Below are 112,441 nucleotides of genomic sequence, written 5' to 3' on the forward strand. Positions count from 1 at the left end.
CCAAAAGGAAGGAATCCTTTCATTCAAGGGATTGAATCCTGCACCCTCTGCAAGCCCTTCCAACAGCAGCTCAATCCCTCAGGGGGTGCTGCAGGTGCAGCTGCATTGTGGGGTGTCCCCCAGGCACACCAGAAGCACCCCAGGAGCCAGCAACAGGTTCAGCCTTCCTGCACGATTCCCACTGTGGATGGAAGACACCAGTGGGGACCAGGAAAGGTTCAGGAGGTGCCGAGGCAACAAATAAACCCCATTTTCAGCAGGATATCTGGGACAGCCAAGGCCTGGCTGAGAGTGGCAGGTCCAAGCTGAGATGCAGAGTGAGATCATCTCTGAAAACCTCTCCCACGCTCTGCCACTTAGCCAGGAAGGGTTTCTTTCAAGTTCCTTCCCCAGATGATGAGCTCTGGCAGAGCCTATGTCATGGTTCTTGTGCCCTGCTCTACCTGTTCTCTGGGCCTGAAGAGGAGAGAAAGAAGAAAAGATGAAAAATCACATTTACCAAAATAACCCCCATCCCCAAAGCCCCCAGCCCACAGCCGAGGGTGCTGGCAAGGGACACCTGAAGCAAACCATCCATCCCAAAATAGATCCATCTCAGAGGGCAAAAGGCAAATTGAATGAAAAATAAGTTACTATTTTTGAAGCCTGAATCCAGTTGTTATGGCAACCAAAGCCTGGAGCATCGTGCTGGGGAATGGCTCCAGCCCCAGCAATGCCTCCAAACCCGGCAGACAGGGAATCACAGGGGCTGCTCCAAGCTGGGGTGGGGAGATGTCCATGCTCACAGCACCTGTACCCCACTGGGATGTGTCCCCTCCCTGCACAGCAGCTCTCCTCAGCTCTGCCCATGAGCCCAACTTGATTTTCTTTCCTCTCCCATCCCTGGTGCACTCCCCACCTTGCAAAGATCTGAGTAATTGTAAGGAGAAATTCCAATATTCTGAGGTACCCTGATTACAGTTGGGTTTTTTTTTATGCCACCAAAGCAGGGTGGAATTTGCAGGGTTTTCCTTTAGATGAGGAATGGCTCATGAATACCAGGGATGTTTTCTTCCTTCGTTCTGATCTCTTCTCACTGGTGACCAGTGACAGGACCTGAGGGAACAGCTGGAGCTGTCTGGGGGAGTTTGGATAGTAGGAAAAAATTTGGATAGTAGGAAAAAATTCTTTCCCCAGAGGGTGGTCAGGCACTGAACAGGCTCCCCAGGGAATGGACGTGGCCCCAAGGCTGCCAGATCTCCAGGAGGATATGGATAACACTCCCAGGCACAGGGTGGGATTGTTGGGGTGTCTGTGCAGGGCCAGGAGTTGGACTCTGATCCTTGTGTGTGTTCAATCTCAGGACTTTCTGTGATCCCCTACAGGATTCCCGCATCTGTGGAGACACCTCTGTGCAGTGTCCCCTGAGGAAGGGTTTGGGGGATCCCAGTGGACAGTGTGAGCCCCCACACCCACAGGGATGGCAGCTCTGGGATCCCATTTCCCCATGGAAGGAACATGCACATGGAACTGCCAGAGCCAACAGGTACAAAAAGAGACAATTTGAGATTAAAATCTGCCATCAGAGGGGAAGTCTCCTCAGAGAAAAGAAGCTCTGGGTGGGTAGGAAGAGCTACAGGACACGTGGATGTGCTGGCAGCAGGGGTAGCAGAGGCAGAGGTGACTGTGGGGGACAGGACTGGCTCTGGTGGGCATGGCAGGGTGGGCACAGGGCAGCAGGGAGCTGGGGCACTTGGGTTTGAGCCATTTGGAGGGGTCTCTGTGCCAGCAGCTGGAGCTCCTTCAGCCTCGCAGGCTGGTGAGGGGGAGGCTCCATCACCCCACACTGCTCCACTTGTGAACCCTCTGGAGCCAGATGGCCCCAGAAGCATAAAAACCCAGCACCTGGTGGCTCATATTTGTGAGATTTACCCTTTTCTGTACTAATCCCTTGATGTTGATCCCATTTCCAAAAATGACTTTTTCAGTTCTAAGTGGACTTTTTTTGTTGTTGCTTTTGGTGAGGGTTTTTTGGTTTTGTTGGGGTTTTTAGTGGGAGTGTGTGTGTGTGTGTGAGTTTGGGTTTTTTGGTTTTTGGAGGTTTTTTGTTTTGGTGGGGTTTGTTTTGTTGGTTTTTTTTTTTTGTTGTTGTTGTTGTTGGTTTTTTTTTTTTTTGTGATTTTGTTTTGATTTGGTTTTTTTGTTTGTTTGTTGGTTTGAGTTTTGAATTATTTTTCCCCCTGCAATTTGTGTTATCCACTAGACCAGGATGCTCAATTCAGCCTGGCTTTGGACACTGCCCAGGCTGGGCGGGGGTATCTGCAACCTGTGCCAGCACCTCACCACTACCACAGTAAAGAATTCCTCTGTGTATCTATTTCCCCTTTCAATGTGATCCCATTCCTCCTTTCCCTCTTCCTACAAACCCTGACCAAGAGCCCATTCAGACACTGAGATCTGCTCTGATATCTCCACGCAATTTTCTCTTCTCCATCCCGAACAGCTCCAACTTTCTTTTTATTTTTCCTTTTTCCCAAGTCATCCGTTGAACCTCGGGGACATCCCGTGGCACGGAGTGGAACTGCACGGCACGGGTGGGCGGGAACGGCGCGGGGCATGAACGGGGCCACCGTGCCCGGACCGCGGAGCCAACATCGTGACCGGACCGCGGGGCCACCACTGTAACCGCGACCGCGGGAATAGCGTGCCCGGACCGCGGGGCACCACCGTGACCGGGGTTAACGGAGCCACCGTGTCCGGACCGCGGTGGCCGCGCTCAGCCCGGGGACAGCGGGGAGGCGCCGAGCCGGGGCTCCGTGTCGAGCCCCGAGTCTCCCATCCAACGCCGGCCGCGCCGGGCCCTGCTTAGCTTCGCAACACGACCCGCTCCCCGCCGCCGCGCGCGCGCAGGCGCGCTGGCCGTACGGCGGCCGGGAGGGCGCAGGCGCGGGGCCGCTCCGCCGCCCGCCGCGTAAACAAGGGCCCGGCGGGGATGCGGCGGGGTCGGGGCGGCCGCGGGGGCCGCGGCTGAGGGGCGCAGCCTTCCGGAGGTGTTTCCTCGTCCTCCCCCCGCCGGACGGGGGTGGCGAGGGCTGTCCCGCCATGAACTTGGCCGGGCAGAGCGGCGACGCCGGTAGCGGCCATCTGCTGTTCGCTAACTTCAACCAGGACAACACGTAAGGGAGGCTGAGGGGGGCGGGCTGAGGGGGCCCGGGCCGGGAAGCGGCAGCGGCCGGGAGAGCCCTGAGGCGGCCTGGGGGGCCCCTGAGCGGGCCTGGCCGCGGGCAGAGCGCGCTGGGGTCTCCCCGGTGCCGCCCCTTCCCGTGGCGGGGAGCGCCGCTGGGGCCGGCCCGTGCCGGGGCCTCGGGGCTGGAGCGGGGCCGGGGTCCCCCGCACGGAGGAGGGCCGGGAACAGCCCCCGGTGCCCTCCGGCTTCATGGAGAGCCGCGGGGACAGGGACAGGGACAGGCCGCTCGTGCCGGGGACACGCGGCTCGGGGGTGGTGGCAGCCTGGTGGCCGCTCCCTCCCCGGGGAAGTTGAGCTCCTGCTTGGGAGCATCGCTCGCTGTTCCTGGGAAGGGCATGGAAGGAGGGCTCCTGCTGCTCCTCGCTGATGTTCAGCCCTAGGAGGGCCTGATGTGCACCCCAGACGTGCAAAGACTTCACCCAAAAGTTCCTCGCAGTTTTCTTATCATACAGTTATTTTATTGGCACCTGCTATGTTGAAGCAGTGAGGCTTAGGCTTGAAGGTGTTTTTATGAGCCCGTGTTACTTTTGGTTTTGATTTAGAGAACAGGCGTTTCTCTGATCCTTGAAGCTGCACTTCCTTGGGCTTGGGATGGCTCAAGCTGCACGTCTCACAAATTACTTAATCACTGCAGCATATTTAGATCAATTAGTGCATATTAGTTTTTATATGGGGTATTATAAAGCAGTATTTTTAATTTAGGAACTCCCTATTAGTTGGGATTGGAGCGCTGAAGTTCATTTAAAGAAGGATTTGATTGTCTTAAATACCTGAGAAATGAAACTGGGGAGGGAGTAAGCTTGTACTCGAGAAAGGGGTTTTGTTTTAGGAAGTGAGTAAGAGGAAATGATCTCAGGTTGGCATCACAAAGTGTAGCCCACGTGTGTGGTGGAGGGTTTGTGTTTTTAACAACTCGTTCTTTCTGCAAGCAGCAATATCTTGTCCTCACGAGGGAGATCTGTTCCTGTCGTCAGCAGCTCCTGTAGCACATGGGAGCTGTGAAGGTTATTTCTGCTGGCTGCCAGGCACGGTTACATCACAGCAGGAGAGACTCTGCCTTTGTAGGCTTTGCTGGGGTGAAGAGATGGGCACTTGGAGCTGGATAGGTTTGAGACGAGAGGCTCGGGCAGTAAATAAGTTGTGGTAAATGATGGGGGAGCAGTGGTGCTCTGTGTGTTTGGGAGTAAATCATTATCCCTATATTGATTCAAGGCAGAGACTTTGCAACTGCTTTTGACATTTTTTCAGTGCCATATAGAGCTCATTCTATCAATATAAAACATGCCCAAGTTTTGCTCAGCTACCATTCATTTTTTACCTAATAGTGGAAAAAACCCAAGTCATAATAACTAGGGGATTTGTCACCTCTTTCTTCTGCAGTTTATAAGGATCAAATATAAGTTTTTGAAGTTCAGCTCTGTTCTCCAGTGTGGCAGCTCTGCATTTTCAGTTGCACTTTAGCTTTGTGGAGATCTTTATGTACCTAAAGATCCCTGAGTTGTGACCAAAAAAACACTTAATCTCAACAAGAGTTGCAGATTGGCTTGAGAACAAAACCAAGGCAGAAATAACAAGAAAGCAAATACAACATAAACTTATCTAAGTGGGTTTTGGCTTGTACAACTTGAAATCTTTCTTCAAGGAGCATAAAGGTGATTCCTTTATGACTTGGAGTTTATAGGGAGAGAAAAGGGACACCTGGCCAATGATTTTATTCCTCAGTTGGGTGTGCTACTGCACTACTTTTCCTATTTCATTGTTGTAAATAACCAAAAACTGTTCTTTGATAGCTGGTTTGGGTTTGTGGTTTTTTTTGTGTTTGGTATTCTAATATCCATTGTGTCAATAAATTATATATTTTTTAAAAATATGATTTATGAATAAATCACCTTGAGAATTTTGGTGATGTATCTTTTACGTGAGACTGACCTGGCCCACAGATATTTGCAATTCCAAGTTTTGGGTTACTAGATCTTTTGTGTCATTTTTGAATATGTATGAATTCAGGTATCTGATGTAGGAATGACAGAAATATCAAAAGGCTTCTGTTCATATTTTTGTCTCAAAATTCTGAGAGTAATTTAAAAGGCCACTTAATTTGAGATAAAATGAGGTGGTTGATGATGTGGAATAATCTCTTACCAACAGTGTCTTGAATAAAACTCCCCAAGAAAAGCAGTAAGTATAAAAGCAGTCTTGCAGATGCCTTTGTGAGCAGCTTCTCAGTGAAACACTTGTCTGATGTGGTAAGGGGCCCAAAGAACCAAGTTGCATTCAAGTTCCTTCCTGAGTAGAATTTAGTGATTATGTACATTCTTTAAACAGAAGTTTATTTAATTTTTTTCTCCTGTTTCTCACCCATGATCTCTCCTAGTTTATTGTTTGAGTGGAGGAACAAGAAGGCAGCAGAGTTTATAGTATACTATAAATATATACTATATATAGTATTATAGTATATAGAATATATCTACTACATATTCTATATACTATTTTATATACTCTATATATATATACACACACATATATATTTTATATATGTAGGAGGTCACAGTTCACCAGGTGAGAGGAGCTGAAAAGATCTTATTAGGAAAGCCACTTTCCCCTGCTGGGCCTCAGAAAGCTCACCTGTTTTCAACTTTTACAGGTAACTGGAGCCCTTCTCCAGACAGGCAAGGTAAACAAATGTATATTCTTTCAGGCAGTATATGAAAGGCAAGCTTTGTTTATGTCTGCCCAGTCACTAGAGCTCACATCATGCTTTAAGGTGCTTCAGTAATTAGAAAAATTGCTGACAGACAAAACTGGAAAATAAATTACATGGGCTTATTGTTGTTACTACATTTAAAGCTTTTACCTTCACCCTAATAAGGTGCCAGTTCCACTCAGGTTTAACTGTCCTGCTTGCCTGCACAGCAGAGCCAGGTCCTTGTCTTAGGAGAAGATGGGGCTTGTTGCTGCTGAAAAGAAGTGTCAAGCTAACTTTTCTTTGTTTTATGAAGATTTGGTAATTAGATACTCTCTCCTGTAGGAAGATGAGCTTCATGGTGGCTCTCAGTCTTGGGAAATTGGATTGCTGGTAGTTAGAATGTTGTCATCACACAAGTTGCTGCTGCTTTTCCCAGCTGTTGCAATCCCTGGTGGCTGAAGCAGATATCCTCAATCCTGCTTTTTGTCCCTCACTTTTCCCAGACTTGGCTAATATTCATTCATGGATGCTGTGTGTAGGGACATTGTCTCTTGGAATAGTATCTGCATTATTGCAAGTGTTGTCTTGCCTGTTTATGCCACATTGCCCCAAGCTTTATTTACATGAGAGTTTTGAATTACTGGCTGGGGCTGGAACTCTGCCTGAAAACACTTCACCTATAATGCAGCAGAAGCGGTTGCTTTGTGGCTTCTCTTTGATATAATGTTTTCATTAAGTAAAAACCCAGAGAAGGGTATTTTCAGAAGATCTTAGTGTGCTTGTTTTGGACTGAGCCCTTTTCCCCAGTGAATCAATCATTGCACAACTTGGCATCAGTGGCATTCCCTGATTGAGAGGCAGAAGCTCCAGCTTGCAGATCAAAGTGGAGCAACCCATTGGAATTTGGGTGTCCCAACAAAACCAGGCAGTGGAAGCTTGTGGGTGGCCTCGGTGCTAGGTAGGTTTTACAGCTGTAAATCTTGAACAGTGGAGAAAAGCCCAAGTGCAGTTTGTATTACTTGTGGGAAAACTGCTAAAACTGAGCAGAGGTAGGTTTATGAAAAATTAAACACCTCACAAACTCATAGAAGCTTTAGGTCTCATAAGGGAAATGCTAATGGATTAGAAGTTTGTGACTTTTTAAGCAAAGCATAACTTCAAGATCCCAAAGCTTGTATGTATCTGTATAATAGCTAAAACTTTCAATATTTAAACTGTTGCATGGGTATTCTTTGGAAGTGCTTACAAATGGTGTTCAGATTCGGTTTGCACCCCACCCACAGAAAATAACCCCACCAAACAGCTTGTGAAATAATGCAAGTGGGCAGAATAGAGAAGTTTTAGTCATCTTTTTTTAAAATAAGTAATTGTGGGACAGCATTTGGAAACAAAGTAGTCACTGCAGTTCTGAAAACAAACTTCTGATGAAAGGGGAAGAGGAAACCTTGTGTTTGGACTTCTGAGGAAAACACTGGTGTGTGCCTTATTGGCAAGGGTTTCTTCAGGCTCTGTGTTCATTTATGTGTGGAGTTACACATGAAATGTATCACTCCATGCATTTCTTCTTTCCAGTTTATTTCTGGCCTTTATTTCCCAAATAAATCAGTTTCATTCTACACTGTGAGCAAGTGCTGCTGTCTCTGTATGCACCTGGCACGCTGTGTCCCAGAAGCTGTATCCTCATTCCCCTATTCTGTGGTGTTTGGATCTCTGTAGTAAACTGCTTGTGGTGGGAGGAGCAAGGGTTAGGTGCTGAGCATTCACTCCTCTGCCTTTGTTTCTCCTAGGTTCAGGTGTCCTTCACCCGTGATCCTTGAGGACAGGAGAGCTCTCTATTCCAAGAGGAATTTAAAGCTAAGCCCAGACCCAAAAAAGGAAGGACAGAGCGGCCCCGTAGCTCCTACCCTCAGGGAGGATAGCTGGGACAGACAAGCTGAGACACACGAGCGTATGTTGTGTTTCTTGCTGTTGCTGCACAGGGCACAGCAGCCGAGGGGGGCTGGCCAGAGGAACTGTTCTCAGTGTGTGACCACTTGGATGGGATTTGGCCCAAGGATAGTGATATTTATTTGGATTATGGACTTTCTGTTGTCCCAGCCTGCATGTGAAGTGGTGAGCAGGCGTGGTCTCCTTTTGCTGTAGCAGATTTAAGTTGGAGTTTTCTTTTAATACAAGAATAATGGGAAAATCTCCTGTGGGTTGTCAGAATGTTGCTGACAAAAACACTGAATGTATGATGTTCTGTATCTCTTTTCCAAAATAATGACCTTTGATATTAAGACATGCCCATGAGATGTTTCAGCAGATATTTTGGAGGGGGAAATAAAGCAAGGTACATTTCCTTAGTAATTCCTTAGCAATTCTTATGCCTTCATTGATTTGTTTTTCATTATTATTATTTTGCCTCTCCTCATCATAAGCCAAAATGTTTTGTCTGTGGAAATTTACATTAGTTTTGAAATGAGATGGAACATTAGTATAATGAGACTGTATCATAATGAAAGTAGGCTTAATTAACCAGTTATTTAAAGCAGTAATGACTTTTAGAGTCATGTTTATGCTGCAGCTGCAATTGATTTAATCTTGGAGAGAGCTGCCCTGGTTAGGAACTTTCTGATTAATGTAGAATATTTCTGATTAATAGTTAAGGTCCTCTGTGATATGGAAAGAGAAAAACTGGTTTTCTTCCTTCTATATGTATATTAAAAAAACAAAAGCAAACCTTAGGATTCTAACCCAGCTGAAAAAACTTGTTCCTTTTAAAGAGCCAGAGAGACTGAAGCAGCTGATTTCCCACTTTAGGTGAGTGCACTTAGAGTGAGTGTCAGCATCTTCCAGTGAATGTGTGAAATCTCCCAGCACTGTTTGCTTGATGAGGATAGTTTTAATTATTTATGGTAGTCACTCTTGAAAATACTATCAAGATTAATGTAGTCTTGGATGAGTCTGCAGCTTTGTCTCTGCAAAAAGTGGATAAACACAGTTCCATAAATCATGGCTATATTGATAATTTTGTACTGAGGAGACAAGCTTCACGATGAAATAGCTCAGAGCATACAGTCTAAAGTGTGTAATAGAGGCTGCACATAATAGAGCTAAAACCCACATATGTATAGCATAATGTTAGGAAAAAAAAGCCATTTTAGAGAATATTTATTTTATTTTCAATTTCAGTCTCTCATCAGCTTCTGAAAATCAGTGATTATAAAGCATAACACCTATGCTGTAAAAGGAGCTTCTAATAAACCACAGCAGCTTCTTGCTGGCCACTGTCTATCTGAGCAGCAGCTGAATGGCTTATTGATCATATTTCCTCCCCATATGCTTGCACATTTTTGCAGAGGTGAGGTAATTTTGGCTAGGTCCTTGTTTTGTGGATTTGGCCATTTAGATGGCTGTGGATCTTAAGGGCTTAAGTGTAATATCAGTGCAGGGGAAGATGGGAGATTTAAATCACTGTGATTATGCTGGTATAATTCAGCCTAGTGGGTTCTTATTACATATAAAAAGCCTTTTTCCAGTAGTTTCATAAGAAGTAATTTAAGAATACATTTTAAAAAAACCAAACCAACAAAGCAAACTCTCCAAAAGCAAGACTGCTGTTCCAGAAGAAAAAGGGGTTATTTTGCAGTTACACTTGTACACTGAAATGGGTTTAATTATCTTGACTTGAACTGCTTTGTGTAAACAAATAATTTGTGACTTCCATCACCTCAATCCTGAAATAAATAACAAAAACCAGTTGTCATGGATGGAAAGGTCCATTCTGTGCTTCTGCATTTTGGGTTCTGTTCAGTCTAATGATTTTTATCATGTACACAATTCATGTTTGCCATTGTCTGCAGCTCATTTGAATGAGGTATAGTCGTAGGGCAAGAAAATTTGGTTTCCTTGCTGCTTTCAGAGATGCTGTCAGTAAAACAGTGATTCAGCAGTATTCTGTGTTTAAGGCTGTAAGGACAATTCAGGAATCAGTTCTGCCTAGAAATACAAATAGCTGCTGGTGGGGTTCTGTGTGAGGAAATCATCCTGTGTCTTTTGTGGATCGTTTATATTGCAAGGAGTCTTGTGACTCCACTTATTTTTAACTCTGTGGAGTGCTTGTTTATCTTTGCAAAGTGACAATTCTGGTGTCATTCTTTGTGAAACTTTCTTTTGAGGAAAGCAGTAGATGATCTAAGAAAAGCTGACTCAATGCTTTGTTTTATCAAGTTAAAGTTTCAGGGTTTTTTTTCTCATAATGTGAGTTTTTGTTGTGTTGTACAGCAAAACCACTGAAGTGTCTTTGATGATTAATCAGATGGAGACTGCTGAACATACTGATTTTGTCTGAAAGAAAATTAAATTCAGTATTTCTAGGGTGACTTAGAGGAACAGCAACAAAATTTTGTTTTATGATTGCTTCTCTATCTTTAAGCCTAATATGCTTTTTTAATATCTTGGTTATTGAATGTGTGGAATTGAATCTCTTGCTTGCATGGTTCATGTTTTAATTTGAAGGTTTAAACCTTCTCAAACATAATTTCCTAACCAGATTGTGCCAGCTGTATTTTCTTCTAGAAGAAAAGGTCATACCATCCTACAGAAGTTGATTTTGTAGCTTAATTTCAGAGGGTGAACTATATGAGCAGCAATTTTTAATCTTCTGGGTATGCTGAAATTTAAAAAAGACTCACTTTGGAGCCACAAGTGAAAATACAGAAAGAACATGAAATCTAGGAATCTTCATTGTATTCCAAATGCTGTATTAATTGTCAGTGCATCTGAACTGTAGAGAATCATCTTGCTGAGTTCAAAAAGGAATTTTTGGCAGCCTGACTGGCACGGTTGGATTGCAGCCCTGTGTTGAATGGCTTGCCACAATTTAGGGGATCAAAATGGATTTTATTGGAATTTTCCTCCATGCCTCTTGGCAGTAAAAAATATATGAACTATAAGCATACTAATGCACTTCTGTAAAACTGTATTGACTGTTAATTTTCTTTATCTGTGGCATAAAATCATCCTCCAGATGGGGAGGGGAGACAAGAATGAGCCATTGTCTGCTGCCTTGATGTGTAAAAACCTGCAAGACAGGCTAAAGGTTTTTCTAGCTTAAAATTTAAGACCTGCCCTTGACTCTGTCTGGAAAAGCAATTAAATGGTCTGTGAGCTAAGTGTGAAAATTGAGTAATGGAGGAAAGAAGGGGTTTTAGTCAGTTTTTGAATGTTCTGCTATTGTTCAATCTGTTTAACATCAGTCCCTAGCACTTTTTAGAGGGTGCCTCTGATCAAAGATTCACTATGAGTATTTGTAAGACTGAGACCTGACAGTGGGGGTGCTAGAACATCATCATGTAAAGCCAGAGAAAATGAGAGTTGGCAGTCTTTAATTAGTTTTTTTTAATATGAACACTCTTCTGGGATGCTTGGGGACGGTTACACTGTAAAGAACAAAAATCCCCAGACAGCCCAGTTTGAAAGGTCCTGGAGGTCACCTCTAATGATGAGGCAATGATGTAATTGGTTTGCATTACATTATTCAAGTCATCATCTTCTCTCCACACTAAAACTTTTAGCCTGTGTGAAGAAATCACCAGTGAGAATTGGGCAGTAGCTTTACTTTAGGCTGTGAACTCTCATTTCATAAATGTGAAGCAGAATTCCACACCCAAATTCTGTAAATCTGAAGCTGTTTGGTCCAATCAGTATTGAGGAAGCTGTCTGTGTCTGTTATGGCTTTTTTGCACAAACTTTTTATCACTTTCCTTACTGAGCTAACCCAGCTGGAGGTTTAGAACTGGGTAAGAATCTGTCCAAGGTAATCACAGCTGATGGAGTTGATGTTCCTGACTGGCTTGTTTCTTTTGCAGGTCCCTTGCAGTTGGCAGTAAATCAGGCTACAAATTCTTCTCTCTTTCTTCTGTGGACAAATTAGAGCAGATCTATGAATGCAGTGAGTATCTTTTTCTTTTTTTTTTTTTTTTTTTTTTTTTTTTTTTTTTTTTTAATCCCTTTAGTTGGTTTAATGTGAGAAGAATAAGAAATGTTTCACTTTTTCACAGGTTATTTGAAATTGACATAAAAGGAACCTTAAGTGTAAATATCACACAAATACAAAATGGTAATTGCAGACAGGGTAAAAGTGTGAATCAATGTTCTGTATTTAAATTTAGCTGGTATGGTACAAAATTTGGTAGTAGCTGAGAACTCTGCTTTTCTAATAATGTCCAGCCAGGTTTTATAGCAGCTGGGTATAAAAATAATAATTTACTCATGTGAGAGAGTGTCTTTTGGGTCTTTATACTGGCTGTTGGGGCATGGAAGTACTAATATAACCTTATCAATTAAGAAAACAAAGCCTTAATTATTTTTTTATCCTAATATTTTCTGTTAGAAAATTATTCTTTAACATGATAGCTGCAGGCTTGCTCATCCAAAAGGGTGAATAACTCAGATTCCTATAACTTCTCAGTAGTGGTCACAGTTGAGTAGGATCTGAGGTGAAATGGAGGAGGCCTGGGGGAGAAGTGGTGTCCCCTGTTCTGTCAGCAGTTCACAGACTGCCCTTTTTTGAGATGCTAATAGGTCAGCTATGAGTGCTATGCCTGAGTATCCTTGCTTTCTTGTAAACTCCATGTGAGCAGGTGGTTCCAGTTGCTGTGATGTCAGCACTTACAGTGGGATCCCATGACAGAGCTGTGCTCAGACTCCATTCCCAAAGTGACCTGACCCTGTGGCATGTTAAGTTTGGAAATGGGGTGTGATTCAGATCACCCATTGCCTGGGATGACAGCCTGGCTTCTGTACACAGTCAATGGAGAGAAGTAATTGTGAGGTTCAAATTAGGCTCCTGTGGTCGGATTAAATTGTGTTGTAGCTACATCTTCCTATTTGACTCATGGTACTGGTTGTACTGGTTAGTAAGTGGCTTGGACTCCATTTTCTACTGTGGAGTTTATGTACCTGACCTCTGCAGTATGCCAGGCACTTCCAGGGTCTGGCCTGGTGTCACTCCAGGAGATTCAGTGCAGATGAGTCCCTGTGTCACCCCAGGAGGCTCAGTGCAGATGAGTCCCTGTTACACAAGACACTGAAAAGTGTCCTGGGAGGTTGGCTGCACTGGGCAGGACTGCATCTTCTGGGTAGTCCTTGAGAGAAAAAGTACAGCTTGGACAAAGTGCCTTGTTCAACATCTTGCAAAAGCTGATAAAAGCAGCTGGAGTTGGAATTTTGACCTAATTCCAATCTTGTCTTCAGATTGTTCTGGGTTTTGTATTGACTTAAACTCCTGGGAATTTTAAGTTTTCTGAGTGTGTGAAAGCTGAGCACAGAGTATGAGGTAACATTTAGTAGAGTGGTTTGGGTTGGAAAGGACCTTAAAGATCACGCAGTTCCCCTATCCCAGGTTGCTCCAAGCCCCATCCAGCCTGGCCTTGCACACTTCCAGGGATCCAGGGGCAGCCTGTGCCAGGGCCTCACCACCCTCACAGGGAAGAATTTCTTCCATAAACTGAACCTGAATTTCCCCTCTACGAGTTTTAGCCCATTACTCTTTGTCCTCTCACTACAAGAAATCCAGTGGTTTGGCCTGTGGAAGCCAGACAGTCTTGGCTAAAAGCAGATAGAAATATTGAGAAGCCTTCATTTTCTTTGTATGAGTCAAATAGTTTTCAGTCTTGGACTTGCAAACCATGCCTGTTAAAACTTGATATGAGGGTGGAGGGCTTCCTGTGCATTGGGTACCTCCTTTCCTCAAGGAAAGGTGTCGTGAGGCCTCTCAAACCCAGTGCCTCCCACTTCCCAGTTTAGTTTAAGTGAGCCTAAAGACTTCTTGTGTTGAGTGAGCACTGCTAAGGACCCCTCCTTCTCTTCTGGAAGATTGATCTGACAACTCTTGTGTAGGTGTTAAAACTAAACTGCAGAATATGCCTCAGCTGTCTTGTGCTTGAGAGAAATACAAAAAAAAAGGGAGATTTGGCTGCTCCCATCACTGACTTTGCTGTGACTGCAAATCTGACTCCCTGAGCAGTTGATCCCACTGTAAAAACAAGCATTAGATTGGAGGGTGCTTTAAGGCTTAATGAATGCTTCTAACATGCTCATGTTCTTGGATTAAAAATGGAATAAAGGCACAGCTGATCATAATCTAGCTGGCTCTAACCAGCTCTTGTCTGTGATGCTACATGCTTGTGTTTATGAAACTAATCTTGTTATGTGTTTGCTTGTTCTCCCCTCGCTGCTGATACTCAATTTGTTTTGCAGTTCTTTTTGTTCTTACTCTGTTTTGAATCTGAGTTTCTGGCAATGCTCAGTTGTGTGGTGTAAAGGAGATAGTACTAATAGAAAAAAAAAAAAAAAAAAAAAACAAACAAAAACCCTGAGTAACAGCATTGCTATAGGGCTTTATTGCTGCTAAGCATATGATTAATTCAGGTCAGCTGAACATAGGATGGGCAGTATAGCCTGGTGCCCTCTTGAATGGTTGCTGTTGGGAAGCATAAATGACTTGGCAGCTGTGAGGAGATTTTATCTCTTCTTCCTGTTCAAGGAAGACAAAGGAGCAGAGGTGCATCCTGTATTTTAAAGTGAATTTAATTAAATGCCCATCACAAAGCCTTTCTTTAAAGGTAACTGTCTGTATTATAGTCTTTGTATGGTGAGACTGAAGGATTATCAATACCTTTGAGGCATTTGGCTTATTGAAATTTTAGTTGTGCTCTTCCCTGAGTGCCTTCCCTTCCCATCAGTGCAGCATAGGACAGCACTATTTCCATATGAATCCCTGCTGCTGTTCCCCTTCTGAAATACCAGTTCTGCCTGCCTGGGAGGATGAGAAATCCCAGAAGCTGTTTCTGCACACTCATCCCTGGATGGGGAAAGAAGCTGTGCCCACCCTGGAGCTGGGAGCAGTCAGACTGTGGGGTTTGGGTCTCTGAGTGCTGGTCTTCTGACTCTTGTAAAAGGATGTCACCATTTTGAAGGACTCCAGGCTTAGATGGAAAGCTGATAACCCATCCTGTAAAATATTTGAGAGTCTTTTATGTAGCTACTCTTATTCAAGGAACATGGACCTCTGCATTTCAAAGTCTCTGCATGCATTTATTGAAGCAGATTTTTGTATTTCTTTTTCATGTGTTTTGTGTAGTATCAGAAAAATGGAGAACAATTCCTTGAAAACAAAGTAATTACTAAAATGCATTATCCCTGTTGCATGAGAAAATTGAATTTTCAAAGCCTCTGTGAGCTGTTATGTCTTCTCTGGAAAAGTACCATATTAAATACAAGATGTAGATAAAAGTCAATTATGTAGCATGGAGTACTGAAAATGCAGAGTGTAAACCTGCTCCCTTTTCATAACTAGGCTGTTTCTCTCAAAAAAAAAAGTAGGACATTAAATATTTTGTGTTCATTTTCTTGAAATAACTGCCCAGAAAAAGCACTTGGAAAAGCTTTTGTGTCCCACACTGATGGCAGTGTCATATACTGAGAATGTTGAACAGTACTTTTTTCATGGAATTTCTGTCACTGCTGATGGGAACAGTGCAAATTAATTACTTAATGTTTCTCTTGGCCAAAACAGAAACCTTCAGAAACAAGCTCTTTTGTTTTTTTTTTGTTTTTTTTTTTGTTTTGTTTTTTTTGTTGTTGTTTTGTTTTTTTACTGGCAGTTTTATGGTTTGGAATGTGTTAAGCATTGAGCTAATCCAGAAGCTGACTCCTGAAAAATTTGTTTTGATGGATCGAGGCCAAAGGCTCGAGTCACTTGTCTTGATTGGGTTCTGTAATCAAAGGGCAGGTGCAGCCCGTGGCTGTGAAAGAGCTGCAGAGCATTGTAAAACTCTCTCTAGCTTCTCACTGCCCTGAAAAATGTGTCCACTGTGTTCCTGGGGTTTTGGAAAGGAGTTTATGGGATGGAGATGCCAGGACAACTGGTGGTGGGACTTGGCCTCCTGCCAGCATGGTCCAGTGCTGTGCTGTGATCAAATGCTCTGAAATCATCTTTACCAGAGATCCTGGACTCTCCCCCCTCCTGCTGTCTCCTCACACAGGGACTTGTGTTCCTCCTTTGCTTTCAGTGCTCCCATAGCAGAAACATTTGGCAAATCTGATGTTTTATGGCTCTGCATGAATGCTGGGCACCAGTGGTTCCTGCACAAATTGCTTTTAGGGTCTGTCAGGTAAAGATGGTGTGTGTGGAAATGCTAATTGGTGGCTGCAGCAGTCTTGTGGCAAATGAGTTTCACCAGCTTCTCTGAGTTCTGTAACCTTTATTTCTTCATAGAGGGGTAAATGAAAATGCCAAGGGTTTGGGTCATCAGAAACCCTTTCAAGCATAATACAGCTTTAAAAAGAAAACCCAAACATGCACAGAAAAAAAGCCCAAAACCCGTTTGCTTTCCTAGATTTCTGCAGAGATAAAAGAAGACTGTAAAATTCTGGAATTTTACAATTTTCTGGGTTTTGTAGCTTTGGGATTTTTTCTGGTGGATTCTGGACATGGGGAGTAGACACTGTTCTGAAACATAAACTTGTGTGTCGCCTTGGGAAAGGGGGAGGAAATCTTTGGAAATCATCACTCACTGTGTAGATTTTCTGTTTTAACAGCCTATCCCACCTTGACTCTGAGCTGTCATGGCAGAATGTTTGTGGTGTTAAACTGTATTTTTACACAGACTGAATCTACGATTCTATGATTTGCTTAGACAGTATTTCCTGTTGATGTGCATCATTCTTCTTCCCTGAAATGTCCCTCTGTATTTTTCCCTCGTTCCTGTGATTGCTCAGCTGACACAGAAGATGTGTGCATTGTGGAGAGGCTCTTCTCCAGCAGTCTGGTGGCCATAGTTAGCCTTAAAGCTCCACGCAAGCTCAAAGTTTGTCACTTTAAGAAGGGGACAGAGATTTGCAACTACAGTTACTCCAACACCATCTTGGCTGTCAAACTCAATAGACAGGTGAGTAATGATTCTACCTAGGTGGAAATGTGGGAAAAGGGGTTGTGGATCTTACACTAGCCCTTCGTTTAGTGACAGAATCGCTATTTGAAATTTAGTAGTGCTTTTCCAAATGTGCCTTGTGTATGGCATCTCAGTGTTTCTATTTGGTTAAGTATTTTTGCTTCTGTGTTTATATATTTACTTGGGGAAATACCCTGAGTAAGCTGGGCATGCTTTGAGCAGGAGGTTGGACTAGAGACCTCCTGAGGTCCCTCCCAGTGTGAATCATCCTTTCATCCTAATCTGAAAGTATGTGAGACTGACATTTTCTCTTCAGGTCAAAATTTAAAGTTATCTATTTAATTGTTATGCTTGCAAGTGCTGCTTGCTGAATTCCTCTCAAAAAATAAAATCTAAAACATGTCACGCAACTGGTGAATTTTTAAGCACCTGGCAGCATAGTTTGCTATATGACTAAATCATTAGTAGGCTCTTCAGCAAGTACAGACTTCTCTGTCTTTAACCAGTTAATTCAAACTAGAGAGAGTGGCATCTGGAGGAGAAAACCTTAATGTCTGACTTTGCCCCCAAAAAATGAGCGTGGGAGGAGGGGTTTCCTGTTTGAAGTCATGAGAGAAAGAGTGGGTAATTTGATTTCTGGCACAGGGAGTTAGTGTAAAATGAGTAATGTCTAATTAGTCATCCACATGTAGTCTACAAAGTAAATGAGATGATGAAGAACTTAGTTTAAAAAAAAGGCCAGGCCATTCACAAATGATTATGGCTAAGTTGTAGGCTTTATGAATGGTTAAAAAGTCTTGTCTGTTTTCTCTGTTTAGCAAAAGCAGAAAGTAATTTCCATTATTTCCACATGTAAATTGGTTCAGAATAAAAATTAAGTGAAGGTTTCTGGCTTGCTGACTTAAACTAGTAATGGGAGTGTTTTCAGTTTGGACTGGTGAGGTTGAGGGAAGTGGGGTGCAGTGTTTGTGTCAGGAGCTGGATCTTGTGTATCTTGTGTCAGATTCTTACTTCTCCCCATCAAGTGGGTACAACTTCTCTATTGGAAGAGAAGTTGTCCCCACCTACTGCATTTTGGGATAGAATTTTTTTAGGATTGGTAAATCCATATGAACTCCATTTCCACATCACCATTTTGTCCTATTTCCCTTTTCTAGAGGCTGATAGTATGTCTGGAAGAGTCTCTTTATATCCACAACATACGAGACATGAAGGTATTACATACAATCAGGGAGACACCTCCCAATCCTGCAGGTAAATGTGATGGTAGAATCAGCAGAATTCTGAAAAATGCTTTCTGTGTCAGTGTGTGAGGATCTCTACAGGGAGCTGTGGTGCTGTAAATTCTGCTTTCAAATACAATAACAAATATGAGTGTTGTCTGAAAGCCTACATGTTGGATCCAGCTGAGAACAAGTCGCAGACTCTGCCCTAAACTGCATCTTCCCAGTTATTTGGTCTCCTGGAGTGGATGTGTTGAAATGTTAGGAAAAAACCAGGAGAGATAAAAGCTGGATTTTGACAGCACTTGGTGTAGTTAAAGACTTTGTCAGGTTAATGCTTTAGGAGTCATGGCAGACATGGGAGGTTCTACTGTTTAATCAGTTATTGTAACTCTCTTGGTATTATTCCTTTTCTGCATTATATTAAACAGACTTATGCTAAATAGTAGCATATATTGCAGGTTAACTCTGAGATTACTTATCTTTGTTTCTATTTCTGTTGAAAATTTGAGTTATTTTTGTGACATTCAAGCACAGAATCAGGAAGTTTTACTGCATAAGTCCTGGAATTTTCCTGTTTCTAATTTCTGCATCCCTTCTAGGGTTGTGTGCTTTATCAATAAACAATGATAATTGCTACCTGGCTTATCCAGGAAGTGCAACTATTGGAGAAGTACAAGTCTTTGACACCATCAATCTGGTAAGAATCTTTGAATGCTGTTTCCACCGCTAAAGATGCAGGTTTTGAAAATTACTTAACTTGCACAGAGAGGAATTACTGGACGCTTAGGTTTCTGTGGAACAGTTTGCAGCATCTCTTGCTTCACAGAATATCAGCAAAGAAAATACAAGTGCTGATACTAGATTTGATTGAGTAGAATTGGGCAAATGGGTGGAACCAAGTAATTTATATTTGAATTGTCTTCCTGCTGCTTGTACTCTCTATGTATATGCTTCAGTGATAATTTCGTGTACTTAGTTACTGAAAAAAATATTGAAGCTGTTGTCCAGAAATTAAGAACTGTATTTGTCTTGAATGTGCTTAAATATGCAGTCACATGCAGCTTTTAACCTGTGCTGTTCTAAGGTTCTCTTTTATTGATTCACTGCAGAGAGCTGCCAATATGATCCCAGCTCATGATAGTCCCTTGGCTGCTTTGGCATTTGATGCAAGTGGTACTAAACTTGCCACAGCCTCAGAAAAGGTAAGGGAGCTTTTGATTGCCTTGCTAACAGCGATAAAAATCAAATTTGTCATTAAGTATTTTAAGTGTGCACAGTTCCATGTGCAAGTGCCAGGAAAGAAGGCTTACAGTTAAAATGGGAAATCTAAGTTAAGATCTGTTAATGATATTTGACACAATTTCCATGCTGTGAAATGTTGGATAATAGGGTTATTTAAATAAAACATTTTAATCTGGCTGTAATTAGGACAGTCCTCTGAGTGTTTCTCCTTTTAGTGCAGGATACTTAATAGGAATTGCTTGTCTTGTTTTGATGCTGTCTTCCTAATGAAAACAAGACAGTTAAAATCCAGATAGAGAGAAATGCCTTGCTAGTCTTTGGCATGTGATGACAAATTGTTCATGTAATATGTGTAAATTAGAGAGTCTGAAGCCTCTGCTCTTTGAGTAATAAGCTTGGACTATAAAGGTATAACTGATTGCACCTGATAAAGGCACAAAGACATCCAAGTGATTGCACTCGTGGTACTTGTCTAATGTGCTGGTTTTTCATGATCAAATATGATAAGAAGGGCTGGTTTTGATGCACAGCTTGTACTCTGCATTAGTAGCTCCCACCTCTTGTTTCTGTACTCTTCAAACACATCCTACAAAACAAGCTCCATAAATACTTCATGTAGTATCAGGGCTGCATCACAGCAATGAGTTAACAGCAAAGTGGTTTGCTGCTTCTGATTGTGCTCACTAGAGCTAGTAATAATGAATGAACTTGAAATGGAAAATTATCTGTTTCTGGTTTTTTCTTTGCAGGGGACAGTAATAAGAGTGTTTTCCATTCCAGAGGGACAGAAACTCTTTGAATTCCGAAGGGGAGTGAAGAGGTAAAGTTCAGCTGGGTTAATTACCTGATCCTCATTCCTTGTGGTTGATTTCCAGTATGTTCAGCAATTGAGCTGGCATCCTGATTTTTTTTTGCCTGTTTTCATCTTCATTCATCCCTGCATGTATGCTTATAACACTTTCAGCTTGAATGTTTTCCAATTTCCTTCCCGTGGACTTTACTATTCTATAAATCAATCCTGTCAGAATTGTACTCCCTCTTGCCTTTTAAAATTTATTGGTGAGGGAACTTGTTTGAAGTGGGTCACCTTTTGTAGGATATATTGTATTCTTATGGAAATTGGAGGCAGTACATCTAATATTCTTACTCTCTTCTAAATCCTTTTAATGCTGTGGCCAGTGACAGCCATTGTGCAGTGGTGTTGTGGTTTGTGGCAGCAGTAACTCTGTGCTTCTGCTGTACTTTATACAGGGTAACACTGAGTTCAGATGGTTACTAATTGATCCCATATCTGGTAAACATCAGAGCTGAGCATCTTTAGTCTTATGCTTGAATGGCTTCAAGAAATTATCAGAGAATTCAGAATGCTAATTGAAGGGTGTTTTTTGTTACTTGCAAAGTAGTGGTGACTTTAGAAATCTTCTTAACTAAGCCAAATAGTTTGACTTTGTGTTTCTTCTCTTTTTTCTTTTTTGCCAGGTGTGTGAGCATCTGTTCATTGGCTTTCAGCATGGATGGCATGTTTCTGTCTGCATCCAGTAACACAGAGACGGTGCATATCTTCAAACTTGAGACTGTGAAAGAAAAGTAGGTTTCAAAGGTGCCTTAGAATTTTTCAAGGAAAAGGATTAAAAGTTCTGTACTCAACAGAATGAGTTCTCAAAAGTGTGGACAGACTTCTTTTGAACTTCTACTGTAAAGTAAAGGGCATAAGAAGTCACTTATGAATCAGCAACTGCAGCTGAGCTGTGTACTGTTCTCCCACTGAGTAGAAAAGGTGTTTTTCTGCCAAAGAGAACTTGGCCATCCTTCACAGAGGAGTGTGGAGCAGTTTTAACATTTTCAGTTACGTTTGTTTCACCTCCTCTGACATCCATATGGGGAGAGCTATGTCATCAATGCCTTCCAGCTGCATACAGGGAGCTTTAAAAGACACCAGGTTATAAAATCTTCCTATTTATGATTTGAGAGGACAGTCTTAATTCCATTTCAGTGGAAGTTATTGGAAACAATGATTTGCTTAGTGATAAACAGATTAATAAAATCCTGAAGCATAATGCTTTCCAGTAGATTCTGCTCTTGTGTAATGAATGTTATAAAATGCAGTCTTATATGCAGAAGTATCAGTTTACAATCAAACATGCTTAAATAACAGGCTGAGGGTATTGGAGGACACATTTTGTCCTGTTGTATAAATGAAGTGTGGTAGAATTCTCAATTAGTTCCTTCTGAATTAGTATTAATTATTTCTGAAGATAAATAGCTGCTTAATATCTTTTAAAATAAAATGTTTTCAAGTGTTTACACACTTTTCTCTCTAAGATGAAGGGAAAGTGGATGACTTTTCTATTCTGACTTGTAGACCTCAGGAAGAGCCTACAACCTGGACAGGTTACTTTGGAAAAGTGCTGATGGCCTCCACGAGCTACCTGCCCTCTCAAGTGACAGAGATGTTCAACCAGGGCAGAGCCTTTGCTACAGTCCGTCTGCCCTTCTGTGGGCACAAAAACATCTGTGCACTTGCCACGTGAGTACAGCAGGGAGCCTGCACTGCCCACCCTGCTGGGCTGTTTGGGCTCTGGAGAGGCTGCACAGCTTCATCTGCAGCAGAGCGCTGCTCACCTGTGATCATTCCAGTTTAAGAGCAACATGGCAGAGCTAACACCTCTCAGTCCTGTGAGAGAAGGAGGAAAGGGCATAATATTTAGATATATATGGATAGGAATAGCCCATTTCTAAGTGTTGTTTAAAGATGTCTTTTAATTTTGAAGCAAGAATATTGAGAACAGACCCGTGGGCTTTTATGGCATTTGTTTCCATTAGTGCTATGGGGAGTGATGGTGTATGTTGTTAGTGAATTGCAAAATTAGGCAATCCAGCCTAACCATTAAAGTCTTTGAAAGCAAGTTCATATAATTCTTGTCTCTAAAACAGCGTAGCATTCATTAAAGTTAATTTTTAAGACTAAATCTAATCTTTTATTCTGTCTTCCTCAAAGGCAGGTCCCATTTGGCACAGCTACCAAAGTAATAAGCTGAGCAGTAGTAAACTTACTTTGTGGGGGTTTTATAGTTTTTATGCTAAATTGACTTAATGTCTGTACTCTCACTCCTCTGATCTCAAAGCACCCTTTAAGCAATAATTAAGCTTTGTAACATTTCTCAAATAAGTAAATCCTTCCCGTTAGAATATTTGTCTCTGGAGGTGCACAAAGCTTGATAACAGGATGGTAACTTCTGAATCTGTTTTACTGAGTTATATGTAATTGCTTGATTCCTGTGGCATCCTGTTAGCCCCAAAATGTGGTTATGCTATAAATCTTTTACACACAGCTCTTTCCTGGGTGCTCTGACTGTTAACAGCATTCCTTGTCCAGGAGCTAAAGTGTGGAAAATAATGCCTTAAAGTCATAGAATCATTTAGGTTGGAAAAACCCTCTGAGACTGAGACTAAACATTAAGTCATGGGAAGGGAGGAGAGCATGCTTTCTTACGTTATTTAATAATCTTTTATATAATAATCTGTTATTTAATAACTTCTGCTCTCAACCTTTCTAGAATCCAGAAGATCCCTCGTTTGCTGGTGGGAGCTGCTGATGGGTATCTCTACATGTACAACTTAGACCCCCAGGAGGGAGGCGAGTGCACACTAATGAAGCAGCACAAGTAAGTCAATGTTAGCTGAGAACTGTTGCATTTTATTTCCTCTCAAAATCCAGTTTCTTCTCAAACTTAGTTTTGTTCTGGAAAAGTCTAACTTAGAACAGCTCATTTCTTCAAAGTAATCTTTTTCCAGACCTCTGACATGAATGAGTAATTTCAGAATCCCCCTGAGCCTTCCTTCCAGGTATCCCCTACAGCAAGCACCGCTTTACCAGCAGAAACTGAGCCCTGTCCCAGTGCAGGGAGGGATCAATCTCTGCCTCTCTGTGCTCCTGTTTCCTCTTGGCACTTTGAGTTGAGTTACTTAAACAAGAATTTGAAACGTGTGACACCGTCCTCTTCATCAATAAATGAAGTGGTTACAAACATGAGAAAGATCTTACTCTGACTTCACAGAGGGGAAACTGGCCTACGAAATTATCCCTGTTCTCTCTCTGCTGTTGTCCTTATTAAACTTCCCTGCACATAGGCCAGGCAGGTGTTCTGTAATAGTACTGTACAACACTTGAGAAATAGGACAATGCAGTTTCTCAATAAGGGTTGGCATGAAAAGCCAGAGTAATACAGTCAAATTACTTGATCAATCATGGAATTAAAGATAATAACTCGTGATGATAATTCAGGTTTGCAGCTTTGGTCAACCTACAATTATGGTCAAAAATCATACATTTATCTGAACATTTGAAGACATGACCTCTGGTTGAAGTGAAGCCTCATAGAGGGAAGGCTTTACCAAGTTGTTAATCTTTGAAATGCTCTAACACTTTCTCTAAATGGCTTTCTAGTGTCTGTGTCAGAAGCAACCGTTTGTGTTTTGACAGAGCTCAAGATAACTTAAAATATTGCTGATTGGGATGGGATTTTTTAATCATGCAGTCTTGTTTTGAGTCTTCTTTTCGTGCTATGAGCTACTAGGATTTAGATCCTGATGCTGATGAGTCTTCAGAGAAATACCGAGGCTTGTCAGGTGCTTTCTAGCCAGGCCTCTGGAATAGAGGCACCAAGTTCCTCCTGTTGCATTTCCACATACATTATTCTTGCACACCAGATGAAATATATTGCTGTAGCTGCCAGCTCAAGCTGTTTTGTGCCCAGGCAGATCACCTCTCCAGCTAACCCTCTGTTCTGGCAGACTCGATGGCAGCATGGAGCCCGCCAATGAAATTCTGGAGTCTGCATCGCACGACCGGCCCTTGGTAGCGCAGACGTACAGTGCCGCTGTGACTAAAGGTACATACGTGCCTTCCTCACCCAGCAGGCATGGTAAGGAGAAGGCTGGGAATGGGGCAGGGAGCACCTCTGCCTGTTGCTTCCTTCTAGATGGCTGCGTGAGCTGGTCCACGGCCGCACCGAGCTTTGCGTAACCGCACGCGCGAGGTGGAGCCTCGGTGAGCAGTAGGAAAAGAGCACTCGTGGTGTGCAGTAGCTTTCTGTAGATGGGCCACTTGTCTTTGCTGCTTTCTGGGTAGAATTTTGGCTTGAGTTGTGGTTGATGGCTGTAGTGATAGTTTCAATATTTGCCATGTGGTTCTTGAGGCAGTTCTGCACCCAGGCCTCGTGCAAAGCATCTGAATTATAGCACTGCTCCCTTTTCTAAAAAAATTTTTTATAAAAGGTTAATAAATGCTGCTATTGTTCCTTTATGGGAACAGTGACCTTTTAGCCTGATTCACTGCTCTCATAAATCAAGAGGATGAGAACTTGGTTAATGCTGCTGCTGTCCAAGTCAGTGGAGCTTTTGCCACATCTGGCACCTCCCTGCAAAGGGAGGGCAGTCAGCACATGCCAACGTCTGCACTGCACTGCATCAGTGGAGGCTGAAAACAGTAGCTGCCCAAAGCTCCAGTATGCATTGCACACACAGAGGAGTTTAATTTTGATCATGAACTGCTCTTGGCTTGGAGAAACAGAGTAATGAAACAGAGTCATGATAAAAACAAACATAGGGTGGCAGTGAAACTATTTGAAGTAATGCCTGGTACTTCAGCTCCACTCATTCACTCGGGATCCAAGCCTTAGTTTGTTGCTGCTGATTCCCCAACTCCTTGTTCCTTTCTCTCCAGCCTATACAGATGACCTGGGTGCTGTGGGTGGAGCTTGCCTGGAAGATGAAACCAACTCACTTAGATTGGATGAAGACAGTGAGCATCCCCCCATGATCCTTCGGACAGACTAAACTTGGACCTGTGAACTCACTCCTGAAGCAGATGTTTCCTGAGGAATCTCGTGTTATGCTGCTATGAACTTTGACATGAGTTGGGAGAGAGGATGACAGACTCTTACAGTTTTAAGTCGTAGCTGTAGTTCTAATTCTATACAATTGGAAAAATATATGGTTTTCAATTCAGTGGCTTTTAATCTTGCTTATCTATTTTAGCTGTGTTTATTTTTTTTTTTGTTGCCAAAACCTGCTGTTTGTGCAGCCCTCAGAGCCTACTTAGCTTTGCATGCATTCATGTGCCAAGCAAGCATAGGAGGGGGAGAGAGAGAGAGAAGCCACTTTATAACAAACTCAAGTTTGTATTTTTTTTATATATGTATATAATATTTAGCCTATATAAGGAAGGAGTAGAGAAGTGGTTCTGGAAGCTGAGACAGTTCTGCACTGACAAAGGTCCAAATGGGTTCCTGTGCATGGGCTTGCAGGCATACCTAGTGACTGACATGCAACCTCTCAAATGCAATGGCCTGTTTTTTTTGGGTTCTCCCTTCCCTTTCCTGGACCATTTTGTTAATTAAAATTCCTTCTGAATGTTGTGTATTTGTGGGACTGTTCTGTTTGTTGGGATGGAAAACTGGAAGTGTTTCCCTGCTTAAGGATATAGAATTTAGAAAGTGCCTTTACAGGGAAGGAAAGGAATTGCTGCAGGAAGAAGAGCTAGAATGAGGGAAGGATTGTTGGAGGATCTTGTCTGTACACCTTTGGTACTTTGGTGTCTGTAGCCTGTGGTGGCTGATAAACTTGTGGGTTTTTGAGAAAAGACTTGGAAAGCACTTTCTTTCTTTCCTGTAGGTTGTCCTGTTTTCTTGGCAGAGTAGCAATAACCTTTTTTTATACCTTTGTGAATTATCCAAAGCAAGGATTCTGTCAGGCTGGAGGGAAGTCCCTGTAGGGTTTGGCAGCCCCACTCTATAAACAGCCTTAAGGTTTCTTGCTAGAAGGCTCTCAATTCCTGCTTCTTCTCAGTCTGGGGCTGAGTAGCCTGCTGTAATGGTGAAAGTTCTTGATTTTTTTTCAGATTCTGATGTAAATATAAATGATTTTGAAAATTTAATTTACTTCTGGGTTCTCTACTGCTACATAACAATGCTTTTCTTTCTGTTTTTCTTCCCATTCCCCCTCTCATCAGAGTACCTCTTATAGATACACTCAAGGACTGGTGTAGTTTCTTTGGCAGTTTTGGAATAAATCCTTGACTGCCCTGACACTGACTAGGGCTTTCCAAGGCTGAGCAGTGCTGCAGACTATTTTTAGGGTTGTAATGTGCCTTCTCTTAAGTCTTGGATAACAGTTATTGAGTAAGTGATTAGTGAAGTACTTGGTGATTGTTACTTCCCTTTGCCAAAACAAGCCTGCTTTGCCTTCTGTGTAGCAACGTGGGTTGTTTCCTTTCCCTCTACTGACTGCTTGCAGAGAAGTAAATACCAAGAGAGGCAAGGCAATTGCAGCTCTTAAGAGGAGGACAGAGGCTGAGTGCTCCAGCTGTGTGTGAACTCCCTACCACACCAGGCAGTGATGTTCTTTTAGGATTGGTGCATGAACAAGTCTTCCCTGGAGCAGTAGCAGGCAGTGGGCTCTGTCCCCAGAGCCCTGTGTGGGCAGATGGGATTCCCCTGCCTCTAAAGGACAAAGAAGGAGGCAGCCCCTGCCAGGAGGGCTCTGTCAGGGAGGCTGCAGTGAGTCCCTGTCAGTGGAAGGTGTTTGTACACAAGTGTCTGTGGGAGAGAAGGGATCAGGCTTGTTTATTCACTGCAAACCCTTGACTGTCCTAAGTAGTTGGTTGGAGTGGCTTGTGGTGTCCTCTCCAGAACCCAGCACGCTCCCAGCAAACCCCTGAGTCATGCTGAAGCCTCACTTGGTCTCTTGACTTTAAGGTCTGGCTGACAACTCAATTCCATGGTCTGCAGTTACTTATTTCTATTCTGCTTTACTGCTCTCAGCTTTGCTGTGGTATTCCAAGCTGCAGAGTGAAACACAAGTCTTGAAGTAAATTTAAGCTCAGTGAGCTTTGCTGGCAAACTGAACCACCCAGGAGATGTCTTCTCATTCCAGACTGAAGCTGGTTCACATTCCTGATAACATCCTTGGAGGTTTGGCCTAGACTCCACAAGCACAGTTAGCAGTAAACATGCACCAGCAACACAAGTCTGCTAAGCACACAAGTTTTACAACTCCTGAGTGTGGCAAAGGCCATGTTACACCCCTAAATGTAATTACTAACTTTACTGTTAAAAATTGAGATCATTTATTGTACTAATTTTATTCCCTTCTTAATTTCCATACCTTATTTTCCACGGGTGAGTAAGAGATCCCATATTCACTGTTTTTGTGTCTTCCATGTGCTGTAGTGTGTTCCTGCTCCTGAGCCACACACTGTGGAATTGCTGTGCCCTACTTGGTTCACTCTTAAATAGAAGCTGAAAGCCAGTTAAAAGTATCTTCTTGCTGTTGTAACTGAGAAAATCTTTTTGTAGAGCAAAAATATTAATGTTCTGAGGCTAGTGAGCAGCTAGTAGGGTGGAGCAGGTCGTTTCTGGTCCCCACTGGCTGTGTATTTAAGAGTGGTGACAGTAGTTTAATTGCATGAGGATATAAACTTTTTCTCAGATAAAACATGAGTGATGTAATTTCCCTGTGATGGCCTTAGGCCCTCAGTAACCACCCTGCTGTGGTGTGCTACCAAAGCTAGAAGCCTTTCAGGTTGGGGGTTTATCCCAGTGACACAAAGATGTATTTCTATTTTTTTTTTTTTTCTTTAAACATAACCAGAAATGCTGTTTGCAGCTGCATCCTCTCCTGAGTGTGGAGCATGTGATTGCACTATTGTTCTCTGTGAATCAGGTGGTGTCTAAACATTTCTGTTCTGATGCTCTGACAGACCCAGGGCAAGCCAAGGAGGCTCGAGCTCTGTGCTGTGGCCACAAGCTCCTGGTCACAGGGTATGGCAACACCTGTGCAGTCCCTCTCAGTGCAGACTGACTTTCCTTGGAAGGACAGTGTTTGTTCTGTACAGCCTGTCTCTCTCTCTCTCCATGTGGGCTGCACCTCTTGATAGCTTTTAACTTAGTGGAGGGTTGAGGCAGAGATCTGAAACAACCAAAGCTGGGGAGGGGGGAACACTGAAAAACTTGGAATCCTAAACTCAGGTCTTAGCTTGCAGTGGGATGAGTTCCCAGTGAGTACCGTGGGGAAGGAGCTGTTTCTCTTGATGTGCAAATGGGCAGCGAGTGCAGGTCCTCGCTGCTGTCTCGACATCTGTCTGTTTACTCTGTATTCAAGTTCTGAGGCAGAAAGCTTTTATCTGCCCTGGTCTCTTCTTATGTCAGTTTCCAAAATACAAGTGGTAGATACCAATCTAGCAGTTAAAAGGCAGGGCCTGGCAGAGGAGGAGGAGGAAGTAGAAAGCATCAAGAGGTTGGTAAAAGCTGTTTGTTCTGGTGCCCTGTTGAACGAGATGTTGGCACGAGTGAGTGCTCCCTCTGGGATCAGGTGTGTGCTTGTACCTTGCTGCTCTGGGTCCTGCACGGCGAGTTTCTTGGCTGTGTTCTGCAGAGGTGGTGGCTTTTCAAGTCTGCCTGAATGCAAATAAATACCTGAGAAGATCTTTAATGCAGTGGCAGGTGTCTGCACAGAGGGAACTTGGTCTGACCTGTGTAGAACATTGCAAAGGGAGGAGTGAGCAGAGGAGCCTGGGCTGGGTGAGCGCTGAGCCCGAGCACAGCACTCTCTGTTACATCCCATGCTGTGCTTTCTTGGCTCCAGTAATGGCATTAGCACCAAGCAGCATGCAGTAGGACAGTAGGATTTCTTTCTCTGTGGGTTGCTGAGCTGTTCAGTATCCCACTGGTGTGTGCAGATGCTCCGCTGCTGTTTGCAGAGCGACAGGAGTCTTTGTCCAAAGCGTTGGTGGGGATTAATCACTGCAGAGGTTTGGGAAGTTTTATTCTGTGCTCCAGCTGTCCTGGCTAACAGTCAACTTCATTTAACCTGTTAATATCTGAGAGCAAGGCCCGAGTGTCTTCTCCACATGTGGAGAGCAGGCCTTTCTTTTCCTGGAATCTGCTGGCCTCTGAAAGGCTTGCAATGAAGAAAGCATGGCTCTGACTGTAAATAAATCCTTTCAGATTCCAGTTGTACAACCAAAGGAATTCAGCAAATTCCTATTTTTCTAATCATGACATGCCTTCATTTTAATGCTCTTCTGACTGGCAAATCTCATCTTACACTGCTTTGAAAATAACGGGCAAGAAGTTGTAATTCTGGCTTGCAAACAGCTGCCCTTGTGCTCCTTACAGGTGTCAGTGCTGTGGCTTTGGCCATGTGGCTGCAGGACCCTGCATGTGTCCAGCTCAGGAGTGGGGAGTTCTCCCCAAACCTGTAGCTCTGAGTTTCTGTGGGGTGTTGACTCAGCCCTAGGTCTGCCTGGATCTATTTGCTCTTGCATTTGCTTCCTTACCTGCAGAAATCCCTGCATCCTGCAGTGCTCACTGACTGTTTGGTATCTGTGTCGATAAGTGGAAAAATCTGTCTAACATTCCACCTCACCAAGTGTCTGGCTCTCACTGCTAGCCCGTCGCTCTTTGTAATTTTATAACTGCCTAAGAAATTAAATCTGTGTTGTGATAAGTATTCTGTGTCTTCTTCCTTTTGTTTGCCACTTGGAGATGGGATAAAATCAGGATAAGGCTACGTGGCCCAAACAAAACAGCAGCAGTTCTGAGCCCTCGGTCTCAGCAGTGCTTTGTAGCTGCTCTGCACAGACACTGTCAGCTTGGGCTTTGCAGGGAGTGGGGAAAGAAAAAGCTGAGTTTTTCCTGGCACATTTTGCTTGCAAATGTAATTTTCCCTCTTGTTCCTCTTTAAAGCTTCTCTTCCCAGGATTGCATTTGTGTATTTTTCTCATGCTGCTCAGGTGAGTTTGATAAGTGCCTTTATTCCTTTTTTTTCCACGGGATGCATCTCAAGCAGTGCTTTCATACCCAGCCCACTCCCTGTGCTGTCGCTCCAGGCTTGTTGCTTCTCTCATTCAAGCCCTGGAGGAAGATGTGGAGCGAGCTCTTGCAGATGGGAGAGGAGGCAGCTCCTGCTTCTGAATCCTTCCCCCTGCAAAGCAGCGACGAGAGCTTTGATCGGGGTGGACAAGAGGAGCCAAAGCCTTTCTGCTGTTGCTGGCAGTGTTGGAGCACGCAGGGTGAGATGAGGGTGAGGCTCTCCCTGTTCTCCTGTGTTGTTTCATGGTGAGGCCTCGGCTGAGGAGCTCCCCGATCCAGCTCTGGAGGGCAATGCTGCCCTGTCGCTGCTGCTTTGTGCCTCCCTTTGCTCCAGGCAAAATCGGCTGTGCTCGCTCTGATGAGTGTCTCTAACGTGTTCACTCGCTGCTGGTGATGTTTCCCTGTCTCCTGCCTGGAGCAAACTGAAGATCTGAGCTGGATTCAGGCAGTGGCAGTGACTTCCATTTGCTGTGGTGATGCCAACAGTTCCTCTGCCCCCTGTGTCCCAGGTGGATAAAATCATCCAGCCCCACTGGGAGGTCCAGCAGCCCCTCTGCTCCTGCCCTAGGGGAGCCAAGCAGAATATTCTCCAGTAAGCAAGGGGGAAATTGTAAACAGTGGGTCACACCCAGCCCTGAAATAGGCAGCTGTGGTTGCCTTCAGGACAGCAGTTTCACTTCTGTCTGCTGGTTTGGCCCACTGAGCATGAGTTTCCAGGGAAGGGAGTGAGCAACCCCATATCCAATTATTTATCTTATTACAAGGGTAAACACAGAGTCATCCCTCTGTTCCTCCTTGTTTTCTCTTGGTGCTGGGTTGGCTTTTGGCTTTAGCTGTGATGATCTGCCCAGTGGTCAGGCCCTGACACCCTTCACTATGCAGGGCCTGAGTCCAGGATAGAACAGCTGAGCAGAAACACAATCCTGGTGTGAACAGCCCCACTTGGGCTGTGGCTGAGCTGAACACACTGCTGGGAGCAGAGGAAGGAGTGAGACACCAGCAGAGCAGCTCACACTGCCCCTGGCCTGGCTGCTGTGCAAGGTGGATGCAGCATCACTCATTTTTAGAGCCAGTGAGCAGAAAGGAGGAGCTGGAGCCAGAGGTGGGCACCAGCACCACTGATCCTGCCCAGGCTTGGGAGCAGCTTGTCGCTCTCTGCAGCACCCACACTCAGCTGCTCCATGAGCATTCACCTCTCCCGTGCCACATCCAACCCACACCAGTCTCAGACAGGCCCTTGGCAGAGGCTTTTTTGGCTAATTAATGAACTATGAGCTAATTGAGGGCATTGTGCCCAGCTTGCTGGAGCTGAGGACAGCTGATGCTGGCTCCTCCAGCACTGGGTTATGTTTTGGGTTGGGGGTTTTAGCAGAGAGTTCTGCTAAGTTACAGGTTATAATAAAGGATTTGGAGATTGCTGTATCTGGGTAAGTCCATAAAGTAAGCTAGAGGGTTTGGCAGTATTTTGATTTTTTGGATACTGTTTTGCAGGGGCAAGGGAGAGACTTGTTTCCCCACAAGTGTAGTCTGGAGCTGGGGAGCACTGAGTGATGCAGGGGCAGGGATGCTCTTTGTCCTTGTGATCAGATCCACCTTGGCCACACGGTGGGTACATATTCACTTTTGGGTGCCAGCCTGGTGTGCAACTCCTCAGCATCTCCCTTGTCACTGCTGTCCCCTCCTCCCTGCTTGAGGGAGGCTGGTGACACCATCAGCCGCTGCTCCTCAGCAGCTTCAGATCGGGCCTGATAATTTATTTTATCTGAGGAGGGCAGGCAGAGGGATGGGCCAGGAGCCTGGGCCTGTGGCTGGTTAAGGGGAGGTTTCTGGGGGCCAGCACGGGGGGCTCTGCTCTGGGGCCTGGGGCCACAGAGGGTCCCTGTGCCTTCCTTGGGACCATCCCAGCCCCCTGTCCCCAGAGCATCCATGTTCTTTCTTCCCTTCTCTGGTACCATCCCGCTGTTCTTTTCCTGGAACATGCATATTCTCCCCTTCCTCTCCTGGGATCATTCCTGCTCCTCCCCTGGGAGCACCCCAGCCTGCACATTCCCCAGCAGCATCCCAGTCTCTTTCCTCCCATAACCTCCCTACTCTTCTGCTGGCAGCATCCCAGCCTTTTCTCCTTGGTGCATCCACACCCCTTCCCTTGTTTCCTCCCAAATCATCCCTCTCCACTTCTTCAGCAGCTCTGCAGCACCTTCTGTGCGTGCTGAGGGCACCACTGGTTCTCCTTGACCCAGAGCAAAATGTGAGAGGGGGGAGATACTGATCAGTGCTTGCCTTCACCTGAGCCAAAACTGCTGGGGGAGGCAGAGGGTGCTTGGTGTTTGCTGTGTGTGCCTGGAGCTTGATCCATGCTGGGATGAGGGGACTGTGCTGGGGCCAGAGCAGAGTGGCTCTGCCTTTGTGCCGCTGCTCTGCTGTGTTTTCCTGAGCAAATAATGCTGCAGCTTTTGGAATTGGGCCCAAAACTTGAGTTCTGGCAGGGGAGGGCAAAGCTCTGGGCTTCACCACAACCTCTGGTGCTGGCTGAAGCCTGGGGGGGGGAAGGGAAATGCAGCCCCTCTGTGTCCCCTCTCTCTGCACCGTGGGGCACAGGGCTCTCTGCTCCCCTGCTCTCTGTGCCACCAAGCACAGAGAAATCCTGCAAGAGCATCTCTCCTCTCCTTACCCGAAAACAATTTTGGAAATGAAAGCCGGGAGGCAGAGCCAGGGATGTTATCTCACCCCTTTCTACCGTTTCAGATAGGAAACAGCCTTTCATCTCTCCCAGGGTGAAAGGCAATTTGCATTTCAAGAGGTCAGGACGAAGCTTTTTCTCTTTACCATCCGAAATTCGTTATTCAAAGTCTATTTGGAAACAAAACAACACATGCACGGGAAGATGGCCTCTGCAGGCTCAAATTAACTGCTCCTGTCATCCCTGATTTCCCTGGCTGCTGCTGCTGGAGGATGCTGGATCCAGGAGGAGGAGGCACAGGCGCTGCTGGAGATGTGAGTGGAGCAAACCTGTGAGCTCCTCGCTGTGGCTGGAGCTGCTGCAGGGCTCGGGGGTCTCCCCTGGGAATTGGGGGAGGGTTTTCACCCCCCTGCCCTGCACAAGCTTGGCTCGGACAGGTCAGGTCCCTGAGGAGAGCTCCAGACCCACCTCTCTGCAAGCCCTGCTCCCTTCCAGCGCCCACCCTCAGCCTGGCTCCAACAACCCAGTCCTGCTCATAAAACCCCTCTGGCAGCTTCGCTGGGGCTTGCTGGGCACTGGAGCTTTGTTTTCTCAGCTGCTGCCTCTGCCCTCACTGCTGCCACTTATTGATATCAGAGTTTGCATTAGCAGGTGCAGCTCTGGGATATTCAATTACCTATAAAGAGCTGTGGCAACATAAGACATGGCTGGAGGCATCAAGGCCGTTGGTTTCAGGTTTTTTTTTTCCTTGGTTTCAGGGTTTTTTTTCTCTTGGTTTCAGGGTTTTTTTCTCTTGGTTTTGGGTGCTTTGTTTTGGTGTTTTACCTTGCATTTAAAAGAGATGTGAGGACGGGTAAAGTGGCATAAAAAACAGAAGTGAAAAGTGGAGTAAGGAGAAGGAGAAATAAATAAATAATCCTGTTTATTAAATGAAACAGCTGGGTTGGGGAAAAAAATGATCTCCGGGAAGAAAGCAGCTCCCTGGGCTATTTTTAGCTCTTTTGTTTCTCCCCCCCTTTCCACCCCCACCCTCCTTGCACAGTCTGAGGGTTTGGTGCATGTCAATCCTGCTGTTCTCCCTCACCTCCTGAGTGCCAGGTGATGTGCTCTTTTCTTATTTTCTTTTTTTTTTTTTTTTTCCTCTCCTTTTTGTGCATCTTATTTATAGCAGGGAGCTGGGGGAAGGGCAGCAGCAGCATCAGGAGAGGCCGTGCAGGCATCGCCCTCAGTCCTGGCTGGGAAAGGAGGGCCAGCAGGGGCTGAGCCTCTCCTGCAGCATCTGGAGATGCCCGTGGTCCTCCCTCTGCTCCTCAGCAGCTCCAGAGCTGCTGCAGCCCCCCAAAATTCCCTTTGCCTGGGTCTGGGGGGCTCCAGCAGCTCCAGGGCAGGGGCCCTGTTTGGTGTCTCCTCTCAGCCCTTGCACCAATGGGGCTGGGGAACCCTGGATTTCAATTTTCCTGGATTTCCATTTCCCTGTGTTTCAATCAAGTCTTTCTCCCTTAGGCACCACCATTCCTAAAGCCATCCCAGCAAAGCTCTCCACCACCCCCAGGCACTCAGCCCTGCAACCTTCCCCTCTCCATCCCTCCCCATTCCCACCTCTCCTGGATGCTGCTGCTGCCCCAAGGCCCCTCTCCCCTCCTCTCCTCTGCCACCGAGCATCCTCGTGGGCTCCCATCTCTGTGCCTTTATGGAAGAAATACATAATTCTTTTATTATTCAATTAGGAGTTTAACACACAATCAGGTGATCGCTTTAAGAGGATTTCCTATAAGGCAGGATTTGAATAACGGGGCTATGAGTAATATATTCCCTTAACTGGTTTATTCCTTTATCAGATTTTTTTTTTCCCCCTAAGCACTTTAATGCATTTACTTTCCCATTGTCGACACTTTTCTCCGAGCTCTTCCTCCCTCCCCGAGCTTATGCAAATCCCCCGTAAGGCGTTTAATGCTCCGTGTGTGTCAATAGTGCCCAAATCTTGGCGGCAGCATTAGGGCTTCATGCATGCCCCGGCTGATTAAGAGGGGTGGTGGGGCCAGCCTGGCTGCCCAAACCCCCTTTCCAGCCCCCACCGTGGGGCCTCTGCTCTGGGAGCTGCATTTTTGCAGAGCAAAGGCTGAGCTGAAAGTCGCTTTTCTTCTGCAGGGTGAATGGGGAGAGCCGCGCTGACCTGCCCGCCGCTGTTTGCCGCCCTGTCGCTCACATCTGGGGCTGTGTGGAGGTGTTTGCTGCCAGGGGGGGATGGATGTGGGTGGGATGTGAGCAGAGGAGGAAGAGGAAGGAGGGAAAATAACCCCTGAGCTGGAATCAATGTTGGTTTGCGCACACACAGTCCGGCCTGTGCGGCAGAGGATGCTCAGGGTGCCTGCTGGGAATGGCTTGGGCATCACTGTCAGGAAAAACGGGGGTTTGCCCACTTTTTGTGCCACCTGGGGCTGGGGTTATGTCACCCTCATGTGCTGTGGGTTTGCTTGCCTTGAGGCAGTCCCTGGGGTTTGTTTTGGGGGATTAAAGAGCCCTTACAGACACAGGTGTGATGTACCTGGGTACTGGAGGCTCAGGGGATGTGTTTGTTTGCCTGCTCACCTTGGTGGAGTGTTCACTCTGACACCTGGGCAAAGGTGAGCTTGGGGAGGAGAGCAGGCAATGAAAGGAATAGCAAAAAGGGTTGGCCTGGAATTCCTGGTTTTCCCACTGCCTGAGTGTTTTGTGGCTGCTGGTGAAGGCCTTAGAGAACACAGCACAGGGAAAACACTCCCTCCAAGGGTAACTATCACCATTTTCTCCTTCCAGAGAAAAATCTCTCTCAGCCTGTGTCTGTAAACAGCCCGGTGAGTGGGAGGGGGCTGGACCGGCCCTTCCCTGCGTTGTTTCCTCCACGCCCACCACTGATTGTCTCCTTTTTTATCCCGTCCTGCCACTCTGCCTGTGCGTGCAGCAATTATGCAAAGTTGCAATCAAGGAGCTGAATTAGGAGCTCATCTTGGATTAATTAGTGATGGATGCAAATCTGTTCCAACAAAGAGGAGCGAGGGGAGTGCAAAGGCCATGGGTATGCTCCCAGGGTTTCTCCAGCTCTCCCAGGCTCGTTTGAGGGTAGGAGGGATGCAGAGTAATGCCTTGCAGGAGAATTGGGGCATCCACGTGAAAGAATTTGGTTCTTGGCCTTGGGACAAGTCTTGGGTGCCCCAAAGCTGATGCTCAGTTCAGCCCGTGCATCTCCCTGGAGGTTTTAAACCCAGAGCTTTGGGCTTAGAGCATCTCCTCCCACCCCAGCCTCGCTGCAAAGCTCGGGGAAAAACCAGTTAATCCCCACGGCCTCCAGTGCTGAGCCCCTGCCAGCGCTGGGGATTTCTGTTCGCCTGCAATCGGATTGTGACAAACCCCTCCACTTGCATTGAACAAATTCCCTGGCTACTCCCTGCTCCTTGCAGGCCCCAGTAATCCCCTGAGTGTGACTCTGGCCAAGAGGCAACATCCCTGATTAATCCCCGGCGTCTCGGTGCAAAGCTGCTCTGCCGAGGATGCTCCTGGGCTGGCACGACACGCTCGGCCGCGCTGGGAGCAGACCCAGGGAAGGAGGCAAAGGATGCAAGGCTGTTAAAGGAGCTTTTCCAAGAAGGGATTGCAGCCTTGAGAGCAGCCTCTCCTTCCCCTGAAGTGGAAAAGATGGATTTGCAGCACTCCTGGGAGCTCTGGGGGTGGGAAAGGGGGGTGCAGATGTTTAATTTATTTTCCTGCCTCCTCTCAGTGTCACCCACCCCAGGTGGTGCAGAGGGGACACCCACAGGGCACAGAATAACCAGGGCAGCCTGGCAGGGTGAGCACGGCTTGGTTAGGGAGCTCCTGGCTCATGGCTGTGCCCACAGGGATGGGGACAGTAGGGACAGCCCATTCCCATGGTCCCCAAGAGTTTAAAACCTTGGCTTGAGGCTTTTGGTGTGCCGACAACTGAAAGGTCTCTCCTTCCTCTCCCCTCTGCAACAGCAGTGATTAATAAAACCTGACTCGGCTGGAAGGGCAAGGAGAAAAACAACAATACAGGACATTTCTGGAGATGGTCCTAATCCAGCATCTCGGAGCCAAATGAATCAGCAGCTTCTTATTCTGCCGGCAGGATTAGTGAATGCTCATCCAGGCTCCTGGGGAGTGAGGTGAGGCGCTGCATAGCAAGGAGAGATGTGGCCACAGGGTGTTGGCTGGTTCATGGAGCCGAGCAAATCCCTCCTTGTAATTCTGCAAACACTGCTGGGATGCACCCACTGGTGCAGGGAGCCATGGGACAGCAGGGAGAGGCAGGAGAAGGGAAAAATACCTCTAAAAATCTGCAGTGGGGGTGAAGGAGGAGGATGTTGGATGTGGGGGAAAGACTCAAGGCTGGGGCTGTGTGTAAGGGATGCCCCTCATGCCACAGGGACCACCATGCCTGGCTGGTTTTCCTGGCTGTTAAAGTGGGTCAAGCAGAAACCCAAGGAGCATCTGAGCTCGCCAACCTTGAGCCAACGATGTGGGAGCTGAATAATTCAGGGCCAGCTTAAAAAATTGAAGAGCCCAGCAAAGCTCCAGGAGAGCGCAGCCCATGGGACCCTCATACCCTTGCCAGGCAGAGGCAGCTCAGCCTGCCCATGCTCAGGGGCACCTTGGGCGTTTTGGGAGGGAGGACAGTGTTGTTTGTGTCTAACACTGCCCTTGGGAGTGGGGAAAGCAGAGGGAAAGCACCCAGAGAAATTCACCCTGGTGGATTCATCTCCCTGTGTTCACTGTAGAACTCCAAGCTGTAGCAGTTTCCTTGGATATCCCAGCATGGCTCTGTCACACCTACAGCAGGAGCAGCTGGAAGGGAACCCCCTTGTCCCCTGAAATGGGGATCTCTTCATTGTGTGGTTTTAGAGAGGAGGCTAAAACTTGATTTTTGCCAGCAGGTGTTTGGTTGCGGCATCTCCCCAGGCTTGGAGAACACCACATCCTCTTGGGAGCTGAGGTGCCCCTCTCAGCTTGGTCACCTCTAAAGGACCATCCCTGCTTCTGTTCCTGGGCCTTTGGAATGGGGAGAAGCAGCTCCAGGGGAAATCCCTGTGGTGAGTAATGCTGCCTGGCGAGCGCTGCGAGAGGCGGGTGCCCATATGCTGCAGCTCATTCTGCTCTTTTCTGGAGCACTCTCCCTGTCTGGGTGCCAACCAGCAGCACACACGGCCAGGGAACCCCACCTCACTCACCCCACAGTGGGGTTTTACATTTCTAAGGTTCCCTGAACAGGGTGATGGAGTCTGGTGTAGAGCAAGGGGATGTACCCCAAGGGGAGTGAGGTGCTTTGGGATTTTATGGTGACTCTATGAAATTAGAGCTGAACAAATGTGCCAAAGAGCCCCAAAAAATCCCCGTTTGCACCAGAGGGCCTGGCTGTGCAGGTGCTCAGCTCAGAGGGGAGCAAGGAAGGCTGAGACCCAGCTCCAGGCCGTGCTTGGCACAGCAGTCAGGTGCACTTGGAGCCAAACTCCGGCTATTTCAGTCAGGGAGAAAAGATGGAAATTTCCACCTGGCCTGTTTTCTTGCCTGTGCTGGGTTTGCAGGAGCCCCTTTCCCCAGCCCGCTCCCGGCAGCAGGAGGTGGTGCAGGCGGCTGTGTCTCTCATTTCCTCCGGCGGCCGCAGCAGCAGCAGCGCATCCCCGGCCCCGCTCGCTGATTTACACAGCGCAGCAGCGTTTATTGACTGCGAGGAGATTGTCATTCACGGCCAGGCCTGGAGCAGGGATGGTTCCTCCTCTCCTTGCCTCCATCCTCTCACACTCGGGGGCAGAGCCCAGAGATGGTCCCGCAGGGCTCTCACCGTCTCGCTGGGAGGGGGCACCTGCTGAGCCCCCACTGTGTGCCTTGCTGCTCCTGGGGAAAAGCACCAGATCCCCGTGATGGAGCAGGGACGGATAGAGCCTGCAGCCTGGGCTGGGGACACCCATGATGTCCCTGCCTGGGTCACCCACCCTGGGTTTTCTCCCTTTGATGGATATCCACACTGCCCCATGTTGCTGACTCCCTTCCTCCTCTGCTTCCACTCCCTGGTTTTGGAAGTGAGCAGAGACACTCTTGGCTGTTTCCTCAAAAATCTGAGGGATTGCTGTGTTCTGTTAACCAGAGCTTCCATCCATCCATCCATCCATCCATCCATCCATCCATCCATCCATCCATCCATCCTGCCGTTTGTCCACCCATCCATCCTGATTCCATCATCCCCTCTTAGACAAAACCCTTCACAGGGCACGAATGACCCTCTGGCTGAAAACCTCATGCCCTGAACTAAATTACCGGGGCTTTCTCCGTAATTAATCTCTCTTGGCAATTAGCTCCGGCCCTCCGAGATCCCTCCAAGGCGCCTCTAGCCGGTACCCATAGCCGGTACCTGCAGCCGGTACCTACGGGCGGTGCCTACGGACAGGGATGCGAGCGCGCACCGGGAAAGCCTCTCCGGGGGCTCGGGGGAGGAGCGGGGGGCGGGCGGGAGGCCGGGCCGGGCCGGGGGAGGCAGGGCCGGGCCGGGGCCGCCCCCGCTCCGCCGCCGCCGCCGCGCTCGGTGCCGGCCCCCTCCCGGCGGAGGCTCCGCGATGGCGGGGCCGGGGCCCGGCGGCCGCCGGGGCTGAGCGGGGCGGGCAGCGCCGGTGCCGCAGAGCCGCCGCGGCGGACGCGGAGAGGTAAGAACGGACCTGTTGTGCTCGGCCGGGACCGCCGGGGAGCGGGGGAAAGGAGGGGAAGGCGCCGCTCCGAGCCCTGGCCCCGCCGAGCATCCTCCCGGCTCCCCCGAGCATCCCCCGGGCGCGGCCGGCAGCTTCTCCTTCAGACAGGGACGCGGGTTACTGAATTCCCTCCGTTTGTGGCAACTTCGCCGCTGGCAAGATGTCGGGGGACCCAAAAAGCGCCTTTGTGCCCTGGCAGGAGGGCTGCGGTGCCCGGGGGCCAGGCAGAGCCGGGGGGCAGCGGGGCAAGGGCTCCTCTCGGGTGAGACCCCCCCAGCCCTGCCCGCCATGGGGAAACGCTGCCACCGCCGCGCTGGGGCCACAGGGGCGGCACGGTGTGAATCCTTGGGGGCAGACGGATGTAAATCCAGCGGGAGGAGAAAACCCAATTTACGGCAGCGCAGGGATGCTCGGGGGAGCGAGGCGGGGAGCGCCGGAGGCCGGTCCAGCGCCGCGGCCGCGCAGCGCATCCCGCACCCCGCATCGCTCATCCCGCACTCCGCATCCCGCATCCCGCATCGCTCATCCCTCATCCCGCACCCCGCACCCTGCATCCTTCATCCCGCACCCCGCACCCCTCCCGGCCCCGCCAAGTTTGGGCCACACGCAGTACCTACGAGGCTTTTCCAGCTGGTTTGTTCTCCAGCTGGGATTCCTGCTATGGAAAAAGCCGGCAACAGGCTCTCCGGCATCCCGGGAGATGCTTCCCGCTGGGTTTTATTGCCTGGGGGGCAGCTGGCACAGGAGGTGCGGGTGAAGGGGATCACGGGCGGCTCCCCTGGGTGGAGCGGTGCCCCAGGACATCGTGCCCTGCTGGGGTGCCCTGCTGGGGTGCCCTGCTATGGGATGGGGGTGTTGGGGTAACCCCAGCATGGGGACAGAGGGGGACCCCATCCCAGCATTGCTGTGCTCTCAGCACAGCCCCAGAGCCAGGGCAGTGCTGCCCTGTGCACCCATCCCTGCACGAGAGAAGCATTTTAGGCTCCCGGAACCCACTCCCAGGGTCTGTGGGCACCACGTTTGTCCCTCCTCAGGGCCCTCCAGCATCCAGCAAATGCTGGCAGCTGGAAAACCTCTCTGCTCCTGCAAACGCCATGTCTGGCAGGGAGACCACAGAAATTACTGCCATTGATTTTTCCTGCCTTGCCTGACTCAACCTGCTGCCTTGGAGGAGATTTTTCACCATCACCACCACCCCTGGATGCCAGGGAGATGTGCAGGAGGTGGGCTGGGGACAGGCAAGGAATTCAGAGCAGCCCCCTGGGGTTGAACCACAGGGATGAACCCTGGTTTGGATGGCTCTGGTGGGGTCACTGGAGGATGGTGGATATTTGGAGAGCTCATTTTGGGATGCATTTGGTGTGATGCTGGGGTCTCTCTGGCAGGTCCGTGCTGGCTCTGATTCCCCCAGAGAAGCAGATCTGAAAAAGCAGAGTCAAATCCCGTCCCCTCTCTGAAAGCTGCAGGAGTGTGTCTGCCCGGGCTGGCAGCTCTGCCCCAGCCCCAGGCACCAGAGATGCTGAAAAGGGCAAAAAGCAGAGCAAAAGTGCTGCCTGCAGGGAGCCAGGGCTTCCTGAGACAGCCAGGACTTTCCCTGCAGCCATTGAGTGGATTCTATCCATTAATTTCCCTGATTGCTTTTGGAAATCACAGCGGCATTTGTCTTTGGGAGCATCCCAGGGAGGTGCTGAGCCAGGCTGTGCCTCGGGGGTGGATCCTGTGGGTCCCTCACGAGCACTGCTCACCACCCCAGAGCCAAACTTGGGATCACATTCCAATAAAACTCGTGTGGGTTCCCCACGAGCACTGCTCACCGCCCCAAAGCCAAACTTCTGCTCAGAACATTGGTGATCCCATTTGCCTGGGGGGAATCTTCTTTCCAGGTGGAAAAAACCCATCAGAACTGCAAGGTGGAGAAGGCTCAGGGCCACCCACGTGTCATTGTCCCTTGCGGACCCCTGGCACCACCCGGGGGGATCTGTGCACCCCAGAGGTGTCCCTGTCACTGCTGTCCCTCCTCTCAGGTGGCCAGGATGGGCTCGGTGGGTGCTGAGCGCTTCAAGGAGCTGAGCCCAGCAGTGACACCCGAGGGGAACGTGGTGATGAGCTTCAGCTTCGACAGCTACCAGCTGGAGGAGGACGAGCTGCAGCGGGGCAGCCAGGCCAAGGGTGTGCTCACCTTCATGGAGCCAGGTGAGGCAGGCACGGCCCAAACCAGGGTCCCTGCTGGGTTCCCACCCCCTTAGGAGCTTCCTGGGATGGGTTTAGTAGACACAAACAGCCTGAAATGCCACAATATTGCCCACTGCCCTTTTTCATCCCTTTTTGTACCCGTGTGAGCCGCCAGCACATCCCATGGCAGTGGGCTCTGCAGGCTGGTAAGGAGTTGAGGATTGGTGCCATGAAACCCCTGGGATTCATCCCAGCCCTGCTCCACATCCTGAGGCAGCCCTGTCCACCTCCACAGCCACCTCTGACCCTTCCTGCACCTTGACTTGCACTGTCACCTGCACTGCCAGACTCTCAGCTTGTTTAGCTGCAATTAAAACTCACCAGACGCCCAAAGCCCAGATGTTTTCCCGACTCCTGGGTCTCCACTGAAATGTCTTTATTTAGAGAAGGAACTTCTCAGAGCTGGGGCTGTTTATTTGTGCATCTACAGGGAGCTGAGCTGTTTCATTGCCTCAAGGCTGAGGTCTCATGTGGGTCCCAGGGTGCAGCAGTGCCGCTGTCACGTCTTTTTCTCTTTCTTTCCTCTTCTGGGGCAGTTTCTGAGGAGCCTGAGCCCCAGGATCGATACCATGGGATTTATTTTGCCATGCTGCTGGCTGGGGTGGGATTTCTCCTGCCCTACAACAGCTTTATCACTGATGTGGATTACCTGCACCACAAATACCCAGGTAGGTCTGGAGCAGCTCCAGCACATCCCTGACACCCCAAACCTGGAGAGAGCTCAATCCCACTTCCAAGGGAGCTGAACTCCTGTCCCCCCACCACCTGCCTCTCTCCAGGGACCTCCATTGTCTTTGACATGAGCCTCACCTACATCCTGGTGGCCTTGGTGGCCGTCATCCTCAACAACGCGCTGGTGGAGCTGCTGAGCCTGCACACCCGGATCTCCGTGGGTGAGTGGGGTCCCTGCACCCCCAGGCAGGGCTGTCCCCGTGCGGTGCCCCTGCCAGCACCTCTGTCTGCCCCCCACAGGCTACCTCTTTGCCCTGGGGCCCCTGCTCTTCGTCAGCATCTGCGACGTGTGGCTGGAGCTGTTCAGCCGCAGACAAGCCTACGCCATCAACCTGGTGGCAGTCGGGGTGGTGGCCTTTGGCTGCACAGGTATGGGGCACAGCAGCTGGGCTGGGACATGGCAGGTAGGGGAGGGAAACAGCCCCATCCCTGAGCTGTGATCTGCTGGGAAAACCTCCTGCTCTGCTCCCCATAACCCTCAGGTCCATCCCATCCACCCTGCCCCATCCCATCCACCTCTGTCCGGGCATTTGGGACTGACCAGGGGCACCAGCACTAAACTGCACATTGGTCACCAGCACCACTGATCTGGGCCACCATGGTGACATGCCAAATCCCCACACCTGGTGGCCACTCTGGGTGGGAACAGACACAGTGGAACATCCAGGGAGGGGAATAAAGGCCCTCCTGCTTTTGGAGCAAGGAGGCTGCTGGAAGGAGCAGCTCCCAGCTGGCACAGCTCATGGGTTCCCTCTGGGGTTTCTTCCCCTTTCCGCAGTTTCGGCTGCAGCAATAATCCCTCCTTCTCCCCTCTGTGCCTCTCTCCTGAAGTGCAGCAATCCAGCTTCTACGGCTACACGGGGCTGCTGCCCAAGCGCTACACGCAGGGAGTGATGACGGGAGAGAGTAAGTACCCACAGCCATGGTCAGTACCCACAGCCACTGAGCGTGTTGCACCTTCTCCTGGGGCCCCAGTGAGCCACACCTGGGTCCCCAGCACAGCCGGGAGATCAGGGATACCCCAACAAACCAGGGAGTTTACTGGTTTTTAAGTCCCTGCACTGCCATGCCAGGCTGGGGGTGAAGATGCCGAGATTTATCACCCCAAAATCACTGCTGGTGACTCCTCTATATGTGGAAGCATCCCATCCACATGGTGAGGGATGATGAGGATCCCTGAGCTGGGATTCAGAGGGGCCCAGCACTGACAGCTCTCCCCACACCACCAGGCACCGCCGGGGTCATCATCTCGCTCAGCCGCATCTTCACCAAGCTGCTGCTGTCGGACGAGAAGGAGAACACCGTCATCTTCTTCTTCATCTCCATCGGCATGGAGCTGACGTGCTTCATCCTGCACCTGCTGGTGAAGCGCACGCGCTTCGTGCGTTACTACACCGACAGCTCCCGCCAGGGCCTCCCCGAGAGCCGCGGGGCCAGCGAGCCCAGCTCCGGCTACCGCGTCCACCACGACGTCACCTCCGAGGACGTCAGATTTGTAAGCCAAGCGCGGGTTCCCCTGCTGTCCCCCGGGGTTCTTGGCCACTGCACCTCAGCACTGCTGTCCCCTCTCTTCCCTCATGCAGGAGAACCGGGAGCAGGGGCAGCCGAGCTCCCCGCGGGGCAGCCCCGGCCCCGAAGCTGAGCTGGCTGGGAGTGGCACCTACATGCGCTTCGATGTGCCTCGGCCCAGGATCAAGAGGAGCTGGCCCAGCTTCAGAGGTGGGTGGTGGGCTCGGGGGAAAGCCATGCCTGTGGGGTGGGATAAATAAATGACTGGTGACCCAGTGTTATGGGGAGGATCATTCCCAAGGCTGCAGAGGGATGTTTGAAAAGGGCATGGAAGAGAAGGACAAAGGGAAATGGTTTCAAACTGACAAGAGGACAGGATTAGATCTTCCCTGTGAGGGTGGGGAGGCCTTGGCACATGCTGCCCAGAGAAGCTGTCCAACTTAAAGTGTTCAAGGTTAGGTTGAATGGGGCTTGCAGCCACCTGGGATAGTGGAAGGTGTCCCTGTCCATGGCAGGGGGTTGGACAGGGGGTTGGATGGTCTTTCACAATCCCTTCCATCCCAAACCATATGTGATTCTATGATCCCTTTCCTAATGATGTGCCCATAACCTTGGGGCAAACTCATTTTTGGAAGGCATCCCTGTGGGTCAGACAAAGCTCTCAGGCTCTGCAAGGGGCCTGGGCTGCAGTTTTGGCTGAGCTGTGCTGCCTGTCCCTGCCAGACATGCTGCTCTACCGCTACGTCGTGTCTCGCCTCATCTGGGCCTACATGCTCTCCATTGCCATGACCTACTTCATCACACTGTGCCTCTTTCCCGGGCTGGAGTCGGAGATCCACAACTGCACGCTGGGGGAATGGCTCCCCATCCTCATCATGGCCATCTTCAACCTCTCTGACTTCGTTGGCAAGGTAGGAGAGAGGCCAGAGCCAGCACAGGGGGGTCTGTCCTGCTTTGGTGCTCTCTTCCTAAACCATTTGACTCCACCAAGGGTCATCTCCACCCACAGGGGTCTAACCAGTGTGAGGCTGGTGCTCACCAGCACAGCCAAGGCTGGATTCCCACAGCAGTTGGTCTTTCCACCATCCCATCTCCCTGTTACCCCACTTTGGGCACAGCAGGGCCCTCCCCATCCTCCTCATCCCCCCAGCAGAATCTCTGCCCTCACTGCAGATCCTGGCTGCCCTGCCCTACGACTGGAGAGGGACCCACCTCCTCGTCTACTCCTGCCTCCGTGTGGTCTTCATCCCCCTCTTCATCATGTGCGTGTACCCCAACGGGCAGCCCACCTTCAGCCACCCCGCCTGGCCCTGCATCTTCTCCCTCCTCATGGGCATCACCAACGGCTACTTCGGCAGCGTGCCCATGATCCTGGCGGCGGGCAAGGTCAGCCCGGAGCAGCGGGAGCTGGCAGGTAGGACCGAGCCCTCCTGGGAACCCCACTGGTGTGGCCTGAGCACCCTGACACCCCATTTCCCTTCCCACAGGGAACACCATGACCGTGTCCTACATGACGGGCCTGACGCTGGGCTCGGCCGTGGCCTACTTTGCCTACAGCCTCACCAGTACCTCCCACAGCAGCTGTTTCTACACTGAAACCTCCAATGGCTCCTTCACCTTGGGCTACTGAGCCCTGGGGTGGGGCAATGGGGACAGGGTGGGACCTGCTTCCCACCATGGTCCCCAGCGCCCCACGTCCCTCCTCAAGGAGGGAGCCTGGAGCCTGAAAGCCGCCCCTGCATGGACAAGGACTGGTATCCCGTTGGCACAGGCAACTGTGGCATTCCCAAACGGCCTGTGCTGCCCAGCCAGGCACTGTGCAGGGCCACTGCTTGGGGTGACATTCCTCCCACCCCAGGGGACAGTTCTTGTTGCTTTTGGGGGTCTCCCCATCAGCAACGTGCAGCTCTCCAGTGAAGGCTGGGGATTTGCTGTTTGCGCCAAGCCATTGACAGGAGGAAGAAAATACTGCCAAATCCCAAAGGGAACAGGACCAGCACTGGGGAGGAGGGTAATGGAGGGCTGGTGAGGAAGAAGAGGAACAAGAGAGGAAGGAAGCACTGCTTCAGTCCCCTGTGGCTCTGGGAAGGTGGGTCTCCACTTCCATTGATGGTGCTGCAGGTTTTCACCAGGAATGGCTTGAAATCACAGTCCCTCCCTAAATATGCGAATCATATGGATGGGGAAAAAAAGATTTTTTTTTTTACTGTGTCTTGTTTTACCCCCCCTAACTGCAACAGAGGCAGGGTCTTGCCTCCCCCCACCCCACACTGTGAATCTGCTCCATTGCAAGGGGTACAGGGGGGCCCCAAGGCTGCAGCACTGCCAGTGCCACCTGCAGGCCACTGCTGAGCTTCAAGATTTATTGCGCAGGATGTAAGTGAAGCTGATTAAATAATTAAGTGTCTTTGCAACAATGGCTGGTCCTTATCTGTGCCACACACAAGTGTGTGGGTGGCATTTGAGTGCTGGTGATGGGCTGGGCTGGCAAACACACACAGAGTGGCACCTGCTGTCTGCCCTGTTGGGTTTTGGGGTGCCTCTGGTGCTGGTCTCAATCTTCAGGGCTCCCTTTGTCACCTGGGGTGGTGGAACACGTCACTGGGTTACACCAAACCCCTGCCAGTCTGCAAACTGCCGTGGGCAGCACACAGGAGAGGGAACAGGCCAAGAGGAGCAGAAAACATCAAGAGAAGGCGCCAACACCATGTTTTGGGACCAGCTGCACCTCGCTGTGCCAAGTGGCGGGTGCCACCAACCAGGGAATCAAGCCCAAGGAGCCAATGAGTGCCAGGCCTGGCCCCGACCTTGCCCCCACAGCACGGGAGGGTCTGGCTGTGCCAAGCTCCTGCCTGTATGAAGTGCAGCTCACACCAAAAAAGAGCAAATCCAGCATTTCATCCTCAGCACATGGTGCCCTGGGCACGGTGGAAGGGGGAGGACCTCCAGGCCCTGTGCAGCAGACACCTCTACTCCAGTGTCCAGTCCTGTCCATCGGTGCCACCAGCTCACACAGATGGGTTCTCCCCAAAAAAGCCACCAGGCACCTGGGTTGTGTCTTTCTCCAGGGCAGGGGCTGAGCCAAAAAGCCATCATTGCCACCAAGGGGAGAAAAACCCTGCGGTCAGGACAAGCGAGACAAAGAAAGATGCTTCGTTGGGTTGCTTTTTTTCAATTAGATTTTTTTTTTTTTTATGAAAAAAGATCACACGGAGTTCTCCAACAAACAGAATGCCAAAAAAATTGTTTTAAACAAAACATAAACAAAACAAAACAAAAAGACAAAAACCTGGCTCTCCTTTCCTCTCGATTGTCTGAAATATCCTTGTGTTCCATAGAAGGCAGTGGGTTTTAAGTGCTTTCTATTTAACATTAGCATAAAATCTCTCTCGCGCGCTCTCTCTCTCGCTCTTTAAAATATGCTCACACAATTTGCTTCTAGAAGTACAGTACACTTTGAGCGTGGGGGGTGTGCCTGTTCCCAGATCATTTACAATCACAATCCAACAGGAAATAAAAAATAATATTCTAAACGTCAGACTGTGTTCATTTCTGCCGTTGTGGGTTTTTTTCTTTTTTTGTTTTTTATAATTTCATAATTTTTTTCACAGTTTTAAAAAGTTTATATTTATATATATATATTTATATTTATATTTATAATTAAAAAGTTGAATCCATTTAAAGACTTATAATACAGGAGGGCTAAAGAGTCTTTTGGTACATTAAAACTGTACAGGCTAGAACCGTCACTGTCCGCCGTGGCCCGGGCTGGAGATGGTACGAGCTCAGCACCATGTGTGGTTTGTTTAAAGGACGGGGGGTCACTCTGTGGGGCTGTCCCTCACCCCTGAGCCCTGGCCTCCAGTCTCTGGTATGCAGCCAGGGTGGAGAGTTTCCAATCTGTCCTTGGCTTAAGCGTCGCCCCGCTCCGCGTCCCGGCGATCCGTAGTGCGAGTCGGGAGTTGCAAAGATCAGTGCGTCTCTTGGAGTTTTGTTTAAGTGCAAGGATGGTGCGTCGTTCTCCTCAGGTTCTCCTCCAGTGTTCCCTCTGGCCAGGTGTAAGCGTGAAGCAGCAGTGGCAGTGCCCAAGGGGAGCTCAGCTCCTCTGTGGATGGAGGCAGCTGAACGGTGCAGTCCCTGAGCCCCAGGTGGCAGCGGGGCTCTGGCTGTGGGAGCGCCGTGGGCAGGCACAGCTGGGTTCACACACTGCCCCCATTCCCTTCAAACCATGGGCAAGGCTCCCCAGCAGCTCCATTTCTCAGCACAGGCAAGGCATGGTGGGTAAAGCTGGGTGAGGGATGCCAGAATCCAGTGGCCTCTGATCTTCTCTCCTCCAAGCACCAAGCAGCAGCTTTTCCCAGTCTTTTCCTGCTCCTTCACTGCAGCTTTTCCCAGTCTTTTCCTGCCCCTTCACTGTGGTTTTTCCCAGTCTTTTCCTGCCCCTTCACTGTGGTTTTTCCCAGTCTTTTCCTGCCCCTTCACTGCAAGCTCCAAGACGAGGTCTCAGTTTGCCATGTGTCACCCCCTTTGCCACTTACTTGCTCCCTCTTTCGCAAGGCAGAAGGGGTGCAGAGCTGCAGAGGGTTCAGTTTGTTCAAGGCAGTGGGAAGAATGCTTTCAAGACTGGATGTTGGTTCCTCTTCCACCTGGCTCCTCCCAGGCCAGAGGATTCTCTTCTGCCATCTCCGTGCTGGAGCCAGCCCTGCCCTGTTGTGCTCCACACGCTGCCGGAGGGGCCTCCAGGGAAAGGGAACAGCAAAAAGGCTCTGAGAGGATCGAGACGAGGCGCTGAGAGAGACTCATCTCCTTTCTCTTTCACCCTGTCCTTCCTATAAAGGGTCATGCGAAACTAAGCAGGAAAGGGAATATAAGGACGGAGAGGAGCGCACGCAGAAGGCAAGAGGGTCCTTCCACGTGCGGGCGGCTTCCGAGTTACTGATGGGGAAAATGACACAAAAGGGATCCCTCCTGCCGGGGGGTCCCGCTGGTGAAATGATCACGAGACCCATGTGCTTTCCTGGACCAAAAGGAGGAAGGGAGAAGTTGGTCAAGTGTCACCATACTTAAAGCCACTTCCAGAAGAGCCTTGGGGTTCAAGCAACACCACCACCCCCCCACTGGCATCTTCCTCGAGTCCTGTAACTGCTTCCCCAACCCCTTTCTTCAGCCTTCTCCTTCCTCCTCGCGTCTCTCGCGCTCTCCTGTCTGTAGTGTGACACAGAAATGAGCATTGAAAGAAACAATCATGTCGTCTGAACAGGCACGTCCTCAGGTTTGTCCCATCCCTTCCCAGGGGGTGGCATGTGTCCCCTGGGCGGTCAGCAGATGACAGGGACCCCGTCAGTGTTGAAGATCATGCCCGTGGTGGGCTCGTAGGTCCCTGCAAGGTAGTAGAGGTCCTCACTGTCTTGGTATTTCTTTGTCTTTAGCATCTGCTCGTATTGATCCAGACCAACAACAAGACACTTGTGTGAGATGGTCTGGACGTCATTTTCATCCACGTGGGAGGACTGGTAGAGGGCTCTCTGCACAACAGGAAGAGAAGGAAGGAGGTGGGAAAAAAAAGGAGCCATTAGATCACAGAGCATTTACAGCATCATCTTCAGTAAGTAGGAAAAACACTCATCGTAACGGGATAGGATTCTGCTCATACTCAAGAATATCTCACTCATCCCAACAGCCAGCCCAGGAGAGGGGCACTGGGAATCTGCACAGACCCATGGACAGCCTGGACTGAACCTGAGCCCTGACTCTCACTTGGCTCCCACTGATGGGAATGCTGCAGCTGCCAAGCACACATACAGGGAAATATGGAGGCCAGGAGTGTGCCATCCTCATTTCAAGGATGCAAATGCAAAGATGGATGCTGGATACCAGCTCCCTGTTCTTCCCCACACCCAGCACCTGCAGCTATTCCACCCTCCCAGAAATATTCACCCCAAGGCCGGGGCACTGCAGACTTGGCAGCCAAGGCAAAAATCAAGAGCCAGAGAAGTTTGGAGGGCATTTCCAGTATTTATTTGTTACAGGGTACCCAGCATTCCCTCCCAACCTTCTCCCAGTCTCACCAACCTCCATAAAGTCCTTCCTCTGGTTGGATGCCTGCAAAGCTGTGGCCAGACTCCTGCCCGATTTCTGATCCCAGCGCTGTGCCCAAGAAGAAAAGAGAAAACAGAAATGAAAACCTGGTGAATTTGTTGTTTTTCCATGTCATCATCTCCTGCCCACCACATGTGCTTTTGGACCTTCAGCCCCTGCCCACTGCCACTAGGAATAAATCCTGCTGTCAACCAGCTGCACACGTGCAAAATTCAGTGTTTCTGAGCACCAAGCCCATCCTTCTTACACTTTAAAGATTTGATCTGGATCTTTTTTTGGATTCACACAAAAGTCTTTATTTCCTAATACAAAGAAACCCACCCCTCCCTTCTTCAAGGGCCCAACACTGGACTTGCCCACACCACAGATGAAAACATGGGGCCACCCCCTTCAAGGTACCAGTAACGAACTGGGCTTTGGGTGTTTTCCTTCTCGTTGGAAACAAAAGGGAGCAAGGAGCTTTGCAGCCCTCTCAGCAAAGGAGACCAGCCTACCTTGCCTTCATTGAGTTTCTTCCCAGGGTTGGTTTCTTCTGGGTGATAAAACCATTTGACTCTGACCACCATGTTGTTGCCCCAGGACTCCCACATGCTCTGGATGCGGCCGATGTAGGGCAGGTTGGGGCGGCCGGCGGAGAGGAAAACGGCGCAGTCTCCGATGCGGATGATCTCCTTGCCCCGCACGATGGCCTTGTAGAACAGCTTCCTGGCCTTCCCTTTCATTCCTCGTCTCTGCCAAGAGAGGATCATGCAAGTGGTCAGCCAGGGATCACCCACATTTTCCCTACAAACCAATGTTTGCCTCTCTTGCATGCATCCTTTTGCTGTTGGCAGTATTCCCACAGGAATTGGGGCAGAGGGATACACCACACAGAGTGGCTTCCCCAGCACAGTGAAAGCCAACAGCCATCTCCCAGCACACGTGGCACACCATGCCAGCAGTTCCACCACCCCAGGAAAAGGGAAGAGGCACTAGAAGGCAAAACCAGTGCTGAGTGCCGAGAACTACGGAGCATTTACCTGTGTGGGTTTCCCAAACCACTTCCACAGCTGCCGTGCCGGGAGGAAAGCGGCGATCTTGGGCCTGTTCTCCACGGAGGGCAGGCGCTGGCGCTTGGCCAGCTCCTTGGTGGTGGGCAGGTGGATGCCCTCGCGCTTCTTGGGCCGGCTCTTGTTGCCGCCCTGCGGCGCTGCCGGCTGCTGCTGCGGCTGCTGCTGCGGCTGCTGCGCCGGCTGCTTCTGGCTCTGTGGGTGGGAGGATGCCCGGGATTTCCCTGCCTGCTTGGTTGGCTTGGGTGGGAGGGTTTGCTGCACCGAGGAACTCGGCTGGGCCTCAGCTACTTCGTCGTCAGAGCTACAGGAGGAATCTTCATCTGTAGTGGAGGAGGAAGAAGAGCTGGAGCTTGATGAAGAAGAGGTTGATGAGGTGGAGGAAGAGGAGGAAGATGAAGATGAAGAGGAGCTGCTGCTAGAAGAGGAAGAAGAGGAGGAGTTGGAGGAAGAGAGAGGGGTGGATGCTCTTGAGCTGGCTGAGCTGCTGTCCTGGGCTTCCCCTTGGTTCTTCTCAGCCTCCTCTTCTCCCTCTGACTCTGAGCTGCTGTCGCTGCTGTTGCTCTCAGACTCCTCCACACCTGCTGGAGCTGCTGCTTTTTCTTCCTGGTCCTTCGAGGCAGCAAGGCTCTCTGCTGAGGCATCAAACTTCCCTCCAAAGCTGGCAGGGGAAGGGTCTCCCTCAGCCACCTTGGCTCGGGAAGATTTCTGCTTGCCCTCCACACTCACTGCAGCAGAATAGCCCAGCCCTAAGAGACTCTTCCCATCTCTGCGACTGGCCAGGTTCGAGTCCTCCAGCATCCTCATCGCTTCCTTCATCTTCTTTGTCTTTGGAGACATCACACCCTCATGGTCCAGCTTGATCAGGATTTCATTGTCATGCTTCCTCTGAGCCTTGACCATGGTGCCAAACTCTTGTGTCTCCTCTGTGGGCCGCCCTTTCTTGGCCTTGGCTTTGGACACCGAAGCATCGCTGGAGCCAAAGGCCGCCAGCGTTCCCGGGAGATCGCTGTAGGGCTCTGTGCCCAGGATGCTGCCAAACACAGCAGGCTGGTAAGAGGGTTGGGGGGGGCAGTGCAGCTTCGTGGAGATCTTCATTTTGCTGGCTTTTGAGCGCTTTTCCTCAGTGGGAGCAGGAGAGCCTCCAGTCGGCAGCGGTTGCGATTTTCGCGACCCCTTCATGCTTGGCTTGCTCAAGCAGGCCGGCTTCTCTGGGACTGAGGAGGTAACAGGTGAAGATTCCACCTGATCCTTCTCTTCAGGCAAGGCAGCCTCTTCTGCACAGGGGAAGAAACACAAAGACATGATGTTATCCCTCCAGATGGGCTTTATTAGCTCAGACACAACCAGACACCAGTGCTGACTGGTCTCTGGCCAAGCATGGCTTGTTCCTGCCTGCTCAGGTACCCCCAAAGGAGCACAAGGGGTGTCTTCAATGCTCACTGAACAGCCTGGCCTGGTGCCAGTACTTGTGAGAAGTGATGGACAATGCCCAGGGGTGCTGCTGTAACTTCAGGAGAACCAAACTACAAATCTCCTGTACCTGTGGCTCTATTGACAGCTGCAGAGATGCTCAGCTGAAAAAAGGACTCTGTGCTCCACATGCCTGACTGACAGAAGGAGGCTGTCACAGCACAGGCCAGCTTCCAAGCCAGCCTCCTGTAGACTGTAGCCACAGCAGAGGGAGATGCACGGGTGCTTTGCACTCAAGCAATGCATCCATCCTCACCCAAATCCTGCTCCAAGCAACAGCCCTAACTTGGGGAGAACAGTGGGGAACTGTGCAAGGATTCCCTCAGCTCCAGGCCTGGCAGTGTGCAACTTACCAGCTTTGGCCTTGACACTTGGCTTTCTGCCTCGCCCTTTGCCCTTTGACACAGGCTCCTCTGACCCCAGGGCAGATCCCTCTTTTCCTTCTCCAGTGTCTTTGCTGGATTTACGGCTTCTGCGCTTGGTGCTGGGCACCAAAAGGGCAGGGGAAGGCTCAGCACCTGGAACAGGTCAAAGAGATGTTCAAATGCAGTCAAATTACACATAAAACAGAGATGTGATAGAGTGAAAGTATCCAAACCAAATCTGCAACAGGGACTGGGCCTTTTTCCTTATGGGTGATATCCCACCCCAGCTCCGTGTTCTGTAATTGATGGTGCAATCTTTGTGACTGAAAGGCTGTGAAATTGTCCCAAAATTTGAGGAAAGCAGCCCAAAACTCCATATATGTCAGAGCAGGAAGTGTCTTGCAATAAACTGAACAGCAAGACTCACACTGGATCTTGTAGTCAGGTGGGAGAAGCCGAATGTGAGACAGTGGGATGCGTCCCGTGTCCCCGTCATCGAACTCTACGGTGATGAGATCACCATCTTCCTCCAGATCCAGGGTTCCTGTGGGATGGGGGAGCAGCAGATGGGATTAGCAACAAACATCAGAGTACAAACCCCTTGTAAGGGAAGTGGGGACATGGGGAAAGACAGGGGTGCTGCAGCAGCTGCAAAGCACCCACTTCACCTGTCCTGGGCTGTGCAGGGAGGGCACAGAAGGCTCACTCTGCAATGGAAAGTCCCTGATAACACTAAACCAGCCCACTCAGTGTGAAATTCCCCATCAGCAGCACTGCTCCAGAACGTAACAGCCATTCCAGTTTGACTTCCCACCTCTCTCCACTATTTCCCTTTATTAGCAGAAATTAACTTCTCTCCTTTCACTGAAATATCTTTTTTTTAAGCTGAATTTTTAACTACTCTCAGCCATCATAAACTGCTGTTTTTCACCTTCTCCAAGAGAATTAAGTTGTGTTCTCAGCCTCTCTTCTTGCATTAGCATTACTGGTTTACACATCATAAGTAATTATTCCCTTTTACATATGTGGTATGACCAAGATCCCAAAAACAACACCAGCCATGGCAGAATTGTCCTGAGCCATTCAGGACAACTCACCAACTTTCTAATGGGACCAGACTGGTGTTTCATTTCAGAACAATAGTTGTGAGTATCCAGGTGATTTAGAAACCTCCACAGTCTCAGAAATAATCGATGCTTGGAATAAATTCTAGCTTTCTGAAATGTATTAAATGTCCTTGATGTATTTAAGCTCCTAAATTGCTCGAACCTCTTCCTGAATCTGCAGGATGTTACTAAATCTACATCATTAATGAGAGGGGCATGACCTGGAGGAGAGAACAAGCCAGGCTCTGACTTCCAGGACGCTCCCAGCAGAGGTGAGGGCTTGCCCAGACAAGCCTGACATCCCTGAGCACACACAGGGCTGAGACATCCCAGGTTCAGAGCACAGGCAGGGTGGCCTTACCTCGGACAACTGTCCCTGGGTAGAGGCAGCGGTACTGCTGGCTCCAGTAGGCTGCAATCCTCGTGCCCTCGGGCAGGAACCGCACTGAGGGGGGCTTCACATCGATGATCTGCTCAGGGCAAGAGGAAGGCAATCACTGACCACCCTGACACCAGCACAGACCATCCCTCCACAGCTGGCATGGAGCAAAGCAGTTCTATGGATGGCAAGGGACATTTCCCTGCAGCTGCAGGAGGAAAGAGCTTCCAGCTAGCCTCCCCCACCCCAGAGCAGGCCATGGGCACCGAGCACAGGCAGCTTTGGCAGCACATACCGCTTCCTGCAGGAGCTGCTCCAGGCAGTAAATGTGGGGACGGTTCCCCCTCTCGCCCTCCACCACCACGCGGTATCTGAAACACAAAGGCTGGGTCAGACACAGCACATGGGAGACACCACCCCCTCCAGGTAACGCCTCCCTCTGAGGGGAGAGGATGTGAGAGCACTTCATGAGAGGTAATTGGATTTCCCTCAGTGCTGATAAACCAGAGTGGACTCTCCTTCCCTCCCTGCCAGACATTGTCAGTCTCTGGGCAGCCAGCTCTACACAACCCCCAAACTGATCCATACAGCAGCTATGTCCCCATTTTCTGGGAGACCCCAGGTGGATACAGCAGCCCCTCCACTCACATGTCTGGTGAATGCACTGTCTTGACGTGCCCAGCATAGAGCAGTTTGTCATCCATGGGGATGAGGACACGCAGGCCATCCTTCAGCTCATCCTTGTCAATGATGCAGGAGCGGGGAGCTGTGAGGTGTGGGAGAATGATGGGGATTAGAGAGAACCACACATGGGAAAGGGACAGTGAGGGGAGAAGGAAACTTAATAATCCCAGCATCACTGTTCCCTCTCTTGGTAATAATAATTATCATACCAGTAATGAAAACAGGACAACTCAGAGACTGGGCTTCAACTAGATGTCAGAGTGAGCCATGCTGATCAGGCTTAGTTTTTACTGAATTGACTGAGAAAGTGGTGTCTCCAACCCAAAGACTCATGGCTTTGGATGAGGAATGTGTGAAAGCAGCATAGCTGTCCTCTGAGCAGCCCTGGGAAACCTGGCCAGCTCCCCTACCTATAAGATCCTGCCCTTACCTGGTGTGGGTGGCCTCTCAACCAGCATGCTCAGTGGGATATTCTCATCCTCTGAGAAGCTGCTGTCTTGGTTGGGTTCAAAATCCTCCTCTGCTGCCATGCTCTCCATGAGCTTGCTGACAGCTCCTCCTTTCCCTCGGTTCTGCAGGACAGCAAGCAGCACATCAGCTGGATCACCACAGGAAACAGCCTGATCCCTTCTCACCTCCCTCCTGAGGATATCAGGACAAACCTGCCTCCATCCTCAGCATGGAGAGTTAAGTGGGGGTACCCAGACTTTTTGCTGCCTTCATCCCCCAAGCATCACCAGCAGTTAATCAAAAGCTATTTCCCACATCCTCACTCTCAGAGGCTGGCAGAGATGCTGTGGAGCTCTAGTTTTGCTGTGCATTCACCACAGTGCTCCTGAGCCTCTGCCTTCCCCGAACAGGCACCAGGCACTGCTCCTATTTCTTCTGCAGTCTCCATGATAGGTTCCTTGCTGTTACACACAGACCATAAGCATCACACAGAAATCATGTGAGAAGGCAGCAATGTGTGTTATGAGAGATGACAGGCTGCAGCAGTGGAGCAGTGCTGTGCAAGGCTACTCCATCACCATCTCCTTGGTCCTTGCTGTCCATGCAAGCTCTCCCTCCACCCCGTGGCAGCCTTGGAGAAAATCCTGCCTGCTCACTGATTTGGGGGATGAAGGCAAATGAACACCAGATGGTAGCAGCAGGTACTATCAGAGAGTTTTAGGCTTTTCAAACCAGCCCTTTGCCTGTCACAGACCCAGCAAAACCTGCACCTCTGCTTTCCCTCCCTCACATTGCAACAGCCCAGGTGCTCTGCCAGCCACCCTCCAGTCCAGCCACACTAGAACCAGTCCCTCACCTCTTTTTTCACCTCCTTGGCTTTCACCTTAGCTTTGCTCTTCTTGGTGGAGCCCAGGGCACTTGCCAGGCTGACCCGAACATCAGAGGGGGAGCTGGGGATGCCAGGAGGAGACATGGATGAGGAGGAGGAGCAGCAGGGCGTTTCTTTACCCTTCTTCCGCTGCTGAAAATAAAAACAAAATATTTCCATCAGTAAAGAGAAGATTGGTAAAGATCCTGGGTCCAAGGAGAGGGCAAAGGTAGAGCAAGGCAGGCTATGCACAGGTAGGATTATGTTCAGCCAGCAGTTAGTTCACTGCCCACATCACATCCTATGTCTCCCAGCTCTGCTTTCTGGTTTCACACATTTTGGGAAGAGCTTTTCATTACCCTGGAGAGCAACTCCTGCCCATCAAATCTGCCTCCAAAGAGCTCCAAGAAGATCCCAGTTGGCCTCATGTCATAACTAACTTGTCTAACTCTCCCCATCAGTGTTCTTCCATAACACTGCCATGAACTGAACTGGAGCCAGAGGGAGCCAAGCATTCAGCTTAGATGAAAAGCCAGTAACCCAGAGACCACAGTCACCCCCAGCCAGGGACAGACCTCAGAAGTCACCATGTAAAAGGGGACTTAAACGCCAGTCTGGGGGCCACAGGTCAGCAAGAGGACAACCTCATGCAGAGAGTGGGAGAGAGATTTCACAGGATGTGTTTTAATGCAGCATCATCAACTCTGGCCACCCAAACAGAATGGATTTGGGACATGGAGGGTGACAGAAGTAACCAGCCCCATTCAAACATGGCTTTTACCCCCTGCAAGTGAGACTCAAGTCTGACAGAGCCTCTGGGTGTCCAGGGGGCAGCCAAACAACTGCTGAGACAGGACTCAACTCTCCTCTACCTTAGTGGAGGTTATTGCCCTCCCTTCACCCCCAGCTCCCAAGCGTCCCAACACCAATCTGGCCAGCACGTTCCTCACCTTGCTGAGCTCCTTCCTGTCCTTGCCCTTGCTGCTCTCCTTTTTGGGGCTCATGGGGGCCCCCTTGCCGCAGCGGCCAGGTTTGGGGACGGGGGTGGAGCTGGCAGGGGCTGTGGATGTCAGCATGGCCGAGGAGGTGGTGGCGTCGTGGAGGAAGATGCGCTCGCTGCGGCGCCGGTTCCACAGGTCGTCATCGCTGGCCTCCAGCCCGAACTCAAAGCTCAGGTCCTTGGGGGATTTGAATTTCTTCAGCTTTCGGCCTTTCTCAGAGCCCAGCTTGGCCTTGTCAGCACTCCCAGATGTGGAGTCCAGGCTGCTGGGGGCCTGGCTGGCCGGGATGCTGCTGGGCTCCAGCGGCCCCTTCTTGCCGCGCAGCAGCCCTGACGGAGACTTCTTCCTGATCTTGATCTCGCTCTCCGAGTCAGTGTACTCAAATTCTGTCCCTAGGTGCAAAGGATTGAACCATCAGTCAGAGCCCTGGCTGAGCCAAGAGGGGACACATCCTGCTGGAAACCTCTGGGCTCCATGGGAGAAGCTGTGCCTGTTCAATAGAGCTCTTGCTTGTTCCTCTTTCCAATCCTCACATCCCTCAGACCTCCATTTCTGACCCATAAAACACTCTGGAAATTCCCTGGAAGTAAGCCTGCCCTGCTCCAAACCAGAGGCCAACAATTCAGGCAGTGTGGTTCAGCGTGTTCCCTGCCTCCATTTTCTCCTTTCTCCCACAGGCAAAACCCTGCAGGGAAGCTCTGAAGAGAAAATATACTTTAACATGCCCCTCCTCAAAAAGGAGCTGCTCAGCTGAAACCAAGCATAAACCCCACAAGCTGATCCCTACTTCTCTCCTGGTGGGAGTCCTCTCCAGTTTCACCTTTGTTTCAGGAGAACAATGTCTTTTAACAAATGGAATAAACCAAAATTTCAAGCTTTTTTTTTCCCAATTGGCCAACAGACACCACAAATCCTTTTACCGGCTCAAGGAGTTGCCTTAAAGTCAAGAGAGGTAAATGATCTTTTGTCTGTGGCAAATGGAATTCCCCTCACATTGGCCTCTGCTCAGCACCATGAGCACAGCAGTACCCAGAGGCCTGAAATACTGCAGTAATGCCAAGATGTTCCTCACCTTCACTGTGTTCCCCTGAACCTGATAAAGGAAAGCAAGAGGGGTAGAAGAGAAACTGAGGCAGCACCTACATCCAGCAACATGGGCAGGAGGTAGGCAAACAACATTCACGTGGGAAAATGAAAATGTACATGGCACAAGCAAGGAAAGCATCTTCTCTTGGTCCTTCTCTCAAATACACTCACTTTCCTGGGTAAATTCAGTCTGCAGGAAAACTGTTCTCATCTTCTACCCAATCCTCTTCCCCTGAGACAGCCCCAGCATGGAGAGAAAAAGAGCCAGCATGTCAAAAACAAAGCTGGCAAAGCTCAAAATGAAAAACCCATTGGAAATTAAAACACTCCTTCTCCTCTCTCAGTACTGCATGAGGTAATTTCTAGATGCTTCCAGTTTCAAGGAGGGCAGATTACAAGACAATAAATTCTTAGCAGAGGCTGTTGGAACAAGTTGGCAAAAGCCTAATATAGCATGGAAACAGTGCTAAAACAAGCCAGGCTCCCAAGGAGGACATCATTTTCCATTCTTGAAGCATGCTATAAATTCCATTATCACTTAATAAATATTAATAGAGAATTTATAAATGGAACCCATATAGATCTGTCTGACCAGGAACAATGTCACCAATGGGCACTTGTGCTGCAGGGCATGGGGAGGGGAAGAAATTAAATTCCCAATACATTGACACTGAGACAGAGGCAGGGCAGAAAACCAGATTCTGGCACTGCAAACACATGAGCAGAGAAAGGAATGTTTTTTTCAAGTCTCTCTGGCTGGTTTCTATAAGGAAGCTGATGGGATGGGCTGATGGAAAGAGCTTTTCCTCTGCTTGGGTGTCTGTGCTTCCCTTGGGTATCCAAGATCAGCTTCATTTAGCACATGCTTCCTTCTCTAAAATTTAACAGCACTTCAGTGCCTTCTGCACTCTGTCCAAGGGGATGCAGCATCCCCCTGCTTGCCTTTGCAGCATGTCTTGTTGAGAATTTGCCAAGGAGGAAAAGAGGAAACGTTAACAAAGTCACAGCTGTCCCTAGGGATGTCATGTCCATGACTGGCATTTATCTCCCTATCAGCCACTTTCTCCACCTTCAGCATCAGGACCAAGCTGCCAAAGCAAAACTAGGGCAGCTCAGTGTCTGGGTACACAACCTGCTCTCTTGCAGCTCAGCTGGGACTTCCCAAACCTTCCACCTTGCCCCCACAGCACCACCATGGGACTCACCCATCAGGCTCTGCCTCTCCTCCTTCTTCTTGGCCTTCTGCTTGGCCTCCAGCTGGATGATGGAGAGCGGAGGGGGAACGATGGGGCTGGGCATGGCGCTGGCAGCAAACCTGGCCAGAAGGCCCAGGCCACTTTCATCCAGGGCAGGTGACGACAGCCTGTCTGTGCCATCCGTGCCATAGTCCTCTGCTTCCTCCTCTTCCTCCTCATCGTCATCATCCTCCTCCTCGGAGCTGGAATCTGGCACGCAGAGAACAGGGAGCGCGTTACAAACCTCACGGAGCTGTGCCCCAGCCACAGCCCCAGCCCGGAGCGCAACCCTCCTGCTGCTCTGTGCCCACCAAGGTGGCACTGAGCCACCCAGGACTGAGCCACAGGACGCTGGCCACGGGCACACACGTGTCCTTGCAGCCATAGAGCCGCTGTCACCCTGCCTGCCACCACCCTGCAAGGACACAGCAATACAGGGTACGGCAAAGACAACCCACTGGGGGCAAGGGAGGGAAGAGCAGGGTGCTAGCAGATTTGAAAAGGATGCCAGGCACCCCTTCCCTACAGCTTTCAGGAGGAATTAAAAGCTTAATTCCTTTGAAAATCCCGACCTGGGAGCTGTGGGATTCCCCTCCCGCCCACCAACACTTCCTCCATAATGAAATCCATTAGTGTAATCAGAACCAGGGATCAGCAGGGAAGGGGAATACCAGAGAGCAGCCTGAGCCATGGCGGGAGGCAAGGGGAACATAGGGAGGAGAAGGAGCAGGAAGCAAAAATGCAAAGAGAGGGGGGAGAAATAATAATTTGAAAGCAATGGATTTGGAATGCATAAGGGAGGAAAGTGTAGGCAGTGCTGGAGACAAGGAGCAGTGTTTGAACCCTCTCCATGCCTTTCATTTCCCTCTCTACAGCTCAGGATAGGGAAGCCCAGCTCACTGCAGGCAGGAAGAGCTGCTCACAGCCAAAATCTAATTCTGGCAAAGAAATCACCTTCACTGCCTGCCTCAGCTGCCACCTGCAGAGCAGTGGGCTGGGGGTTTCCTCTAGGGTGTGTACACAGCAGGTATTTTGGGGGTAGATGCTCTGAGAGTGGCACCTCTCCCTCCCTACAGCACTTCCCAAGAGTCTGTCAGCAGCTCAGAGGCAATTAATTTAACAGCATCTCATCCAGTGAGTGCTGGTGAGCAAGCCACTTCACAGATGCACATATACCACACACACACACTTATACACACACATATATGAGCACACAGATCTATAAAAATATATATATTTAACTGCAAAACGTGGGTCTGGAAAAGATATTTCATTTCTTTTGAAATTGAGGGCTTAAGTAGGATCATTGAGGCTGCTGGAAGATTTCCACCACTAGCAGGAGCCCTGTTCTGAGCCCACTCCCCAGCTCCTACCAGCCACTATCCTTGTGTCTGAAATCCAGCCAAATGAGAAAACAGATCCCTTCAAAATGAGCTGGAATGAACATGAAAATCCTTTTCTTTTCACATATGCCCTCTGGGATAGATAAAAACGTCCTCAACACTTGGTTGCTCAGAAAAAAAACAACACAATAACACAAGTGTTATTTTTCCATGATATTAGAAAGAACAGGAATATCAGAAAACAATGTTCTCATTCTTGTATTTTATCAACTGAGGTAACTGGCAGCTTTTTTTGCCTTTTTTTTAACATGGATGGCTTATCTCTGTAGCATACATCTGATTGTCAGAGAATACTAATTTTTAACTGCATAAAAATTCCTTCCCCATTTCAGTTGCTCAGACTCGTTCCTTGTGATATGAAAATGCTACTAACCCTACAGTCCTGCAGTCAATACCAAGAAATCCACAATCCTGTTCACTCCTTGCATAAAAACCACATGCAAAAAAAAAAAATCCACAGCAAATTTGGATCAGATTCCTTCCCCTTCCAGAAAACGGGTCACAACTGCTGGTTTTACATCACATTTTGCCAAAGAGAAAACAAATCCAGATGAACTTTATTCTGAGACGTGAAAACCACCTGCCTGAAAAGCAGCAAAACCGTGCCTGAGTTCAGTGACACGCTGTGGGGTAGGAAGACCTTCTTCATCCATCCCATCTAGCTGTGAAATTCAGCAATTTTCAGCAAAAACAGGGGGGAAAGAAATTAAAAATCAATCTGTATAGCCCCTCATGCCAGACCTGAGAGCTGGCTGAGCAGAGAGTGACTCAGCGAGCAGCTGGGGAGGAAAATGGGGGGGAAAAAAGGGGAAAATTTTGCAGGAAAATTCATGATCAATCCAGCTCCACTGGCTCAGCCCCACTGGCTCCCCAGCATCACATTCCTTCAGCACTTACACACTGCATGTGCAAGGGCAAAAGGGTGCCCTGCAGCTCCAGTATTTCAGAGGCACTCAGGTAGAACAGATTTAAAAGGCAGGATGGCAGTGGCTGCTCCTCAGGCTACAGAAAATACAGAGCACAATGAGGTGCCTGGTGGTTATTGCAGCCTCCTGCTCACACACAGCGTCACGCTACAGGAAGACAACTGAAGACAGTCCCTTGTCAGCATTTTTACCACAACACTTATATTTTTATCTGCAGGAGATACAATTTCCAGCCTGAAAATAACCCCATTTTAACACATTCACAGCACAGATCTATCCTCCTCCACCTCTCATGGCGAGGATAGATCTTGCTAACCCCACTCCACATGCACAACACAATCCCTGCTTCTCTTCTTTCTGACTTTTCCAAGGGACAAAAAGTAACAAATGAAGCAAAAAGAAGACATTTGGGGCTCTGCTCCAAGCCCACATGCTTCTAAAGTCAGTCCCCAAACTTCTGGCCATGGTGGCATGGTGCTCTCTGTCCATCTGCATGGCTCCTTGGAGACACTGGTGCCTGTATTTAATGGGAAGCAGAAGTTTCATTCCTACTGTACCCAAACTATGTGTGGGTTTAAAATTAACTATGCACACATGCCTTCACACAATTGAAACCTCAATATTTTTTCTGTCCTGAAAAGGTGATTTTTAGCTAGCAAGGGGGAAAAGGATTTTTTTAAAAAATCATTTTTTCCTTCAATGGTAATTCTGTTAATGCTGAGAGAGGGTAAAGGAAAAAAATGCTCAAAGTTAAAAATATCTTTTCTAATTGACATTTTTAAGAGCATGTATATGTGTGTATATACCCACACACACAACCACACGTGTACATACACAACTCCACAGCCAAAACAAACAATGCATTCATATTTAAATGCTACTGATGCCACATAAACAGGAGCCAAAGATTATTTTAATTTTTACCTGCACTGAATTAAAACCCAAACCCAGTTAAGAATACTAAGTTTTCTCATTGCTTTTAACAGCTAAGCTGCCATGGTATTTTACTGTAGGAGAGCAGTAAATGAAGATTTGTTAATGATGAACAGAAATTGGTTAAGCAATTTGGTTTTTAGAGACTGATGTATGTAACAAGACGGGTTGAGGGGGGTGTGAAGAGGAAAGGCTGGGGAAGGGAGGGAGTAAAAACACACACTTAAAACAGTCATTTCACATTGTAAAAATAAACAGCATGATTTTCTCATAACACCAAGCAGGTCTACAGCATACAAAGCAGGCTAAGTACAGGCAGACTTTAGACAGCTACTGGGTCATTAACATCTGATTTCTGCAATCTGTCCAAATTCTGGAGATTACTTATTTTTGAGTGCCCAATTTAAGACTGTACCTTTTTTTTTTTTCCAGATAAGCCAATTCTCATCATTGGAAGATTCTTCCCCTCCACATGTGCTGTGCTGTTGACTCCAGAAGTGCTTATGAAAACTTTTAAAATATTACAACTATCACAAGGAAATGTGTAAGGAAGTGGTTATCCATCACTGCTTTTTTTTTTTTTTTTTTTTAAATTGGGGTAAAATCATCCTCCAAGTCAGGAGAAAGAGAACAGAGAATAAGGTACTAATTTTTTAAGGAAAACAGAGTATGGAGGAGGAGGACTTATGGGCCTTTTGTTTCAGAAAGCTCAAGGAATTACCTATCCTGATGGGCTTTAGCCCACTTTAGCAGTTTCCTCTCCAAGGTCACTGGATTAAAACCCACAAGCTTTGCCTCTTATCAGAATGGCAACGCGATGTTTGGTCTGTAAGAAGCGTCCCCCCTCATCTGTGTCTAACCAGATGACAGCAAACAGGTCTCCCTGCAGCTAATCCCACCTCTGACACAGATACTGCAGGGCCAGGGCCAGACAACATCCCTGACATGGGGACATTTCTGCACCATGGTCCAGAAACCTTTAAGGTTTGCATCTCAGACTCATCTACAAATCCTTGCTCTGGCTGGGCTAAGGGGTTCTCCAAAAGTAGTTCTGCAAGCAGCAAAGCATTTCTGGAGTCCTCAGACACAAACACACACGTGCAAACCTTCCACGTGAGACTCTTCACGGACAGAGGAAAGTTGAAAGCGGACAGCAATCATTTTCAAAATTCAAATAACCAAGAGAATGCAAAGAGCTACGTGTCATTATTCATGAAGGCAACAGCGAAACGTCTGAGGCTGACAGATGACATAAAGAAAAGTTATTTTGCCTACCTACATAACAATGGTCAAGGTTCAGGTTCATGGCTAGTGACCCCTCGCTGAGAAGTGTCTGCCCTACAACCAGCCAACCACTTTGCTTCTTTAGTGCAGCGTGAGAGCAAATGCAAGAGACCGACACAGACATTCAAAGCATCATGGATAGGGGCAGGGGTGAAAGGGTTGGTCAAGCAGCTGCAAGGAGAAAGCGAGCACTTCTAGAAAAGCTGAGGTTATTAATCGGTTTAGTATTCAGGGAAAGCCATCAGAAACCCTATTACCCAAATATCCCTTCAAGAAATGATTCTGACAACAACAACAACAACAAAAAAATTAAAGGAAAAAAAAAATTCATTTGCAGGAAAAAAACCCCAAATTGTAAGCAATAATCCCTTCCCACCTCCCTCTCCATACCCACCTCCCACGCCAGGGGGTTTTGCATCTTTGGTTTCCCCACCATTAAATGACACCCCAATGGGATTTACAATGCATTTCCCCATTTGTTCCAGATTCCCCAACCTCCTCCCATACCCCCTTCCCTCCCCAGATTTTATCCCATAAAACTGGGATTTTTAGTTTATTTCTTCTAATAAAGCAGATAGGTTACTTGCAAATTAGACAAAGGGACAAGTTACCTCTCTGCTTACCTGGAGCAAAACCAAAAAGCAAACCCAAAACCCCCCTCAAGAACTTGGCACCTAAAAGGTATTGATATCCTCAAAATTTCCAACAGCAGCAAAACAAACAAAGAAAAGATGTGGGAAGGAACAAGGAAGGGAAGAATGGAAGTTAACGCAGACTCTTCATGGAAATGTGGCAATCTCAGCCTTACATAAAATTCACTCTCCCCACAACTTTTTGGGTTCTCTGAAGAACAATTTTTATTTTCTTTCTTTTTTTTGACATATGTATTTCTCTTTTGGGTTTTCTTTGAAATGCATTGGTGGGTCCAGCCCAGAGCCACATCAAAACAAATCAACATTCTGTATCTTTCTGCCATGTTTGATATTTTTTTTTTTCTTTTTAGCTTTAATTATCGTCTTTGGAGGTTGGGTTTGGAGGGAAAAAAAAAACCAAACAGGTGCACAGAGGAAATTAACATCAAAAAACTCAGAAAATAAAAAAAACCCAACAAAACAAAAGCCAAACTCTCCAGCCCTGTTTTTCAATTAACAGCCCTGAGCAGTGTAAAACACTAAAAGGCTTTTGCTGGGCTACATCCAGCTCTGCCATGTAACTTAGATAACAACTGGGGATGCTCTTGCTTTGCATTCAGCCCAGCCAAGCTGGTTTCTTTCGGGAGCTGAGGGCTCATTAAAATGACCTTTCCCCATGATTATTATTTAATGAGTGCGCTCTAAAACAGAAACCCCATGTGTCTCTGGAGGAAAAGTCTCAAGTAATCTCTTTTCCCACTGAAGTACTAATGACAGGCTGACAAAAAAAAAAAAAAGCTGCAAGAAAAAAATTGGGTTGAGGGTGAGGGAGGGAAACTGGAGAGTCAAATTCAATGCAGTAATTGCCACATCCTTGAGCACCGTGGGTTACGTCTGAGCATCTGAAAAAAAAAACCTACCACCCAAAAAGAGACACAAAAACTTGACATTTACATTTAAAAAATTAAAAAGAAAAAATTCTGGCTGTTAAATACACCTTGCACCCTCCTGCAGCAGCAACAAGGAGTCAGTGCCTCCATGGTTTACGTGCCTGGAGAGAGTCTAACAGCAAACAAACAAGAAATATAAAACTAAATTGGGTGAACAAAAAAAAAATTAACTTAAAGTGGTTGGGGGGGAAAGGGGGAAGCCTAGGCTTTATCTGGACAAAGGCAGCAGGGATATTTGAATAATAGAGAGTACCCCAGACTAGGTTAATTCCAGTTCTACTGATGGGGAGTGGGAGCAGGAGGGGGATGCAGAGCAGGATGGAGTGAAGCAGCAACCTAATCGCCTGATAAGAGACACAGCAAGAGAGACAAGGTACACAGGTTTAGTTAAAAATGAACTTGGTATGTTTAATAAAGCTTGGTAAACCAAATCGCAGTACAAACATCAAGTCACACGGCCACACAACAGTACCCCGGTAATAAAAAAAAAAAAAAAAGAAAAAAAAAGGAGGGGAGGAAAAAGAAAAGAGGGGGTAATAAAAGACGAAGGAAAAAAAGAGTGGTAAGAAACAGGGGAGGGAAGAAGAACAAGGAGGGGAAAATAATAAAGGAGGGATAAAAGGAGGAAAGTAATTAAAAAGCTCCTTTCAAACTTCGACAAGGCTCATGCCAAAATAAAATAATAATAATTAAAATAATAATAATAATAATAATAATAATAGTAATAATAATAATAATATAATGGTGGTGGTGGCAGCAAGGAAGGAAGTGAGGTTAAAACTGAAGGAGGGAGGAAGGGAACAGGAAAGCAGGGAGAGGCGGACACTAAAACCCAGTCGATATAAAAGCTCTAAAAGAGCCAGCCAGTAAAAATATCACAATGATACAGATACAAAAAGGATAAAAAATAACCATTGGGGTGATAAAGCAGGCTACGCTGCCAAGGACAAAGATGGCCGCCCTGGCTCCGACCATCAAAATGGCTGACCCCAGCCCGCCAGGCCCCTCGGCCCCACCCCGCTCCCACACGGGCTGCACTTGGGGGTGCGTTTGCTAGAAATTAATAACCTTGATCGAACGAGTCCTCCGAGGAGTCGCTGAAGGAAGATCCCACCTCGGCCTCCCTCAGCAGCAGGCAGAATGGCTGCTTCCGCCCCGCCACGGCCTTGGGCCTCAGCGGCCGCCCTGGGGCCACCGCGCTGCGCGGGGCCGCCCTGGGGCCGCCGGCCGCCCGGCCGCCCTTCCTGGCCGTCGAGCTGTACAGGCCGGGCGGCCGCGGCTTGGCGGCGGACGGGGGCTGCGCCGGCCACTCGTCCCTCAGGGATCCCTCCTCCTCCTCCTCCGAGTCCGTATCTGTGGTCAAAGTGGGTGGGAAGAGCGTTACATCACCAAATGGGGTTTGGGGATTTTGGGGGGGTTTTGGTGCCGCCACTGTCCACCCCTGCCCAGGTGCTCCATCGTAAGCCTTGAACTCAACAAACACAGAAATTCACATTTCCTTCTTTCCATTACAAACAGACATTCTCCACCTCCTTGTCCTCCCTTAAGATCCGAGGAGTGTTTTTAGCTTGGCAGCAGAAAAATGAAGCAAACATTTCCACTATGAAAATGTCCACTGAAGGCAACAGCACTGTCAACAACTGGGCCATCAACCCAAATTTGTCTTGGCTATGGTGATATTCAACACTCTTGACCTGAATCTCCTTTTCTACACGAACCAGCTCTCACAGAGGGTTTTCAACACGTGTGGTTGGAGCAAGCCCAGCTGCCAAGGAGGCAGGATGTCTAATTCCAAATGTCTGACTCCAAACACGCTGCCCCAGATGCTCCACGGCGTACGACGCAAAGGAGCAGGGACCAAGCTGCTCCTTGATCTGTGAAGGATGGCTTTGCAAAGCTGCTAAGACTTGTGGGTGGTGAGAAGTTATCTAGATATCCCCTCTGGCAGCTGATGAGAGGGACAAAAAGAACATGGTACCCCTGGGTGCAACAGAAGTGGGTGTACATTGTCACCTCCCCGTTTGTGGACATGCCCTCAGCTCCACAACATTGCAGACATTGTGCCATCACTCCCCAGCTCCACTGCACTGGGTTGTGGAGAGGAAGACGTGAAGAATGGCAAGTTTAGGAAGCTCGAAGCCCAAATTATTTTGGACACCTGACTTTTCTTAAAATTTGTGGGAGTAAGATACTCAGTCTGCCCTTTGGATCTATGCCCAAAGTTTTCAGGACTCCAGGCAGACAATCCTGAGGTCAGGAAGCAGAAGGACTTGGCGCCAGTCCTGCTTCTCCTTCTCCACATGAGCAGCCCAGCAATCATAGGAGGTGCTGCCATATGCTCAACCTGCCTCCCCAAATTCTCCATGCCTGAGTGACCAAATGACAGGCTGAGGCCCTTCCTTTGAACCTGCACACGGCTGAAAAACCAAAGCTGAGCTGTTTCCTCAGTTGCAATAATCCTGAGCTGAGACCTGAGTGACAAAGGGGAACACTCCCACACCAGGAGACTCACTGGACAGTGGTTAGCTAGAAGCTCTCTTAGGTCTGGGAGGCAGTTTTTGTTCATGAAACCACAGTGCCAAGTGGGAAGGCACTGTAAAAGCTCCCTCTGCCATGAGCCAAGGCTTTAGCTCCACCAACAGCCCATTCATTCTCTTCCCATTAGCTCCAGAGCCCACAGTTCAGGAGACACGTGTCTGTCCTTGGGAGCAAAGCACACTCAAGAACAGAACTGCTGGGTACTGTGTACAGCACAATAAGCCAAAGGCTGTGTTCAAGTCCAGTGGACACAATGACTCCTATTTTGCCACATAAATGGCTAATTTCATGCCAAACATTTGTTCCATTGGAGAGTCCCTAGCTCATCTTCCCCATTAGCGAAATTTCTAAACTAGTGTTGCACCAAGAGATGTATTTGTTATGCACACAAACACCCCATAAAGGTTTTAACATGGCTTTAAATAGCTGCAAGCAAGGGGAAAGATGCGTGTGCAAGTGAGCTGAGACCATTACACAACGGTCTCAGACCATAAACTCTGCCCCAGTGTCTGCCTGAACTGTTAAAGACTCTCCTATGTTTTATTCTACTGTTTTCCCAACACTGGAAATTCAGATTTTTCCTTCTGTAACAGGGGTCAGTTGGAACCTTCACCCTGGGCACACTTTGGGTTTAGAAGTAACAATCACCAACCACATTGATGTGGGGTGGGGACAAGCACTGATGAGAGCCATGGGAATGCCCAGCAGAGCCAGCCAGGAAGCAAGACATGACACTGAAGGGCAGGAGGACACTCAGGAACATCAGTGTCACAGCCAGGCTTTTCCTTCCCAACACATTCCATGGCATCATCCTAAAGCCAAGCCCACTGCACTCAACAAGGACTTCAACAGTCAACTACCTCCTAGAGAAGAGGCTCCACCTGCTCATCTGCCAGGTAGGACAGTGTCTACTCCCACCAAAAGAAAGAATATGGGTCAACTTCTTCAAGTGTTTTCCCCACTGATGATGAATATAACACAGGTCAAGGAAGAGATATGGTTTCCCCTTGGACAGCAAGGTGGGCACACAACCCAAAGATGCAGCAGCAGTGCTGGGAGGAGGAGGAGGAGGTTACTTTTCATTCATGAGCAAAACCAGATTCATCTGCAAGACCCCTTTCAATAGGCCAGAAACTCCAACCACAAGCCCTCCTACAGACAGAAGAGATAAAAAAGAGGTTACTTACTATAGGAGTAGCTGCTAACTTCAGATATTGCTGGTGAATGGGAAACCTTGAGCTGATTTTTGACTTTCAACCCCACCTCCATCTTCTTCATTTTGGCAGTCACTTTGTTTTTACCTTCCTTGGCTGTTTTCAGTGACAGGCCCAGGTTCTTGGCCAGGCTCTTCTCCTCCTTGCTTGGCAGAGCCTCGTGGGCTGTGAGGTACCTGCTGCCGCCACCAGTGGTTTTGAGCTTTCCCCCAGAGCTCTCAGCAAACTTGAAGGGGGATTTGAGCTTGTCTTGTTTGGTGAGAGACAGGGCCTTGTCAAGCTTGCTGGCCAGCTGCTCCTGATCTGATGGCACCTTCTTCTTTTTGAGCTTTAACTGCCGAGGTGAAAGGAAGAGACAAGGTGAACACAGAGCAGATGTCATGGCAGACCTGAGGGATTTTACTAGCCCTCCAAATTGTCTCATGCATGTGGTTAATAAAGCCTCAAGGTGATAGTTTTAGCCCCCCAGCTGCCATAACCCATCATGATTCCAGGGAGGAAGAGGAGGAAGATGTCAGCTAAAAGTACAGTCTTACTGAGCATTACAAAATTGCAAGATTAACTTAGAAAACTTGAATGTTCTTCCAAAAGAAATATGTTCATACAACAACTTACTTTGGAGCTCTTTTTCTGTACACCACCTGGTTTTTAGGGTATGTTTGGGCTGGTTTTACAAGCTTTTCCCTAAATCACAAGGATTAAAAATCTTCTTTACCCAAGAGCCAGCCAAATAAATACGGATTTCCACATAATCAACCAGCTCCAGAGGCTGGGATGCCAAAAGAACCCAAATACCTCTCAGCATGAGCATCAGCACCACTGCACTACAGCCAGAGCTGTTACATCCTTTTCAGTACTTTCTCGCTTCTTGAAAAAAGCAAATATATTTTACATGTGCTACAGCTAGATAACAGCAGCTCTAACTCAGTACTTTCCCTGCATGCATTTTGGATTTCATCACCAGCTTAAAGCTCCAGTAAATATCTCATTGCCTCAACAGGAGCAGAAAACCCTGCATTTGAAATAGCAAGGCTCTGCTTCCATTCCTCCCTTGCTTTAGGGGATCCATTCCCCTGTGCTCTCTCAATAGGCAAAGGGGTAAAACAAGCCCTGCTCTGGACTCAGAGCCAGTGCAGCACTGAATGCTCTGGCTGGCTCCAAGGCACTGGACTCTGCTGTTCTACCTCATTAGCCAACATTAGCCCCTCCACTGCACACAATCCTCTCTTGAGGAGCACCTAAACCCATGTGAACTAAAAGCAGACGCTGAAAGATCAGGAGTCCAAGCCAACACCAGCAAAGCAGGAAAGAGATGGGCTTTTGGCCCGTGGCTCCATGCTCCCCACGAGGGCACTGACCTCATTTGAGAAGCTGGGAGCTGCATCGTGCTCTTCCCAGCTTGGGTTCTTTCCTTTCATCTTGCCACTGCTGCTCTCCACATCCTCGTCCTCCTCTGGGAGGGCCCCTTTGTGCCTCTTCTTCATGCCCTCACCAGTCTCAGAGTCTTCAGAGAGCAACAAGGACTTGCTCAGTCTGCAAGCCAAGCACAGCATGGGTCAAGGTGGGGGAGGCTTTCCTCCCTGTGATCCCCACCAAGCTCCAAAGTGAGGTTAAATGCCTCCCAAGACAGTGGGGATCCTCAGCAGGAGCCAAGTCTACTGTGAAGTGACAGTAGTTCAGACAAGGTTTTCCACCAAACAGGAGAGCCAAGGAGCCCTTTGTGCACGCTCCCGGCCACCAGGACAGGTGAGGGTGCCTGAAATCAGAGACCTGCAAGGTGGTCTCTACAAGGAAGTGCTTTGTGTTTTGATAACAGCCACCAAAAATGCCTGATTTGGTACAGAGCAGCCACAGGAAGGACTGACAGCTGAGGTGGCCCTTAAGGTCTTTTCCCACTTCTACTTCCATGGATTCTGTAGGTGCAGAGAGAGACTCCTGAGGCCCAGGGAGGTGCCTCACTGCCCAGACACTTTGGTTTCTTTGGTATGAGCAGGAGGTGGCAAGGAAATGCCACATGGGATGACAAGGAGGGACAAAGGCACTGCAAGGACTGGCTCACTCCAGACTCCAGGTCGGGCCCTTTGTGAAAGGCATTTGTGATCTACACCATTGGACTTGCTTTGGGATTTGGGGGGAAAGGAGAGGGTAAATAAATAAGAAAATAAAATAAAAAATAAAGTAGGTGAGACTATAAGCACATCTTTCCCGGCTCCCCAGCCATCTCCAGTCACTATCTGATGGATGATCACTCAACACCTCAGGATTCCTACCAAGCTTCCATTTCAAGCTCTCATATGCTGCCTCCTTCACCCTAAGCCTGCTGGTCAGACCACAAAGCCACTGACACGGGGCAGCTTCCGTCCCTCTGTCCTCTCTGCTGACCTGCACAGACAGCTAAACCAACACCTCAGGCCCTGGACACTGGCTGAGGGTGCACCTCCACCTCCCACAGCAGCATTCCTGTGATCCAGGGACATGCACACACAACACTGTCACACACCCACACATGCACCAGCTGCCTCAGGATACCTCCAGCCTGGCCAGCCACCCAAACACAAAGAGCAAAACACAGAGCCACCAAGAGGACAGATTTTCAGAAGCGTTGGTCAGTGGGAGCTGGGCACCTGACTCTGATTTGCAGTCTTGAAAAGGACATTTGCAGAAATATGGAGCACACTGGGAGGCAGCTTGGAAATGCCTTCCCATTGGAGAGGCCATCCATGGTAGGGTAGGTGGCCAAGAGTGGTGAGATCCAAACAAGAGCAGCTGGACTTGCAAAAGAGAGAAAAGCACAGTAGAGGATAATCTTGATCCTTGAAACAGAGATGTCAGGCAAAACCAACTCCCACTGATTCAGGGAACAGAGAGGAAGACAGAAGAAACACAGCAGAAAGGTCCTACAAAGCAGATAACCTGGAATAGCCCTGTCCTTCCCAGTTTTGACATCAACATCCCCACAACTGCCTCTACAGCACCTGACTGCACCATCTGCTCTCCTGAAAGCACACAAGGACACACTGCCCAACTCCAAAACCTCACCTAAACTCCCTGCCAGCCATCTCAGCATCTCACAGCTGCTCAACTCCACCTGTCCTGCCTGCACCCAACAGCAGCCAGGAGCTCTGCCTGCGGGGAGGGCACTGCATTCCCACTGTAAGGACACACTCACATTATCCAGCCTGCCAACACAGCGAGCCCTCCGAGATGCTGTCCCCAAGTCAGACCCTGGCACAGTGACCCTGCCATGTTCCCATCTTCCCCAAATTCCAGCCTTACTTTCCACTCTTGCTGTCACTCTTCCCTCTCTCCTTAATGGGTGACAGAGCGCTTGATCCAAGTTTCCTCTTCCTGGGCCTTCCAGGGCCTCTTCTCGCCAAGCTTCTACTTTTCTCGTCATGCTTTTCCCTTTAAAAAAACCATACGCTTCACTGTTAACCAAGGCAACAAAAAAAAAAACCAAAAACAAAAAAAAAGGGCAAAGGAAAAAAAAAGCAAAAGCAAATTTTGCAACCAAAAAGCAAAACGAACAGGGAAAAAATAAAGAAAATGAATCCAAAAAAGAAGAAAAAGGGAAAATAATTAAAAGAAAGCGAGCAAGAACGGGAGCCAACCCAGAACCTTCGCCTGCCACCAAACTGCTAAACTGAGCTGCTGAAGCCAAGGTTGTCTCTAACACAGTCTCCCAGCTGCAGTCACCAGTTACCAGGTTGTCGTGTCACATAGCCTAGGAGTGTGCTGTGCAAAGCTCTGCTGGCATGTACCAGGAGGAGAGGACAGGAGAGGAGGCAGGGAGGGATGGAGGGCAGTTTTCTCTCCTGGGCCGAGAGGCAGCGCCTAGCTGGAAAAAAACAAGACCTGGGTGAGCAGCCTGTGACTTACTCGGAGTCCCTGCGGCGCTGCAGCTTCACCAGCTCCCGCTGCTTCTCCTTGTAGCGCCGCTGCAGCTCGGCCAGCCTCATCCTGTAGTCCAGCTCCATGGCATCCATGTTCTCAATGGCTGATTTGATGGAGTACATCTGGGGTGGGGAGGCAACAGAGCGTCAGGACAGGCCCAGGGGGTGCACACGGGGTGCCCTGGCAATGGCCAAGGTGTGCAGCCTGGCAGAGAGCCCTTGGTGCTGAGAGAGGAGCAGAGACACCAGCACAGCCTCAGAGTGGTACGAAAGAAAACCAGCAAAGCAAAGATGTTCTGTGGCTTATGCACAGGATGGCATCAGCTCAGAGGGACTGCAACCCTGGAAGAGAAGCTGCAGGATAAGATGCTCTTTTACCTTGTTTAAAATGACAGATCACAATATATCCTATCTTGGAATACTTACTTGCTCTGTACAAAACAACTTATCAGCCTCTTCCACAGGAAAGGGTCAGCAAATTAAAAATAAACAAGGAAAAACCCTGCTGCCACTATTTTTATTTATCCTCTGGCCAAAACGGTAACACACAGGTTCCTCTGGTTTCACATTAAAACACCATTTCCAGGGCTGAACCTTGACTAACAAATAAGGGAAGAACCTAAACTGCAGCCAGGATGTGACATGAGGGAACAGCCAGCTCGTTGTGCTGAATGCAGAGGGGCAGCAGAGCCAGCACGAGCCCCCAGACTGGGGCTGGGACAGTGAGCTGTGTCAGTGGGTGCACTGGGGCTTTCCAGGCTCAGCCACACTAAGAGCTACTTACTGGCTCATCTTTCTTCTGCATCCAGCTGTACTTTTTGTTGGGATTCAGCTCTCGAGGCAGCCGGATGGTTTTCAGACTTTCCATAAAGGGGGTGGAAAGCACTTCCATGAGCATGTGGGTGCTGGCAGCCAGCAAACTCTCCAGCGTTGGCCGGACAGGGAAACTCTCTGGACCTGCTGAGAAAGGCAGGAAAAAAAGCTACAGAATCTCTACATTCCAAGACTGCTTCTCCAGCAGGCACAAGGAGAGGCTGATGGCCCTCTCTTGACTATGGCTGCTCAAGGGGCCCCCCAGCCACCCTTGGCCCCCACTTGAGATCTCCTGTTGTACTCAGCGATGGTGTAACTGGCAGTTCCCATCACTTCTCACCTCAGGAAGTTACTGGAAGGTGAGATTCTTTTCAGGACCTGCCAAGCTCTTGGAAAGCGTCATCTGGAGCTACTGGGGCCTCTGGTGCCAAACCCCAACAGACTGTGGACTCAGTGCCTGCCAGAAGGGTGTTACCCTGGCAGCTCTCAGCAACTGGGGCTCCGTTTCCTCTACACATACCACAAACTGTCTAGACATGGCAAGGGCCTTTGGAAGGGAGAGCAGTACAAAAGCCACACGTAGCTCAGCCTGCTGCAACAAAAACTCTGCTCCAACCCCATCTGAAGTACCAACCACTCCTGCAACTAAGAGCAATGCACTCCTTGCTGTCTTGCTGAGAGAGATCCCACCTGTGACTGCTTCTCTGCCCACATGCAGAGCACAGGGACCATAAGTTGGGAGACCCAGCATGGTCCAGAGTTGATCACTCCCCACTCACAACTTACTCTGCATTTCTTGCTTCCGTTTCTCCAGCTCCATCTCTGCAATTTCACTCAGCAAAGTGATCCCTTGCAGGAAGGAGTGCTCCAGGCTCTGGTCAGTTAACACCTCCACCTTCATCTGGGGTGGAGTGACAGGGGTGGTAGTCAGCAAGGAACAAGCCTGAGGCATTTCTGTAGCAGCCACCAAAGCATTCATCCCAGCCAGCGGGTCACCCGGCTTGATGTCCAGATCTGGGATTTGGCAAGCGATTGCCTCTTCTGTGTAGGAAGGGATCTCTGGTCCCTGCTCCCCCTCCTCAGGAGGCAGGCTGGGAAACTCCCTGGCCCGGGGCACATCAGCACTCTGCAGATCCATGGCCACAGAGGCCTCCTCCCGCTGGGGCGTCAGGTCCATCTCCGGGGGCTCGCTCTCCGCATGCACGAGCAAACCGTCATAGTCCATGTGCATGGAGCAGGTTTCTGCTCCACTCCCGCTCTCTGCCTCAGCCTCTGCCTCTGCAGGACAGGCCACAACCTGGTAGGGAGGTGGGCAGCTCTGGAGGTCTTCCTGGTCCTGCTCCATAGCTCCCAGGGCCTCGCCCTGGTGCAACAGGAGATTGCAATTGTCCACGTTCTGCACGGGGACAGCTGCAGAGGTGCTGATGTTCAGAGTCCCCATGTCCTGCTCACAGATGCTTTCCTGGCTTTCCTCCATCTGCACCTCTGATTTCACCCTCTCTTCCAAGGATTCCTCTTCTGGTGCTGCTGGGATGGGCTCTAGGATTTTGGACGGAGACAGGTGGATGGGTTTGACCTCTGAGGAGAGGTCCATGTGCTCAGAGCCCTCAGCAGGCAGCGGGACGTCAGGAGCCAGCCCATCCGCGTCAGATGCTGCGGGGGGCTGGAGGAGGTAGGGATAGTGTCTTCCAAAGGAGGGAGGCAGGGACTGGAATGGGTATCCAGGGGGGATCTCTGCAAGATATCACAAAGGACAGACTGTGTAATGGCTGGGTCTCCAAAGCACCTTCTCTTCCACGAAGGCATAGAGCTGGTTCCCTTTGCTTTCATCATCTCTGGTCTCTTCCTGTTCTCAAGCAATAGAAGCTTTGGGCACCTCTCTCCTGACCAGGCTGCCACAGACAGCACCCCAGAGGTCCCTTCTGCACCCTTCCAGCACTTTCATGCAACCGGAGAGAGATCTGCCTCCTGCATCCTCTCCCACTGGGACTCCAGCCCTGGCAGAACCAACCCAGGCTCAGCCCACAGGAAGAAGAGAGCCAACAGCCCCAGGCACCCAGGCATCAATCTCGGCCCATCACACCAGCCCTGCTCCTTCCCTCTCCCCTGCCTTTTAGAGGAGCTATGTGGCTTTCCCTAGGGGAAGGGACAGAAGCAGGAAAGAGCCGAGGAGAAAACGGGAGGCAGGCACAAACACAACGGGACTCTGCCAAAGCAGGGCTCTCTTACCTGGGAACAAGGCCTGATATGGACCAGCAGCCTCTTTTTCCAGCTCCAGCTCTTTCTTCTCCACAGTCTCGGGCGCCTCTTCCTTTGGAGGGATGGCAGGGGCAGGGGGTGGAGAGGCAGGGGGTGGGCTGGAGGGATGGGAGCTGGGGGTGGCGGGGTAGGAGTAGGCTGGCTGCGAAGGTGGCTCCTCCATCTTTTGGATCACCTCAGCTTTGAGCACAGACACGGGTGAGGCCCTGGGAGAGAGGGGAGGTGGACTCACAGCCTTGCTGTAGGACGTGGAGGTGCTGGGGGACAGCACAGGTGGTTTTCGGTGCACCAGTCCCGGGGCAGAGGAGGAAAGGCCTGATTTGGCACTGTCCAGGCTCCGTTTGGTCACCTTCTCTTCCATATCCACACGCTGCTCGTTTGCCTTCAACCTCTCCTGTGACAAGAACACAGCAAAACTCAGCACAACATCTGCAAAGTGGCACTGACCAACCACCAGGCAAGACCAAAACAAGGTCTTATCAAATATGCAGTGGAATAAAACTTGCACATTCTCCAAATGCAAGACCATTTGAAGACCAATCTGACAGAGGGTGACACTGATCTACAATAGCTTAGTCACAAATTCCCAGCTCCAGGAATCATGAGAAGGATGTCACAGCTTTCATTTGCATCCAAAGCAAAACATTTCTATTTCCAACTTCCAGCCCACATGTAAAACGAAGCCTGAAAACCAGAGGACCACTATAAAAATGAATGGGTGTAAAACACCCAAATGAGAGCTCATGACTTCCAAAACCTTTTCATGAATGGGATCCCTCTCCAGGAGCCAGTGTGACTGCTGCAAGTCCTGCAGCTGCTTCCCTGAGCTGCTCAGGAGGTTTGTTTGGAGGTGACCAGAGATGAAATCACTCAATTACACAGAGCCATCTCATGGGAAGGAATCTAGCTCAAAGTGCTGCTGCTGGGGAACTCTTCTGACAGCACTGCTCTACACCAAACCCCCCCAAAACCGACTCCAACTGCAGGATACACCAAATGCTTCATATCCCAGAGACCAGGGCAGAATCACTCAATGCATCCACACCCTTGAGACACACTTGCCACACAGGCACAGCTGCATTTTCTCCCCAGACTCTCCAACTTCAGGCTGGTTTCATGACCAAGCAAGAAGTTCTTGAAAACATACCACGAGCTGGGCACTCCTCTGCAGCTCCATGGCGTGGGCAGCCTGCTGCTGCAGGATGTACAGCTCGTGCTGCCTCAGCAGCTGCTGATGGGAGAGCAGCTGGAGCTGGTGAGCGTGCTGCAGGGAGCTCCTGGTTGGGGGGTACATAGCAGGCCACAGCGGGGGTGCCCGGTCCATCAGCTCTGCTGTGGAATGAGCAGAGATGCAGTCAGGGAGGCAGCAGGGCAAGGATGGATGAAGGATCACCAGGATCACTCAAGGCAATGGTCTCTACAGTCCCAGAGAGTATGCCAAACCCTGGGCTTTGCAGAAACACAACCAGAAACCAGAGGGGAAAGTGTGCTGTGTTCCCCTCTGCAGCCCCAATCCCACCACCCCTGTGCCCTAGGGCCACTGGATTTGCTTTGCTCTCCAGCCCTTGGTTTGATTTCCATGCCTGAGCCTATGAATGGATTCTCCTAACCAAGGACTCAAACTCTTCATCCCCTGCAAGATGAAGAGCCACTGCTAAAGATTACCTGTTTCCACCACCTAAGGAGAGGCCCACTCACACCCACCCCACAGCTGTGGCTGCAGGTCCCCACAGGTAGGTATGCTCCTCTCTGGCCCTCTCCAAAGTCTGTTTTCCCCACAGCTGTCAGAGAACGGTCCTCAGGCACAAGTTGACATCCTTACCAAAGTGTGGCAAGTGCTCGCTGGGGATCACAACAAGCTGCCCTGACTGTGGGTCTCTGGCAAACTGGTAGGCAGAGGGGAGAGCTCCCCCCATGGCAGGGGGGAAGCCTGGAGTCATGCCCTGGTGCAGGGAAGGGTGACCAAGTCCTGGAAGAAAAAACACAGAGGTCACAACTCAAGAGATGCAGACAGCTCTGTCACAGACATCTTTTATGAAAAATCCCTTCCTTAGGATTTTTCCTCCTGAGAAGCTGAGAGGCCTCAGGAACAAAATGTAAGCAATGGTTATCTGCTGCTGTGGAATGCAACAGGTGCATCTGTGATTGGCCCACGTTGGTTGTTTCTAATTAATGGCCAATCACAGTGAGCTGGCTTGGACAGAGAGTCTGAGCCACCAAACTTTGTTATTCATTCTTTCTTTTTCTATTCTTAGCTAGCCTTCTGATGAAATCCTTTCTTCTATTCTAGTTTTAATGTAATATATATCATAAAATAATAAATCAAGCCTTCTGAAACATGGAATCAGATCCTCATCTCTTCCCTCTTCCTGGGACCCCTGTGAACACGGTCACACAGTTCCTACCCACACTGAAGCCATCTACTGCTCCAAAACGCCTCCATCCCTTTTCCCTGATGCTTTTCCCTGGGTTTCATCGGTGTGAGCACCCTCTGGACATGCTCCCTGCCAGGCACTCACCGTAGGGATGGCCAGCCAGCCACATGGAGGGGCTCCCTGTCCTGGGCAGCCAGGGGTGGGCTGCCAGGTGCGAGGCGGGGTCTGCAGACCAGCGCCCGGAGCCCGCCAGGGCTGGGCCCCCCGTCACCATCAGGTTGGAGTTCAGACCGTTGGTGGCACAGCTGGACGGGTGTATTCGGGCAAAATCTGCCAGCTCCTTGCTTTCTCTGGGGATGGAGGAGGCAAGAGAGACACAGTGAGAGGAGGGTCCAAGTGATGGAGGAGCCCAGGAGTACGGACCAGCCCGCAGAACCTGTCTTGGCAAACGAGGGTCAATCAGTCTAGGAGAGCTGTGATGGAGATGTCACATGTAGAATAAAACACTCCATCTCTCCAACCCTTTGAAGCAGGCATGGATTTGCAGCTTTCTATTAGGATTTCTCTGCTGAGGACTTAGGATCTGCCTACAGCCCCATGTACCCACTCAGCATCCCTCTCCACACCAGCAACTTTGGTACCTACTCCAGGATGGATGCAACCCTGTCTCCTGTCTGGACTGGCTGTCCCTGAGCTCAGCTTGTGACACTAAGATGTCACCTCCTTCCAAGGCTCACCTGAGCAGCTTCTCCTGGTCCCTCTCCAAGCGCCCTGCCAGGAGGTGGCTGTCCCGGTGGCGGCTCCTCTCGTCCCCACAGTCATCTTCAGAGCGCCCGTGCCCTAAGAGACAACCCAGCACCATCAGACAGGAGCAATGGCCTGGAGAAAGCTGTCCCCTCTCCTCTGGGCGTGGAAGAGCCACTACATCCAAACACCAGTGTCCCCAAGGATGCTCCAGGTTCAAATCCTGAAAGACCAGGCAAGGCTCTCTGTGTGACCAAGATATTCTCACTGAAGCAATATTCTCCTGGTAGCACCCAAGTGCATGTGTTTTGAGGTTCATGTCTCCAAGACAACAAGGAACTACTTGCCACACCAGGCTGGTCTCCCAGGATAGCACAGCCAGCCTCGGAGCACCAGGACCAAATGGACCACTGTGCTGAAGGACAGATTTCCCATCCTGGCAACAGCCAAGATGCAGCTAAATCCTGCACCAAACCACATAGTCCTGCTTCGCACATCTCAGGGAGGAGAAGGATTTTATTTCTGCACTTTCTGAAGCACCTTCTGATCTTGTAAATTAGTCTGGGAGCACTGAGTATGCTCTGAATCCCTTGTCTCTCTGCAACAGGCAGACCCAACAATACAGACCCTCACAAAACCAGCGCGCTCCATCCACTCCACAATTCACCCATTAGCAGCAATCTGCATCCCCCTCGAGACATGCAACAAGAAAGGGTCTGAGAGGCAGGGACACATATGGCAGATGAGGGCAGGAATCCAAAAAGGGGGGCTGGATGTTTGGCTGGAGAAACCACTTGTCCACAATCAGCACAGCTCTTGCAAACACAGCCTGGCATGGCAGCAGCTGCATCTGTGAGAGTTTAGGAGGCACCTTCACAGGAGCGAGCAGCAGAGCCTCGCCTGGCTCTGCCAGCACCAGGTATTGGGGCCACCCTTCCCTTTATCCAAGATCTTCACTCCAGCTGCCTGATTTTAAGCTTGCTTTTCCCTGTTTTTTTCCTTAGCTTCTTTCTTGCATGTTCATTTTTCACACAATTCCCTGCTGCCCCTCTCTGCACCATGCTTTGGTGATACAATCCACTCCTAAATCCCAGCCCTGCTTGCAGAGAGCACTCAGCCTCACAGGACTGCACCCCAGCAGCCCTTCCCAGGGTCCTCACTCTCCTGTCTGGATATGGTTTGGCACATGGGAAAACATCTCGGAACATCAAGTCCATCCTGCTGACAGGCAGTCTTTCCAAGGAGAGCTCTAGTGTGTATTTCCACAAACCTGGACAGCCCATGGGCTTTTTGCTGTCAAGTCTCCAATTCCCTCAGCTTTTACTGTCAGAAGGAATCCAGGAAAAAGACAACATCTCTCCCAGCTCCTTTCCCCAAGGCTCCTTCCACGGGCTCCAGACACAAAACAAAGATGCTTTAAAACCTGGCACACAGCTCTGCCTCCCAAAGGACTCTCCAGGGTCACCACATCTCCCTCACAGCCTGCCAGGACACCACGTGCAGCCCAGCCCAGCCCAGCCAGCCCCTCCCTGACTCACTGAATGATGCCCCACACTGCCTCTGCTGCTCACTTTTACTCCCCAACCTCCACAGCACGGGGCTCACAAATCCCTCTGGAGCCCAAACATCTTTCACTGCTTCTCAGCCAGCACTCCCTTTCCACACCCTGTCCCAGGATTTTCCCCTTTGGAGCCTCTTTTCCTAGTTCTTTCCCCTAATCAATGCCCAGCTGTCTCTTTGGTGTTTCAGCAATATGGAGCAATTCCTTGGAGAGCTCACAGCCTCCCTCCCTTCCTTGGCAGAAGGTGAGTACATCCCCTCCCCCAGCCTTTCATTAGAAACACATTATTTTGTTATTTTATCATTGCTCCTCCCTCTCCCATCTACATCCCTTGTGCTCCTTTATTTCTAGACGAGTTTATCATCTTTTTTCCACCCCCCCATCCAAACACAAACACTGCAGGACCTCTAATTCCTGCCCATCCTCCATCCCACCAACAGGACAGTCCCTTTTCTGGACAGAACGATGATTGTCCAGACAGTGAATGATCATTCTGTCTATATATATGAACATGACGCACGGACTGCATAGAAAAATTCAATCAGTTATGCATGGAGGAAAGGCTTAGGTCCGTTCCCTTGACAACCAATGCCCGGTACTAAATACTTGCATTTTACTTGCCAAATACTACAGATTAGCCAACTAAAGCCTGCTTTCTCCTTCTTAAAAGGTCTAAACATTCAAGCACCGTCCACTCAGCGCAAGCAAGCTAATGTTATTAGACGAATATCTCCTGGCACACAAAGGGGGGGCAGCATTTGGGGGGCGAGAGGAGGAGAAAAGCAGTCTTGTTTTCTGTCTGAAAGCCAACTGCATCACTTAGCAACGAGCCCAGAGGCCTGCCAGAATTCAACCCTTGTTTGCAGCCTTTTAGTTCGGCTCAGTAAATTACATTTAACGCAAGCTGGGAGCGTCTGGGACGATTGAACGGCTGAACAAACAGCTCCCTGTGCTGCCCACGAGCTCCTCGGCCGGCTCCCGGCTGTGGGGAGGGCTCTGGGAGGTGATGGGAATGAGGAGAGGGGCTGCTGCCCCTGAGGGAAACTGCTTCTTGCCACTCAAGTTTGGGAGAGGGGGGCAAAGGCAGAAAGATGGGGAAGGCAAGGGAAAACTGGAAAGCTGAGCATTGCTCACCACTTTGGCATCGCTCCTTGGCACAGCAGAGCCCCGTGCCAGGCAGCCCTCGGGTGTTATCTTGCTATACAAGTCAAGCAGAGGACCAAAATCTCTCTGGTGCCATCCCCCTCCTGCCAGCACCACGGCTTAAATCAAAATCATAGGATTACAACGCCAGCACAAAGGTGGTTCGAGAGGTTTCTCTGTCACTCCCTTTGCTAATGAATCAAACTCATGAAGTAGGATTGTCCTCAAAGGGGATGAAAGTGGGGACAGGAGACTGACTGCCTCTTGCACAGGGGGTCTTGCTTCCCACTGTGGTTTACAACACGTCCTTGGCTGGCAAGGGAGGGAAATGCAGCTGAAGATGCCAAACTCAGTTCATGGCACGCAGCCTGCACTGGGTGGTTGCTCTTCCCAGGGAACAGATCCTCCAGGGAAGCCCTGAGACAAACCCTGGGGAACCTACCTTTGATGCTGCTGAGAGACAGCGAGCGGTCCCGGTCTGCCAAGCTGGGCCCCAGTTTGCTGCTGCTGCTGCTGTTGTCCTTCTGCCGGGCCACGGCCACGGCAATGCCCACAGGCAAGTGCCTCACCTCCACCTCGCCCTGGGAGCCGATGCTCTCCCGGCCGAAGGATTTGGCACTCTCGGGTCTCTCAGGGTCCCTCTTCAGCTGCTTCGCAGGCTGCTGCAGCAGCAGCTGCTGCACCTTGGAGGCTCCCAGCTGTGCAGAGTCCAACTTCACGTTGCCCAAACCCCCGAAGGGGCTCTTTTTGCCGCAGCCCTGCCGGGACGCCGTCTCCTTGGCAAAGCTGCCGCTGTACTTGATGAGGCTCTGCATGGCCGAGCCCTCGCCGTGCGAGGCGGGGTGCAGCACGTCGGCGGCGCCCCGCGAGCCCACCACCGAGGAGCGCGGCAAACCGCTGGGGTCAAGGTAGACCTTCTTGGCTTCCTCCTCCACCCGGCTGACGTGGTTGTGCTGCGCGGCCAGCACCGCCATCTGCGTGGTGGCAAAGTTGCCCATCTCAAAGGGCTTCCACTTCTGCTCGGGCGGTTTCAGCTGACCGTGGTCCAGGTGCTGCCGGGAAGAGTCCAAAGTGCCATAGACCTTTGCTGCTTCTTTGGAGCTGGATCTCTGGAAGCGCTCCCGCTCGCAGGGGCGATGCTCTGCCTCCGGACTCGGCTTCAGCAAATCCTTGGAGGCCAGGAACTCCCTGCTCTCCGGAGAGCCCAGCCCCGGCCGGTTGAGGAAGGGCTCTGAAGTGACCTGTCTCTTCAGTGCCATGGAGTTCGTCCTGATCACCGAACCCTTCTCTCTCAGAACCTCCATCCTTTTGGCATCACTGTGACAAGAAAAGTCCTGGGACAAGAGTGTGCGGGAGGCATCTGCAAGGCACCGCTCCGTGGGTGACTGCAGCACCCCCACCTTGCCAAGGTCCTTGTCCTTCCCCTTGTTGTCACGGGCCTGGGAGGCGATTTGGATGGGCCCGCTCCTCTCGTCGTAGGCTTCGACCGAAGGCACGAAGGTGGGGGCGATTACTTTGTGCTCCCTCCCCAGCTCCTTGGCCGGTGGGAAGATGGTGTACATGCTGGAATGGACGGGCTGCGGAGGGAATGTTGTGGCTGGCGTCATCTTCCCCGTCTGTGAGGGGTGTGGGGATGGACAGCTACAGGAGATGTGCAAAGCGCCCACGGAGGGCAGGAGGGGCTCCCCCCGCTTCAGCCGCTCCGCGTGGGCGTGCGCAGAAGGCCTCATGTTCTCGTCGTGCCGAGCGGGGTCCTTGGCACAGCGGTCCTGCTCGGCTCCCAGGACCTTCAGCATGGGGTCCCCGCCGCCGTTGCAGTTGCTGAGGGAAGAGCTCTGCAGCGGGTTCTTGGACTTGGGTTCCCCGCCGCCTGCGCCCCGGTTTGGCATGTGCTCAGCCAGGAACGGCGAGAGGCGCTCGCCGACCTTCGCCGCCTTCTCCACCACGCTCACTTTCCGCTCGCTCTCGGGCTTGGTGTCCTGCGTGAGGTCCACCACACTGCGGGGTCGGGGCTCCTCCTTGGGCTTGCTCTCCTTCTTGGCAAAGGGCAGGGGCAGATCGCTCCGGCACGCCCGCTCCTTCCCACCGGGGTCTTTCAGGCCTTCTTTCGAGCTCTTGTGCAGCTGCCCCAGGTCCTTCTCCCGGAGCAAAGTGCTCGACGTGTGGCTGCCCACGGTCCTTGAGAGGGGAGGTTGCGGGTGCAAAGCGGACTGGCCTGCATGGCTGGACAGGTAGAATCCATCTGCAGAGTAAAAGCAACCAAAATTATCACAGGCTTCCAACGCCTTCACTCCTACACAGAGACAGGCAAGAGGTGGGAAACCAGGAAAGAAGGGATTTCAAGGATGTCTTAAACAAAAATGCCCAGGGCAAAGTGGACCAAGCAGGTTCCTCCATGTGGGATGTAAGACAGTCTTGTCTCATGCATACTGGGGCTTCAAGGAGGCTTCCACATCCAAAACCTTGGTACCGCTCAGCCCAGGAAACATCCCTGGCTGACCACCCAAGGCAGTTCCTGCTCCTCACCCCCAACACTCCAGCATCCAGCAGCTCCAGCAGCAAAACAAGCCCAAGGGACAGGGTAAGCACCCAGGGGTGACCGATGGGAAGGGCACACAGGGTCCCAGACTCACCTTTCTGTGACTCAAAGAGGCTGTGCTGTCCCAGCTGGGCCAGGAGCGGACTGCCGGCACTGGGAGGTTCGAGGTGGCTCAGGGGAATGTACGATGGGTAGAGACCGTTAGGCAGATGGGAAAAGCCTGCAGAAAACGGGAAACAGAAGAGGGAAACATGTTTTATCCCGAGCAGCACGCTGCCTTGGAACAAGCCCCGCAGGAGCACAGACTGTTGTGGCTGTCAGTCCCTCGCACGCCAGGAGCAGCGGTGGCGGCAGGGACACAGGCGATGACACACAGCACACACAGCCCAGAGCAGGGACCCCAGCTTCGGGACTTCACTTCAGGTACTGACCCCACACTGCAGGTCACCCAGCTCAACCCAGGGTTCCAACTCTGCAGCAAATGGAGCATGATGCTTCCTGAGCAGAGCCTGACACCTGAGGGCTCTGCGACCAAACCACCTGGCTGATAAGAGGTTTTATCACAAGTACAGAGACCTGTGGGTGAGGGCACTCCCCCGTGTGCTTCCAGAGCCATGATAAGACCCTCTTGCCAGCACGGCTTTGCCAACATAGCTAATTCCCTCTGCAGGTGCCCAGTACTGGGTTCAGGTTTTGGGAAAACACGAGAGCATCCTCCAGAGCAGCTCACATATCCAGACTCAGCATCTTATCCCAGAGGAAGGCAAAACAGAGAAAGTGTGACAAACATCCAGGAGCTGATATGAAAGCAGCATATCCTAACAACCCTGCTGCCAGTGGTCTGAATGTCCTGGACACTGGGTCCCCAGCAAAACCCTCATGCAAATCGTCCTCATCAGCATTTCCTCAGTGAATACAATCACCATAATAGTGGTAATAACACACACTATTGGCTACAGGCAGCAATTCCTCTCCAACACTGCCACCAAACGACACCCGCGCAACACTACAAACCCAACCCTCCCCAGAATCAGCATCCCAGTCCATGCCATAATTTCAAAACTGATTTAAAGCCATCAGGAATATCTGAAGGAGCCAGTCAAGCCCTCTGCAACCCTCCTCCCCTCCCCTCAGCCTGCACTGACAACCAACTTGCCCCAAATTCTACAATCTCACTGAAAGCAACAAGTTTGTCAAGAGTCCAGCATCCAACTGCCTCAAAACAACATCACACCAAAACCCAAGGGGAGACAGAGAAGTTCAGTCCCTGAAGCTGCACGTGGAGCACCATCTGTGAGAGCTAGTCAATATTTCACATTATTTAGACAGCCAGGATCTCTTTGGCGTACATGTTTGCATGCCGGCATATGTGCCTCACCGCCGCGGTGCTCCGCGCAGCTCCTGGCCCGCGGCCATCACCCGACAGATCCCAGCGGCGGCACCCAACACGCCAGCCCTGCAGCAGCAGGACCAGGGGAGCTGCTGGGCCCCTGATCTTCAGCTCAGAGCCTGCTTTCCCAGCAGGTAAAACCTGCTGTTTAACCCTGAGCACAGCGCTGCAAAGGCGCTAAGCGTGCATGCAACATTCGGGCCTCTCCTTAGTAACCCCAAAACGTCCGCAATGAAGATTTCCAAACACCTTTTCTTATTCCAGAGCTGGAGAGAGGTGGGTAGAACCCAGCTTAGCTTAGCTGTGAGCAGCTCCATTCCATGCCAGGTATGCCTCGGCAGTGTCACTGTCACTGCTCCAGCAGGGCTGGGCTGGCAATGAGCCAGCATCTGGAGCAGGAGTGACACATTTCCAAGGGAACACCAGTCCCATCTGGCAGAGCACATGGCTGCAGCATGGAAAAGTCCCTGGAGCACCCCATGCCATAGCAGCCCGGAGGCTCTGGCCACAGACATCCCCACGTGAGCCCCTTCTCCCAGCCAGGCATCAATCCCAGCTGCAGCTGCTCCACCAGCACAGGAGGAACCACCAGCACGGGGAACACGGTGAGACACATCCCATGCTGCAGACACCACTGTGCACAAACACCCATGGCATGTCCCCACTTGCATGTGCTGCAAGGACAGGAAGCCACCTGCAGGGCTCCAGGGAAGGGACACACTCCTGGGCTGCCATCAGGCACAGGGACACCTGCACAGAGATTAAGTTACTGATACTCAAAGAGGCATTTTGATACCAGTTACATCCCTGGTCCTACGAGGGCATCTCCCTGCCTTCAGCATCATATTCTGCCCAGGCTGAGTCCCAGCCCCAAACGTTCTGGGGCTTCCTCCCCGGTCAGCATCATCCCATCCTGCAACAGTGACCCAGCCTCAGCTCAGGGCTGCAGAGGAAGGAGGAGGAATGCAAAGTGTCCAAGCTGGGGACGGGTTCAGATGGATAGGTTGGGAAGTGTCACCATGCCAAGCTGGGAAACAGCAGCAGAACTGAGCTGATGCCACCAGCCAACCACCAAAGCCACCTCACACCTGGCAGCTCTTCCCAGTAACTTCCAGAAGCCCACAACAGCAGCACTGCTCCTTGGAGAGGCATAAGCCTAGCACAGGAGCTCAAAGCACATTCCAAAGCTCTGCAGCTGGAGAAACTGAGGCACAGGCAGGTGCAATGACTTGGGGCACCATGCAGCTGACCAGCAGCAAAACCAGAGAACTACTCAAACTCCAGCCTCGGGTCTACCAGTGACACTGTTTTTCCCCTTGCAAAGTGCCTGAAGAAGCTGCACAGGCTGTATTTATCTGGCTTCTTCCCTGCCAGGAACCAGAGCTGGAGTAGGGAGGAGAAATCTGAACCACAGCTTTCCTGGGGATGAGCCCAATGCAAATCCAACCTCGAGGCACTGCCAGAACATCCCTTCCCCTGCAGAGCCCTCCAGCAGCCACGCTGACAGGCTGCTGGCGTACGACTCACACGGAGCCCAGAACCTGCTGCCCCAGTGCCCTGGGCAGGGCCTGGAGGTGAAGCTGCTCCTCCATGTGCCGCGGAGCTGCGCTCGCAGGAGGCGGCCGCGGGTGAGCCACTGCCTCCTTGGATCTCTGTGCCAGAAAGCGATGCCAAGGGGAGAAATTCTACCGCAGTGAGCAACGCACAGCTCACCCCAACCATGGGCATCTGCCAGGAGAAAGGGAGGGGAAAAGGGGAAACCACAACCATCTCCATCTGCCTGGGGCCAGAGTGTTTGCTGAAGCAGCACAAGATCCGCTTTGCCCAGGGACACGGCGACAGGTCTCGGCAGGCTGAGCCACGCTCCTCCAGCCGACCGCTTGCCCAGAGGCGGTCTGGCACCACAGCACAGGCAGGGAGGTGCAAGCTGGCAGCACTGCCAAGCCCAGACTGGCTGTGCCCCCCCTTCCCTGCCAAGTTACACCATGCCAAACACATGCGTGTGCCCATTAGCTCAGCCTCTGACCGCCTGGGAAAGGCACCACCAAAACTTATGTCATGCCAGCAGGGACACACATGATCCAAATCAGTCCAGCTCTGGGGGTAAAAGGGTTCAGGGCACAGAGATGGTCCCTCAAACCACTTTATCCCTATAGCCAGCAGCCAAAATGCAACCCCTGTGATGCTCCAGTTGCTGCAGTGGATGAGCACACCTGTCCTCCTCCCTTCCAGCTCCAAGATTATAAAACATATCTGTTTTGCACAATTGAGACATAAATCACTAAGGGCTGTTATTAGAGGAACTTGGCGGGCGCAGATGTGTCAGCCCACTTGCAAACATCTTCTTCATCTTTGCTCAGCTCTCCGAAACGGCGGCACGGGTTCGGGGGAAGAGGTACGGCCTCGGGTGAGTCACCACCGAGAGGGGATGTGACCGATAGGGAGATGAGATAGCAGCGACCGCACAAACCGCACACCAAACGTCTGGAGGCCGGAGGTCACGCTGGGGGAAGTGGGAGGGAAACAGACCCCACGTGCTCAGCCCGCTCGGGGTTGCCAAAGGTCCCTCTGAGGAGGGAGCTGACAGAAAGCACCGCCAGGCAGAGCTGGGGGAAGCAGGCGGGCTGCTACTGGTCACCAAGAGTTTTAAACCTGTGGGGCTTTCTCCAACGTGGCCCCTCACACTTCAAGCCTAAAATTCGGTCCCAGCTGGACAAGTCAGTCAAGCCTGGGTTGTGAAAGAGCCAGACAGGAGGAGGGCATGCTGGAAGCAACATGCTGCAACTGAATGTATCTCCTCCACCGACATAGCTGCGGCCAATGAGCCAGGCTACACGCCTGAGGTGACACGGGTGTGTGCCAGCACTGGGAAAGCTGCTCCAACCCTCCTCAGCTGCAGGCACCTTCAGCATCCCCACTTGCTGCCAACATGCTACAGAGGGGACAGCTCACTTGGACACCCATGAAGGGTGAAGGGCATCAAGTGGGAGCAAATGGAGACACCACTCAATGGGGAATTCACTCTCCCAGTCTGGTTCCATGTTTCCAAACTAACCAAGAGCACCAGCACACCAGAGAGAAGCAGCATCCACAAAGCCTTTGCTCATGCCTCAGGACAGCTTTCCAGTTGGAAAAGACCTTTAATCAAGCCCAGCACAGCTAGACAATCCTGTTGGCTGGTGTGGGAGAACAGGTGGCCACGTGCACTGCTGGCTGCAAAGCACACCCTGAAGCTGAGCCCTGGGCACAAGCCATCCTTGTCTGAGAAGCCACAGCCCTGGCACCGGAAGACCAGTAGCCTCCAGCACCCCGGGAGAAGTGAAGTAATTCTCCCCCATCAGCCCGTTATACATTTCTGCCACTTATGAAATATTTCCAACTGCCAGCATCTCTCCCAATGCTCCCTGGGCCATGATGGATGAGCACATTGCCAGGACTCAGGCTAGCATCACATAGTGCTCTGCAAGGGGCTAAAGCCTGACCCCCTTGGACTCTCCAATATGAGCCCAGCAGGGCTGGGAAACACAGCAGCAAGAATTTGGGTTTATTTCCATGGGATGTTTTGAACTCTAGGCACTCAGGGGAGATTTGCAGCCCGGCGGCAGCCAGTTCTCAGCGGGCCGCTGGGCACGGCACAGAGCAGGAGCTGCAGCCGCCCTTGGCCAGGAACACAATCACCTCTTCCCCAGTCCGGCCCGCAGAGCCTCACAGGCTGCCAACTGGGACAACAGTCCACGCCACAAACAGCTGGATAAACGCTTACGTCCCCCCCGGCAGGCAGGGAGGAAGGGAGGAAAGCAGGGAAGGTCCAAGCACAGTGAGTTCCTTCCCACCACCAGCAGGACAGACACCACACAGCTGCCTGTGCTTACCACCATCGGTGCATCCCTTATCCTCTCCCTGCAGAAGCAGCAGATTCCCAGGGAAGACTTTCCGGGCTCCCCCTGCAGCAGCACACACCTCCCCATCTCTGCCCCGTGCAGCCCGGTGAGGCACAGCCTCAGCTATTCCTCATGCACACATTTATGGCTGCAAACAGCTGCGAGGCGGAGTGCTGACAGTGTAAATCTTTGCCACCTCCTCCCCTGCCTGCCGGGGCAGCTCCAGTGACACCCGAGGCACCGGAGACGCTTTGACTCCGTGCCATGCACGAGACACCAGCGATACGAACCCCTGAACATGCCGGGCTGAAACCAAAGCTCAAGGATCAGATGTGCCTGGAACTCCAGAGGTGGCTGGTCCCTATCCCTGTCCCTATCCCTGTCCCAGCAGGCACAAGCTGATGTCACAACCCACCACTCTCCGCGCCATAAACCGCCCCAAAAGCCATATTTACACCCCATGCCACGGGACTGGCAGTAGCTTCAAAGCCCTAATTTACAGCCTCAATTCTTTGCATCCCCTGAAAGCCTTCGATCCCATCCCCGGGATCCAGAACAGCCAGGGCAATTTAACTCCCCATTTAATCTTCTAAGGGCCCTGGTGTGCTCGGAGACAGCATCCTCCAGTGGGGGGTCCGCACTCCCAGACTCCGCTGGCTTGAACAGCGCCGCGCCGCTTTCCTTCAGCTGCAAAAATCACTACCTTAAAAGCCAAGGCGAAATCTCCCTCCAGCTCAGCACGGCTCTCTCTATTGTTTCTTTTAATTTTATTTTATTCCACGTGGGAATCTGTGTCCAGGCTGCTTTATTTTTAAGTGGCTCTTGCTCAATATTTACTATTGCTCGCAGCTGCGTCAGCGCAGGAACGCTGCGCGCCCGCGCCAGCTTTCCGACCAGCCCTCCCGCAGCCATTCCCCCCGTGCCCGTGCCATGCCATGATTTTCACCCTCGTGGTGAATCACCAGCCCCCCACAGCCACAGGACACTGAAGGGCAGGGTGTCAGCACAGGGCAGGAGAGGGTTTCCTGCTTCCATGGAAATAAATAACATCAGGACGAGCTCTGCCGCTCACCTCCTCACCCAGGAGCTGGAACAGCCCCAAGAGCCTGGAGATGGCAGAGGAGGAGAAAATGGGAAGTGGCTCAAGGGACTGATTCTGCCCCAGTGTCCTGGAGACTTAGTTTCCACCACGCAACCAACTAAAGGCAATCCAAGGTATGACAATGCCTCAGGGAAAGGACACCAACAGGACACTCTGAAGATCCCCCAAAAGGTCACCCACCAGCTCCCCATTAGCAGCATCTCCATGGGGACAGCAAGAAGCCACCCAGGTGGGGACACAAATCACTCTGGCAAAGTGAAGGTGGCCTTTCCTTGAAGGTGGTCAAGATGGAAACCATCCCAGTGGGATTCTTGGCACGATGTGCAGCCAGTCCACTGAGCCTCAAACACGGGGTCTGGGAAGCAGCGATCTGGTCCCACGCTAATCCTGACACCCAAACCAGTGTCAACAATCCTGGGTCACTGCCAGCTGCTACAGAAGCTTCTCCCACATGCCCCCAGCCTGAAATCCCCCACCACGTCGGATGTCTCTCCTTTTCCACTGGCATAATTAAACCTGACTACCCAACAGGGGCCCACCAAAACCTCCAGGCTCTCACCACACAACCACACAGCTCGCCTTAAACAGCAAGGAGTGACACCATGGAGTCTTCAGCAGCACATTTACTAAAATGCTGTATGGAAATTGAAAAAATAATAATTTTAACTCTCAAACTGATTAGCAGAATCTTCAGGAATGCAGAACCTGGCTGCTAGATTGCAGCCTTGCCTTTCTCCTGATTTTCTAGGACAGCATGAAAATGCCTTTGCTCTGGTTCATCCTTCATCATGTTGAAGATTCTTTACCCACTGGTGTCCAGCAAGACTGCCTCTGCTCCTTGCACTGGATGCACACTTTTAGTACAGGTGCTCCCCCTCCTTCCTAAGCACAGAAATTTAACCCACTCCATTTTTAAAATCTTATTTTTTTTAAAATCACCCAAACTCAGTGCAGAAGATGATACAAACAAGACAGCCCCCCCCTCCCAAGCCCTGCCCGTATATTTAACCAGGCACCACCCACGCACTGTCCGTGCCTTCATTAGAAAAGAGCTCGTTACCTTCCCTGCCAGAGCCAGGAGAGCTTCAGGAGCTCGGTGGGGGAGGTTACTGTGGGATGGCACCAGTGCTGGTCCCCACATCACCTGCACCGAGTGCCTGCCAGCAGCAATTAAATCAGCCTTCAAAGAGAGATCCCAGCTTTCCCAGCACCATTAGCCATGCCCTGGAGGGAACACGGTCTATTTTCAGCCACAATGACTTAAGATCAGGTCACTAGCAGGTTAAATGGGACTGTGCAGCATCATCTCCCTGCCCTCCCATTGAGAAATTAAACTCTGCTGTGTGATGGGCAGCACCAGCCCTGGACACACACCAGGTGCCCACGGAAAGGTAAATGCCACCTGCCTGCTCCTCTCCTCTGCTCTCCATCACTGGCCATGGATACCCACTGGCCTGGCTGCCTTACCTCTGCATGGGGTGGTGAGAGGGGGTTCACAGCAGGATCACCCCTGGGTTCCTCCCTGCCTGTCCTCCTGTCCAGCACAGCGACAGCTCACAGGCAGAATGGTCCCACCACACCCAAGGTCAGGAGCGCTGGAAGGAGCCTCAGCACCCCTCATCCCGCAAACCCAGGCCTGCACAGTGCCAGACCAGTGCTGCCCATCTCACCCCTTCCTCCCCATGGTCCTCCCCAAGCTGGGGACTGCCCCAGGCCACCAGTTCCACCAGGGTTTCACCACAGCCACCAGAGAGGTGGCATCTCCCCGCAGCAGCTCCATCTGCTCCGCCGGTGGATCCAGCACCGAAACCCAACCAGCCACCCCACCACGAACATCTGGCGGGGAGGTGGCAGCTGGATGTGGGTTTGTTTTGCCTTCCAGGCTCCTGCCAGGCGCAGTCAGCACGAGCGGGGATGACTCAAAGCCCGGGAGACGCAGCCTCCGCCGCTGCTTATTTTAAACCCTCCCGTCTGCAAAGCGGCTGCTGCGGCTCGGCACCTCTCGGGGTGCTTGGCAAAGGGGGTGGCACTGCAAGGCAAAACTGAGGCACGGCCCCACGAGCAGAGCTGGGCACCACCACATCACCACTGCCTGTGTGCTCAGCAGTCACTGAGCCCAACACTGGGGGCCAGCAGCAAAAGGGGATCAGCTCTGAGAAACAGCCCAGGGTGCAGCAAGGACATTGCCGATGACCCAAACGAATCCGTCAGCTCTGGCTTCATGATTCCCCTTGGATACAGCATAGCCAGGACACAGTGAGTGCAAGGTGAAGCTGGATGGTCCCAGATCAGCATGTGCTGCTCTGTGTGCCACAGGAGTGAATGCATTCCTCTCCCAAAGCCCAGCACTTACTTAAACAGCATCTGCAGGGACTGAAACCACCCTGGGAAAAATTCAGTGATGGGCTGCAGGTATTTGGGGGTGGAAGAAAGGGATCCACACACAGATCACAATCTCATAACAATCTTTTCCTTAAGAAACCAGGCTCAAAATCTCAGCCAAGTCTCTCCTATTGACCCCACACTCAGATTTTTTCCTTCCAGATGCTGCTGCCCTTCCCACACTTTCTTGAACATCAGTCCATGCCACCTTTTCTGCATCAAAAAAACACTGAACCATGAAGCAAAGGTGTATCTGTGGCCAGCAAATGCCCAGGACCCCACACCTCCCCACTGCTGATAATGGGAGATAAATGCATGGGTAAATATTATGGCAGTGTGGTTTAATTCCTGATGAATTATGCAAATCCGTATTCAATTGAAGAGAAGCCCTTGGGCTCTTGACAAATTGCCAAGCTGGCCCTGATGACACCAGGCAGGGACGGCCAGCCCTACATCAGGTGAGGCACCACATAGGTGCCCTATAAATGTATGTACACACACATGTATCTGCAACTAGGGAGACCAAGGAGTACCAGCAAAAATGGATCAAGAGTGACTTTTGCACTTCTCCCTCCTCCCACCTGTGTTTAGTGTGTCCAAAGAAGGCCACCAAGCTTTTGTGTCCTTCACAAGATGAAAGCAGCTTGGGATGATGGTGAGATTCAAGCAGGACATAGATAAAATCCACCACGTCCAGGGGACAGGAGGGGAAAGCCTGAAACACTTGTGCCAATATGACTGTCAGCCTTGAAGCCGAGGAAAGGAAGATGTGTCCACAAAATAGTCACAGAGAGGGCTCATCTGATGAAAGCAGGAATTTCCGATCCCACACAAACTCCGAACATCCATTAAAAGTAGCAGAAGAATTACTGCTTTGTGTCACTAATCTCATTAGGAGAAAGCCCTGCTGCAGCGCCGGGATTGCAGAGGGAAGCCCCGGCACACTCCGGGAGCCTGGCACGGCGTGCCCTGCCCATCCGAGCGGAGCCGAGCTCCACGGCACCCGCCAAGGTGCCTGCACCTTCCTCACTCACCCGCCCGGATCTCTCCTCGCTGGAGCCCTGTCTGCTCGGCTTGTGTGTGACACGGCGTGTGGGATGTCCCCACGCCCAGCAGACCAGGACACAAACACCGGGATGACACACAGCGCCAGCCGATAACACGGGAGCTGCTTCATCCACAGCAGCACACAGCCCAATCCTTCCTCCCCAGCACAACGGCCACCGCCGTTAATATTTTAAATATTTTTTTAATTAACAGCAATTAAAAATGTGTTAAAAGCATATTCAAGTCACAGGGATTTCTGCTGAGAAGGGATGGGGGCATGAAGGGAATTAGGGGCAATACATCCAACTACCAAACATAAAAAGAGCTCTTTGCTGGCAGGGATGCGTCAGGATAAGATGGATGGAGGCAGAAGAAGGAGCAACCTTGCAGAAGTTGCCGGGGATACAGCTCCAGAAAGACAGAGCTGAGTGCCTTAAAATTTCTGTTATTCCTCTAAAAAGACATAATCCCTCCTGAATATTGCTCCTTCCCTTGCTCCAAGCCCACCATGTTTGGCTTGCCTGCCTGCATCCAGCTCCCTCAAAATGGCTCTTTGGCCACTGCTACGCCGGCAATAAAATTTATTCCCAAGGTCACTTCAATCCTTTTGCCACTATTTCAATCTGGCTGGATTTAAACAAAACCCAGCCTCAGACACACTGAGCCCCCCCCTCTCTGCCCCTCCTTTCTGCCCATCACTTCCCTGATTTAGCGCTGCCAAACTCTCAACTACCTTTCGCTTCCCATAACCGTCAGCAGCAACAGCTGGAGAGGAAAACGGGAGCATATTGTGCACCCAGCAGCTGATCCTGGCGGCGTGGGGAGCGAGCCCAACTGTCACTGCTGCACCGGGGGCTCCTGCCACGCGTCCCCAGCCAGCGCCCACCGCGGGGACCGAGCCAAAGGGGCTGGGTGGTCGCCGTCCCCCGCTGTTTAAGAGCTGGGGAGAAGGGAACAATAAGCAAAGCAAACAAACAGCAGAGAGGGATGGTTGGTGGGTGAGTGGTGATGCCCACAGACATCCAGCTGTGGTGTCCCGGAGAGAAGCCAGCCTGAAATGCGGGGATGGGAGGATATATGGGGAGAAGGAAACTGCCAAATCCTGGTGGTGAGGGTGAGGCAGCCACACCGCAGCAGTCCCCTCCCAAAGTTTGGTTTTCAAAGAGCATCCCAAGCTGGAAAAGCCAGCGAGAGGCTGTGCAGCTGGACACAGCACTGCTCCCTCGCCCCAGCTCCAATGGGCAGGGAGCTCAGGGCTGCCCTTGGCTCCTCCATCCTGCCTGCATTTTCAGGTTGTTCAGGGCGCTCCGTTTCAGCAGCGAGGCTGAACAAAGCCCTCCCTTGTCCTCAGCACCTCGAGCAGGCGATGCTGGATCACGTTACCTAACCCAGACCAACATCTCCTCGTCCCGGCACAGCAGCTTTCGTGTCAGCACATGCCGGGCTGGCCCCGATTCCCTGCACCACCTCCTGCCTGGAGCTTTAACTGGACCAGTTTAGTGCACGGTGAAAACACACGGGGCCTTGTTTGGACTCGTCGGGCGCTAACCCCAGCTCGGGGAGGTGATCCGACACCCTCGCGCCGGTCGCAGCCGCGGCCGAACCGCAAGGCGCTCACCTGGACGGCTGCCATCATGACGTTAATTCCCATTAACAATGTTCATTTCCATATTCATCAGAAGATGGTGAAATGACGAGATGGGGGGTTATTTACTATATAATTATAAACTAATTTCAGCTTTACTCTAGGTTATCCTAGGAAGGAGATCTAAAATTTCCCTTACGAAAGCCCGGCTCTGCTAACCACGTCTGCAGCGAGATTAATTCCCAGCGATTTCCATTTCTCCAACAGCTGTTCTGCTGGGAAAGAGCAGGAGCTTGTCCCCAACACCAGGGACCTGCCCAGTGGCCCATGCCACCCCCGGCTAGGATTTCTAGCGCCGGCTCTTCCTCCAGATCAGATTTTCTCTGGCACACCATCAGACAGGGACGGGACCCGTGGTTTTCCAACCCTACCAAGGAGACTCTGTACTGGCAAAGGCTCTGTACTCTGCAAGGCTCGCTCCAACTGGGAGAAAGGCTGCTAGAAACCACACCAATAAATGACACCTTCACCAGCCTTGTGTTACCAGAGGCAAGGACAGACTCCTGCCCATTCACCTGGGAAGGTGTTGGAAATCCTCACACTGCAGAGGATCCCGCAGGACCTTGCTCCCAGCAAGTTTACATCACCACACTGGCCCTTGGGCTCTTGTCCACATTCCAAGCCCAACATCCCTACCAGCTACAACTGCTTGGGATGGGCACTTCAACGAAGCATTCCTTCCCACTGCCCCTGAAGGATGGAAATGCAACCCCACAGCCCACCAAAACCTTGGGAAAAATCACCGGGACATTAGAGAAACACAGCAGCTCAGGGTGGGAAGCTCCCAAAAATGCACAAATCCACCACCATTTCAGCCCAGCCACTGCTCCTGCCTTCCTCACAGCCTACGAGTTGGCCGCCAGCCCGGGGGAGCTGCAGGGACATCACTCCATGGCCGGGCACTTCCTCCACCCCCGGGGATGCCGGCTGTGAAGAGCGGAGTGTGACGGGACCCAGCACAACATCACTGCCCAGCACCACCTCCCTGAGCCCTGCCGGGACAGGCACACTCCCTGCTCTGCCTGAAAACACGTCTCAAAAAGCATCTCGTTTCACCAGGGCCCCAAGGGAGGGGAGGCATCCTCGCAGGCAGGTCTCCGGGCTGGCCGCATTCCTCCCGTGTTACACCGAGCCCCTGCCCCAAGGAGCCCCCTGCACCACCCCTCGGGCAGGCAGGGAGGGGGAAGCACGATTTCAAGGGCCATTAAACACCGATGGTATTTTCCTTGCAGCATCAAAACGGGACCAAAAAGAGCTGTGCCAAACCGGAGGCAAAATCCCACTGCGGGTCTGGGAGCCATCGTGCTCCGAGAAACACGGAGAAGCAGGGCACGGATCACTCCAGTGCCCAATCCACGCTATCCCAGTCCCTCTATCAGCAAAGCAAGTTTAGCATGGATGCAGCATGATGAGTGAATTGTGCTTCCACTGGCACTGCCGACAGCAAGGCCTCCTGCAAAATCTGTGGGCTCAGCAGAAGCACCATTTTGCCATTATAAGGACGGCTACAGTGGGATTTTGCTGGCACAGCAGCGCTGTCCTGGGGGATGGAAGGGCATTTTTATTTCTTTTCCTATTCTCCTACCTGGCCCAGCTGTCTGGAAAACTTCTCCCTGGGCACAGCAGGCTTGGAAGCAAGGACAGTCTCCAATCTGCCTTAAATCCCTGCATTTGAATGCACTTGCTAATGTGAAGTAGGAAAGCAGGGAAACCAAAATCTCTTCGCTCTGTCTGCCCGCTTTCCGTCCAGCCACCGCTTTGGAGCTGGATTTAGTCAGCCCTGCCCATAGTGGTGTGCCCCCTTGCCCGAGCACTAAAAAGTGCTTCTGAAGCATCTTTTAATGGAAGAGGCTGAGCATCCTTTTATACAAACACAGATCTGTTCCTGCAGCCCCCTCACCCAAGAAAGGATACCTCAGCACAGAGCAAAAAACACATTTTTATTAATTACTATTAATATTATTTTAAACTCTGAGAGGTTTTTTTGGCTATGGGTGATCCTTGCTCACACACAGCCCCGCTGCTGTGCTGCCTGGCAGGGACGCGGTCCCAGAGCAGCCCTTCGCAATCGCGTCCGAGGAAGCCTTTTCCACCTTCCCCAAAACACAGAGCCTGCCAAGAACAACACGCTCCTCCGGGATGGAGCTGAGACCCGGACCCACAGACAGCGGCATAGGGAAGGAACAAAACGATAAACCTCCATATTTTGAGCTGCTGCAGAGCAGAGCGAGCCCTTGCTTTAATGGACTCGGCTGCCTCATTCCATCAATTGCAGCCTTTTTTTTAAGCCTTCCAGCAAGCTCCAGGCATGAAATTCCTTTGCAAACATTCCCTTTCCTCCGCTATCCTTCCACAAAGCACCCCCTGCCCTCCTCAGGGATGGGGAGATGGCGATGCCCAAGAGCACAGGGGGGACAGCGAACGGCATCCCCGGCTCAGCTCCCGCCTTGGCCTCCAGCTCACTCCTCCCTCCTTGCGCTTCCAACAAAGGGGCTTCTGTCCCCGTGTCCCCCCCGCCCGCAGGGAGCAGAAATCCCCACCATGGAGCAGGAATCCCCCTGAGAGGAGCCGAGGGTGCGGGGGTCGCTGGACACAGCCCAGGCGGCGGCACTTGGGCGGTGGGGCAGAGCCCGGCTGCGGGAGCGAGCAGAAGGTACGGGAAAAACAAGGAGTCGGTGCCGGCCATAACTGGATTCTCAAATATGGCCAATCGTGCTATTTTTACAGGGGCGTATTTATTTTCGGAGGACGCTGGGACGGATTCAAGAGTCTCTTTCTTCAGCCCGGCGGTATTTAAGGATCGGTTTGAACTGGCTCTATTTAAAGGCTTCGCCTCCTGCCCACTTTTCTTAACCCCTTGCACAAGCCTTTGCGTTCCACCCCTCCTAAAAACAAAACAAACCCCCAAAAAAACACAACAACAACAAAAAAAATAAAGCACCAAAACCACACACCAACAGCACCGCGAACGCAAACCTACAAAGGGCGCCTCGGTAGCAGGAAGCAATCATCATTTCAGGCGATATTGTTAAAGCCGTAAAAAAACAACAACAAAAAAAATATCCCTGCCTATCCCGCTGCTGTGGTTTAATGGGAGTTTCAGCTGTTAATTGTACAGATCTTTTTAATGGAGTTTAGCCTGACTGGGAATTGACGTGACAAAGCCGAGCTTTGCGAGGATCGTGCCGGGGAGTGGACGGGGAGACCACTAAGGTGCAGGGACACGGGATTTCAAACAATTCCCAGAAAAATGAAAATAAAAATAATTTTAAAAATAAAATAAGAACGCAGTAAGAAAGAATTGGAGGTATCATACACCCCACTCCCTCTGTGAGGAGACCCAAATCTGAGGATTTCTCCCAGTGTGATAAAAAGCTCCCAGACCGCATCACGGAGCTTGGTCAGCTTGGAGAGACCAGAGCTCTGTGCCTCCCTCCTGACCTGCCTGAACTTCAGAGAAGGAAACTTTGGGAGGAGAAATAAAACTTAAAAAAAAAAAAAAAAGAAAAAATTACCCAATAAAAAATAAGAATAATTTAAAAATACCAAGAATCCAATCTCGGTTTGGCTTGAGATTGTCCAGATGAATTTTTGCAAAGACCAAATTCTGCTGCATTAGGAGGTGGAGGAGAGGGGGAAAAAATAACCAGGGAGAAAAAAAAAAGGAGGGGGAAAAAAAAAGACAAAAGGTACGGAAAAAATAAGGTGTTTGCCCATGTGCTTGGCTTCACAGCCCCATTCGCTTTACACCTCTCCTCTTAGCACCTGGGAAATTGGCACTGCCACCTAGTCTAAAACTAATAAATCTTTTTCCCTCGATTCAGGCTGCTTCCTTCTCTGCAGATGTTGGCAATCAGGTTTGCAAATTTCAAAGTCATTCATCCCGGGCGGCTGGGAGAAAAGCAGGTTTATTATTGCAAAACCTGTCACCCTCTCAACGCCTAAAGTAAACTCCGAGTCACCTCTCCACGCCCAGGGGAAAGAAAGCGGAAAAAAAATAAAAATTAAAATAGAGCCAGGGAGGGAAATCAAACGGTCAGAAATCCCTTGTGCCCTCCTACAGGACCGTGGGCAGGAGAGTGCGGCAGCGTCCTCCTCCCAGCAGTGCCGGACTCCGCGATCCGCTGGGAAAGGGAGCTCGGAAATAGGGAAAAAAAATCAAAAGCCTCCAAAAGACAAAAGTAATTTAAACAAATAAATAAAAAGCTGATTGGGCGGGGGGGGGGAATAAACTGCGTATATTTCAGCGTCTACTCTTCTATTTTCATTTTTTTTAAATGGATATGGAGCCGTGGGGCTGCCCGAGGATGAAATGCGTCGAGAAGGGGGAAAAAATGCAAGGAGGGAGTAGTCACTGTACATGGCATGGAAGCTTTGTTGGCGGGTTTAAAAAATAAGAATTGCGGAGAAAAAGAAAAGAAAAAAAAAAATCAAAACTAGCGGTGCCGGCAGCGCTGCCCGGAGGCAGCGGAACCTCAGCGGGGCTCGGGCTGTACCGGGCAAGAAATCACCAAAAGAGCCCCATTTTACCCCTTTTTCCCAGCCCAGGGATGGTTTTTTTGGCTGTCCGGGAAGCGCAGCACCGGGCAGCGCAGCCCCGTCCCTCCGCAACCCGATCTGCGCCTCTCCCAGCTTTCCCGAAAATCGGATTTATTCCCCGGATTTATTCCGCAGCCGCCGCGGCGGGGATTTTCCTCAGTGCCAACAAAACCGTACGCTGCAAGGGGGGACTTCTATCAGCGCGATTTTTCCCCCATTCCCTTATTTTTCCACCATCACCCTATTTGTTTTCGTACTTCTTCCCCATTCCCCTATTTTTTTTACGCCAAATCAAAACCACGCGAGGCAGAAAAGACTTGGGAAAACACGCAAAAAAGCTGCGAGCGCATAAATATATATAATTATCGCGACGATTTGTATTTTTTTGGTGGGGGGCAGGGGGTTAAACCCCGATCCCGGGTTCGCCACGGAGGGAAGGCAGGGAAGGCGCGGGGGTTCCGCGGAGCCTTACCCGGATGGGAGTGGAGGCTGATGCCCGATGCGAGGAATTTTCCGGGCTGGAGGGCGGCGGGGAGCCCGGCAGCCATGGGCCCAGCGGCGGGGGCCAGGCGGCCGGTGGCTCCCAGGCGGTGGCTCTCCATGGCCAGCCCGGAGAGCAGCGGAGGGGGGCCGTGCACCGAGCGGGGGGGCCCGAAATCTCGGCCATCCATCATCCACTCGCCGGCTTCACGGAGTCTCCCGGATCGCTGTCGATGCCCGCCACCGCCTTCCCGCCCCCCCCCCCGCCCCCCACCCCCCCTTCTCCTCCTCCTCCTCCCCCAAAAAATCAGATGGTTTTCAAAAATAAGGCGTCCAAGCGTCCCATGGCGCGGTGCAGGGAGCCAGCCCCGGCGCGGCGGTCTCGGCGCTGCCTGCAAAGGAGAAAAAGAAGGGGGAGGTGCGGTGAGACGACATGCCCCGATACCCCCCTGCTCACAGCCACCCCCCAAAATACCCACCCCCCCCCCCCCCAAACCCACCCGCACCTTCCCGGAGTGGAGGGTAGAGAACGGGAAAGAAGCGGGGAGGAAAAAACAAAAAAAAATCTAAGGAAAACTTGTGGCAAAAGGCAGGGACAAAAAAAAAAAAAAAAAAAAAAAAAACAAAAAAAAAAACACCCTAAGTATTTAAAAATAGTATTTAAAGAACTTAAACTTTTTTTCCGAAGAGTTACATTTGTCACGCCCGCAGCCCCGGCCGCGCCGGGCAGCGCCCGCCCGCAGCCCGGCTCCGGCGGGACCGAGCAGCGGGGACGCGGCACCGCACTTCGCCCCGGAAAGCAAACACACAAATCCCAGAATAACAACCACACAAAAAAAACCCCAAACCCACTCAAATATTTCTTCTATTTCTTTCTTTTTCCTCCTTTTTTTTTCCCAGTTCTTCAATTTTTTTTATTTTCCCCGCTTTTCTTAATTTCTCCCCCGCCGCGGGCTCCGGCGGCGGCATCTCTCCGGCAGCCCCGTTTCTCGCTTCTTTTGGAGCTCATTCCCACGGCTCCAAACCACCGACTGGGCTTGTTGTTTGGGCTGGGCTTTTTTATTTTTCCTTTTCGCAGCGCCGCTTTCACTCGGGAAAACAAAACCCGTATTATCATTTCCCGGCACAGCGAAAAAAAAACAAAAACCAAAAACCCCAACCCAACCATATATATAAAACTATCTATATTTGTACTCGCAGCCTGATGAAAGGCTCCACTCGCCGCCGTATTTTACACCGGGATAGCGAGAAGTAATAAACACAGAGGGGATAAAGTGGAGGTTCTCGCCTTCAAACCCTCTCCAAGCGCTACCGGAGCCCCGGGAGCCGCCGCCGCTCCGGCCCCGCCGCCCGTCCCGGCTCCCGGGCGGCTGCTCCAGCGCGGGGGAGGGAGGATTAAAAAAAAAACAAAAAAAAAAAAAACAAAACAAGGAAGAAAAAGAAAGAGGGGAGAAATGCTAAAATTATACCCCCAAAAATCTCATTGCTTTGCTTCGTTGGGGCTTTTAAAAAATTATTTTCGAGTGGATTTTGAAATTAATTAAACCCTGCCTGCGTGGCTGCTCGGGGCGAGCCTCACCCCGGGGGCTGCGGGAGCGGCCGGATCCCGGCTGGAAAGTCATCAATAAAGGGGAAAACGGCTAAAGGGGGGCAAAAAGCGGGAGGGATGTGGCGGAAGAGGGGGGTTCGGGGGGGGGGGGGGGTGGAGGGAGACGGGACCGCCGCCCCGGGGTCGGGGTGCGGATCCGGGTGCGGGTCCTACCTCGGCGCGGTCAGGCCGCCTGGTCGCGGGGCATGGCGGCGGTGCGGGGCTGGGGCGGGGGGTGCCGGCTCGCCGCCCTGCCCGCCGCCCGGCTCCTCCGCTGCTCCGCTCCGCTCCTCAGGGGCAGCAGCGCGGGAGCGACGCGGTGGCGGCCGCGCCATGGAGCGGCGGGGCCCCGCCGAGCTGCAGCATCGCCTCCACACCCCCCCCTTCCCGGGCCGGCCCCGCGCGCGCGGCTCGGCGGCGCTTAAGGGAAGAGGAGGGAAAAAAAAAAAAAAAAAAAAAAAAAAGGAAAAAAAAAAAAAGAGAGAGAGGAATACAAAAAAAAAAAAAAATTAGGGAGGAAAAAAAATTATTTAAAAAAAAAAGGGGAGCGCGAGCGCGGGGCGGGAGGGAGGGAGGGAGGGAGGGAGGGAAAAAACGGGGGAATGGGGGAGGGAAAAACGGCGGCGGCGGGGCTATGAAACACGCATTGTTCTCCGCGCGGCGGGGGCGGGCCCGCGGCCTCCCTGCGCCTTCCCATTGGCCAGCCGGACTGTCACTCAGCGGCGGGTAAACAGGCGGCTGTTTCCAGGCCCCCCGCTCGCCCCGCCCCCGGCGCTCCCGCTGCTGTTTCCAGGCTGCCCCCGGAGCGGGCGGGCGGTTGGCGGGGAGCGGCCGCGGGCGCCCCGCGCCGAGCGGGGCCGTGAGGGGGGAGCGCCCCGCGACCCCTCCATTATCTGTGCGCCTGAAATCCTTCATCCCGCCCGGGCAGGCCTGAGGGGGAAGTGCCGCCGGGCCCTCTCCCACGGCCCCGCCGCGGACAAAGCGGCCTTTCAGGGCCGGGGGGGAGCGGGGGAGGGTCCCCTGCCCTCCCTGCGGGCCCCGCCTTCCCAAAAATTCAAAAATAGGGTGAAAAGGGACGCTGGGGGAGGAGACACACACACACTCCCCCCCTCCGGGTTGTGAGCGGGGCGGCCCCCCAGCACACCAACTTTTACTTTTCTTTCCTTTTTTCTTTTCCTTTCTATTTTTAATTTATTTTTCTCCCCCCCCCCCCTATTTTTAATGTGTTTTTCCCTTTGCGCAGCACAGAGCAATCCTCGGGGAGAAGTGGGGGGGGGACACCCCATCGCTGCCAAAACCTCCCCTCCTTCCCCGCTTCTTTACTTAATTGAACAAAAATCGGCTTTTATAACCAAAAAGGGGAGGAGGGAAAAAGAATCTACTTTAATCCGGTATAAATTAAAAGTAATAATAATAAAGCGTCCCCCCCACCAGCCTCCCGGATAGGAGTTTCGAGGCGCCCACCGGGACATCGGCCAGAAAAGAGGAGAAACTGCCCCAAAAATCTGCTTATTTTTAAACATTCCAAGCAAAATCGAGTTCGTCGAAAAGCTCTCACGCTGCTCAAGGCCCTGGTTTAACGCGAAAATAATAATAATAAATAACAATACTATATATTTATGTTTTTATTTATATTTAAGAGCAAAACTGCGTCAGAGGCGAGGGCTCAAACCCCGCAGCCTCCAAGGGGAGGGCGCTTCTTTTCTCAGTCTTCTTTAGTAAACCCAAATAAAAAAAACGGGGGAATTGGGGGTGAGGGGTAAAAAAAAAAATATTAATGGTTTGATCGCTTTTATGTGGCTTTAAAAGCATATTTTATAAATGTTTAATGCCTTCACGCCCGGACCTCCCCGCCGCTGTCCCCGGGCCGGGGGGTTGGCATGTCATAAATCAGGGAAATGCTAATAAAAAATAGAAAAAGCAAGCTCGGGCGGGGCGGTGGGGGGGACAGCCCCCCCTCCCTGCAACTCCAGCCCTTCCTCCTCCTCCTCCTCCTCCTCCCCTTCCCCCGACCGGGAGCCATCTTGTACAGCAGCTCTTGGCTGGGGCATCGCTGCTACAAAACACCCTCGGAAAACAAAAAATAAAAAAGAAAAAAAAAGCTCCCTTCCGATCCAACATACGTGTTTTTCTAATTATTATTGTTATTGTTATTATTATTGTTGTTATTATTATTTTTCCCTCTCCGGCGCGGTGCTGCGGGCGCGCCTGTTTTCCCAGCGTTTTCCACATGAAATCCCAGCCACCCTTGGCTTTTTTCCCTATTATTTCCCCCAATAATCCCCCCCACCCCTGCAGCACCGCAATGGGGGGGCTGCGAGTACCCCGCGCAATTCTGGGGGGGCGACGGCCGCTCCCGCGTTTCGCCCCGCGCCAAAGCTTTGCCGCAAACAGCGCTTTCTGCAAAAAATACCGATTTTTATTAAAAATAACATCGGGGCCGGGAAGTGGGGGGGGGGGGGGGGGTGGGATGTCCCGCGAGCAGCCGCACCGCGTTGTGCCCCCCCATTCCCTTTCCCATCCCCATCCCCATCCCCATCCCCATTCCCGTCCCGATCCCGGTGCCCCGGGCTCCCGGCAGGTTCCCACGGTGCCGCCCGCCCCCGGGCCGCCCCCCGCCCCCCCCCCGGGAGGGGGCACCCCCCTCCCGCCCTGCGCGCCCGGCTCCGCTCCCTCCGTCTCTCCCCTCGCGCTTTTTCCTTAAATTTCTTTTAATTTTCCCTTCCCTCCCCCACCCCCACCTATTTATTCTCCATTTTGTTTTGGTTTGGCGTTCCTTCCTGGTTGGGTTTGTTTTGTTTTTCTTCTTTTTTTTTTTTTTTTCCCATCCTCGCCTTCTCTCCCGTCCCCGGACGAGCGCGGCATTCCCGGTGCCCGGGGCAGGAGGCGGCGGAGCGGTGCGGGGCTCGCAGCCCCCAGCCCCACACCGGGCACTGCCCCCCCTCCTGGGATGCAGGTAGGACGGGGGGGCGGAATTGGGGCTGGGGGAGGCTCTCTGGACATGTGGGAGGCAAAGCAAACCGATGTCCCCCACTCCCAACGCATCTCCCCCGTTTTGGGGGGCTGCCAATGTGTGGGGGGTGGGAAACACCCACCCCTTCGCTGCCAACCCAGCTCTCGATTCTGCACCCACAGGCCCTGCTGGACCCCCATCCCCATCTGCTGGACCCCCAAAATCCCCTTTTTTCCCCCACAAATCCCCTTCTGTGTTCCCCATCCTGAGCCGGGGGGGTGCTGTGCATCCTTTCCGCCCGCTGTTCCTAAAGTGCTTACTACACGTTTTCAGGGTGTTTTTGGAGCTATATTTAAAGCGTGCAGTCAGTGGCTGGATTTAGAAATCCAGGCATAAATCACATTAAAACGCGGACGGCGACGATCCCAACGCGTCGGCAAAGCTTTGCCCTGATTTCATTCCTTCCCCCCCATCTTAAATGCAGAACCGAGTCTGACAGCAAGGTCCCATCCCCCCCAAATAAAACCCTGTAGGGACAGAGGTGGGATTTGAAGGCGAGGGGGCCTGCTGAGGTTTATTCCGATGCATCCATGGCGATTTATTTATCCATGGGGGGGGCTTGGATAATTCCAGAGCCTGGGGTCCCTCCCCACCCCAGCCCCTGTGCCTGCAGTGAAGGAGCTGCCACCCCTGGGGAGGGGGCTGTGGAGTGGGGGGGGTCCCAGTGAGGAGATCCCCAGGGAAGCGGTTTGGGAACTGAGCAAAGAATTTCTGATTAATGACCAGAACAGCTCGGGATTTCGGTTTTCTCCATAAATCCTGGCTGATTATAACCCCTGTGCTCAGCCCGGCAGCGGGCTTTGCATGGAGGGGGAGCCCAAGCAATGACCCCCACCAGGGGCTGGAGCCAGTGCCTGGGGGCTGCAGCATCCTCACCATCCCAGCCCGAGCAGGGAACGAGGAGAGGGGCCAGGGGGTGCGCAGGGATGGGGTTGGTGCCCTCCCCCCAATTCACAGCAGTTCTGATCCCGCAGCTCTGGGGTTTGTAAAGCCAAACATGTCCCAAACCAGGCTGGTTTCGAGTCCAAATACAATCCAAATACTGACTTTTTCCTTGCCTGGCACAGGAGGGTGGGTATTTATACACAATCCCACCCTGTTTTCCTGCCCTGCCACCTGTGCACTCACTTCCACCCCAAATCCTGAGCTGGGACCCCCAGTGCTGAGACCTGCCCCATGCTGGGTGCCCTTTGCTTTCCATGACCTCCACCAAGCCCCTGTACTGGGCTTTTTTCACAGCTAGACTTGGATACATCAGGCTGGATTTATTTTTTTCCCCTTTTACCCAATAACAAGTTTTTTTCATCCAAGATCAGGGGGAAAAAATAGGCAGGGAGGAGGGCTGACATTCACAACCCATAGAGAGCTTTGAGAAGAGCACCAGCCCCAAAGCTGTAATTACTGCCTGCATTTTTTGGCTACGGATCAGCTGCTAAATTGGTTGTAAGGCACGGAAACGGCAGTTACACCTTTCAGAGGAAAAAATGTGGTTTAGTGGAGAAACGTGCATGGGAAACCTCCCCAAAACTGCAGTCCCCATACAACACCCCTCTATTACAGGTTCTGCATTTGGGAGTTTAAAACAACCCTCCATCCAGGTGAGCTGAGCTCAGAATGACGAGACCTTCCGCACCAACAGAGTAAATTGGGGATTTTTCCCTTGATCTGTCAGTTAAATCAAAAATACCCTCCTGGATGCAGGACACGAGCAAGACAGAGGCAGGAGCATGTGCTATTTTTAAGGTTTGATATAAAATAGATACCCTTGGCTCCAGCATTTCTCCCTAGCCCAGCCCGCTGGAGCTGCAGGTACTTTCGTATGCATACAAAACATTCTAAAATGGAAAATATTCACAGCTGCTCTTGCTGTTTTGACACGGGGGAAGGAATCGCGGGGCATGTTAAGGAGATATTAAAAGCTGTGGTTTGAAGCTCCTAAAGCATTTACTCAGCGGGAGAGCCAGAGAAAGAAGTTTAGAAGTTAACTGCATACTTGTGTGCCTTTGCTCTGTCCTTCTTAAAATTCACCTCTCCTATCTGCTTCTAATTTAAACAAGCAGAGCCCTCCAGGAACTGGAAAATCCAGATTTGCAGCATCTCCCAGGGAAAGATGATTTCCTACGTGCCCCCCCCAGCATGAGGGTCCTGCTGAAGGTTAAACTCATGAGTGCCTTTGGTTTTGCACCAAGTTAATCTTCCCCACAAAATAAAAGACTGGGGAAGTGCTGGTGAAAACTGGTCCCGGGCTTGCTCCCATCCCTGTTCCAGAGCCAGACACGGATTTCACCACCTCTGCCAGCACTGAATGCTCATCCCCACGCTGTGCCCTGGCCTGCTTCAGCTTCCCTGCCTGAAAGCATGGTAAACCCATCCACCTCCCCGGGGTACATTAGGGTGGCTTAAAATTAACACTCACGAATGTATTTTCAAATCCCTTCATGAAAGGCATGAGAAGCGCCGGGTGTTAGCAGAATAGATCCTTCACCTTTTAGCAGCTGTTAATTGCCATTAAAACCAAACCTGCACAGCTTTATTGGAGCAGCATCTGAGTTTCCATGTCGCGCGCGCGTTGCAAAGCCCTCGGTCGTGCCCTCCTGCACGTGCCTGCGGCCAGGACGAGCTGTGGTGGATAAATCCTGTCCCACTGGTGGTTATCTTGCACTTTGGGGCCTTTTGGAGGGTTTCCTGGTGCCAGGTTTTTTTTCCTTCGCTGTCCTGCGAGTCGCTGCGCCGGTTGCAAGGAGCTCGACGCACCTGCCCTCGACTCGCGGTGGGAAAGAAGATGGGATGCAAGACTTGTTCCCAAAAATACCCCGAGGCAGCAAGCAGGAGCCTGCCCTCGAGGAACTGGGTCCCTGAGGCTGAATCCAGCCCGCAGCTGCCAGCAAAAGCACGCGCTGGGTGTCACAGGGATGGGAATAGCTCTCTGTGAGTAAATCAACAGGCTGGGCTGGGGAAAGGCTGCCAGCACTGCTCCCCCGCTCCCATCCACCAGTTACTGGGGTAATTGGGTTTTAAATTGGTAATTGGTAATTGCTGGGGTCCCTTCCCTGCTGCTTTTGGGGGTTCATTGACCTGATCCCTTCCATGGCATCCCCACATCACCCTGCAGCCCAGATCTGGCAGGGAGAAAACGCTGTGGAAGGAATTCTCCCGCTGTCCCTGAAGCCACTGGCTCCTCACACCCCTCACAGGTGCTTTGTGCGCTCCCAAACATCCAGACCCACCCGGGAGTGCCCCGTGCCACCAAACTGCAGGTGCTAAAACACAGGAGGAGGATTCAGCAGGACTCTATGACTCTTGTTAGATCCCAAGATTTCCTCTCCCCTGGATCCAGCACACGGAGGGTGTCCAGGGCTATCCCATCCCCGTTCCCATCTCCCAGCCCTCTGTGGGGGAAGGGGTGATTGGACCAGACGAGCCCTTTCTGCTCCACAAAGCTCGGCAGCCAGCAGCGCTGGGCTCATAATTATTATTTCCTTAAAGACGAGCCGAGCAGCTATAGACAAAAAAGTCCCCTCTTGTCGGAGCTGGAATTTGATGTCCTAACGACTGTTTTTGTACCGCGCCTGTTCGAGGAAAGAGCTCGGCAGGAGGGGGAAAGAGAGATTTAATTATAGAGCTGCATTGTGATTTTGCACACATAGCTGGCTGTTGTAATCAGGTTACAAGTGTATCTGATTTTCTTCCCTCCCCTCCCTCTTCCTCCTCTTTCTCTTTCTTTTCTTTTTTTTTTTTTTTTTTTTTTTTTCCTCCCCCTTTTTCCTTTCGGTGGTCCAAATTAGTTGCTTATGTTTGGGTGTTGCAGAGAGGAGCTGTTATTTGCCTTCAGTGAAGATCTAGATCTAGGGAACAGTGTTTGCAAAGAACCTCGGCAGCTCTTTGCCAAAGGGAGGCAAAGATTCCCAGCTCCAGCAGAAACCCACTGGGCTGTGCTGGGCATTCACATCCCACCCTCCCAGGGCTCCCTTCACACCACTAAATTAAGGGGAGATAAATAAATATATTTTTAAATAAATATATTTTTAAAAATTATATATATATCTATATATCTATATATATACATATATATATATCTGCCTCCCCCATGCTCCCTGCCAAATTCCTTCACATCCAGGATTCCCTCAATAAATTGATGCACTTGAAGAAGAGGAGAATTTCTCTTACCTGGGGCAGGAGAAGAGAAAGAGACGAGACAAGAACCTTTTTAAAAGAAACTTAATATTTTCCCTATCTGAGGCAAGTGATGCCGCACTGGGATTGGGGGCTGTTGTTGGGTTCATTTAGGAATCCATTGTTGTCCATGTGAATTCTTTTTTACATTTCAAATAACAGGATTATTTCCCCAGGGGGTAATATCCTGTAATTTGAACACAATAATGGGAATAAATTACTTACTTAGAGCTAATAACGACAGCCTGATTCCAATATATATAGGAACTGTAACAGCTTTGGTTAGTTAAAGTGTAATTGTGTCGACGGATGACATTTTCTTTCAAAGGAATCTGAATGACTTTTAATTAAATTTGCTGGGGGTGGGGAGGAGAAGGAGAGATGCACTGGGAGATCTCGGCTGCTCAGGCTGTGCTGGTCCCAGCCTTGGTGCCCCAAGCCCGGCTTTGCCCCAGGCTGGGTGTCAATCCAGGCTTGTGGAGTTTAAAAACCAGAACAGAACAGAGAAGGAAACCAGCACCAAACCCCAGGGATGGTGGGATGAAGGGGATGAGGAGGATGAAGAGGGGATGGAAGGATGGAGCCCAGCCCATTTCCCCACTGAGTCTGGAGGGACAGAGGGGATGGAAGGATGGAGCCCAGCCCAATTGCCAGCCTGGCAGAGTGCAAAGCAGTGCCCAGATCCTGCCCTGGGGCACCATGGAGTTGCTTTTACCTTTGCTGGCAAACAGAGGAGCTGATGGAGGGCCGGAGGCAGCAGCAGCCAGGCAGAGCAGCTCTGCTGCTCACACTGGAGTCACAGAATCCCAGGATGGTTTGGGCTGAAGGGAATCTTCAAGATCATCATTTTCCACCTCCTGCCATGGGCAGGAACACCTTCCCCTATCCCAGGCTGCTCCAAGCTCCATCCAGCCTGGCCTTGGACACTTCCAGGGATGGGGCACCCACAGCTCCTCTGTGCACCCTGTGCCAGGGCCTCCCCACCCTCTCAGGGAGGAATTTCTTCCTTATATTGGATATAAGGGATTTCTTCCTTATATTCAATATATTCAATCTAGCTCTGCCCTCTGTCAGTGGGAAGCCATTCCCCTTTGTCCTGTCACTCCATGCCCTTATCCAAAGTCCCTCTCCAGCTCTCTTGGAGCCCCTTTAGGCACTGGAAGGGGCTCTAAAACCCCCCTGGAGCCTCCTCCTCTCTGAGCTGACCGCCCCCAACCCAATGTTGTTACCTGAGCCCAAGGGTTCTCCAGGAAGGCAGCTCTGACCAGGGGCATCTGCAGCAGCAGCTGTGCATCCCAGCTCCTCGCCCTCAGCCCAAAGCTGCCCTGCACATCTCCTCACTGCTGCCTGCAGTGCCTGCTGCTCCTCAGGTTCATTTCTCAATCAGCAGCACGCGAGGTTCCCTTCAGAGGCAGGATTAAAAAAAGCTGCAGTGTGCAGAAAGCTGAGTTCCTGCCCCAAAATAATCTTGGAGAGGAGCAGCGTGCTGCTGCCAGTGGCTCCAGCCTCCTCCAGGACTCATTTTCCTCTGTTTATCTTGAAAATATTTCTGTGCTGAGGTCCCACCCCGCGCGGCGCAGCCCTGACACACGGCCTCTTGTTTATCCACAGCCCGTTTTACAAATAGCTTATTAAGCCCAGAGGTCTGTTTGCTGCAGGAAAACTTCACAGAGCAGCTCCTGCCGCCCCTCCCGAGGCTCCTGCCAGCTGTGCCCCCTCCCAAAGCCCCTCTGATGTGCATCCAGGGGCTCAGACATCAGCGTCTGCCGGGTTTGGGGATCGCTCCTGCTTGGATAAAACAACCAGAGTGCTGCTGGTGGGGTGGGTGTCCCACCCCTCTCACCCTCTCCCTGTTCCCAGGGATGTCCCAGATGGGATGTTGGCATGGCACAGGGATGCTGTGGCACTGCCAGCTCTGGTTTATGTGATCCCACAGCAGAGCTGCTGGGAAGTTTTGCCTTTAGCAAGGCTCCCCTGTAAGGGCTGCTGGTTTTGGGGGGGTTGGAGGGGTTTGGGTTGCAGGAAGAATATTTTGGGTGTTGCTGAAAACACATCCAAAGCCATGAGAGATGAGGACAGCTGGATGCTGTGTGTGGTGGTCCTGGCAGGAGCCCAGAGGAACCC

General features: G+C 50.7%; 3 protein-coding genes across 6 annotated transcripts; 2 read left to right on the plus strand and 1 right to left on the minus strand.

Moving 5' to 3' along the window:
- Positions 1–2,929: 2,929 nt before the first annotated feature.
- WIPI2 (WD repeat domain, phosphoinositide interacting 2) lies at positions 2,930–29,796 on the plus strand. 2 transcript variants are annotated; one of them, XM_058815668.1, is made up of 12 exons: positions 2,930–3,155; positions 11,765–11,847; positions 16,680–16,849; positions 18,010–18,106; positions 18,678–18,775; positions 19,188–19,280; positions 20,070–20,140; positions 20,800–20,907; positions 21,683–21,847; positions 22,878–22,985; positions 24,115–24,245; positions 25,046–29,796. In XM_058815668.1, exons 1-12 carry the CDS (start codon positions 3,082–3,084, stop codon positions 25,156–25,158), a joined length of 1,311 nt encoding a protein of 436 aa, XP_058671651.1. In that variant the 5' UTR covers positions 2,930–3,081; the 3' UTR covers positions 25,159–29,796. The 2 variants fall into 2 exon arrangements, with proteins under 2 accessions (XP_058671651.1, XP_058671652.1); XM_058815669.1 differs by having other exon boundaries at positions 24,115–24,212.
- An 8,014-nt stretch (positions 29,797–37,810) lies between these two features.
- SLC29A4 (solute carrier family 29 member 4) lies at positions 37,811–47,771 on the plus strand. The gene is made up of 11 exons (XM_058815666.1): positions 37,811–37,955; positions 41,627–41,795; positions 42,371–42,502; positions 42,614–42,727; positions 42,807–42,935; positions 43,398–43,472; positions 43,796–44,061; positions 44,150–44,285; positions 44,799–44,986; positions 45,249–45,489; positions 45,563–47,771. The coding sequence occupies exons 2-11, from the start codon at positions 41,636–41,638 to the stop codon at positions 45,703–45,705; spliced, it is 1,584 nt and encodes a 527-aa protein (XP_058671649.1). The 5' UTR covers positions 37,811–37,955; positions 41,627–41,635; the 3' UTR covers positions 45,706–47,771.
- Positions 47,236–101,782, minus strand: TNRC18 (trinucleotide repeat containing 18). 3 transcript variants are annotated; one of them, XM_058815665.1, is made up of 28 exons: positions 101,536–101,782; positions 85,172–85,297; positions 82,981–84,780; positions 79,828–79,930; positions 79,235–79,440; positions 78,538–78,684; positions 77,863–78,047; positions 76,686–77,109; positions 75,243–76,190; positions 74,428–74,600; positions 73,630–73,766; positions 73,027–73,155; positions 71,109–71,283; positions 69,724–70,084; positions 67,067–67,351; positions 59,841–60,080; positions 57,499–57,941; positions 56,537–56,701; positions 55,661–55,802; positions 55,195–55,312; positions 54,842–54,917; positions 54,529–54,637; positions 53,489–53,605; positions 53,050–53,214; positions 51,194–52,500; positions 50,669–50,905; positions 50,148–50,222; positions 47,236–49,600 (listed from the first exon to the last, which is right to left on the minus strand). In XM_058815665.1, exons 1-28 carry the CDS (start codon positions 101,735–101,737, stop codon positions 49,394–49,396), a joined length of 8,802 nt encoding a protein of 2,933 aa, XP_058671648.1. In that variant the 5' UTR covers positions 101,738–101,782; the 3' UTR covers positions 47,236–49,393. The 3 variants fall into 3 exon arrangements, with proteins under 3 accessions (XP_058671648.1, XP_058671647.1, XP_058671646.1); XM_058815664.1 differs by having other exon boundaries at positions 56,537–56,698; positions 74,428–74,603; XM_058815663.1 differs by having other exon boundaries at positions 74,428–74,603.
- Positions 101,783–112,441: the final 10,659 nt, after the last annotated feature.

Source organism: Ammospiza caudacuta, chromosome 17 (genome assembly GCF_027887145.1).
Source record: "Ammospiza caudacuta isolate bAmmCau1 chromosome 17, bAmmCau1.pri, whole genome shotgun sequence".
In the NCBI taxonomy this organism is placed as follows: domain Eukaryota; kingdom Metazoa; phylum Chordata; class Aves; order Passeriformes; family Passerellidae; genus Ammospiza; species Ammospiza caudacuta.

Bases quoted from the DNA above. Each gene is read 5' to 3' on its own strand.
- WIPI2 (XM_058815668.1), top strand. From the start codon at position 3,082: ATGAACTTGGCCGGGCAGAGCGGCGACGCCGGTAGCGGCCATCTGCTG. The intron at 20,908-21,682 runs GTAGGTTTCAAA...TCTGACTTGTAG, and splicing joins CTTGAGACTGTGAAAGAAAA to ACCTCAGGAAGAGCCTACAA. The intron at 21,848-22,877 runs GTGAGTACAGCA...CAACCTTTCTAG, and splicing joins AACATCTGTGCACTTGCCAC to AATCCAGAAGATCCCTCGTT.
- SLC29A4 (XM_058815666.1), top strand. From the start codon at position 41,636: ATGGGCTCGGTGGGTGCTGAGCGCTTCAAGGAGCTGAGCCCAGCAGTG. The intron at 42,936-43,397 runs GTATGGGGCACA...TCTCTCCTGAAG, and splicing joins GGTGGCCTTTGGCTGCACAG to TGCAGCAATCCAGCTTCTAC. The intron at 44,987-45,248 runs GTAGGAGAGAGG...CCCTCACTGCAG, and splicing joins TCTCTGACTTCGTTGGCAAG to ATCCTGGCTGCCCTGCCCTA.
- TNRC18 (XM_058815663.1), bottom strand. From the start codon at position 101,737: ATGATGGATGGCCGAGATTTCGGGCCCCCCCGCTCGGTGCACGGCCCC. The intron at 50,906-51,193 runs GTAAATGCTCCG...CTCTCTTGGCAG, and splicing joins GGTTTGGGAAACCCACACAG to AGACGAGGAATGAAAGGGAA. The intron at 49,601-50,147 runs GTTGGTGAGACT...CCTGTTGTGCAG, and splicing joins AGAGGAAGGACTTTATGGAG to AGAGCCCTCTACCAGTCCTC.